This window comes from Momordica charantia (genome assembly GCF_013281855.1).
Source record: "Momordica charantia cultivar OHB3-1 chromosome 1 unlocalized genomic scaffold, Mcharantia_2.0 BLBB01000001.1, whole genome shotgun sequence".
In the NCBI taxonomy this organism is placed as follows: Eukaryota; Viridiplantae; Streptophyta; class Magnoliopsida; order Cucurbitales; family Cucurbitaceae; genus Momordica; species Momordica charantia.
Window position 1 is genome coordinate 13162589 of NW_028275157.1, and position 120006 is coordinate 13282594.

At 33.8% G+C, this 120006-nt stretch overlaps 12 protein-coding genes and 1 non-coding gene across 21 annotated transcripts; 5 read left to right on the forward strand and 8 right to left on the reverse strand.

Moving 5' to 3' along the window:
- Nucleotides 1–284: 284 nt before the first annotated feature.
- Nucleotides 285–2483, reverse strand: LOC111023190 (uncharacterized). Its single transcript, XM_022300569.2, has 2 exons — nucleotides 2299–2483; nucleotides 285–1933 (listed from the first exon to the last, which is right to left on the reverse strand). The coding sequence occupies exon 2, from the start codon at nucleotides 1916–1918 to the stop codon at nucleotides 1187–1189; it is 732 nt and encodes a 243-aa protein (XP_022156261.1). The 5' UTR covers nucleotides 1919–1933; nucleotides 2299–2483; the 3' UTR covers nucleotides 285–1186.
- A 4090-nt stretch (nucleotides 2484–6573) lies between these two features.
- On the reverse strand, nucleotides 6574–10643 carry LOC111023191 (cytochrome P450 714C2-like). The gene is made up of 5 exons (XM_022300570.2): nucleotides 10172–10643; nucleotides 9839–10071; nucleotides 9527–9771; nucleotides 8090–8447; nucleotides 6574–7170 (listed from the first exon to the last, which is right to left on the reverse strand). Exons 1-5 carry the CDS (start codon nucleotides 10446–10448, stop codon nucleotides 6745–6747), a joined length of 1539 nt encoding a protein of 512 aa, XP_022156262.1. The 5' UTR covers nucleotides 10449–10643; the 3' UTR covers nucleotides 6574–6744.
- Nucleotides 10644–29866: 19223 nt separating this feature from the next.
- LOC111023177 (Auxin efflux carrier family protein) lies at nucleotides 29867–35835 on the forward strand. Of its 3 annotated transcripts, none has more exons than XM_022300552.2 (11): nucleotides 29867–30142; nucleotides 30491–30884; nucleotides 31120–31199; nucleotides 31296–31420; nucleotides 32462–32583; nucleotides 33033–33218; nucleotides 33653–33727; nucleotides 34114–34214; nucleotides 34532–34584; nucleotides 35121–35309; nucleotides 35524–35835. In XM_022300552.2, the coding sequence occupies exons 2-11, from the start codon at nucleotides 30702–30704 to the stop codon at nucleotides 35643–35645; spliced, it is 1236 nt and encodes a 411-aa protein (XP_022156244.1). In that variant the 5' UTR covers nucleotides 29867–30142; nucleotides 30491–30701; the 3' UTR covers nucleotides 35646–35835. The 3 variants fall into 3 exon arrangements, with proteins under 3 accessions (XP_022156244.1, XP_022156245.1, XP_087983089.1); XM_022300553.2 differs by having other exon boundaries at nucleotides 30542–30884; XM_088126963.1 differs by lacking the exons at nucleotides 29867–30142; nucleotides 31120–31199 and having other exon boundaries at nucleotides 30746–30884.
- Nucleotides 35836–36443: 608 nt separating this feature from the next.
- On the reverse strand, nucleotides 36444–41055 carry LOC111023188 (RING/U-box superfamily protein). The gene is made up of 2 exons (XM_088127725.1): nucleotides 40533–41055; nucleotides 36444–38436 (listed from the first exon to the last, which is right to left on the reverse strand). The coding sequence occupies exon 2, from the start codon at nucleotides 38434–38436 to the stop codon at nucleotides 36733–36735; it is 1704 nt and encodes a 567-aa protein (XP_087983851.1). The 5' UTR covers nucleotides 40533–41055; the 3' UTR covers nucleotides 36444–36732.
- A 3255-nt stretch (nucleotides 41056–44310) lies between these two features.
- LOC111023141 (heat-inducible transcription repressor) lies at nucleotides 44311–48476 on the forward strand. Of its 2 annotated transcripts, none has more exons than XM_022300499.2 (6): nucleotides 44311–44959; nucleotides 45380–45547; nucleotides 45804–45950; nucleotides 46571–46768; nucleotides 47150–47314; nucleotides 47702–48476. In XM_022300499.2, exons 1-6 carry the CDS (start codon nucleotides 44756–44758, stop codon nucleotides 48068–48070), a joined length of 1251 nt encoding a protein of 416 aa, XP_022156191.1. In that variant the 5' UTR covers nucleotides 44311–44755; the 3' UTR covers nucleotides 48071–48476. The 2 variants fall into 2 exon arrangements, with proteins under 2 accessions (XP_022156191.1, XP_022156194.1); XM_022300502.2 differs by having other exon boundaries at nucleotides 44316–44959; nucleotides 45828–45950.
- A 1624-nt stretch (nucleotides 48477–50100) lies between these two features.
- LOC111023167 (RING/U-box superfamily protein) lies at nucleotides 50101–57547 on the reverse strand. The gene is made up of 9 exons (XM_022300538.2): nucleotides 57096–57547; nucleotides 56324–56955; nucleotides 55130–55206; nucleotides 54305–54473; nucleotides 53519–53607; nucleotides 53137–53301; nucleotides 52930–53007; nucleotides 51697–51800; nucleotides 50101–50660 (listed from the first exon to the last, which is right to left on the reverse strand). The coding sequence occupies exons 2-9, from the start codon at nucleotides 56934–56936 to the stop codon at nucleotides 50555–50557; spliced, it is 1401 nt and encodes a 466-aa protein (XP_022156230.1). The 5' UTR covers nucleotides 56937–56955; nucleotides 57096–57547; the 3' UTR covers nucleotides 50101–50554.
- A 7936-nt stretch (nucleotides 57548–65483) lies between these two features.
- Nucleotides 65484–68146, forward strand: LOC111023172 (transmembrane protein, putative (DUF1191)). Its single transcript, XM_022300545.2, has one exon. It carries the CDS (start codon nucleotides 66914–66916, stop codon nucleotides 67853–67855), a length of 942 nt encoding a protein of 313 aa, XP_022156237.1. The 5' UTR covers nucleotides 65484–66913; the 3' UTR covers nucleotides 67856–68146.
- Nucleotides 68147–71944: 3798 nt separating this feature from the next.
- LOC111023187 (NADH dehydrogenase ubiquinone 1 alpha subcomplex subunit) lies at nucleotides 71945–74748 on the reverse strand. Of its 3 annotated transcripts, none has more exons than XM_022300565.2 (3): nucleotides 74539–74748; nucleotides 74302–74414; nucleotides 71945–72226 (listed from the first exon to the last, which is right to left on the reverse strand). In XM_022300565.2, the coding sequence occupies exons 1-2, from the start codon at nucleotides 74644–74646 to the stop codon at nucleotides 74322–74324; spliced, it is 201 nt and encodes a 66-aa protein (XP_022156257.1). In that variant the 5' UTR covers nucleotides 74647–74748; the 3' UTR covers nucleotides 71945–72226; nucleotides 74302–74321. The 3 variants fall into 3 exon arrangements, with proteins under 3 accessions (XP_022156257.1, XP_022156256.1, XP_022156255.1); XM_022300564.2 differs by having other exon boundaries at nucleotides 71945–72232; XM_022300563.2 differs by having other exon boundaries at nucleotides 71945–72238; nucleotides 74539–74747.
- A 3596-nt stretch (nucleotides 74749–78344) lies between these two features.
- Nucleotides 78345–83833, forward strand: LOC111023186 (RNA-binding KH domain-containing protein). The gene is given in 8 exon segments (XM_022300562.2): nucleotides 78345–78672; nucleotides 78808–78896; nucleotides 80562–80713; nucleotides 82178–82294; nucleotides 82437–82460; nucleotides 82462–82554; nucleotides 82737–82880; nucleotides 83290–83833. Coding segments are annotated over 8 exon segments (846 nt in total). The 5' UTR covers nucleotides 78345–78592; the 3' UTR covers nucleotides 83437–83833.
- A 1630-nt stretch (nucleotides 83834–85463) lies between these two features.
- On the reverse strand, nucleotides 85464–85558 carry TRNAY-GUA (transfer RNA tyrosine (anticodon GUA)). The gene is made up of 2 exons: nucleotides 85522–85558; nucleotides 85464–85499 (listed from the first exon to the last, which is right to left on the reverse strand). It is a non-coding gene; the product is annotated as a tRNA-Tyr (tRNA).
- A 54-nt stretch (nucleotides 85559–85612) lies between these two features.
- LOC111023180 (alphavirus core family protein (DUF3411)) lies at nucleotides 85613–87428 on the forward strand. The gene is made up of 2 exons (XM_022300556.2): nucleotides 85613–85843; nucleotides 86035–87428. The coding sequence occupies exon 2, from the start codon at nucleotides 86078–86080 to the stop codon at nucleotides 87161–87163; it is 1086 nt and encodes a 361-aa protein (XP_022156248.1). The 5' UTR covers nucleotides 85613–85843; nucleotides 86035–86077; the 3' UTR covers nucleotides 87164–87428.
- Nucleotides 87429–87883: 455 nt separating this feature from the next.
- On the reverse strand, nucleotides 87884–93802 carry LOC111023165 (ZIP metal ion transporter family). Of its 2 annotated transcripts, none has more exons than XM_022300534.2 (6): nucleotides 93695–93802; nucleotides 92103–92847; nucleotides 91440–91724; nucleotides 90759–90887; nucleotides 89700–89797; nucleotides 87884–89095 (listed from the first exon to the last, which is right to left on the reverse strand). In XM_022300534.2, exons 2-6 carry the CDS (start codon nucleotides 92577–92579, stop codon nucleotides 88282–88284), a joined length of 1803 nt encoding a protein of 600 aa, XP_022156226.1. In that variant the 5' UTR covers nucleotides 92580–92847; nucleotides 93695–93802; the 3' UTR covers nucleotides 87884–88281. The 2 variants fall into 2 exon arrangements, with proteins under 2 accessions (XP_022156226.1, XP_022156227.1); XM_022300535.2 differs by lacking the exon at nucleotides 93695–93802 and adding an exon at nucleotides 93305–93653.
- Nucleotides 93803–96314: 2512 nt separating this feature from the next.
- Nucleotides 96315–106325, reverse strand: LOC111023149 (Leucine-rich repeat protein kinase family protein). Of its 3 annotated transcripts, none has more exons than XM_022300513.2 (20): nucleotides 105916–106324; nucleotides 105279–105429; nucleotides 104983–105050; nucleotides 104795–104866; nucleotides 104283–104426; nucleotides 104119–104190; nucleotides 103916–103987; nucleotides 102399–102470; nucleotides 101955–102023; nucleotides 101772–101840; nucleotides 101492–101563; nucleotides 101202–101288; nucleotides 100957–101025; nucleotides 99935–100437; nucleotides 99557–99712; nucleotides 99193–99476; nucleotides 98817–98883; nucleotides 98484–98740; nucleotides 97704–97838; nucleotides 96315–96880 (listed from the first exon to the last, which is right to left on the reverse strand). In XM_022300513.2, exons 2-20 carry the CDS (start codon nucleotides 105324–105326, stop codon nucleotides 96530–96532), a joined length of 2667 nt encoding a protein of 888 aa, XP_022156205.1. In that variant the 5' UTR covers nucleotides 105327–105429; nucleotides 105916–106324; the 3' UTR covers nucleotides 96315–96529. The 3 variants fall into 3 exon arrangements, with proteins under 3 accessions (XP_022156205.1, XP_022156204.1, XP_087977956.1); XM_022300512.2 differs by having other exon boundaries at nucleotides 104983–105054; XM_088121830.1 differs by lacking the exon at nucleotides 103916–103987 and having other exon boundaries at nucleotides 104983–105054; nucleotides 105916–106325.
- Between the last annotated feature and the right edge of the window lie 13681 nt (nucleotides 106326–120006).

Sequence of the window (120006 nt, forward strand, 5' to 3'; positions counted from 1 at the left end):
TTCAAAACCAAATTCAAAATTCAAGAACCAATTCAAAACTAAATTCAAACTTCAAGAACCAAATATATCGCTTTTGAAATGAGGAACCAAGTTAAACTAAATTTAAATTTTAGGGAACGGACCTTCACATACCAACACTTCTCAGTTCAATGCACCGCCAAGTAGACCCAAGACATCTGTGGTTTAGTCCATTCCTGGAGGATCTGCATAAAAAAAGTTCTATTTCTACACAATCATCCTGAGAGTCCCATCCATCATTCATTTTCTGGACACTAGATGGCTGAGACATCTCAAATAAACAGAAGATTGATGAATAAAAATAAAACGGCAACTGTTAATTCTAAATCGCTTCATATTTACATGAAAAAAGGCTACACGTAACACGCGTAAGTATGTCATAATACCACAGAAAGACAATCATCTTTGCTGCTTTACAAAGTCAACAATCTGTTTACATTGCAGTGACCTTTCCAGGGCTCAGCCAAGTGAGAAGCAAACCGTTTCGATGCTTCAGGAGCTGGAAGTTAGTTCTATTCCCATAAGAATACGTCAATCTAGACTACTTTGTATAAAAGCTTATTTGTTTCAAATAAGTACACAAACTGAATAATCTTCAAACGTGCAAAGTGCTCAATCTCAAGTTCTTAGCAAAGTATGAATTTAATCATTTAATATATTTTCCCCATAACCAACATGGCACAACGTAATAGGTCGATGAGAAACAGTACAATCCTTACAGAACATAAGTAAGAGTCTAACAAGTTCTCAAGCCAAATGACAATCGTCACAGCACTAATCAATAACTCTTCATTAAGCATTTCTACAAGGGCATCCTGGCTAAAAGATCAAGTAATACCAACTAAAGAACAACAGAGACATCATATTAACAACTTGCTGATCGGGGTAACAAAAGGACTGGCTTATTGGTCAATCTAATTTTTAACAATCCTATTCTTAACTGAACCGGAGAGATCACAGGACTACGTCCAACCCAAAGAACTTGTTCATCAAAAGAGGACTTCCAAAATTTACAATAATCAGCCTGCTTCGGCAGAGATTTTGCTAGTTATAGAATCTAGTACAGAAACGTCAGATGTGCAAATTAGCTATTAATTTGTCTCGAAAGTAAGTTACCTACATCCTTCTATGCAATGATCCGCAGCTAACCAGGAGTGCACCCCCACAGTCAGAACTCAAGCTTTCTGCACAAACCCAAGTCGAAGTCTCGAAACTTTCCCAATGGCTTGATGGGTGCAGGGGGGCAAGTCTGAGCAATCCCACTCAAATACTGTGCAGGCGGGGTGATACAATTGGAAGAATCACTTTGAGAGCTCGAGAGCTGAGCAAGAGAGGCCTCAGCCTGATTGGAGACAATAACTTCCAAGAGGTTTTCATAAACTGCCTCTAACAGCTCGCTATCAGAAATGGACTGTTCTTCAGCTTCTTCCTCCAGTTGCATTGAAGAAGAGGAAGAAGAAGAACCAAACTGAAGGCGGCGGGCAACGAATCCAACAGAGCCACTGAAATACTTTCTAGACAGAGGAGCTAACGCCAAATGAGCAGGGCCAGGGGAAAAGGGGTCAAAAACGCCATCCTTAGGAGTACGGGGGCTGCAGAGGGGATCAGAAGATTCAAGACCCTCTTCTAAAGGGGCCTCGCTCCTTTCACCTAAAGAATCTAAACAAGTTAACTGAAGGGATCTGTTGGGCACAACCTGGGTGTGTGGGGACTTCGAATCAGAAGGAAAATCACCGCTCTCTCGGTCAGCATCAGGCGTCGCAGGCCCAAGAGGAGCAGCCATGGCGGCACCTGGACCCCGTAGCTCAACAACCTCCGGCTGAGCTTCCACTTTACTGCAACATTTGCTAGACGGATGTTCGGATTCCTTAGATTCATCGGAACATCGTGCAAAATCCATCCTCGTTAAAGCAATCTGAACGGCGGGCAAAATAATCGTAACGTCAGAAGCAGCAATTTGAGGTAAACACAACGTCAGAGAAACAATGGAAAAACCCTAACCAGAGAGGAAAGCATCTCGAAAGTAAAAGGGCAAATGGAAAATCACAGAAAATTAAAAAAGTACACAAAAATGTATCCGCAAGTACAACAAAAAGAGGAATCTGATCAAGTAACACAGTAAAAACAATCAAAAAGTTCTGGGTAGTCGAATATTTCTTGTTTCAACAACATCGAACAGGTAAGAAACCAGAAACAAAGATTCAGGGCAGGGGAGCGAAGAGACGGCGAAGAGAAAAAAACAAAACGAAACGAAAATGAACAAAAGAGAGAGAAAATTACCTGGAAAAGGATTTGGCGGAGGTTGAAGATGAAGACGGCGATTGAAAAGCGGAACACGAAAGCTTTAGCTTAGATTATGGCTCGAAAAACTAGAAGGGGAAGCGATTGTAGAGAGAGAAATGAAGGTTGGAAGTGGAATCAGAAATGGAGTTTCGTAGTGGAACTGGAAACTGTAGATCACAACTGATCGAACGGTCATATTCATTTTCAAAATCGTTCCAAAATCATGTAGAACTGTTGGGAAAAAAAGGAGCAAAAAAAAAAAAAAGTTCTGGATCGAATTTGGTGGGGTAAAATCTTGATTTCGTTGGAATAGAGATTCTTTTACAAAGTTAAATGTGATTTTTTGTTTATATAATTCAGGTATTAACTAATATCGATAATTTCATGGATAATTTTAAAGATAAATCACAATAAAATATGAAAAATATTATTAATATAGACGTGATATTAATATTACTCAAAGATTAAATGATTTATTTAGTAATTTACATATTTAAAACGAATTTTTTATTTTATAATATTTTCAAAAACATCTATGATAAATTTTTAAGAATAAGACCAAAAAAGCGTTTGAAAAATACAAGAACAAAAGTTGAGGCAGACGATTAAATTAATATTTAAACCTAAATATATTTTGAAAATATTAAAAAATATTTAAGCATGGTTTATATTAACTTATGATTTATTTTGAATGAATTCATTACGTAAATAAAAGGATTTTCAAATCCTACTCATTTGTTTGGGGATCTTGTTTTAAAGTAAAAGAAGTTTATGGATTCAAATTGTGCAAGATTTCAAAATTAACCACTAATTTAAATTTGAATTTTCGTTAGTAAAGATTATAGTTAAAAGATTTTATTAGCAAACTTATTATTATTTCCATGGAATAAAGAGATACTATATATATATCACATCAATTTTCAAATCTTTCTTATTTAAAATATGATTAAAAAACTGATAGAATTTAAAATAATGTGATTTTTTCTTTTAAACAATGCGATTTTGTTTCTTATATATATTTTTTTTATTTTAAATAGAGGATAAGGATAACATGGTTTTTTTTTGTTTTTTTATTTTTTTTATTTTAGAGATTAGAGGATAAAATAGTTGAAAATTAAGGAATCTTTTTTTAATGTTTTATTAAATTTGCAGAATCTTTTTTTTAGTTCATTCACATGCTTGTTATATATAGTCTACAACAAACTTCCTAAATTGCATAGTATTTATTAATAGACCCTACGGTTAATATTTCATTAATTTTCTTACTTATTCTAGTAGAATTTATTTTTAATTATGCAATTTTCTTAAACAATTTTATTTTTAAAGTCATTTTGCAAGTCTTATACATAAAAGTTTTATTTGATGGTCAACTGAAATATAATCCAATTGGTAAAATATTATCAATCTATTTTAAAATTCGCACATTCAAGTCATTATTTTTTATCAAACAATATTGCGTACTTTGAGTGATTGGTGAGTGTTTTTAAGCAAAATACTTATTCTAATTAAACATCTGTTAAATTTGACCCATTTAATTAACATTTTAATCATTTTTTATTCTATTGAATAAATAAAATGCATATTCTTGCAATAAAAATTAAAGAATCTTTATATACTTGTTTTATTCTGTTTTTTTAATATAGGCATATTCTACCTCAAATTCACTTTACTATTTTTTTTACACTATGTACATATTTTACACAATTTTTAATAATTAAATATTACATTTTTAATATGCAATTCACTTTACTGCTAAGCCGTGTAATTTTTAATTATTAAAAGTTTGTGTAAAATATGTATATAGGGTAAAAGAAAAATATTAACGTGAATTTGAGGGTAGAATAGGCATATATTAAAAAAACACATAATAAAACAAGTATATGAAGATTCTCTCCTAGATTTTTTTTTTTATAAAAAAAAAAATAGTATTAGCCCTATAGATTATTTAAAACTTGTCTGTCTCTATATATATATTTTATAGGGCGTGTTTTAATTTAGTGAATAAAAATAGAGAAAGAAAAAGTCAGTTTTAACCTTCAATTTCGTAAACTTTCCTTGTATACTGCAAAACAAGCTCAACGTAAATTAAAAAATATACATATATAAAAAACGGAAAATACTAAAATAGCTTTGCAATATCTATTAGTCTAAGACTATATCAATATAGATTATATCATTGTCAAGTTTTAAGGGTAAAAAATACTTTTTTTCCCAAAAATATTAAAATTTATCTATATACTATTCTCAGTCTTATATGGTCCATTTTTGGCAAATAAAAATATAAATAAAATTTTTATAACAAGGAACAACTTTACAAGTTAAAATTGAAAAAAGTTATCTAACATTAATCTAATGAATCGAGTGAATCGGTTAAAATCGATTTTGTTGATCACTTTGCTGTGTATTTAGTTTGACTTTTTTAACCCAAAATATCAATTATTCGATATTGGTTTTGGCCAAAAATCCACCCACCCTAGCCGAATCCATTTTACAACCATAATACGTATTAGATTTTAAGCAAATATGAAAATAATATTCTCATGAATAAATTACTATCATGCCTTATTTGCAGAAAAATGTTCGAATAAATAAACAAACATCTTCCTTGCTTAACTCAACTCAACTCTATTCTGGAAATAGCCTACAAAGTTATATCATATTCGGAATGAGAAATTCTATAGTTATCGTGTCAATCACTTCTAATACGGCTTTCATTATATCATTTGTAGCACTTCTAGCTATACTCGATTATTTCTCTAGCTTAATGTAAAGTAAAAAAATATATAGTTTAATTAAAAACCATCTTTTCCAACTTGAGCATAGATAAAGTGGTTAAAACATATATTTTTTTCAACCAAAAGATTATTGTAGATTCGAATATTGATCGAATATGTTGTTGTATTAAAAAGATTAAACAATATTTAATTTATGTAATAAATAAACATTACTAAAATTTTTTGATCCATCTTTAAAAGTGGATGATAAAAACAAAGGGGACAAAAAGGTGGCTTATCCAGTCACACGTTTTCTCTACGTGGGCCCGAAAGTTTATATGAGGGTCTATTGTAAATTAAAATTAGAGACGGATCATCAACAAGAGTTCGTGGAAAAGAGGAGAGCTGAAATCTTTAATTAATATTTATCTTTTGTTAATTATATTATATTAAATTTTTTATGTGAGAGAAATGTAAAAACATAGATTTTTTTCCAGAAAATTAAAAGAATATTTATTGGTGATCAGTACGAAGATATATTGACTAGTAAGCACCTAAGTACAGGAAAAAAAATCAACAAATAAATTAGCGTACATTTCTAATTTTATTTTCTATTTATTAAAATAGTAATTAGTAAAAAGGTAAAAATTTGCATTTCTAGATTTGCTTGATTTTGGAATAAAATGAGATTATCTATACTTTTATCATTATTTAAAAGGAAAAATATCCTTATAAACGTCTTTTTATATATCTTAAAAGTATTTCTTCATTATCAATTGATTTTAACCTTTTAATCCTCTAATTTTTTTTTAGTTGATTCAATTGAAATAATAAAATGCATTCAACTTTTAATTAATAAAAATGAAAGAAAATAGGTATATAATTATACATATAAAAGAAGAATAAAATACTCAAAGATTCCCTCTAAGTCCTATAGATTTTAATTCTTTTGTTAATAGTGTTGGTCCTATAGACAATATTATTCTAAATCTTATCCCTACACAACTCTTGTTTCGTTTCATGTTTACTAAGTTGCAAGTCAAAATCATAAAAATCGATGGAATTCAAATCCGTTGGAAATCTTTAGAGTATAAAATTGAAAATAGTCTGATTCCATTCGTTTGTCTAATTAAAAAAATGTTAAATTTTAGCTTAAATTGTAAAAAGTTCTTAAATCAACCACCCTTATATTTATTAATTATTTAAAATAAGCAAACGGATTAAAAGAAAAAAAAAAACCACTAAAGAAAATTTTCACTTCATATACACTAAAAAGTTTTATTTTTATCGACAAGTTGATGTCTGATGAAATTTAAATGCATCATCAAAAATGATTTTAATTTGCATATGTCAGCTCTGCCCATGATATTAGACTTATGCTGATAAATTTATTTTCGTGGACAAATTTTTTTTTTCGTTATTTGATGTGTTTTATATTACATTATAATTTTATTTTGTGTTTGATTTGTTTTGCATTAACCTATTGGCCATTTTTATAAATTTTTAAACATTTTTCTTACTTTGAAAATAATGCATATATTTGTTTTACAAATGCCTCGAAACAAAATTAATTAGTTGTATCCTCATTTCTCATTAGTAAAAACATAAAATGCATTATTTCAAGTAAAAAGACAACATAGGAAAAACCAATACCTCATTTCCTCATCACCATAGCATAGATCTTCTTCCCTTAATTATCTAAATCTCATTCTTGGCAACCCTATCATATTCATATCTTCTTCATCGTGAGGTTGATGCCGTGCTCCGGTTCGATCACGAGGTTGAACACGGGCGAGTGTTGATACGTCGAGGGTACCGAGAAGGAGAACTTGGTCAGAAGTATAGCGAGAACAATCTTCAACTCTACAATGGCGAGATTCAAGCCTGCACAGATGCGAGGCCCGGCGCCAAAGGGCTGGTAGAGCTGGGGAACTTTGCAGGCCCCCGCAACTCCGTTGACAAACCGGTCGGGGTTGAACTCGTCAGCATCGGGGCCCCAGATGGAGGTATCCCGATGAAGGGAGATTACAGGCACCCATATGTTTACTCCTTTTGGGACCATAAGCTTGCCAAAGTGCATGTCTTCTAAGGCTTCTCTTGACATGAACACCACCGTTGGGTAGAGGCGCAGGGACTCGTTTATCACCATTCTCAGCTAAAAAACACACATGCCAATGGGATTTCATACATCAGATCAGTTCTAAATTAGTAGTTCCTATAAAATTACAAATTTCGTTTTGAATGATTAGTATTGTGTTTAATAGGTCCCTTAACTTAGAAAAATATAGGAAAATATTAACCGTAAGGAGCAACATTTTCCTGACCACCATTAAATATTTGACACTAAGTGAGAGAAATGCAAAAACAGAGACTTTTTATAAACATTAATGAATTGTAAAATTTATAATGGTGGCGAGGACACGATATGGTCCTGACTGTTAAGGAGTCAAACATTTTCCAAAAATATATGATTGGTTGATAAACGTCAAATATACTTACAAACTACCATGTTTCTTTCATTAAACATTTTTTTTTTTTATAAAATACTTGGGTCCTTAAATCTTGTCCTTACCCCATTTAAAGATGGATAATTCATTATTTTTTTTAATAAAGTCTTTATTTCTACATTTTTCTCTCTTAGTTATCAAACATTTAATGGTAGCGAGGACAAATATTGATCTTTACCGTTAAGAAACCTATATTTGGAAAATACTTGGCTCTCCTTACTAGTAAGTAGCAATTCCCTCCCTACCATTATTAAATACGTGACAACTAATAGAGAAATACAAAAACAAAAGTTTTTTCTTTTTTTAAGAAAATAACTGGCTGTCAAATAATTAATGGTGGTTAAGGGACATGTTGCTACTTACAGCTAGTAAAAAACAATTATTTCTGTTTTTTAAAGACATTTAAAACTAACTATTTAATCTAGTACCAACATCAACTTAGCTTAATAATTATTAACACGAGCTCATGAGTTCGAAGGTCAACTCCCTCTTGTTGCTCTAAAAAAAGAAAAACTATCTAGTACTAAAAATACTCTCTAATCTAGTTATCAAGAGAGTGAAATTTACCAGTTTCATCTTGTTGACCATGTCGGGGTCGGGCACGCGACCGCCGCAGACTTCGACGACCTCCTCCCGGACGCGGGCCTGCCACTCGGGGTTGGAGGCAAGGAGGAGCAAGGTCCAGCAGGCGGACATGGCAGTGGTTTCATGGCCAGCGAAGTAGACAGTCTTGCAGTTATCAACTATGAACCTGGCCTTGTTTTCTGCGCTGAGATCGCTGTTTTCCGCACCCTCTATGATTATCTGAAGCAAATCCCTCGCGTTGTTCCTCCCTTTCTTCCGTTCCTCAGCCACGCCCAGGATCAGACTTCGAATCTCCTTCTCCAGCCTCCACAATTCTCTATTGCTCTTCACTGGAATGTACCTGCAAATTTTTAGCTCCCCTTTAGGAATCCAAATGGAAAATAAATATAATTTTCTTGGATCCGAATTAGAAACTTTTCATCTTTGAAAACTGCTACTTTGATTGGTCCTGGGATTAGAATTGTCGTTAGATATATAATAATTAATTTTTAATCAAAACAATAATGAATTTTAATTCATTTTATTATTATTTTAGTGATGGTAAATATTATTTTTATTATAACACTTTATTAAATACTAATAAATAATATACATAAACTAAAAAAGATTAATATAATTTTTATGGAACAACCCTCGTTAATGTGAAATCTTATTAAATTTTATTGTTATACTATTTTATAATAATGAATTGTATTTTAACTATTTATTGATATTGATTAATAATAATACACTAAAATTAAATAATGGATCAGTTAAAAAGGAAAAAATTTATAGCAACATCATATCAATTACTTTTTTATTTTTATAAATATTTATTAATATTGATTAATAATAGTTTTTTATTTAGTAATAAAATATATATTTAATATAATTTTTTATTAGAAAGAATTATTAGTAGTAAAAATAAAATTAAAAAAAAGGAAATATATGGGTATCGTTAGTACGAGAAAATAGCAAAAGTCGTAAATTATTCTCCAGTTTATTCGTTTTCATTCTCTGCACAAACTTTTTTGCCCATTGATGGAGAAACCGACAGGGGTATTTAAATGTACGTGCGGTGGTGGCCATGTGTATGTTTTTGTTTTTGTTTTATTATTATTTTTACGAAAGGTGATAGTCAAAGGTTCAAATTCCCACCGAAACGAAAACTCAAAATATTTAAAAGCCTCAATTAAATTATAAATCTAGCACTTTTAAAATTATACCTCTAATAAGTTTTTAAGGCCTAAATCAAAAATCTTATTTTTTCAAAACATAAAACATTATTTACTGTAATGGGTATCGTTAAAAATCTCGTACCCACCAAAATGAGCATAGTTATAGCTAAATCATAATTCACGTATATTTCCAAAAATAAGAAAATCTCGTATCGAATTTGTTGGGTAAAAAAAAAAAAAGTTCAAACGAGAGAGAGCGTACTTCAAGCCTGGTAGTCCCATGAGCATGCTTTTGCTGGACATGATTCGCTGAAGAGCTCTGAGTTTCTGAAAGATGAGTCTCCCATCTGTGTAGCTGCTTCCAAAGCAGGCTTTCGAGATTACATCCGCCGAGAAATTTCTCATATCCAGATCGATTCTCACCTCTCCTTCGTCTCCATTAACGATCTGCTTCTCCCAGCAACTCACCAGTTCCTTCGCAGATTCTATCATGATCCCGTACATTCCCTGCAATGCATCAGCAGTGTCGTCATTGTGATTCAATCAAACAATTCCTAATCCAATTAATTACTACCTTGATTTTGTCCATGTAGAGTTCAGGGGACATGATTTTCCTCTGGTACACCCACAGTGGGCCATTGGACGACAAAATCCCCTGTCCTAGAAGAGGACCTCTCTCTTTCTGCAGATACGACGGTTTCCCCAAATCCAGAGAAGTGCAAACGCTGATTTCCTTCACTAATTCGTGATCCTCCACAAACAGCACGAGAATGTTCCCCAGCATGAAGCTCAACATTCCCCCAAACCCTAACCAATCGCAAAATCCAAAACAACAACCCTAAGTACTCAGAAATTCACATTCCATTCAAAATCGATCGACACGGAAAATCAATCGAACAAAACGCACCGTATCGCCGCGACCAATCGTTGAGGAACGGGAACAGCGAGTGCGCCCACTCGTGCGACACGCGGCCGGGCACCGGCGGAGATCTCGAGTCCTTGGCCTGCGAACGCCGCATTTCCGCGATGTTTCCGAGGAGGAACGACGGCTCTGGTCCTCTGATCCCCTGCTTCTGCAGCCTCGATCGAACTCGATTAGGTTTCCTATGCATCTGATCGTACATCCTCGCCGCCAGACTGCTCAATGCGATCGCGATCGCAGCAACGACTATCGCCGCCAACATCGTTCCGATTGATTGTAACAATCGCGTCTCGCCGGAGCTCTGTTCGTCGCCTCTCGTTCTCTACAGAATCATACAAAATGGATACGGAAGGAGTGACCGAAGCAATGTGAAGCTCTTCTTGTTCTTCGGCTTTGGTTTCTCCGCTATCGGTCACCGGCGCCGGAATCTGAAGCTCTCCGATATGGTTTTGAAGTTTTTATAGCAGAGCGGGAGAGAGGGAAGGATTAATCCTCTCCAACAACTGGAAATAAATCTTTTTAAATTTATTTTTACAGTATTATAATTTTTAGAAAATATATTAAAATTTGTTAATATAATAGGTAAATGGAGGCATGGAATTTAGAATTAAATAAATTTTATTTAAAGATAGGTCGAATCTCGACTCTTACAAGAATCTAAATATATTAATGAAACAATAATGTAATGATTGTCAACAATTTTTGTCAAAAATGAGATAATTTAATTTTTTTTAGTATAATCAATAATACGAGCCTAGGAATTTGAACCTTCTAACTTTTTGTCAATGATATATTGAGGGGCTCTAATTTAGAATCCGATAGAACTGAAAATTTTAAAATATTAACTGTCAAATTAAATAATTATCTAAAATATTACATATAATTTATTATAGATTTAAATACTATTCTAGTTCATGTACGTTTATTTTGGTCCCTACAATTCTAAAAAGTGATCGATTTGGTCTTTAGATAAAATTTTTAACACAAATTTTACATATCATACAAGTTCATTAATTTAAATTTTTTACTACATTAAAAAGAATAGTGAAATGTCATGTTAAAATGAGGATCGATAGAAATTAGATAAAAAAAATAAAACAAAATTATGTAGATAATTATATTTTAAAAGTAAAAGATTAAAATAAATATTTTAAAAGATCGAAAATATAAAAAAGCAAAATAATATTTAAACCTTCGTTATATTTACTATTTAGCTTTTAGGCAAATGCCCATCCACCAAAAATAAATAATAAAAATCACGTCACCGGCTTATCACGTGATCATATATATATTATTTATGTATTTTTTTCCATCGGTCGGAATGGTTTTATTTTAATGATTCTAAAAAATATAATAATAAGAAGAGAAAAAAGGTTTCATTTTAACATTCTTAAAAGAGGGGCCCACCGGATATATTTCATTGCACGTTTTTCGCGTGCGCTATTTCTTTCTTCTTCGTTTTTTTATTGCGTTGATATTTTAATATTATCAATTATGTAATGGCATTCGTTGGCGAAAAAAAAAAAAAACACACACATATATATAGATAGATATATACGTAATGTCATTTATAATTTTTTTAATTTAGTAAATGGGATAGGATTTTTTGAACCAACGATTTTTTATAAACATGTTATTAATATCTTAAAGTTGAACTATATAAGTTTAGATCGCGAGCTTCATTTCTCTTGTATTTTTTGTTTTATTCAATTTTCGCCTTTAAATTTTTCAAAAGTTTATTTGAATTATTGAAGTTTCAAATCACAACCGTTTTAATCATCTTGTTAGATAAATGACATGAATTTGAAAGTATATTAAAATGCTTACGTGGACATATATTAAAATCATCGTATAAGTTCATTAAAATAAAATTAGATTGGGTGAAAACTGATCGTACAATAAGGAAAAGGACTAAAATAGTTATTTCAATAAAATTAAGAGATTGAAATATAGAATTAAAATGAAATAAATGTAGAAAATTAGAAAAAAATAAGATTTAAACTTTTTTTCTTTCTTTCTGAAACAGTAAGATTTAAACTTGATTTTAGTAATCCCTGCCCATTGAGAATGATATTCATAGAAAAAGGATACTAATCAAATACATATTACAAAATAATAATAATAATAATAATAATAATAATAATAATAATAATAATAATAATCAAAATCTGAAGTTATGGAAATTGTTAGGACGACACACTCAAATTTCAATCTAACTTCATCAGCCATAAATTGAAAAAAAAAATGCTGAGTCATCCTGATATATAAATATTATTATAATTTAGTGTTTTGAGTAAAGATAGTTATTAAAGTTAAACTCTTGTAAAATTTTATATAAAAAATCTTCTGATCAACTACTCAAAATAGAAATCGTTAACCAGGTCGAAGTCGAGCTCTTCGATCGATAAAATTATATAAAATAAAGTCAAAATTAAAATGTATTTTAAAATATAAATTAATGTGTGGCATCAACTAAATACGGTGGTAAGACTATCAGTACGTAAAATCCACCGATATTCGTATTAAAATTACATAAAAAAAGAAAAATACTCCTGCTAAAATAGTGATTTTATATATATATATATTTTTTTTTTTAAATAACAACAATGTTCTCAAAGTTGTTTTATTACGTCTTGAGTTGGAAATTGAAGCACATGGAAAACGTTTTGTTTTTTGAGCCAAGGAATCTAATATTAATTTTTTTTCTTCAATATTAAATTTTGATGAACAATATTAAATTATATTTATATTTTAAGAATTAGTGGGAAATTATATTTATATTTTAGTTGGGTTCAATTCAACTATTTCTGTATATGTTAGATATTTAGTAACACATCAAAGACTAAAACTTTATAGTACTAGTTGTATTTTATTTTATTTTTGATAATATTACTTATAAATAAAGAGATTCCATTTATAAAAAAAGATAATAATAGTAATCGACTCGATTGAATCGATTTAATTGGTATAGATTACATCGTACAATTGGTCGATTCGATTTTTTTTTCGTTTTCACCAAACTATGGACTTGAAAAAAATATATGATGATGTTTGAATAATTTTTTTCATTAATTGGAGGACTTTTTTTAATATTGTTTCTTATTAAAATATACCATAAACCAAACTATTTCGAATAATAATATTTGGAAAGTAGATGACTGTCCCTCCTATCAAGTGGCAGCAACATGGCGGCCCACAATTTCAACCTTAGTTGGCAATTTGGATTCTATTTATTATTTTTATATTCATTGAATCAAATAGATTAAGTGAATATATTGACAGAGTTTGACATACTTGTTTTTTAAAATTATTTTCGTGAATCAAGTGAGTTCATTAAAAAATAAAAGACGAAAAAATGGCAAAAAAGAAAGAATTCTTTCCCCTTCTATATCTTGCATCTATAGTATTTTTGCCGTGGTGGATCTCTCTTTCATTTAATAAAAGCCTAGAATCTTGGGTTACTAATTGGTGGAATACTGGGCAATCCGAAATTTTTTTGAATGATATTCTAGAAAAAAGTATTATAAAAAAAGTTATAGAATTAGATGAACTCTTTCTCTTGGACGAAATGCTAAAGAAATACCCAGAAACACATCTACAAAAGCTTCGTATCGGAATCTACAAAGAAACGATCCAATTGATCAAGATGCACAATGAGGATCGTATCCATACGATTTTGCACTTCTCGACAAATATAATCTGTTTCGTTATTCTAAACGGTTATAATCAAATGGTAGAAATTGTCAAAACAACATTTTTATGTTTTTAGTGTTTTCCCATTTGAGATTTAAAATTTTTAGATAGAGAAATATATTTAAAAGGACAAAAACTTTGATAAATATAATATAAAGGTTGTAAAATAATAATTATACAAAATCCATAACAAAATATTAATAAATTAATTAATATTATTTTAATCAATAATTACTAATATTTGTAAAACGAATATATAATTATGTTTATTATTTAACCTATCATATGGATGGTTCATTGGTTCAAATGGACTTGAGAATAAATATGTTAAAACACATAATCGCCATCTACCTTATGAATAAGTAATTCTAAGAGTGACCAAAGGATGGATTCAACACATCCAAGGAGGTTGGTGGACGGTGCACATGGTGATTTAGCCTCATTTATAGATTTGAGTCTCTTGTTTTCTAATCACCAACCAAATGTTCCCGAGATCAAAACAAGATAGGATTATGCAACTATATTATACATTTCTTACACGTGTTGGTAGTTTATTCGATAATAAAAATCAATTTTTTATGAGGAATAAAAATTAATTTTGTCATAATTAACAACACTTTTCTAACTTGTTAAAAAAAAACTTAGCATATTTTGTTAAAAAGAAAAAAAACACAGCTTTTTGGTGAATTTGTTAGGATTTTTCTTTTGATAATGCTTTAATTCAAACTTATTCCAAATATATATCAACCTCTAAACTATTTCCAAAAATAATGCTTGGAAAATTATAGATTGTCTTCAAGGGACGACCTATGCCACTTCACAATTTCGGAGTTGCATGGCGTCATTCTGACATGTCATCTCTACAAATGCGATTGTTTAAAATTTGGTAAGCTTGCATGTTAATATACTTCATTTAATTTACTTTGGTAAAATCTATCTTTTATTCTAAAATATTTTTTAAACAATATATCTTTAATAGTAATTTTTTTTTAAGAATTAGCACCTATTTCAATAATATATTAAAAGAAAAGAAAAAGTGATATAATGGAAACTTGAATCAAGGATCTCGGGATTAAAAAGTAAACGTACCATCAGTGTACCAAAGTGGTAATTTTAAACAATTGAGGCATATGTCATCTGTTGAAGAGACAACATGCCATAATTAAAAGAAAAACACACATGGTGCCAGCGAGGCGCCATGCAATTATTTTATTTTCCAATCATTATTCTTGAAAATAGTCTGGAGATTGATATATATTTGAAATAAATTTGAATTAAAGCATCATTAAAAAAAATATCCGAATTTATTTTGATTTTGAGGAGGATGAAATAAATCATTAGTTAATAAGTAATTTGCTAGATAAATACAAACTTGCCAAACAAATTAAAGTGAGGTTTAAAATACCACAATCTCTGATGTTAGGCAATTTTCAAGTCCTAATTTTACTGTGTTAAAAGTGATCAATGAGATCTTTTAAAAAACAAATAGTTAAAATTCTTAAACAAAAATAGTTAAATTAATTAAATTATTGTTTTATTAATATATTTGGGCAGACGAACAATGCTATTTAACACATGAAAAGACAAAATCCAACTTGTCCATCAATAACAACCCACACGCCCTTCAACAAAAGTCATTTTTTCCAAATGGTATCCCAAGTATATAAGTAGATTAATAAAATAACAATTTAATTATATATAAACTTTTTGTAAAAAACTTCCAACAAAATCTTTTCCCCAAACTTGGATACGTCACGGGTAAATTTAGAATTAACTAGAAGATTAAGAATTATTTGATATATTTAAAAACAGCTGAGTTAAATTTCACTTCATAGCATAAATTTAAATATAGCACGAGTTTCACCCCTCCTCGTCTTTTTTCTTTTCCTCCTTTTATTTTACAGATCTAAAGTATACTATTTTTGTAAAATTTTAAATTGTTACTATATTTAAAAATACATATTTATTTATTTATTGTTTTTTTAACCATATTTATTTATTGTTTTGGGACAACATATTTATTTATTTATTGTTATGTAAATTCCTAAAAGATTAATGGTGTTTAATTACACAAAACTAAATAACTAATAAAAATGATCTGATAAATGGATAGAAAATGTACAGTTGGGCCGATATTATGAACATGGGCTCGCGTTATATAAATAGACAACTGGGCCCGACGTGACCGCAGCAGCGTTTCCGCCCAAGCCCAATACATGATTTCGTCCTTTTATTCTTTTTTTTTTAAGGTTACTCCGAGTAATTTTGCGCAATAATATTATTATTTATTTATTTCAAATTTATTCTCTACGTTTTTTATTTTTATTATTATTTTTGGTACAAATTCTTAAAATTTCACAATAATGTTATTATAAAAGTATTGAAAATTTTAGGTTTTTTATTTTTATTTTTTATAGTACAATGTGTAGGAGTGAGGATCGAAGTCACAATCTCTTGGTTAGAGATATATGCCAATTACTCCTGAGCTATGTTCGATTTGGTATTGAAAATTTTAGGTTAATTTATTTTTTGAAAGAGAAGAGAACAAAATAAGCTAAAGAGAACCATCTAAACATGCAATAAAGTTCCACCTAGATCAATAAAACTCGGAATTTGTGCAATATATAATTCCTGTGAGGATTTGCATTTTCGATATTTAGAGAGGTAAACGAATTCTTGATCAGTTAGCTTCTGCTCATGTCGCCTGAGGTTTATTATCAGCTACATTTAACATCCATTGACGAAAAAGGTATAACTAAAAAATGAACATTTTAAAAAATGCAGGCAAAATAAAAAAATGACTCAAATGTAAGAGACAAAAACTTATATTTAGCTTTTTAATTTTCATAAGCATAAATTTGAGCAATGCTCGACAATAAACATATATTCTAGAAGCAAAATACCTCTTTAAATAAAGCTAAATACGCCAAATGATTACTAATCTATTAGGTCATTCTTAATTTGGTATTTAATCTTTTCAAATTCTCATATTACCTTTAATGTCTTAAAAGTTCTTAACAAAAGTTTGAAGTATAATTCAATTATTAGTTTATTAACATATTTGATATGTTACCCAAACGCTACTAACACATGAGCAAAATTTAACCTATCTATCTTAAATTCTTCTGATTGGTATGTCTAACAAAATAATAATTTAATCACACGTGAGCTTTGTGGTAACAAATTTTATAATTAAAAAAAATTAAACGATAATTTTTAATACAATAAAAGTAAAAAGTGAGGATGTTAAAAAAAGAAACACTTAATTTATTTAGTCTTTAATTAATATATACGACAAAATTGAAGAGGTTGATGCCACTATTGGAAATAATAATAATATAATATAAATGAGAAGTTTGGAAGAGGCAAATTATTTTATTTGGCCTTTGAGGGAGGCTATGGACAAGTATCACATGCCACTGTATCTTTCTATTTTTATTTATTTTTGACAAAATCAGAAAGCAAAATTCCAAAACTACCCTATCACAGTTATGTAAGTTTCTAAAAAATAAATTCAAACATTTTTTTAACTCTATAAAAATTATAGAAAAAAAAGAAGTTTAAATATGTTGATGCCGAAATCCGATTCGCTGATGTGTCCAATGCAGCGATTGTCGGACGGAGTTTTCCTATGAGAATGGACCTCGACACATGTGAGCTGTCTTGTCAAATATCCTCCGACGCTCAAGTTATAGAGTGAGGAAAATATGGAGAGTTTTAGTGTAGTGAATAGTCCTTACCTTATGGATGAGGTATTCTTCCCCTTATATTGGCGGTAGTGCATCTGAAGAGGCCATTTGGCATAGGACGACGTGGTGGGCCCTTCTTTCAAACGTCTTTTGATGGACCGTTGGGAGACATTTCGGAGAATAGGATCTCGTTCTTGTCGTCTGCGGCATGTCTCCCATTGTAGACTCTACTGTCATCAGGGCGTCACAACCTCATCGATATGTCTCCTATTAGAGATAAAGATTCGAATTCACGATCATTTAGTCATAGATAGATACTTTAACGGGTTGAACTAGGCTCAAATTCATGATTTAGCTTATATTAATTATAAAAGTTAATGGTAATAATGGTTACACCTGTTTTTTTTATATATAAAGTTTTTAATTGAATGTCTTAAAGTATCGAGGCTTTTTTGAATAAATTAAAGTAGAGGTTAAACTATAATAAATATCAAATAAATAATAGATCGAGTAGATATAAAAGTCAATCACGAAAGTTATAAAAATCTCAAGAGAAGTCTTAAACACATTTACTCCTCATTGGACTGCCAATAACGGGTGGAGATGGCGTGATATACCATTCTTGTAAATATTGGTACATATTGTCATTTTTGTCGTGAACTCATTCAGTGACTCGCGGAAGTATTTTTCTGATAATGTAGGCTCAAGAATAATTGGTTATGAGTTCGAATCACTCACCCCAATTATTGTAGTAAAAAAAGTAAGAACATATCGATAAAATGTCGATCTTGATAAATAGTTTTAGGAAAATTATAAAAATAAAAAATTCATGACAAATATTTAAACAATAAATAAGCATTTCATTATTTTTAAATAATTAAAATTGGTTAAGATTAATATTATGTCTATATCAGTTATATTTCGTTGTAAGCATATTTTTCATTTAATATAAGATTAATATATTGACCAAATATTTAAAATTGTATATAGTAGTTCAGTATTGGGGTTTCAAATAGATTTAAGTCTTAATTGAATGGTTAATGAAAAACTAATGGTAATGACTAAACTAGTTTGTCGGCAAAGATTATGGGTTAAAACAAAACTTTTGACGATTCCAACACTAAAATAGAACATTTTGAAAGCTTTGAAATTAAAATAGAGCGTTTAGGGATTTAAATGAGATAAGTATAAAATGCTGACAAACTAATTATAATTTAAAACTTAAAAAATAGGTGTGCAAATAGTACAGGAAAATTATATGCTAATATGCCAATTAATCATGTGACTCAATATAAATAAATGGAGAGAATAAATTTTTTTTTTATATTTTAAGTGTGAGTTAGACTTTGGCAGAGATTGTGTGTTCGATCCCCCACCCTCACATGTTGTATTAAAAAAAAGGTGTTTGATGCATAAATTTGACCTCCTAGGATCTAGCCAAATTCGCATCAATCTTCTAGGATAAAAGAGATCGATGAGACCTGAAAAATAAAATAGCACTAAGACCGGTGTGGCTCTAGCCACACGGGCTCCGATGCTTAAGTTAGAATCGGAGTAGTTGGGTATAAAGTGTAGGGTGTTGTGAGCATACCTCTAGGGTTTGACTTAGCCCCTATTTATAGAAGTTGAATCCTAATCTCAATAGAGTTTACAGAAGTTGAACCCTAGTATCTTTAGGAGATCTGGACTTCTGGGCCCATGTACTTTGTTGTGGATCTAATGTCAGATCAATGGTCGAGATCAGGCGGGCACAAGGATCGAGAGGAGTCAAATTAGGGTTCTCGACCTTGGTCGAGAACACCTCGACACCGGCGACGGCTCGGTCCGGTTTGGCCCTGGTCAACGGTCTTCGGCGATTCCCCTTCTGTCGCTTGGTCCGTTCTGTATTTTTCTTCCCATAACAGTAGCCCCCACTCTAAAACTAGAAGCCAATAAGCATAAGTAAAATGCTAAGACTTGTATATTGAGAGTACTTGTTGCTCGGTGGTTATATAGGTGGCTGTTTCTGTGAAATAGTCCCCATACCCTTTCGTCGTAGTTGACTGTAGTCAAGTCTCTTGGGCTCTACCGTACAGTAAACTTGAACTGTGATTTAACTTTTAGTTGCGCTTGCTGTACCACCCTTGGGTTTCTAACCTATTTGGATTTTGCCCATGATTTTATACTCAAGGGTTTACTCTTGGGTTTCCAACCTTTTTGGTTTTTGCCAATGGTTTTATACCCTGAGTCTAGTCGATATCCTTTTGTCGTTGTTGATTGTCCTTTCATGGGCTGGTCTTCTTAGCTCCATACTATAGTTGGCTGCAATCAGGTCTCCTTGACGCTGCTATACGGTTAATTTTAACCATTAGATTTTAGTCTTGGAATGTAACTTTTAGTTGGGCTAGCGGTACCATCACCATTCATGGGTTTCTAACTTGTTTGGTTTTTGCCCGTGGTATTTTATACCCCAGTGTTTACTCTTGGGTTTCTAACCTATTTGGCTTTCGCCAATGGTTTTATACCTTGAGTTTTAGTCGGAACCCTTGGGTTTCTAACCTACTTGGCTTTTGCCAGTCTTTACCTTGAATTTCATCAACACCCCTGGAATTCTAATCGATTTTGGCTTTTGCCAAATTGTTTTATACCGTCGGTTTCCTTGATTGACTTGACTTACCTGCTTTCTGTTTCAACATTTCTGGGCCTGTACACATGCCTTTTTTGGCTTCTTTGTGATTTTCTTCCCCAGTTTCATTGACTGGCTTCTAGCTTATCGGTCTGCTTCTAGGTTTGTCCCAGTTCGAGTTCATTGACCAGCTATTGATTAACTTACGCATGCCCCCACTTGAGGAGTTTTCATTTAGAATAAAAGATAAACTTTCAAGTAATAAGGAATTAATTAGATCGTAGATGCTTGAATTTCAATTAACATATTTTTTAAAACATTGAATCAGAAATAATTTGAAGCAAGACAAATGATAATCAGAAAACCTGTCCTATGCTAACATGTAAGCAATTATTAAAACCTGACCTATTCAATCGTTAACCATACATAGGGGGAGAGAAACTAAATACTATCATGTAATGCATGTTTGTCGAGTTGTCCTGTAGCCTCTTAAAGTAGTGTGGTAGTATTATCGCAATACTCGTTGCTCTCCTCTGACTCTTGTTCGAGTGAGACTGTCATTGGGGTATATTTTTTCAGAAGATCGCGTTGATCCGATTGATCTTGAGTTTGGTTGATACCCACTCTGAATGAAGCAACTCTTTTGCGCTCATATACTTTTGAGCTCGAGTCAATGCTTATGAGAAGGTTGTTGGGGTCATTTTTCTAAAAGAGAATGATAGCTGGCTCTTTATCTCTTACGCCAGATATAGAAGCAAATAGTGAGATTCCGTCAGTAAGGTCTTTGACCAGTAACCTTTCCGAGCCATATATTCTTTAAGGCTTTCAATTGTTTCTTGTTTTATGGTTAGGAGGTAGGTAACAAGTCGACCCCTATTCTGCTCTCTAACAAATTGCGCGATAAATGCCCCGACCAGTTTTTTTAAAGAGAAGATTGATTTTCTTCTTAATTGTCAAAACCAGACGAGCAGTGCCAGTTAATGTGAAAGAGAATACTCTGCACTTGATTGCATATGTCATTCCGTAGAGGTCCATCCATTCTCTATACGCATCCAGATAGTCAATAGGATATGTTGAGCCGTCGTACTGCTTTATAGTAGGGAGTTTGAACTTTGAAGGGATCTTTTCTGTCATTATCTCTTCCACGAATGGTGAATCTGCCTACTCGGTGATCTCCTCAAGATTGTATCTTCTGTTTTTTCGTTTTTTACTATCTTTCTGCGATCTTTCTGTATGCTCATGTTGGCTAAGTGATTTTTCTTTATCGAGCGTGGTGTTCCCGAGACCTGGTCGGGTTTCCTGCCTACCTCTATTGTTGTGTGTCACAAATTTTTGTGGTCTCATGATTACTGGATCTTATCGATGGAAAGTATCACTCCATGGTTTGTCGTTCCCTCCCATTATCAGTTTACTCCATGGCAATGGGCTGTTCGTTGGTTCTGAGCAAGTGTTGGTGGCATCTTGTCTTGTTGCTCAAGTCTTTCGAGAACGAGAGATATGCTCCGGTTTATTCCTGCAATCTTTTCTTCTAAAGCAGCTAATTCGCTCTCCTGCTGTTCAGGAATTTTTGTTTGTTGCTCTTTCCGCCCTGGAAATTGTGGCCTTGCGTCACCCAAGGCCTGCTCGAGAAGTTGTCGCCCTGCTTCACCCTTGGCCGTCTCGGATAAGAGCAGCCCCCGAGTCGCGTGATATTTGTCATCGGAATGTCGTTGTCTTTCTCCCGGATTCATGTCGACTTGTCTCTCTCAGGATCTGTCCTGGATTTTGTTGGTTTACTTCACCCTATACCTCCTCAGACCCGAGCAGTTCTCGGTCAACTCGTTGTTGATCTCTTGACTTTTAGATTTTAATCATTCCCACAGACGTCGCCAATTGTTGATGCATAAATTTGGCCTCTTAGTATTTCGCCAAATTCGCACCAATCTTCTAGGATAAAAGGGATCGATGAGATCTGCAAAACAGAATAGCACTAAGATCGGTGTGGCTCTAGCCACACGGGCTCCGATGCTTAAGTTAGAATCGGAGTAATTGAGTATAAAGTGTAGGGTGTTGTGAGCATACCTCTAGAGTTTGACTTAATTCCCTATTTATAGAAGTTGAATACTTGAATCCTAATCTCCCTAGAGTTTATAGAAGTTGAACCCTAGTATCTTTAGGAGATCTGGACTTTTTGGTCCATGTGCTTCGTCGTGGATCTAATGTCAGATCAAGGGTCGAGATCAGGCGGGCACAAGGATTGAGGGGAGTCGAATTAGGGTTCTCGACCAAAAGGCCGAGAACACCTCGGCGCTGAGGAGGCCTGGTCGGTGTCGAGCACTGCTTGGCACCGGCCACGGGTCGGTCCGGGTTGGCCCGAGTCAACGATCTTCGACGATTCCCTTTCTATCGCTTCGTCCATTTTGTATTTTTCTTCCCATAACAAAAGGTATGAGCTAGGATCTAGGGATCTTTATGGGGCGGGGATCGGGAAGGCCGAAGCTCATCCCCACCCTCCATTTAATTCCCCATCCCCGCGAAATTCCCCACGAAATTTCGCGGGGATCGCGAGGTGGGAATTTTCCGCGGGGAATTTACGGGGATCGAGTTCCCCATGAGATTTTTTTTCCGTGTATTATTTTACTTTTAAATTATTTTTCAATTAAAATTTTTTCTTAAGAAAATTTCTAATTAATTAATTAATTTTCAACGATAAAAACTTTACTTACATGGTCTAATACTCCTCTTTATATTTGGTAGGTAGAGAAGAATATGATTTTATTAGTATATGTAAGTATAGAAAGAATACTAAGATTTTTTAGTATAAATATATTTAAAAAATGTGAGGTGTGGCGGGGAACGGGGAACGGGGATAGGGAATGCATTCCTCGTCCCCGTCCCGTGGGGAATTTAAACGGGGATTTCCCATCTATTTAGGTAGGTCCCCACGGGGATGGGGCCCTATGGGGAAAATGAACGTTCCTAGTAGCATCTAAATTTTTGACCAATTGCCAATTTAAGAATAGTGTAATTGGTTAAGACACCTAAGATTAAAAAGTCGTGAGTTCGAATCTAAACTCGATATATCATGCTAAAAATATTTGACCAATTGAATTATAGTTAGGTTAAGGGAGGTTATAAGTATTTTGATAGTATCAAAAAAAAATTTATTTATGTTTATTTTGCTTTGAAGGTCCCAAATATTTTTAAAATGTATCTTCTCAAAAAAAAAAAAAAATTAAAATGTAGTTACGTGGCTATAAATAAATGGAGAAGAAAGCCATAAGTAATAGTTTAGGAATTTGGCATTATGTGTATTTTTCTTAGTATTGAGTTTTATATTATTTGTAGCTTATTTATCGAAAGGTAATATTCACTTAATCATATTCAAATGGATGGTTGAACTCTCAAGTCACATATCGAGATAAAATAGCTAATATGACTCCAATAATTGATATGGAAAATTTTCCATCGAATTTCAAGATAGCACGGTCTAATTCAATTCACTCGACTTAGTACTATTATTATATTGTTTGATTCATATTATATAATACATTATTGAGATTCTTGATAGGGAAAGTTGCTATGATTTTAGTAGTTGATGTGATAAAACTTTATATTATATATTGTTGAGAGGGAGATGCTAGCTATATGACTTTAATAAGTTTATGTGACGAAAATATATTGTTGAGAGAGAAATGCTGAATATGACTTTAATAGTTGATGTCAAAATTTTAAAAACATATTATTTTATATATAGTTCAATGAATTTATTTATGCAACTTGAATATGTGGAATAATCCCCCAGCTTGAAATGAGTAACGATGTATTTAGGAATGCTTCTTCGAACAAAGTACTTTGATTATAAACACTTGAGAAAAACCTTTAATAACAAATTATTTGAGGTTTAGTTCTACTCTATAAATAAAGTTTTTAAGTACTTTATGGTCAAGTACTTGATCCAAAAATTATTTTACTTCAACGACTAAAATAAATATTTTGAAATTTTAGTAACAAAAATGATAATTATTTTAAAATTTAAGAACAAAAATAGGAATTTAAAAATTTTAAAGTCCAAAATAGATTAAGTATGTGTTTAATTAGCCTGTCCTTTCAAGTAGGTGGATGATTAAAAGAACTTTTTAAAATTTGTTAGTATATAGTTTTTTAACCCATTAAAAATGCTTTTTAAAAAATTTCAATGATCAAAATACTTTGAAAAATTCTAGAAGCAAATTAAAAGAATACTTTTTTTTAGAAGAAACATTTAACTAATTTATTTTTTTTAGAAGTTCTTATATAATGCTTTGTTTAATTATGATTTAAATCTTATTCTTTGGCTATTGTATTTTAAAATTCAATTTATTATGGTTTTAGTACTTTAAAATATCTATTTCGGTCTCTGTATTTTTAATTTTTGACCATTTTAGTACTTGTACTTTAAGACATTAGTTTAGTCTTTGTACTTTTAAAAAGTGATTATCTTTGTCGCTTTTTGTATTATTTTCTATCTCAGTTTGGTCACTTTTTGTATTCTTTCCATCTCAGTTTTTCTAATCACAATTTAAGTATAACAAAATATCAATACATTTTTTGAAATATTGTCATAGTTTTGTGTTGAAAAATTTGTCGCGTATAAAATTTTAGACATAAAGTAAATTGGACGTTTTGAAAATACATAGACTAAACTAGACAAATTTAAAAGTATGAAAACTAAAATGAACATTTTAAAAATATATAAATCAAAATGAATAAAATCTTAAAAGTACGAGATTAAAATATAGTTTTTTCAAAAGATGCTAAACACCTGTTCAAGAATCAAATCCAGATTTAAACTCCTAATTTTCTTATTTTTTGTGATTATATGATTGACTAATTTAGTATTTTTTGTCCAAAAATAAAAATGGTCAAATGTCATGTCACATTTATGATTTATTGTTCTCATTATGTCGAAAAAAATAGAAAAAATAAGAAAATGGAAAAATAGAAAAATAGAAAAAAAAAGAGAGAGAGAGAGAGAGAGGGAGAAATCTTTGTCTGTTATCGTTGACAAGGACCCGCAAGAATGAGACGTTATCTTCTACGGTCGCTTTCAAGTTACAATTTTTTTTCCCGTTGTTTTAAATTGATTAAATTATAAATTTAATATCTCGAACTATTAAAATATTTCAATTACGTTCCTAATTAATATTTATACTTAAATGTTAATGTATGATGTTGATTGAATTAATAAATAATAATTTTGCATAATACATGTGTATAGAAGAAAGTCACTTGGATAAAATAAAACATGAATGCACAAAAAAAAAAAGAATTTTATGAAATAGGCAGACGATATATATATATATTTTTTTGAAATAGATAGGTAGACGATATTAACTCTGTGCTATTTGTGTAAATGTCTCATATTGTACTATTGAGTTGCTTTCTTATGCCACACTCGTCATCGGATTCATGCACTTGTTAGTTCAATCAACAATATTTAAGTAATAATGTTAACGATTGAGACGTGTTAAAGTCATACAATCTAAAACTTAAAGCATTTGATTTTCCTTTATTTTTAAAAGTTAAGAGGTTAAATAACCACAACTATTAAGGATTGAATTAAGGATTGATTTCGTATTTAACAATTTTTTTATAATTTCTTTAAATTAATGCATTTTACCGTTAAAAATTCTATTTTGATATGGTAATTTTCATGTATCCTATTTGATTCTTATATTTTTAAGCCTCTCGTTAGTTGATTTTTTTTTATGAATAAAAATATTTAATAAAAATCTAATATAGAGAGGCAGAGGGCTCTTGTGCAAAATTTAAAAATTGAAATACAATATTTGAAAATTGAAAGGCTAAAATATAATATTTAAAAATTTAAACGAAACGTATATTAAAAAAGTTTTAGTGAAAGAGTATAATTAATTAAAACATAAAATTGGAGGGCTGACATTAATATATATATTTTTTAGAAATATAAAAAATTTCATTTAAATTTTGTTTTTAAATCAAGTTTTGTTTAAAAGATAATGATTATCGTGAAAAATTAATTTTAAAATACTAAATAAATATATAAATCAACAAAATTCGAAAATTGTTTTGAAAAATTATTTATGTCAATTAATTTTTTTCTCATAAAAAGAATAATATTTTTAAGTTTTAATTACTGTATTTTCAAACAGCATATTCTCATCTACTTTTTATGTTCTCTTTCTGTCACATCATTTGTCTTTCTTTAAATTCCCCTTTTTAAGAAAATAATAATAATAATAATAATTATTATTATTATTATATATTGATATATGGGGCTTACACGTGTACCTTTTCATTTGGCCTAACAAAGTAACTTTTTCATATATTATTTTTATTTACTGAAATAAAATTAATTAAATTACAAGCGATTTAATAAGTCCCTAAAAATTAAAAAATGTCTAATAGGTCTATAAATTCTTGAAATCTATATTTAATAGATCTTTGAATTTTAAAAAATTTTTAGTAGGTCCAAGATCTATTAAAAAATTCAAGGAATTATTAGACTCTTTTTAAAGTTAAAAGATTTATTAAACAAATGTTTAAAATTTAAAGACAGGACACACAACCTCAATAGTTGGAGGACCAAAGTTGTATTTCAACCAATAAAATATGTGATTTTAAAAAATTATGTTTGAGTCTTTTCGTTCTCAGAATCACAACAATTGTCGAGTCAAAACAACGATCCAACCATAGAATATTGAAGTGGGTTAATTCAAGTTATTTGGTTTATTTATTCTAAATTTTGTAAAAAAAAGTTAAAATGATAATTTGTTTAAAAAAAATTTATGAGTACAATGTGTGGGATAATGATTCGAATTCACCACCTTTTTTATTAGAGATATGTACTTTAACCCGTTGAACTATGTTCAGATTAACTGAATAAATTATGTTCTAAAAGTTAGTTATTGGAAAGTGAGAAAAAAAATCTATAAGAAATTATTTGATTAATTTTATTTGATTAAAATACATTGACGCAGTAATACTTTTATCTTAAACTAAAATTTACACATTTTATAATTAATAATATGTTTGAGATAATTGGATGCAACCCTAAAATTAACTTTGAAAAATTCATTCACTAGTTAAATCCAATTCATAAGCTTTCAATTTATTTGAACCTAATTTAACAAAAAAAAAAAAAGGTTATATAACGCAGCCAGCCCTATAGTTTGATTTGAATTGATCATAATTTTTCTGATCATATAATTTTTGTTACACCTAAACTTATAAGTTAGGTTTCATGGACTTTCTAGATAATGAACTAATATAAGTTTTTTTTTTTTAAAAAATCTTTGAATACTACGATCGAAATAATTGATCTAGAATTTAGATCTATAACACCTTTAAAGAAAATTATCAATGCTTCTATGAATTCCGTAGAAAACCAATATAATATTGTACTAAAAAAGTTACCTAATATCTTTTTAATAGAATATTACATTGAAAAAAAAAAGTTTGAGAATTTGGACTTACCCCTTTAAAAGAGGTTAATATTAAAATTTTGATATAGTTAAACTGTCTTGGTATTTTCAGAAGTAACGATTTAGTCTTCGAAATTTTAAATTAAATCCTTTAGTTTAAGTCTATCGATATTTTGTTACAATTAAGTCTTTAGAATTATGACATGACTTCGAACTATGGGTTGATTTATCATGGGATTAAAAAAATAAAAGAAATAAAAATTAAACCAAAACATTTTTCTTCTCCAGTGATCCACGCATCGTAGCCGCAGTCACATGAATGTCGTCGTGTTCTCTTCTCCAACGAAGCAAGCTAGATTCGGACTAAATTATTGCTATCGCTGCTGGTTCGAGCGTTGTTGGAGGGGATGTTGCGGGGGGGGGGGTCCATTGTCGAGTTTGCGAGGGCTATGGCTCGTCGGCGGAAGGCTGCACCACTTGTGGTATTGTCGAATTTTGAGTGAGGTTATCAAATTTGTTCATAGGTTGTAGATCCACGCCGCTAGAGGGACGTCGCTGGCCATCAGGTTCATACCATTGCAAATCTACGATGCTCGTAAGTTGCATAGCCGTGGGCTTGTTTGTCACATCGACACTCGTGTTGTGCTCGAGATTTGCTGAAGTTACACCACCAGAGGAGAGAACACGAGAGGGGTGTAAGTCTGCAAAGGAAGGAATTTGCAGTTGTGGGTTGGGGGGATTACTCAGTAGAAAGTCGATCCCTAAACCGACCCAATAATTAAACCGATCCTTAATTGTCAGCTCTTAAATTTAACATAATAGTTAATGGTAGGAAATTAATTGTAACCAATTTTAAATCACAGAGACTAAATCATTACTTTTAGCCTTGAAATAATGCTAGATTAGACATCATATCATACTTTTTTAATGATTCGTTTTTGGTAGTTGATTTGTTCCTATAATATAATGCATCATCTCATTTTGTCATATCAATGATTTTGGCTTTTGATCAATATTAAAGTAATTGGGACAAAAAACATATAAACTCATCAGATAGTGACATTTCAAAGCTCTTGAATCCACATGGATTTTTTACCCCACCCCAATGATCTCAATAAAGAATAAAAATACAAATTAGAAATCAACTTGGAGCATTATATTTTAATTGTCTGTATAAAAAAATAAAATTACATTTTAATTGTCGAATTTTCATATTTCAAACGTTATAAGTCAATCCGAACATAACTCGATTGATATAAAATAATAAATTTTACATATTTTAATATTCGCCACGGAGTCTAAAAATTATTTAACAAACCCTAGCACTGTTTTTTTTTTCATTTTTCTATTTATTGGATCAGTTCTGTATAAACAAGTTTTATGAAGTTGGTTTAAAATGGATCATATGTCAAATTTCCTATTGGGAAATAAAATAAAATAAAATAATGTCAGAAATCAGATTTTAACAACATTTATGTAATAAAAATTTTATATTTAAAACTTAATTTGGTCTTATTTGGAGTATATATATAACTACAAAAGCATAGCTAAAGAGTAAAAGCATTTCTACCTCTCCAAGAAAGTTTGATTTTTAACTAAAACACAAAAGATAAGAAAATACTATATATATAAAAACAAAAATTAAAATAAAATTTTAAGCAAAGTACACATACTAAAATGTAATATCAGAATAAACATAAAAGTTGAAAATTTTGGCTCAAATATCTTTAAGCTATAAATTTAACTTCCCAACTTTCTAGTTATATTCTAAATAGCTTGAATGGTCGTTAATTGCCTTGAGAAGGCTGATTCTGAAGTATCCCGCACAGTAACCATACAATCGATTTCTGAAACGACCTTAACAAATCGGAGATGTGAGACCCCTCATCTTCCGCCGATAAATATGGAGATCACTCATGTACGTAGGTATGCAATTTTGGTTCATCGTCTTGAGAGCTATAGATCAGATTCATATTGATGACTTGTTGGAGTGTTGTATTTGCTTTTTTTGTACATATCTCCTCCCTTCACATACCTCGTTTCGAATAGCTCATCTTGTCAAACCCTTACGTGCTCTCGAAATAATCGGTGTTAATTAGTTAGCTATTAAATATTTATATATATATATAATAAAATTGATTACCAAAGCAAAATGGTTATTAACTAGGAATCTAACTTAATAGAAAAATCGTTATGAATCAAGATTCCTAAGTTAAAGTTAAATTTGTAACTTAACGAAATAATTTCCTTATATAAAATATTCGAGCGGCCGTTTCTCTTCTGCAGAGGAATAACAATTCTTGCGGTAGTTTGCGGTGCGATTCGGTGAAAGATTCGATTCCATTGTCGAACAGTGGAAACTCGAGAGCGCCATATTTCACGCGGGGTTTGCTTGCAGTACAAATCGTCATTTCCAGAGCTGTTTTTCCAACTCTTAATCCTCCGTTTCCAGTTGAATTATTGGAGCTCTGTCGATTTTTGTAGCAGCTTAGGATCTGTTCTTATTGCCGAGCTCTACAATTCGATTTCCTTGCCAAATTCAGCTGTAAGTGTTTGCCTTCTCTTTCTCAAACGTTGATTTGTTGTGGGGTCGTTTTATTTATTTGCTTTTTTCTTAGCCTTTTATCTATCTGTTTGATGAATCTCTATCATCTGAATTTTTTCGTCGCATGAACGTTTGTCGAGAAATTTGTTTCGCTGTCAGCACTTCTTTTGTTGAACATTCAACTTCTGGATTTAATTCCAACTTGTTTTGTTTTGTTTTACTAAACTAAACAATATATATATATATATATATATATTTTAATGATGCTGCTTCCGAAGTTATTTGTTGGTTCTTCTTCCTCTTTTCTGCTTCTGATTCTTAATTGTTTCGTTAATTGATTCTTTGAAGGCTGTTGTTTAAATGCGAAAAGTTGGTGTTTAAAGTACGTGTTCTGATCAGGAAAATTGAGAATTAGATTACCAGAACTTCACGCTTGGATTTGTTCCTGATTGGAGCTAGAAAGGCACCCGTTTTTCATATAGGAACAACTTCAGATTTTGAAGTTTGTTTGGTGGGCGTGCGGTAGATTTCATCTTACCGAGTCTGAAGATTGGAAAATATGGAAAGATTCCTCACGACCATTGCCACAGAAGCTCAGGCGGGAGGGGAGTCTCTGGTCTCGAGCATAAAGATTGCAGTGTTACCAATAGCCAAAGTTTTCACCATGTGCTTTTTGGGTTTTCTGATGGCATCTAAATATGTCAACATTTTACCTGCAAGTGGAAGGAAACTTTTGAATGGGGTATGCTACTCAAATTCCATCTAATACCTTCCTTTTGCACTTGTGCTCAAACAAACACTATAAGTAATAACTTAAAACCCTTAAAACCTTTGTTATAGAAGTGGCCTATGAGCATGATGCAAGGAGTGAGTCCTTGATATTCTAGTTATTAAGAGGAAATTATACTTTCGGACACAGCAGAAGATTTGTGCTGATTTTTTTTCTAAAATGATTGTTTCTGCATCTTGTGCTGCAGTTGGTCTTTTCTCTTTTGCTTCCATGTTTAATATTCACTCAGCTCGGGCAAACTATTACTGTAGAGAAAATGCTTAAATGGTGAGAGCCAATGTATACCTATATGGTTTCATGTTTGTATTTGAATCTTGTTATAATATAACCATGTCATCCAATTTCATTTGTGGCCTTATGCAGGTGGTTTATTCCCGTAAACGTTGTTTTGGGTGCCATATCAGGTTCACTAATAGGATTAGTTGTTGCATCAATTGTTCGTCCTCCATACCCCTTCTTCAAGTTCACGATTGTACAAATTGGAATTGGTAAACCACTTGATCTTGCAATAGTAACTTTGACATAATGTGTTTGTATGACGTGCTCTCTATTTCTTAGTTAGAGTTTATATGAGTTGTTTCCTGTTTCTGTCGCTTAGCTGGCTGGTTACATAGACATCTGTGGGTGGCCATTAGTTTTAACTAACTGCCAAAGGCAGTCAGTTTGTATGCGACTCGATAAAATTCTGTCCATTTTAATAAATTGATAGATTAATTGATAAAATAAGAATAATATTTATCTTCTCCCGAATTGAGTGTGGATCAACTACTTGTGCACTAATTAAACGGTGGTGTGATGTTTGCCCTGTTTGTGACACAAGTCATGTTGGCAAGACATGCAGTAGCTGATTTCAATCCACAATTGCAGACAAATAAGCTAGAAGAGTTGTTCAAATGAGTATAAGTTATTGAGAAATCAATGGATTAGGGGCAGGATCAAATTGCTATTTCGTTCAGGGCAGACTTAGTCTAACAGGGAAATTCCAATGAATTGAGCCTATATGACAGATGCTAGGACATATATCCACCTGATACATTTTGCTAGCTACTAACTGAGGATGAATTTAATTCTAGTGGGGGGAAGTGATGTAATAAGCTTGAGTGACATACTGTGTGTTTTTTTTTGGGGGTCTTTAAGGTCATGCTAGTTTCTTGTTTTTCTAAGTCTTAGCTGACTGGTTAACAATGTTTGAATATTAAAGATGAGATTTTTTTCCTCTTTAACTATGCTTTGTACCTGTACTTTAAAAACATTAGTAACAGGCCGTAAACACTTCTCCTGCTGTTGAATGAATTGCAATATCTTTGATCTTGTGTCTTAAGTCTCTCTCTCTCTTTTTTTTTTTTTTTTTTTTTTGTGAAAAACAAATAATGGATCAAACAGATCATAGTTTTTCTGTACATAATACCTTACTGTTCATATAGCTAATGTATATATGCTGTGAAAATGTTACTTAGACTTCACAGTTTGGTTTTATCATATGAATATTCTATTTTGTAATAATTCTATGTTTCGATGTTGGAATTCAGGAAACATTGGGAATGTGCCTCTCGTTCTCATTGCAGCTCTCTGTAGGGATGACTCCAACCCTTTTGGTGATACAGAGAAGTGTAGCACTGATGGAACTGCTTACATTTCCTTTGGCCAGTGGGTGGGTTTTTCAGCTCTTGTTTTGAATTTTTAATAACTTTCCATCATAAATCATTCGAAACATCAAGTATTTCTTTGTCCATCCCTGATTTAGCCTATATTCACCCCTAAGTAACTATTACTTCTTATACTGTGGGCTCCATCGTTTGAAACATAACAAGGAAGAAAGAGAGTGGAGTGAAGTATTTGATCTAGAGAAGTACCATTTGTCTAATTGATGTTCACTTTCGATTTCTTTTTGCACTTATTCTCTTTGCTATTAACTCAAGATGGGGTACCTTTCGTAATTCCTTCAGGAGGCGTACATTTTTGTTTGTAACTTCTCACCTTATCAATGGCTCTGTTTCTTCGCAAAAAAAAGAAATAGTTCATCTCTAGTTAGCTAACTTAGCTAAGTATAATTTATGAAAGTACTAAATAATACCCATACAATTATTTCATAATGTCAAGGTTGGTGCTCTTATCCTCTATACCTATGTTTTCTCGATGTTGGCACCTCCTCCTGAGGGTACATTTGACATTAAAGATGGAAGTATTCCAGTTAAGAACCTTCGAAAGGATGACGCTCCTGAGCAAGTTCCCTTGCTTGTCCAGGAGGTAGCTTCAACGAATTCAGATTCTTTTAAGAATGAAGAGGTGAGAGACTTTATTTCGATTTGTTGTTAATATTTCATATTCAATTGAACAGATTCATGACGAGGTTCAACTTTTTACTGGTATAATATGAATATAAATTATGGATGTTAATGCTATCATTTTTGATTTTGAGCAGATTCTATAATCTTGAGATAATCATTAAATTTATGCTGCCTTAGTTATGGAAATAAATCTACTCTTAGTTATGGAAACTAATCTGCTGTGAAATTTTTGGGAATATTAAGAATTAGCTATATGTCTATTCAACCTGAAAATTACGAAATAGTTCTATCGAAAATCATAAAGATTGAGATGTCTGGTTACTTTTTGGGCTTTGTTAGGTTAGCTTACATGTATTTTTATCCATCCTCGCTTTACTTAAGAAAAGAAATGCAGAGTTGAAGTTGACTGTTGTGATCTTCCTTTTGATGCAGGCTAAGGGCCTCCTTATGTTTTGGATTGAGAAATTGAAGCTCAAGCAAATTTTTCAACCTCCTATCATTGCTTCAGTAAGTATATATCTATTACTTCTAAAAAGATTTAATCTATCACCAAGGGTACTATGAACACACCCTAAGACTTGATAAATTTCATGGGAGCATCATTTTCATCCTCTTTTGATATTGTGAACTGAAATTATGTACTCAAGAAATACTGAGTTGGAGTTTCTCTTATAAAGGCAAAAATTGTGAATGGAAAAAAAGTAAGAGATAAATATGAGACAGTTTCACGTGAGAAGATGTATATCACAAAGTTAGAGTAGTGTTCTTAATTGATGTACTAATGCTTTTGGTGTTCTTGCTAAATTGATGAGGTTTCTGAACTTCCAGATTCAAATACCTTTCTGCGTTCTTTTGTCACTATACATATTAATTGATTATGCAATCTGTTGCAGGTCCTAGCTATGATAATGGGTGCAATACCATTTTTAAGGCGATTGATCTTTACTCCTGATGCTCCACTATTTTTCTTCACTGATAGCTGCATTATTCTCGGGTAAACTCTGGAAAATCCTGAACAGTATTGTTGCTCAAGTTTTGTTTTGGTTGGAGGATATAAAAGATCATTTTTCTTGCAGTTAGATTCTATAAGCCTACCTATATTTATCAAGAAATTGTGCATAGTTTTTTAAGTAAAACAAGTCAATAAAGTAATACTTCTACAATTTTACCGTTTGATAGATATATATTATATATAGTGAGCAAATAGTGTAAGCTCCTAAATTAATGTGTTTTTGAACATTGAGTTGGATGTCCAAGATGTATTGTTCCACTTTTCTTCGCATCTAACAGCGCTTGTGATGTTATTGTTAGGGAGGCCATGATTCCATGCATCCTCTTGGCATTGGGAGGGAACCTTGTTGAAGGTCAGTGCAGTTATGATGATGATAAATTTATGTCATAGTTGCAGTAATATATAGCTGTTTTTTGGTTTCCAAGTTTAAGATTTATTATATTTTTGTTTCATTTCTACTTTATTCCTATTTTTTTTTAACATTTTAATCCCTTAACTTTTAGAAGACGATAGTGTTGGTCATTGCTATTATTTTGTTACTTACTATTCATCCTTTCATTACTTGTTTCGACTAACTTATGTGATTTCTATTATATGCCTTCATCAACATGTTAATACACATACTCGATTTATTTAAAGAAAAATAATAGGGAGGACCGAAATGATTATCTTTCTGAAGTTCAGGGATAAAATCTTGAGAGCTTATATACTGAAATAGAATGAATATAGAACTTCAAGGACCAAAATATATATTTTAAAAGTTTAGGGGCCAAAATGGAATGATCTTGAGGTTCAAATATATTACACGTATTTCACCATATGTTCAAATTGCAGTTTTGTATCTTTTAATTTCATGACAGGATTTAATAAATTTTGATTTGCTTGCAGGTCCTGGAAGTTCAAAGCTTGGGCTACGGACTACTGTTGCTATTATTTTTGGACGATTGGTTTTGGTGCCTCCTGTAGGACTCGGCATTGTCATGTTCGCTGATAAGCTTGGCTTCCTTCCTGCCGATGACAAAATGTTCCGATTCGTTCTTCTTCTTCAGCATTCGATGCCGACGTCTGTCCTCTCGGGTAAGCTTCAATTTTGCCAAACAATTTGAATTGAATATTTGCACAAAGACAAACCAACTTGCCCTTGAAGGCAAAAGGGAAAGAAGTTTATAGTTTCCCTTTCCTCCAGCTGCTAAATCATAAGCTTAATAGTGACTGGATGAACTTAACAGTTTGATCAGTCTTATCGACAACGTCTGGATCGTTTTCTCACGAAACAAAATTTTCTCTGTAGGCGCCGTGGCGAATTTGAGGGGCTGCGGGAGGGAATCTGCTGCTATTCTTTTCTGGGTTCATATATTTGCTATCTTCTCGATGGCTGGATGGTTCGTCCTCTATTTCAGGATACTCTTCTAAAGAAATTGCAACCTTGTGAATTCATTTCATATTCCGATCCTTCTGCATATTCTTTATTTGTTCTATATGTCTTTCATTACTTGTAGAGAAGACCAACAATATCTTGGAGATCAGATTATTGTATTATAGAGCTGAGTATATTGGTAGTTGTTCCAATACGTTTCAATAAGAATTCAGTTTTTCACTTTCATTTTCTTATTTGGTAGTTGTTCCAATACAATAACTTTTAGGGTGGTGTTTAAGGGCTGTAAATGTTAAAAAGCATTTAATAGTTCATAAACCAAATTAAACTTTAAAAGTGTCGGATAGATCTTTGGATGCACTTGATGCACTGCACGAGTTATGTCTACAGATATAATTAAGTGATTTAAGGTCCTAGTGTTTTGTTCTTGCTCTCAAGTTCCATTGATTCTTTAATAGAAAAAATCCTTCTCGAGGTAATTTTGTAATTTTATGTCTAATTGATCTTCAGCATATTTTATATTTTTTTTAGATACATAGTTGTAAAGATAGATTTATTAGACACAACATTAAAAGTTTAATGTTTAGAGATTTATTAGATATTTGTAGTCGGGTAGAAGCCCAATGATCTACTAGAAAATAAATACAAAAATCTAAAAGTTCAATTACTAAACTTACAATTTTGTTTATTTACACCTTTGTTCATAAACAAAAGGCATTGTAGAGATCTAAATAAAAATTTGTTCTTTGTCCATAGTATTTAGTGTAAGGTGACAATTGCATAATTTTTTACCAAGAGATTGGAATTTGATGATGATCATATAAAACAAATCCATCTGTGTCAAATATATATTTCTATTTACATAAATTGTAAGAAGTGAAGACTATACACTCACAATTGAACCAGTTGACCTGTTTATTACTGCCCCATTGTGCCCAAAAGCAAGGCAGAAGTTGGCTTTTAGGGTTCAGGACCAACTCTTCTATGTCAACACTGAATAAAATTTTGAAAATTCACTGAACTACATACTGAAAACCTCAGATTCCAATCCCTGGAAATCAACAAAAACAAGAAAGCTCGTGTTAATTTGATTTTTCGAACTGAATCGGGCGATGGCTAGACAATTTACCACCATCTCCTGGTTCTGTTGTTCTCTCTTTGGTTTGATGAATCTGCAATGCGAGCACCGAGCTGCCTTCTGTCTGTAAATCGACCTCCCGAAACTCTTTGATCGCATAGAGGGTTGCCAAACCAAAACATCAAGGCTATACCAACAAGACCAACGATCGGAGCAGCGACGAACAGCCATCGTCTTCTACTTCCCTCTCTACCTGAATTGTTACTGTTGTTAACTGCAGAGTTTATGTTGCTCTGCTCTTCTCCTTGGCCCATTTCGGACTCTGCATTTGCTCCGACTCCATTCAAGTCACCAGGAGTTTCAGGACCCACTACTCGATGCTGAAGTCTGTGGATCTCTGCAGTAGTGTTACTACTTGGCTTTCCCTTTTCGTAATCTTGATCATCGGTTGGAAGTTCGTATCGGCAAAGGGGACACGAATTTCGTGCACTCAGCCATGGCAAGATACAGGAGGGGTGGTAGAGGTGAAGACAAGGGAGTTGATTCACTTCTACGCCTACAAGTAAGAAATCTTTGCAAATTGCACAGGAGATACTGTCATGCTTCAAATGTTCTCCAGAAATCACCAATCGTGGGAGATTTTTCACGATACATACGGCTGCAGGAGGTGCTCCACGTCTCGAGCTGGTCGTCTCGGCAATTTGCTCAAGCAGTTCTTCAAAGCCTTGTCGGTCAAGATAATCACCAGAATCCCCAACATAAGATATTAATTCTGATTCTTCTGTTCTTGCATAGTCATTGATAGCATAAAATCGCCTGTTCCTCCTTAATCGCCCAGGAACCGAACCCTCATATCCCGGTGAAGAACGTCGTTCATTCCGATCAACAGAGTGACCTCTCCTGGTAGCACTAGAAACATGAAAACCTTGAAGTTGTGATCTAGCTTCAGTAGAGTCTACCTCAAGTGTATCTTGCTCTGTGTCAGCTTCCGTTAATTCACCACGATCTTCATCCTCATCGCTCGAGTTCCAATGGCTAATACCAGCACGCATGGGATCAATGTCTGTATCAGTATCAACATCGGATCCCTCGCCCGGCAGAACAAAATTGTCCGTATCCAAGAAACTTTGTCCATCCAGCGACGCATCAGAGTCGCCCCCATACGTTCTATAGGAAACATCACTATCACCATAACCATGCCTATAAGGCCCAAAACTGAAATTTGATTCACTCTCCCCAAACATGGAGTCAAAACTATCTAAACCATCAATTTCAGAATCGGAGTCTACTTGTCGCCATCTTCTAGATTGATCAGGGGTCATATGGGAACTCGAGTGCTGCACAAAACCAGCACCATTAGAACCATCTACATGTCGATCCCCGTAGCCAGAGATGCTGGCTTGACTTTGTCTCACAAGGTTAATCATATGGCTGAATTCCTGTGAAAAAAGATTTCCAGCAGACTCTGTACTACCATCCCTTGTTCTTCTCCCTCTTGGCGTTGTCCTATGATAAGAATCCCGCACAGGGGTTTCAATATCTTCAAGTAACAAAAATTTACAATCCCCACATATACTAATTGCTTCAAGTTCAGCGGTGGAATCATTATCGGGAACTAGCAGCCGTTGGCAAAATGCACATGTTGGCAGCTGAACCGATCCATGTTCGTCAACTCGTTGATCGCTGTCCATGACAACATGGTCAGTGGATTGAGTAAAATCCTCCAAGATTCTCTGAGAGTCAATGTCCATCTGAGATGAAACCAGCGAAGCACAAACAATGAACAGAATGGAAAACCAACATGAAGTTCAAAAAATGGTGAAGTAACATCATTAAGAAGCATGGATATGAATATGACAAGGATACAGTAACACAGTCATTTTTTTTTTTAAATCTAGGACATGAAGATGACAAGAAGACGTTTATTAAAATGTACAATTTTTAGTATGTATCATTTTTATACCAGAAAATTCAAAGACAATAAGTTTATGCATTTTTATAATTAAAAAATGAGTTTTGACGTATTTTGCACTCAAAATTTATTATGTTTTCAATAACTATTTAGGTCTATTTCTTATACTTAACCAGTGTTCAATACGTCAAGTTCTTCCTTTGGACTTTGTTTTATAGAGTGAAGACAGTCTGGAAGAAATTCCCTCGCTGAGCCCTCTCTCTTCTATGTGTGGTATGTGTAAGTGAAATACTGAAACAATCGATCATCTTTTCTTTCACTGCTCTTTAGATTTTAAGGCGTGGTCTAATGTGTGAACAGAATTGGGTATTTTCCTTTGCATCCCTAAGAAAATCGATGAGTTTATCTTGGAAGGTTTTGCTGGAGCTTCTCTTGGAGATATATATATATTGTTTTTTTATAACGGGGAGTCGGAGCTTTGCTCCCCTACACGGACACCCCACCCGCCCCAATGAGAAGTAAAGTTTTTGTCTTTGAAATTGTGCGGCTAGAGCTTGGAAAGAAAGACACCATAGACTTTTTGAAGATAAGAAGTCCGAGTAGGATTCTTTTAGTATGACTCTACAGCATCTTGCTTCTTGGTGGGCACTAACCACACGAAATTCTTTTATAATTACAGTTTACATATGATAACAAATGAATTGTGTAGTCCTTAGGAGAGGGTAAATCTCTACCTTATGCCTTTGGGTTGTCTTCCACTCTTCTCAAGGGCTTTTTGAATATATTGTTTCAGTTTCTTACTAAAAAAAACGGCCAAATCAACTAGTGTATGACTCAGATCTATTGCACTGACAAGTGTCAGTTCGATACGTGCCTACTAATAAGTGTCTCATATGTATCCAAACTGAAGTGCACGTACTTCTCGGCACAAAAGAGACAGAATCTTGAGAAACATAATCATATTGATTCTAATATAAGAACCCTTTAAAAACGCCTTAAGGAACGCCTTGAACAGGAACTGCCTCTTTTGATAATGAAAGTGATGTTTCTTATCCCAGAAAAGAAAAAGGAAAAAAGGCCTTCAGGAACTGACTACAGTAGTTCAACTATATACCATCATAAGTTCTTGTTACAAAGAAATTAGACACTGCCTTGTTATAGTTTTCAGCACTCGTAGCCATGTGCTCCGAGCTCTTAACTAGTCGTTATGCGGTATCACTTAGAGCCACTTCTAGTTCGTGCTTCTTCTAGTGCACGAGTGACTACTCCCCGCCCTCTACTACGACCCCGAGTTGAGAAAATAATTGAAAGACTTAAGACCATCAGATAAGCAAGCATTAGATGGCACCTTCACCACTTCATTCCTAACCTCACTTCACTCTCGTCTTTTCAAACTTAACCATACTCTTTAGAATTCAAGCACTCAGTTGTACAACAAACAGATCCTGTTCAAGTAAGGGCATCTTTCAAACTTAACCACACTTATTTCAATCTAAACTGAAATGCCCTTTCATTCAATAGCATGAAAATAATTCTTCAATACTCAACAGAAGCTCAAGCTTTTAGAACTTATAAAGCAGGAGACAAGGTAAATAACCATGATGGGTGTTGATAAAATGAAAAAGAAAAAACCAATGTCAGTCCCCATTATGATGCTAAAACCTCCTAGAAGTGTAAACTCAGTCCCAACAACTTGTGTTCAACAAGGGCTCAAGAGAAGACTACAGAAGTTCGATCAGTAAACAAGAACTAGTGTTTTGGAGCCACTATTTTACTCCCTCGAGAATAAAGTTAGCGAGCCAGAGACCAAAAATTCCAAATCGAAAACCAAACGATTAGAGCAGAAACCACCGGAACCGCATTACATACAATTAGGGAAAACCAAAAAAAGCATCAAAACGATCGGAGAAAACGAATAGGGGTTGCGATTATTACCAGTGAGTTTGTTTCCAGTGCTTCAAAACTCCAGCATTCGGCCCGAGCTCATCCGATCGAGAAACTTGGGGGAAACGAAGAGAAATCAATCAACGAAACGAAGAGAAGAGAGAGAGACAAATAATTGGAGAACGCTGTTCAGAAACATCCGTCGTGGGTCGATGAAGAGGGGTACGAAGATGAACAGAAATCAGAGAGGGGAAAAACTGTGGAATTTTGAGGCGGAGGTCAATGGGGTCTTCTTCGATCGAAGCGATTTGAAGGAGCGGCCGCCATTGGAAGATGAAGAACGGAAAGTTTCCTAACCAAAACGCGCGGCGTAATTGACCCACCAACAAAACAACCTTCTCAAGAAAAATTCAACAAAATTTGGAAAGTGTGATTCAAATCTTCATCTGGGTGTTGATGATTTGATTTGATGTAATTGGTTTCTCTGAAGAAAAAGTTGGTTTTTTTTCTTGTATGATGATTACAAAATAAAGTGTTCGGTCCCAAAGACAAATGGGCCACTCTCATCCTCTTTAGGCTCAGGCTGTATCACCCACTGCACTCGGGCTGCTGCCTCTTTCTCTTAACTTATTTTTGTTCTTCCTAATGGGATTTTGAAAATTTCCCAACTTCAACGTTATGTGTGTGTATATATATATATATATATATGTTTTGTTAAAATATTATTTCGATGATTCATTTTAGTCTACGTATTTTTAAAATATTTTTTTTGATTCTTATATTTTTAATTTTGATTATTTTAGTCTCTATATTTTCAACATGTGGTCGTTGTACTTTAGGAAGGGGTCATTTTGGTCTTTATTTAAAAGATTTCAAAATTAATTCTATACACAACGAAAGTCTTTTAATATAAAATCATAGTTATATTTTAACGAGTATATTAAGTGTAGTGTCGGATTGAAATTAAGGTAGAGGAAATGATATTAAAAATAAAATTAAGGGGCCAAAATAGTCACTTAAAAGTACATTGACTAAAGTGAACCAAAGCTTAGAGTACAAGAACCAAATGAATATTTTGAAAGTATAGGGACCAAAATGAACTAAAGCTCAAAATACAGGGACTAAAATAGTATTTACTTGAGATCTCTAAACCAATATAACCAAGAGACCTTAAATCCTTGTCAACTAGGCTGCCCCTTTCAGATCTAACATCATGTCTATCTTGTCTCTTTATTTTAGAGTTAGTTAATTTTTGTAGGAACTTTCTATTTATATAGTTTTTTATTATACATAAATTATTTATGTATCATAAAGAGCTACTATTATAGATTAAAAAAAATGTCATGTACCTCGAGGTTTTATTACTTTTTTTTAAATAATTGGAAGTTGGAGTTTTGCTCGCTTATACTTAAAAGGCAGCCGTACCCGCTTCAAGACCCGGGCCCAAGAGACATCAAGAGCTTTTGATATTAATTAGTTCATCGGAAGGTTCGAATTTGAGACCTCTAAGTCAATATGGCCAAGATACTTCAAGCCTTTACCAATCGAGCTGTCCTTTGGGGCACCCAGGGTTTTATTACGGTTGGGATTGGTGGAGTCAAATTGACGTTGGAACGAGTTGAGGACAAGTCGGAGTCTAGCCGGGACGCATCAGGACGAAGCGGGAATGGAAAACAGGTGGAGGAGTGCTACAAGGCCATCTAGTCGAGAGGACAACGTTGCATCACCGCTACAAAAATAAAAAAAATAATAATAAAAAAATAGCGCGGCACGCATGTTAACGCAGCTATGTTTGCAGCGCCTCAATGCTGCGACAACTTTTCTTATAAAAAGTGCGTTTTGATTAGGTTTTTGATAGCCGCTTTGGGGGATTTTTGTGGCGTTTCAGAGTTAGCAGTTCGGGATTGTTAGTAGTAAAAAGGGTAAAGCAAGATCAACACATTTGGGGTAATTAAATCTTGTTCTATATTGTGAGTTTCGTTCCTGTACCTAAACATATTGGGGTTAAATATAAAAACTAGGGGAATTTTTACTTTTGTATCCAATCTTTGATTATAGTGTAATCCGCATCTGAGCGGAAGACTGGACCTAGCCCGTAAATTGTTGGGTGAACCAATATAAATATGTTATTTCTTTTATTGCTTTTCCTATATTTTTCATTGATTTGTAATTGGCTTAGATAACTGGATACAACTTGCACTTAATTTCCCAATCATTATTATTGCTAAGTATTTAAGTTTAATGCTTCTACAACAAAATGCTTAAATTTTTTTTTCTTTTTTTCATTTTTTACTCTTATAGCCTAGTGAACCAATTCTAGCCTATTTTTATTTCACCACATAAAACTTTGTAATCTAATCAAATAGGAGAGATTGGAGACATTCATTCTAAACAAAGTAAGCAACAATGTGTTTTACTTGGAAAAATGTGATATATTGAAGAAACGACAAGCAGCCTAACTTATTTAACATAGGGCAAATTTGACTAATTGATTGTGGTCTATATTAAATATCGTTGTAGTGTAAACCTGGAATTATTACCAATCATATAAGATTTAAATATTGTTCGGTAACGTTCATGTTTCTTGTTGAGATACTTATAAATGAATTAATTTACCCAACCCATGAGCTTAAGCTTTTGGGTTGAGTGATGTTTATTCATCCTTAAGATGGTATCATGGCATGCATCAAATATTCAAGTGAGACATAAATCGACTGATCAAGGTATATATCATCGATCGAAAGGTCAGATGTTCAAATCTTCCATATGTCATTGAACTAAAAAAGAATCAAACAAAGTTGTTCATTTTATATTAGTTCATATTTGATCTCTCCTGTGAAAAAGAACGATTCAGAATAAGTGCTTTTAGTACACATCTATATAGAGAAAGCACACAATAGTTATTATTTATTGATGAGATCATGCAAGTCCGAGAGGAGAGTCCATGAGAGTTGAGCTCTTAATGCATACGTTCAATGACATTGACAACCATTATTAGATAGTGAACAAAATCGCTTGATATCATCAACAAACTTGTGTATGGGTCAACAACAAAAGCAAATCACTTATTTATTCTTAGAATGTGGAGAACCCAAAAAATTGAACAAAGAAAAAGTGAGTTTAAAGGCAACACAAATTAGAATCAACAAATTAAACATCCCCATAGATATGTGTTGTCAAATGAATTATTTAGTTTCATTTGGAAGGTGGCAATGGGGCCATAAAGGGCAATTTGAAGATATCCCTTTGCAATTCAAATGCAACTCTAATGAGTTGTCATACCAAAACTCAACCAAGGAAAAAAAAAATAAAAATTTCTAAATATAATCTTTATTAATATATTTTAGAATTTTCAATTTCTATCTCAGAGCATTTTGTGAAAACAAATTCAATTTCTATCTAATACCAGAGTGAAAATGAAATAACAAAATAGTGATATGAGTTTCAGAAGTATTATGAGTTGTAACCTTAAAGTTGGTAAACCTAATCTAACTTGTTTAAACGTTGAAATTGTTTTTTATTAGTTAAAAACTATTTAAAAAATTCACATGAGTATATCTTAAATTAAATATTTCTAAGTTACATTTTTATCCTAATTTTCTTCACATTTATTAAAAATATTTCAAAATATTGTGAAATTATAAAGAAGTAGATAAATGATTTAATATATCAAATTAGTTCTCTATTTTTTTAGAAAATTCTGAAAAGTACCATCGTAAATCGTGAAATCGTTACAAATTAATTTAGAGAGTAAATCATTATTTTAGCAAAACTAAAGACATCAAATTTATTTTTTAACCTAAAAACTAAATCGATAATTTCAAAAGATTAAAAGTGTCTATGAGTCAAAATATTGCGTAAATAAAATTAGTCAAAATTCCATAAAATATTTTATTATTAAAATATTAAAAAAACAAAAAAAAAACCTAACTGTCAAAGGATAGCGCGCGCTCCTTTCTCTCTCTACTTTTCTTTTTTTTAATTAAATTGTTTTGAGGAAGAGAGAGAGAGAGAATATTTATTTAAATTTATTTATTATTTTTTTGAAAAAAAAAGGGAAAAATGGAAAACGAGAGAATGGGAAGTTAGTTAGAGGCGAAGGGGGGAGAAGAAGAGGAAAACTGAAATTTCTCTCGGAATTCGATTCATTTTCGCGGCGGAAGGAAGCAGTTCCGGTGGTGACGGCGGTGGCGGCGGCGGCGAGCATCGTCGTTTTGTGATTGTTTCCGCAACTGCTATCACAATTCGAAGACGAAGAAGAAAGAAGAACGATAATGGCGTATAGGAGGAGGCAAGGAATCACGAGGGCTTCCACTTTCAAAGAAGAGATTCATCATCCTCCCGAGGATTTCGATCACAATCCTATTTCTTCTTCTTCGTCTTCGTCTTCTTCTCTTGCCGCTCAGGCGATCCGAGATTCTTCGCATTCCTCTGCCTATGGCACCTCCGCTTTTGCCCCTGGCCATCTTCGATCCAAGGTTCTCTCCTATTTTCTCTTCTTTTTAATTGTTTACACGCCCCGAGTTTTATTTGTATTACTGTACTGGCTTGATCATGATCATGATTAGGAATTACCTGAAATCTCGATTCGATTTTGTCTTTTGCTATTGCTCCACCGCTGCCTAGAGTTTTGGCAGATCAACGTTATCCGACTGCTTACATATTCTCATAGCATTGTGCTTCTCTGTTTTTTGGCAAATGTTGCGAATTCGGTAGAGCCTTTTCTTCGCTATTTCTTATCTGCCTAACCAATTAGAAGAAGGATGATATAGTGTTGGTTCATTTCCGTGTTCGTGTTTGAATTATTCAGGAATTTCTGTAGTTTTTGTTCGTCCATTAGAATATGTTTTCATAGGCTGCCATGTAATCTGTATGTAGTCTTATCCCCTTAATTCCAGAGTTTTGCTGGCGAGAATGTGGCATTCAAAAGTGAGTCAAAATCCGGGTTTTGGGGCGTACTGGCTCGGAAAGCTAAGGCCATTCTCGAAGAAGATACCGTAGCCATAGAAGATGAAATGGCCAGCACAAATAGTTTCCAGCCCGTCAATACCTCAACTGGTAGCCAGGTGAGCATCAACTTTACGGCGTCGATATATATCGTAGATGTAGATGCGAATTGTTGTGATAATTCTTCGTGGTGTGTGTCATCATCAGCATAATTCAATAATTAAGGCATGAATCACTGTTCGATTGCTCGAATGAATCTTCACTCCCATGATGTAATGCTGTATTCTAAAAAACAAAAGCAACCTTCTCATACCAACATAGAGATTTTACCTTGTTGTGCAATGTCCCTAGAGTGCTTTATTTTCTGATTTCCAGCTTCTGTCCGAGGAATGGTTTCAGGAGGCATGTCAGTCAACTGATAACAACTCAAGAAGATCGGACAATCCTGCAATACGGAAGGGCTTGGATGGAGTCACAACTTCGCTTAATCAACATGGAGACACATTTGAAAAGAAATTCGAGGTAAGAATGGTGATGTTATTCTTTCTCCCATGAAACATTCCATTGCTTGGTTTTATTGTGTTCTCGTATCTTGTTTTCTTCTTGTCTCCAAGTTTGTTACTAATTTGCTAATTAGCTGACCACTGCTCAGATTGATGGACCCTTTTATACTTGAAAATATAGATTAGTAGTGACTTTTCAGCCTGACTTTGATTTTGCAAGATGGTGTAGTAAATCAGAATATTTCAAGAACCCTGTCTCAACTATATATTTGCATGGAAATTGTTAATTACCACTAGACTCCGGAGAGTATAAGTTGATAACTGGTGGTGAATTTAATTTTTATTCATATTTGTGGACTTGAAATTAGCACAAAATCCAACTAGTAGATTAATATATGAAACTGGAAGTAGATAGATGACACTACAGAAATTTGCATTCAAGACCTTCTGCCCTGTTCTACTCTCCTATCACGTTAAATTATCTCTAAACCATAGGTTCAAGTAAATAGGTTAAAAGGTAAATTTAATTTTAATTTTGACTTTCTAAATGGGTTCAGGTATATCATGGAATTGGTTTCTTAGTGAATGGATGTACGATTGTTTTGATCTACCATTTTCAACACCTCAACTTGTTTGCAGGAAGGTCGCAAAATTGTGGAAACTAAGACTGCAGACATCGTTCAAGAAACTCGCAAGCTGCAGATTAGGAAAAAGGGTAACAATTCTGAAGCATTACATCAAACTCCTGTGAATAATTCATGGCAGCAACCGGATATGCAATCTACAGAACCAAATATGCAAACACACCATGAAACTCAACTGAAGGCATCTCGAGACGTAAGGTGCCAACTATGTAATTATGTATCGTAATGCTACTATTGGAGTTCTCTCCTTTTCAGTTTTCTTTTCTCTTTTTCTCTAACGAATCGAAGCCAAACTGGTTGGCTTGAGTCATTAACTTGGCTAAGTTTGCTCTTACAAAGTAAGTAGCCTGGTTTACATATCTCTTCTTCACAGCTTAGTGCGAAGTTTTCTTTTCTGCAAAAGGAATTGATAGATTAACAATGTCTGTCCTAGAGTAGTATGCAATGGAAATGTCTGTCTTCTAAAGTAATATTCAATTTGGGTATCTGATTTCATTCATACTAGCTTGAAATTTTGTACAAAAATTACCTATTGGGTGGTGGAGTTCATCAATGGCTTTCTCTTGGGCTACAGGTGGCGATGGCGACAGCTGCCAAAGCCAAACTATTGCTTCGGGAGCTGAAAACCGTTAAAGCAGAACTGACTTTTGCTAAAGAAAGATGTGCACAATTAGAGGAAGAAAACAAAATCATCCGGGAAAATCGCGAGAAGGGAGACAATCGTGCAGACGATGACTTGGTAATCTTACTTTCCTCTCTCAGTTACCGCACAGAATGTTTAAGACAATAACATCCATTTAAAAACAGAAAATACTTGGCCCGTAAGGTCTAATAAGTCTCGTCCTCGACACCGTTCAAAAATTTACCATTCATTATTTTCTAAAAAAAAAAAGTATTTATTTTTGCATTTCGAACAATATTTTTTTTTCTTGGATACAATAAGTGGGGGTAGGTAGATTCGAACTCATGACATATTGGTCAGAGACTGGTGTCAATTACTACTGAGCTAAACTCATATTAACGTGGTGAGGACAAGATTGTTTCTTACCGTATTTAAAAACTCATTGTTGTAGCTATAACATTATTTTGATTGATCATTAATAAAAAAGGCTGTTTCCAATACCAGATTCGGCTTCAACTGGAGACTCTTTTGGCTGAGAAGGCTCGTCTGGCGCATGAGAACTCAATATATGCTCGGGAGAACCGTTTCCTGAGGGAAATTGTGGAGTACCATCAACTGACGATGCAGGATCTTGTTTATTTGGATGAGGGAACCGAAGTAGTGACAGAAGTGTATCCCGTATCCACCTCTCCAGGTATCGCCAGAATGCTGTCTGTTTCCCCACGCTCCCCAATCTCTCCAGCCTCACTTTCATCTCTCAGTGAGACCCCAAAAGAAGCAGAGAATGATGATGCCAAACACAGTGATGGAGACCCAACTCCTGAGGAAGAACAAGGTACAAAAAGAGCCCCTTTGCCTTCTACTTCTTCCTAAGGATATTGCTTACTCTTCTTTAAACTAATAATCTGTGAAAAAAGTTGTTTCTTCTTTTTCTCTTCTTTTTTTTTTCTTCCATTATATTTGTTCTTGAGGAGTGAGAGAGGGGGGAGGGAGGGCTCTCATGAAGTCATTCAAGAATTTGAGGGGGGAATGAAGTCGAAGGCTGAGGTGGTTGGTGGTTTGATTCTTCTTTTTTTTTTTTCTCTTTTTCATTTATTGACCTTTTTTTTTTCTTTTTTGTGCTAAAATTAACAAATGAGAATTGTAGAGTATGCCAATGCGAGGAGAAATGTTGCAAAATAATATTAATTCATTCTGTTCTCTGTTCTGTATCCCACAAACAAACATTATGTGATTCATTGAATATGTAATTTATTGCCCATATATGGCCTTTTTAATATGCAACTAAATCTAATCTTTCTTCTCTCTTTGTTTTTTTGTCTTTTTTTTGTTGATAATGGAGTTACATTTTCAGAAATTTTCTTTCTATATTTATATAAATGAACTTGGTCTCACCCTTACTTATCTATCCTTATTTATAGATCAAATTATTTCGTGGAATGAATTTTATTTGACTTTCTACCGGTAGCTTACTTGCCCTTAGGCAAGTTTTTTTTCTTTAAAAAAAACACAATACATCAATTCATTTATTTATATAATATAGTGAAGTTATTATTTCAGTAATAAATATTTAAAGTAAGAATTCTAACCTTGTGTCAGGACTCACGAGTTAGGAGATAATTTCGATCAGCATAACTCTCACTTTTCTAGTGTATCTGTTTCGAAGTTAAAATATATACATACTATTGGATTTGAATCAAATGACTTCTATTGCATGGAAGCAATATTTTAACTACTAAGAAAGGAAAGAGCGAGATGGTTACTTAAAAAAAATATATACTTTTTTGTTTGTTTGTTTTTTTTAGTACAATATGTAGGGGTGGAAGATCGAATTCACAAACTCTTAATTCAAGATATATGTCAATTACCACTGATGTATGTTCGCTTTTGCTTATTTTTTGTTTGTCAAAGAGGTATCTAAAATTCATCTAATATTATATATATTATTTGTTCTTGTATATTTTGCTACTATCCTATTTGAAAGTTTTTGGTACCTCAGGTATTAGTAAATGGACCTAATTTTGATGTCAATGTCATGCTTACTTTTTTTTTTCTTTTTACGAAAACAATAGCAATAAGCTGACATCAATTTCTCATAAAATTTAATATTTTGTTCACTGTAGTTAATATAAAGTATTGGTCCCATAAAATGTAAAAAATATGTGCTTTTAGTCCCGATGTTTGAGTGTTTTTTAAATTTAGTCATTATCGTTTAAAAAGTTTCAATTTAATCCTTTATATTTTAATATTTTTAATTTTCGTAATCAATAAAAACTAAATTAAAAAAATATCTGCATAATAGGAATATAACATATATTTAGCCGAAAAAAATATACTTAAGTGTAAAGATGAAATATATAATCTAAGCTTTACGATTTTAAAGGATGTTTCATGGTTGAATTGGATTGGGTTATTAAGACACTTTTTCCTTTAATTATTAAAATAGTTTAAATGAAAAATAAATAAATGTTAGTCATTTAAATACCTATTTACTTATTTTAATTATTGATAAAAATTGATAATTAATAATTCAATGTCCATATTTTCTAAAATTTGTTAAACGCTATAACATGAACTATTATTGAAACAGATTTAAAATAAATTATGCACATAAAGAAGAAAATTTTAATTAATAATATGTTCATATTGGTGGTCTGACTCAATCTAATAATAAAACATTTAGATCTCGCTGATCAATTTTTTTTAAAAGATCAACAAAGCGAACATAATTCAACAACAATTGATATATATCTCTCCAACCATAAAGTTGTAAGTTCGATCTTCCACCCCACATGTTATAAAAAAGAAAATTTTTTTTAGAGATCCATTAAATTTATATATACACACATATCAATGGTCATTTTTCACTTCCCTTCTCCATTTTCAAATTCACATAAGCAAACTGAAGAGCCAAAATATGTTCACATTCTGTATTGGGTATTTAACACTTCTAAGTGTCCAAAACATTGTCATTTTATGCATTTGGACTGAAAAAAAAAAGAAAAAAAAAATCAACACAGCAACTGGCTTTGGTATTAAATTTACACTCAATTAAGATTTGCAATACATATGGCTAAATTCTTCCTCTCGAACATCGGACGAAAAGGGACTACTACGTATACATTTCGATTTCGATTCCAGTTTTGAGTTCGTGTTTCCCAGCGCACTTCCTTGTGAGCAGCAGAAATCAAGCAGATGGTTTCACTGTCTCCAGTCTTTGCTTTCTCTCTCTTCTATGGCAGCTAGCTACACTGTATTAGTTGGATGTACATTTTGTGTAGGTTTAAGAATGCAATGGCTGGCTTTATTTAGCTCTTCAAACCACAAAACCTCTGGGGGGTCTTGAAGTAAAATGGCTTAGAAAACCTGGAAAAACAGACTTGTTGATCCATCACCAAATGACCTCAGATCCGCGGGTTTAACCAAAGCCCTGCACAACGGACATGTTCGTTCCCGCTCGAACCTGCACAGAGCACCATCCAATCCGATATTCATACCGAAGTGAACAATAAGTTAGAACACTAAAGTTGATATGAGCCCCCATCTTCTCTACTTAGATGTACAGGTTGACAAAAGAGGGACATAATGCTAGTTTTGTTTTGTTTGAGATTTCCTTAGGAACTAGATAATAAGACTCGAATTTTATATGAAAGGATAAAACAATATTAGATAATAATTCGAGGTACTTGAACCTTCACCAAGTTCACTCAAGACCAAAATTGCTTCTTTCTCCTATGCCAATCCCTCTACTTAGAACAATTATGCCCAAACAAACCACCTTGCTAACCACCATATTACCCCTCATTATCAAGTCCTAACAAGATCTTCCATTATTAAGTAAAAACCCGTTGTCAGGTGCAGGCTCTTGCTCGTAAGATCAGACTTTGTGCACACCATATAGTGGAGACATATAGCCCTTGAGCCACAACAAGAAAAGAGCAGAAAATAAAAGGCACCCTACCACCTAACCTTGGCCTCATTCTCTAAATTATCAGAAAACTGAACACAGACTCTATAGCGGGTTGGAGTGTTACATGTATATCATGTGACTATTAAATATGGTCAAACTAATTCTAGGGTGTTCAGTAACAAATAAAAATCACTTTTAAAACCATCAAATTGGTTTTAAATCATTTTTTGAAAAAAAAAAAACACTTTAAAATTGATTCTCCAAAAAGTTATTAACCGAGAACTACTTTAAAATCACTTTCAGGTAATTTGACCTTTGTAGTATCATTTTTAGATGCGGTGTATCGAAACAAACTTTGTGAATCAAATAATTTTTCAGAAAATGAAATCAAACACCCAAAGTATTTTAATTTAGACCCTACTGTAATGAAAAAGAAGTGTTTTCAGAAAAAAAAATACTTTTGAAAAGTGTTTAAATTAGAAGATATGTCAACCTCGCCCTAAATGTTCAGAAGTTTATCATTATGCAGAACACAAAATGCGATACCATGAAGGTATTAAGCGTAGCGGATTTTATGCGATGAACTTACCACTCTGATACACAATCTTCACAAAATATGTGTTTACATCGGAGTAGGATAGGAGCATGCATCTTTTCTTGGCAAATAGCACACAAATCACCAGCGGCACTGACCTGCATTAGGCAAATAACCTGTAAGATCTCAAGGACATTTTGCTCTCTCCTTCGTTGAAAGTTTACAAATAAAGAGTCAGAAATTACAAACTCCCTTTAGGAAAAGTTCAAAGAAAGCCCCCTACAGATTACAGATTTAAACAAAAAAAAGCCCAAAATATTACAGAAAGAGCTTGAGATTGCGTACTCCACAAATGAATGACTTTCACCAAGACCCACTCCTCTTTTATTCCATTCCCAAGGAATTTTCTCAAATATTATTTGTTAATTTTCCCCACTAAATACCCCACAAAACAGCTTTTATGGCATTAAAAAGCCAATCGCCTATTCCTTTATCAGAACTCTCAATTGAATTCTATTTTTTTCTCTCGTTAATAATAAGTAAATAAACCTACAACTGATCTCTCGACCTCAAAAGAATAAAGTTCGAAAAGTAGAACCCTCAAAACTTATGCAATCCACAAAAACTCTCATGGATCCACAAATTGGAGAAGTTTTAAACTTTCAACTGCCTATTTTTCATGAAAACCTCATAGGATAGGCAAGTATAGTTTCTTTTGCCTAGCACAGATAAGCCAAGAATTGTACAAGAGTAATATGCATGATTCTGTTGAAATAAATATTCTCACCCTCGAGTATGATCATAGTTCATAGATCAAGAGCTTTTAGCATATTGCTAGAAGTATACAGCACTTGAAAAACTTAGTGGCACATGAAATGGAAAATAGGGTACAATGTGTAGACTATGTCAATTAATTGTTTCAAAGTTTGTGCAATCTAAATGGGCACTATTGAAAGTTATTTTGACAAAAGTGTCATCCATCATCTATAGAAAAAGAAACTAAAGTAAATTCTTGAAAGAACGATACTAATGTCGATTCTTGAAAGAAAGATACGGAAATGACATTCAAATAATCAACAAAAGAACTATGGTTCTGTTATTTAATTTAGATGTAATATTTTACAGAAGTAACATGACCTGTGAGACTAGTCAAAGTACAGCCAGGACAGGAAACTCAAAGATACCAAAAAAGATAAAATACAATATAATGAAAACATAAACAGCATCGAATGCTAAGAAAGTTTGGTTAATTGGAGAAGGCATATGCATAAATGGGATCAAACATACCTGCTCTGACGTTGCATATGCCCCATAATGCACCTCTTTACGTGACAATGCTCTCAAAGCAGCAAAGAAGGATTGCACCTGAAATTCACATCAGAATGAAATATGAAACTGGAAAGGGAGATAACAGACATGAGAGACCATCTAGCAACAGAATGATCGTTATAATAGTAAAAATCAGTCAAAAAATCAAAATTATAGGAAATATACCTTTTCAACAACAGATGTGAGTTTGAAAGTCAAATACAGTCCTGTCAACAGTGATGAAAATAGACTCCCGTACTCTTTGTTCAAAAAGAAACGATACCAGACCGGAGTAGGCAACAAGGCACGGTACAGTAGTAGCAGATATTCAACTAAAGTTAGCATTTGACCCTGGAGATAATTTGAACGTTAATAGTGAGTTCTCGAAGACAAACGTCTACATATATAAGTTCTATTAAGTTACCACTTTGTTCTCTAGAGAGGAGAAAAATTGTCAAAAAAAATCAATAAAGAGCTCAGTATTACAGCAAAGCTCCACATTCTGAATCAACATGATTCAAAAGGGAGTTTACTGAATAAACAAAAGTCAACTTCTATATTACCTCACCTGTTTACGATAATTTCGGCCCCTGCTGTTCTTGTAATACATCAATAGAACACACTTGACCACCATCACGGCCTGACGGACCAAAGTGTCTGACAAACCAAAAGCATACAATTCACCAAACCAGTTACGTGGCAATGCAATTTTCTTGTGATATTGAGAGTATCAAGCATTATGCATGCATATAAGATTCACTTTTTTTTTAAATTATAATGCAAATTTTCAGAAAAGGTCTTCCTAACTTTTGCAATTCTGCTTTACTTTAATAAAATGGGGTTTTTATCCAACAAATGTGCAAAAAATAAATCATAAAACGTCTTGAAAATAAAAAAAAAACGGCCCTCTAACTTGAATTGGTGGGGGAGAATGCACGTTGAAAAGCTTATAATTAAAGGCAATTTAACAACTTATAAGATACTGGCATAAAATCAATGTTTATTCTTTTTGGTAAGTAGATCCAAAAGGGCAAGGAAAAATATTTTCCACACAAACAAAATACTACACGTTAAGAGAAGGAATATAAAGAATAGTGGCATCAAGGTTTACGAACAGAGGATGAAATAATTGTGATGGTGCTTGCCCAAAACCATAACTTCTATGGATATAATAGTGTCCACAGAAGTTAAGAATTTAACAATCACTCAAGGAGAAATCTGAGAAGATAAATGAATGGCAGGGAACTACGTGACAAGGCAGCCTACTGCCTGTCATATTAAACACTTCTTCGTTATAATACAGCATATACAGTATAATCAGTGAGATACAGTAATAACTCAAACAGAAGATTACCATTCACCATGATGATGAAAATAGCATGCCAGAAAGGAGGTATCGCTCTGGGAGGAAGCATGATCAGTGGATATAAAAGATCATCATTCTGATACCACCAATACACACCAATAACATGAATAGTGAATGCAAGAGAAATTCCAACCAAAACAGAGATTTTTCTCTCTCCCTGCAGGCACCAATAAGGCTTACAATTAATTTATATAAAAATTTGTAACAAAAAAAACAGAAACAATACAGCAAGATTGATGCCAATCCACAGAAGGATTTTCATCGAATGAGTTTGGTAACTACCACATACAACTGAGGTGTTTGAAAACATAATAATGAGGGGGGAGGAGGGGAGGGGGCACTGTTTCACTTTCTTAAAACTTAATTCCTGTTTGATTTCAATTTTAAGAGAAAAGGAAAATTTTATGGTTGCATGCGTGCTATACTTTCTTATGGTGTTTGTGGTAAGAGAAAAATCCACAAAAGTTGATTATGGCTTTAGGGGTTTGGATTATTATAAAAGAAGAAGAAGAAGAAAAGGTATTCTTTGCCCCGTACCCGTAAGGGGCAGCAGACCTTGCTTGGGGCTTTGGGTGAGAGTTTAGCTTGAGATACTCAGTTCTTAAGACTTCATGTGGTATGCTATGCTTAATAGGAGAAACTATTTGTAGCCTCTATAATATGCAAACCTTCTTCTTGTGATCACCTTTGGTGAGAAGACAAGACTTCTAACCTTCTTTACTTCTACTATTCTTAATTTTTAGTAAAAAGGTCTGTTATAACCCCCCACCCCAAAGAAAGACAAAAACAACATTATTACATGTCATAACACACCTTCAAAGCTGTTTGTTTTCGCAAAATATCATTTGACTTGTACATGAAAGCAGCTATCCAAATTGTCACAAAGAAGCCTGCAAGTAATTTTAGGAGGCAATATCAACACCAGAACGAGACAAAAAAATTGCAGAGGTACATGTGAAAACACATATAACAAACACACTTAAAAACAGATTTGAGCTGCTCCATTGTCGTTTTCTAAATGTCATAACAAAATAATAAGAGTGTTCTTAAATTTTCTCATATCTATAATCTATAATCAATTATATATCTTAAATAAGGGTAAAAGATGACAAACTTATGATTCCACTTCTTTCCCTTCCTTTCTATATAAATTCAAAATTAAACTTACAATTTAATACCTTTCACATATTTATTGTTCTTCATCTAAACTACCTTTACACAAGAAACCTTCATCTAAGATTTTACAAGTTGAGGTATCTTATCAAAAGAAAAATTTTTGCATGTTGTGATCACTGTGAATATAAATTTGATGTGTTTGATATAAGTGATGTTAAGTTCATCTGAGTTACCATATATATATACACAGACACACATAATGACATAAATATGCATGAACCAAGCAAACGTTAAGCTATAAGCAGCATCAAGACTATGACACGAGCTTGACATTTAAAAAAAATCAATTATAATTATTAATTGATTTGTCCATTTGGTATTTCTAACTTCCTGTACTACAAAAGTTCAAAGAGTTCAATTAAAATTCAAGGTTAATTGTTGATTGACTGTGGCAAGTTGAACTATTGCTTATGTTAATACAGCATTGATTATATATTGGATAAGTATTTTACCAAGTTGACCCTTTTCTTTTCTTATTTAGATGCATTAAGGAAATCTTAAATTAACTAATTTCACGTCTTCTTTAACAATATTAATATAAAGAATTCAAATTTTGTAAGAAAAGAAAATAAGATTCACTTTACTTCCGTGTAACTTGAGAATTTCAATCAGCCATCAAGGATGGAGAAGAAGAACAAGAACAATAACGAAGATAAAATAGTGTGTTTGCTTGCTCCAGAAAGAAGATGCAGCAGTTCATGATTATCTAAATCTTTCTGGCTAGTGTCCATAATCCAGCCACATCATCAATGACAATTTTAAAATACGAAGTTCATAAAAATTCTGTAACACACAGTGAGTTAAAATCTTGATAAAATTCAAGGAAGGTACCTTGCAAATGCTGTCGAATGAAGACCACCAGTAGAAGAAAACTAAATGGGAGAATCTGCTCAATCCCCCGAGCAGCCTGCTGAATATCATATCTTTGGTAAGAAGAATCCCTGCCATTTCCCCCAGCCGCCTCCAAGGCATCTCCATCAGCACCTCCGTTTATTGGTTGAGGAATGCCTTCTCTTGCCCCACGTTCAGGAGCAGGATCTCCCTGGCTAAGCTCTGATGCCAACCCCGAAACAGATTGTGACGATACAGCATTCTGACCGCCTACTTCCCTCGCCTGCCCCACAACTAATCCAGCACCATCCCTACCATGTTCTTGTTCCCCCGCCCCAATGATCCTAATTGAAACCTCTCCGTCGTTGGTGGAACCAGAAGATTCTTCAATCTGGCTGCGAATATGGTCACGAAACCCCGAAGGCAACCGTGCACTTATCAATGCCTCGGATTCTTGATGACTTGGGCGGCCACGAAGAAGACCCGAATACTCCAACAACGCAGAAAGAGGAGCCTGAATTATGTTCGAGGCAGCCAACATTCCAAACCTTCTTGAACTACCACTGGTGGAAGCAGCTCTATGAGCGTCGGGGTCGCTACCAGACGCTTCCATTCCGATGAATGGCCTAACCCTAATCGCGAAAAATCCACACAATAACAATCAACCCAATAATTGACCATGACAAACATGAAATAAACTAAGGATAACGAAGTGGAAACGTACAGGAAGGACAGAAAAAGCAACCCAGTAAAAGGAACAGCACTAAATTACCTTCTCCGCAAACGAGACTCCGTGGAGGACGAAAAAAACAATAATACAACAAAAATCAAGGCATGGCGGCAAACCCTGATGAGAAATCTACAGTAGCTTCAATCTTCAAGAACCCAAAAGAAGAGTGAATCAGAAATCGAGGAGCTGGGACGCCATGATCGGAGCAGGGCCGGAGAAGAGAATCGCGGAATTGCAAGGTCAAAAAGACCGGCGGGCGGAATCAGCAAAAGGGGGAAGGGGTTTGATCGGGCAGAAGGATGAATGAATGGTGAGAGTAAACGAAAGGGTAAAGAGGAAGAAGATTGAAGATTGAAGATTGAAGATATGTAAAAATGGCAGAAATTTCTCACCCTTTTGAAGAACAGAGCGAACCAGAGAGAGAGAGGGGAAGGGGAAACTCCAATAATCCTGATCGCATTCGCAACTTCACAAAGGTTTCATTTTGATACCTTTATTAATTATTATTACTTCTATTTCCATTTCTATTACAATTTTATTTATGTAGATGCCAATCATACCTCTTTAACTTGGCGAAAAAAAAACTTAGATTACGCGGGACATTTATTTTCGATTAAAATATTGTGATTTGAATTCGTGCCTCTAGCATATTGTACTAAAAAAAATTTATCTAAAAATAATTTTGAGTTACCTACTAATGAGTATATCGATCAAGTCACCATTTAAAAATTGACCACTAAGAGAGATTAATGCATAAAAGAATAATATTATTCATTATCTAATTGAGTTGATTTGGTTAGTACGAGAAATAAAGGATAGTTGGTTCGATTTTATGAAATTTATTAAGAAAAAATCTATTTTTACTTGTGAGGTTTGGTACAATGTATCTATTTTTATATAAACGTTCAATGTCATCATCTTAGATGTTAGATTTGGACGAGTGTCGTGATTTTTATCTTTATATATTGTGTGCCTTTAGGCTTTAGTGAATTACCAAAACTCAGACATGATAAGAAATTGATGAGACTTCAAATCTAGAAAAAAAAAAGGGAACACATAAGGTTGGATTTTTGTTGAAATTTTTGTGAGTTCAGAAGGTCTATTCAACCGTCTATTTGTCTATTCATCGAGCTTAATTTTATACCAAGTTTAATCTTAGGTTGAAAATGGTGAGTTTTTATATATTTTTACCTTATTTTTTTGGCTAAAAATTATGGATGAATGTGGTAGAAAGTGAATCAAAGTTGAAAAACAAAATACACTATTTATCTAAATTTTATGGTTCAATCGATGAAATTAAAGGTTTATAATGGAAATTGATACATCCTTTCAACTTCAAAGGTACAATTTTTTTATTTTGTCACTTTATTAATGAAAGTTTGGTATGCTTACTTCGTTTTAATGGTCTCTTATATTGTTCTTTAAATATTGCTTTAAAATGTAGACATTGACTTTGTAGTGTATATGAGTGACTCTTTTATACTCCTCATGATATTTCTCCGTCTTACGGTCACTACTTATATTCAATAATATCAAACATGCTTCTGATTTTTTCGTCCACTCTAAATCTAGTCAATAACTGTGTTGATTCATGATTAAATCACAAAAAAAAAAGTAATGAACAACTCAATGTAGTTAGTAAGAGAGGTTTAACAAATGCTCTCATAATCATCTCGAGTATCGAATCATTTGATTCCCTACTTGTCGTCGAACTAAAAATTCTTAAAGAATTTTTTCGAAGGAACAATCTCTTGTAATAAAAAAAAAGTAGTTAAAAGAATAATAATAGATACTAAGTAAAAGTGAAAAAATTACAAAATCAAGTGTAGTTTTCAATCGTGATAGCGAGGGAACCAATTAAACCTCGCATAGAGATGCAATTATTTACCCAACTATTTCATGACTTTTTGACTGCCCTAAAACTCATAGAAATGGAGATTTATCACCATCTTCATTCAAATTATCACCAAATTCAATAGGTCATTAATGAGGGGCTAAGCATCCTAAAATATAGGTCTAAGAATAAATTCAATAGGTCATTAATGAGGGACTAAGCATCCTAAAATATAGGTTTTTATTCTTAGATCGGGGTGGAGGCTCGAACCTCTAATCTTGCAAACTGTTACTTTATACCTTAACTAGCTGAGTTATGTTCGATTGGTTCCTAAAAAATAAGTTACGCGATGCTTTAATGTTTGCATTGGATAAAAGGTCAACTAAGAATAAAGCATTATAAGAGTACTGATAGATATAATCTCGGGACTATAGAAAGTGGGACGCATATTAACTCGGTAATTATTTACTTCAAATCAACCAAAACCTAGACTAATCATCAATACATGTCAATAAACCTAGAAATGACCGAACCAACTTGGTTTTGTAGATTTTTTTTCAAATTTGGCTTACACTTATACATGACAATTAATTCCATAATTTACCTAAATTAAAAGTCAAATAACAATTATGTAAATCAATGGCAAATGGATAAAAATAATTGAATACTAACTCAAAAGTCACAAAAAAAATCTACGAGTTTTTATTTTAAATAATTGTTGTATCTTTATATATATATATATTTTTTTTGTTCTTTTAAATTTTATGTTTTAAATATATTTATAAAATACTTATGAAAAAAATAAAGCTACTCATTAAAATTATTCATATGTAAATGCCAAATTGGGCCTTAAAAACACGAGCCCACTTCTCGATTCATGAACTTTAATCGGGCCCATCAAGCTTGGGTCTCGTCTAAAAGCCACCAATTTAGATGGGCTGAATTTGTAGCCCATTAAGTAAAAAGTTCTCATGAGCCTCACCATTTCAGTTCTTGTCGATCCGAATAGGTCGATATCTATTACTATCTCACAAATCAATAGTTTGATCTTTCACCCTCATAATTGTTAGACTAAAAAAATAAAAATTAAAGTTAGCACGGTTATGCTGTTTGAATATAAGTTTAGAAAAACGGTTCAATACATTGTCATGAAAGAACTAAAAATATGTCAGAATATGATTGACCAGAATACCTTTAAATTTGAATGTTCAATTAAAAAAAAATGATGTTGAAAATACCAAACAAAAAATATATAGTTGGATAAGTCCTCCGCATTTCTAAAAAACAATATTCAATAAATCCTTAAAATGGTGAATCCGAACCTAACTCGACTAGTAAAGACATCCTAACGTCTTCCAGAGGTTCTAGAGATTAGAATCTCAACTAAGAACGAGAATAACAACGACACTTCTCAAATAGATCCAACACGACTCAAGGGAGGCGGGAAATTGCTAATTTGATAAATTTTAAGTATATATAATAAACCCGACATAGATCATTGATTTGATCTAACCAAACCCGACACATGGAAAAAGGGGATTGGGGGATCACCAGGGTGACAGAAGGAGAAATGTGAATAGAGGGAAAGTTGCAGAGTTGGAAATTTGTGATTATTTGAGCATTTTTTGTGAGCAAAACGACGGCGCAGTGTCACGAGACTCCATTTTCACATGTACCGTCCCCAACGCCAAATCTTCCTTCCCCTTTACAATCCCCACTGCCCCCACTACCCTGGTCCGCCCCGAACAAGCAATCGTCCTAGTGCTATGTAAACAGATCGGTTCGGTTTGGCTCGATTTGTTTTTCATCCAATTTAACGTTAAATATATGTATTATTTAAGAGAATTGGCAAATCAAAACATGTCATTATCATTAATAAAAAATATCAGAAGTTCGAAGGATCGTTATTGAAGATTTAAAAGTAAATAAATAAATTATGTTGATACCATGAAAATGGTTTGTTTAATAATAATAATAATAATAATAATAATGAATATATCAAATAGTTCCTATGTTTTGAATTTTTTATTAATTTGGTCATTGGTGTTTTAAAATTTTGAAATTTACCCTTAATGTATTAGAAGTAATTATATGATCAAGTTATCGTGGGGATTGATATGTGAAATTTTGTTAATAGAAAATTGATGTATCATCAAACTTATTATTTTATTGTCAGATAGATTTTATTGATGGACAATAAATCAAATTTATTTAAAAATATATATATAAATTTTATGTGTCACTTACGATTTAAGTGGCATATCATTGTCAAAATATATTTAAAATAAATAAATCAATCAAATCTATCACAATTGTACCAAAAAAGTTTCGATTTTAGAAATTGTCTTTAATTTATGAAATTGTAATTAAATTTCATCATTAGTGATAATTCGCTTTTAAGTGGCATACTAATTATTCAATTAATTGAGTTGTTCAGGTTTGATTTTTTGTTGAGGTAAATGTCCGGGTTCATTTATAACTCTATTAGTTGCAACTTGAACGATTTGTACTCGCAAAATGGTGAAATGACTACAATTAAACCAGTTACTAACAAAGTTTTTTCTTTTTAAATAGTTATTGGAGCGAAGTTTTTTTTAGTATGTGATGGTAATCGAACTCACAACCTCTTAGTTGAAGATATATGTCAATTATTGTTGAGCTAGGTTGGATTTGGCAGTTATAACAAAATTACTACAATTGCATCTATTTCCTAACTTTAGAGAGATATTACTCAAATTAAAATTTCAAATATACCATTCTAATAACCACTCTATTTTTTTTTCCTTTCCTTCTTGAAATTGAAAACAACACTACAGTTGATTGGTGATTTTTTTGGAACTTTTAATTTTCTATTTGAAATACATTAAAAAATGATTAAATTAAAAATTAGTCTCAACTTTCAAAATAATGTTTATTTAATTCGGTCGTTATTAGATCTTATGCTTTAGGAAAATCTCTCAAAAATTATGAATCTTTAATTTAATTTTGTGTTTAATAAGTTAATGGATTGAATCTGTTAATTTAATTAGTATTCCACCAAAAGGCCTAAGTCTACCTAGAATCAATCTACCATGTACTGATTGGGACTTATAGAAAACATTTTTAAATATGGAGAATTTTTTTTTTAAGTACAACTTAAATAGAGAGAGACTATATATATACTGTCTTGCAGGTTTAAGGATTAGCTTTTTAGAATATGTACCATAAAATCTAAGAAGTTTAGGGCTCGTTTGGTAACATTCCCGTTTTTTGTTTCTCGTTTCCAATTTTCTTAAGAAATCTAAGTATTTTTCAACTAACTTTGTTTCTCGTTTCTTCCTTTTGGGAACATCCTCACAATTGTATAGAAATTTTGGAAACAACTAAAACTAGTTTCTCCTTACTTGTTCCCACTCCCAATTTGTTCCAAAACATAAATAAAAAGATTGTTTTATCGTACTTGAATTCTTATAAATGTTACCAAACGAGGATCTGTTTAGTAACGTTTCTACTTCTTTTTTCACATTTATACATTTGAAAAACATAAGTATTTGGTAATAATTTTTTTTACTATGTTTAAGGGATACTTTTAGCTCATGATTCTATTTAGTTTTTTAAACTATGATTCTATTTTTTATAAAAATTCAACTTTTACTATTTCCAACAACTCCCCGAATACTCGGTTTGATAACCTATTGTTGATGCAGAAATTTGACATCTTGTGATATGGTCATATTCGTACCAATCTTCTAGAATAAAAGGATTGATAAGACCTGCAAATAGAAGGGCACTAAAGACTGGTGTGTCTTTTGCCACACAAGGTCCGATGCTTCATCGAGTGTAGGAAGTAGAGTATTTTGGCATAGCAAAGAGTAGAGATTTGTAGCGTACCATTTACCTTTGATTACTAGGGGAAATTCTAAGACATATGTTCTCCTTTTGAATTCCTTAAATAAGAGAATTCGAATGGTAGAAAATAGGGATTTTCTCACCCATAACACCCACTACTTATTATTCTTCTACTGCTGGTACATCTTTTCACTTTATTTGATGGAAAGATTATTGAGTCTCTTAAGTTAAATAAACTAGGCAGAAAATGCTTTTGTATTTTTATAATTATGTGTTTTTATTGTTTTATCATCAGGAGTAGCGTATCTTTTGAAACTATAATAGATTTTCCTTTATATCTAACATAATGCATGAAAGGAGATCCACTTTATCGAATAGTTAACATGTTCGTTACCCGTGAAACAGGAAAAAAATCATTGGCTTATCAAATTATCTATTGAGCCATGATTAGATTGATGATAAAATAGAATCATGGGTCTCGAACAATGGTTCGATTGATGATGTGTTTTTGTTATGCCTTCCTTACTGGAATTACGTAGAAATTTTGGAAAAAAAAAACAAAATTGAGCTTATTGTGTCTTGTTGTCGTTTTTTACTTTCCCAAAATATTAAAAAAAATATTTTATCATTCTTAACTTATAAAATGCATAATAACATACCATTTTTGTAAAAAAAATATATGAATTTTCATATACAAATCTTACTATTTAAAAAAAAAATTGTATAGAATGAGAAACAATAAATGATTGTAAGACATTTTTTTATTTTATTTTCAATAGAGAAAGAAAAGAAACCTCATACATGTACCAAGCCTAATTCTATTTTAATTTATTAGAAAAAAGAAAACCGAAAACAATAAATGATAAATAGAAATATTACCAAACAAAGATTTAGGGTCCGTTGGATAACGTTATCGTTTATTGTTTCCGTTTCTTCATTTTTAATAAAGTAAAATATAATTAAATGACCCAATATCCTGAATTCAATACGATGAATATTTATATTTTAAAATAAATTAAAAATAAAAAGAATAAATAAGAAATGTATTTTTGTTATTTTCGAAATTTCTATACACAAAATGTTTCTTTAATCGCGACCGGTTATCAAATACTTAGGTTCGGAATAAAATTGAAAACAAAAATAAAAACGCATTAATTATTAAAAAAAAAATCCTTAAGCAAATGGAGAAGCCATGATTTTTCGTGCTAACCACCAACTTCAATTTATATGATAATGTTTATTAATTTTCTTTATAGAAAAATATAATTATTAATTCTCTCAAACATATGGGGGTAGAATGGTCATTTAGCGCAACGCCAACCTTCCATAATTTATCGTATTATTATTTTCCTTATTTAAATTCCGAATCAATTAATCAATAAGTATTATTTCCGCTGTTTTTGTACAGAAAATAATAACAGCAAAAAATAATATTTTTTTTTCTTTTTGACAAAATAATAATAGCAATAAGAATTATTATATATTTTATCAGAATAATGTATACCTACATGATTGTATTTAATTATTTCTTGAAGCCTTTTGTAGGAACAATATAAAGTTACCCAAGTAACCGTTCAAGGGCAGCCTCGTCACTTTTAACAACAGATGCATGTTAAAATCCCGACACATGTCAATCGACTCGGTTCTAATGGAATTTAATCATGTATTTTAGACCTCGTTTGATAACATTTTGATTTTAATATTATGTTTCTTAAAATGTATATGTTCCTTCTTATTCATTTATTTAGCGATGGATACTTTTAAGAGTGGTCATTTTGATCCATATATTTTTGGTTGTCTCATTTTTCAATCACAAATTCAATATAACGCTACATTTAGTAAATTTATTGAAATATTGTATTGTCATACCTTTATATCAAAAGGATTTTTGTTCACTTGTAATATGATTTTACACAAACATGAACCAAGATGATCATTTTCTAAATTACATGGACCAACGTAGAGAAAAGTTAAAAGTATAAAGTCTGAAATAGAATTTTAATCTAAAATTGAAAATTGAAAATTAATTGATCAGTACTTCTTAGTTGATTAAGTTGTGTGATTGACTCGGTTTCATAGATGTCTAATTTTTAGTTTTTCATGACAACCTGGACATAACTCTAACTGGTTAAAGTACAAATATTCGATCAAAATGTTATAAGTTCAAATCATCACTTTATACGTTGTTGAATAAAAAAAAAGTTGATTTGACATTGATTTTAACTTAAACGTTGATCATACACCAATCAATCGTAATCTAAAATGTCGTAAGTTTGAATCTCCGACTTATAAAAAAAAGCTTCACACAAATTTCAATAACTATGATAAAACTTTTAAAACCCAGCCCCCAAGATAAAATAAACATAGAAAAATTCACTAATCAAACCAACAAAAATACCACTTTAAAATTCCATCCCAAGAGATAAGACTTCAAAAAAGACAAACCTTTCTTATTTTTAAGGAAAAAAAAAACCCACCAATATTACAAAATTAAAAAAATTATAACATGGGATCCATGAACCACAATAGTAATAAAAATAGCAACAAAATAAAAAGAAAAAGAAAAAGAAAAAGAAAAAGAATAAGAATATAAATATATAATATCCTATTCTCAAAAATAAAATTAAAAAAATCAGATACAATATTTTGCAAGAAATGGTTTGACAGCGTATTGCCACGTGGCAGCTGACAGCCAGTGAAGTGAGAAAGCGACGTCTTTTCCTTTCTTTTTTGCTTCCTTCCTTTTCGCCAGTGCGGATCTCATAATCGTAAATTGGAAACGCGATTTCGAGGCTAAAAAGGAGAAAATCTCTCGCCGTTTCCTTCATTTCTTCCTCCACTCGCCAGTCCCCAACTCAGCGAGTCGCTCAATCCGAGTTCACCCATCAATTTACTCCCCAAAATTTTCATCTCTCTCTCTCCCAAGCCCCATTCTCTTTCTTTCTCTCTGTCCTTTTGGCCAGTTCCTTTGTGGGTTCGCTGTCTTCAGCTCTTCCGTCTCCATTTTATGGCTTAACGCCGCCATTATTGGCCCCCTTCTTCTTCACTCTGTGTGCACATTTGCTTCGTCTGCTCTGTTTTTCTTGGAACTGTGGAGGGGAGAGGAGGAAACAGTGGTGGGGTTTCGTTTTTTTTTTGGTTCTTTTTTCGTTTTTTGTTGGAATCGGCTTGTTTACTCTTCTTCAGTCGTCTCTATTTCACCGGGATTTTCGCTGATTTTCGCTGCAATTTCGAGAAACGAATCTGTTCTCTCTACCATGGCGCCGGTTTGTTTGATTTTGATGCTCTGACTGATTCCTAGCTCGTTCTCTTTCTTACCCACATCTTGATTCTTCACTGGGTTTCGTTCTTTCTCCGTCTGCGATTCTCTTTTTCGATTTCGGTACCTGGGTTTGAGATTTGGCTGGGAAATGCAGGATAGATTCTGGGGCTTTTGTGGAGTGTTTGGTTGAGATTCTCCGTCGCCTTCATGTGGGGTGCGGTTCATGCGCGGCGTCTGCTGTGAAGAGTTTGAAGGATGATTTTCCTCAAGATTCTAGGGTTTATGCGTTCGTTTGCGGCTGATTTCTACTGGGTTCGGTCCAATGCCTCTTGGGATTTTCAAGAATTTGGTTTATGACATGGTTTCTTTCCTCCTCTAGCTCTGCAATTACCGCACATTATCGCCATTTCAAGCCAATCTGATTCAGGTACCCGGGTTGCCTGTTTAATAAAATTATTCTCGTTGCAGAAACATTCCAGTAGAATTTCATTCTGGGTCAGATTTAGAATCCGCCATTGTTGTTGGCTTGCATAAGCTCTAGGGTTGGTGAAGAATCTGAATTTTCTGTTTCTGTGAGAAACAAACCCTATTTATAGATTCTTCTTCCAAGTGTTCTTTTACCAGTCTTCGAGAGCTTCTTCTTTTTCAAGGATTCCAAAAGGGGAAAAGCAAAATCTCTGGGAGAGAATATTAGGATTTCCAACGGTTTAAAAATTTATCCCCTTCTTTCAAAGTTGCTTTTGAATTTGGCATTTCCGTTTGCAAGAGATTAATTTCTCATATGATTTATTGCCCATTTGAAGATCTTTATTGCGTATCGGTTCTCTCTTCCGTTATCATTCTGTGGTATTTAACTCTCATTTGGGTGTTACTCTCTTCTCTGGTTGAGCTCAAATCTGCGTCCATTGTAGTGAGTTGTGAGATTCCAGAGCATCCATGGGGCTTCCTAGAAGTCTCGTGATGCTGGTTGTTCAAATGTGCTTCTTGTTTTCAGCTGATCCAGTTATGGTTCGATCAGCCGTGGCCACCGGTTCCTCGGGTCGTTCTCTGGATGCCCTTCTCCAAGAGTATGCTTATAAGGCCTTGGATCGCCCGAAAACCGGTGTTTATTATGGTGCAGTCGTTCCCTCAAACTTGACTGGGATTAGTATTGGAGCTATGAGGCTGAGGAGTGGCAGTTTTCGACGGTATGGGGTTGATGCGTTCAAGGAGTTTGAGATTCCGAAGGGTGTTATCGTGCAGCCATACGTCGAGAGGCTTGTTTTGGTGTATCAGAACTTGGGCAGTTGGTCTGAGGAGTATTATGCATTGCCTGGTTATACCTACTTAGCACCAGTGTTGGGTCTTCTTGCTTACAATGCCTCCGATCTCTCCGCGACGAATCTGCCCGAACTCGAAATGAGAGCTTTCGGTGACCCGATACATGTCAAGTTCAACAATGTCAAGTCACTCCCGGACGGGACAGTTGCCAAGTGTGTGAGGTTTAATCTTGAGGGTAGTCCCAATTTCAGCAGTGTGGAGTCTGGAAACACATGTTCAACCATCCAACACGGGCATTTCTCTATCGTCGTCGAGTCTGTCCCTCCTTCTCCATCGCCCCCGGGAACCCCAACCCCACCTCCGCCTTCAAGCAAGAAAAACACCTCAAGAGTGTGGATCATTGTAGGATCAGTGGTGGGCGGAGCATTGCTGTTGGTATTGCTCGCACTCCTCATTCTGTGGGTTCATAAGTTAAAGAAAAGAAGAAAAATGGAGCAGATGGAGAGGGCAGCAGAATTGGGAGAACCTCTACAAATGGCAATGGTCGGCGACACGAAAGCTCCGACAGCAACGGTGACACGGACGCAGCCGACTCTAGAGACCGAATACGTGCCTTGATCACTCGTCCGGTAGTAAGATTTCTCATTTTAGACCTCTTCCTTTTTTTCTGATCCATTCCCTTCTGGTTTTGATGTGTTAATTGGTATTCATGTGAGTAGTAGAAGTGTATGATGATTTTTGTGTAAATCCGTTTATTCCTGATACCTGTATGATTTGATGATCATTCATTGTTTCGCACAAAAATGTACTCAGAAGAGATTTCTTCTTCTTCTTCTTCTTCTTGTTCTAATCTCTCTGATGAATTTGGTTTATGCAAAATTTCAAGCTAATAAAGAGATTCTCATGAAATGTTGTTTGTTTGGTGGTTGGTTTTTGAGCAATCTCTCTCTCTGTGTGAGATGTGAACTGTGAAGTTAAGGCTTCGTCGGTGGCCTCTGAGTTTGACTTAGCTGACTTTTAGAGTGGAAAACACATGTGAAGCAAGGTTTAGGTGTCGATGTCGTCGATGATGTCTCAATTTTATGTCGATGTCGAGGGTAACGTCGAGGTTACAGATTTATGGAAATAGATACCGTTAGAAAGGTTATGAAAGTAAAAGAAATTTACAACAAATATTTAAATTAAATAAGCATTTCAATATCTCCAAACGAGTTAAAAATTATTAATATTAATATTACGTCCATATCAGTAATGTTGCAAATGTTGCAAATACTATGGAAATGTTGATTTATCTCTCGTGTTAATGTTGAATTGATGTGAAAACAATATATTTCTTTTATTAGACCGTAAATTTAGTGAATGGATTATAGGAATCAAATTGAAATTAAACTTAAACAGGGGAATATCTATTGAATTGAATATTAGTGTATTGATTCAATGTGATTGAAATTTTTTAAAATGGAAGGACCAAATGGAAAATATTCAAAATTTATGTACTAAATTTACCATTTTAAACAATATTTTTTTCCTAGTGCTTATTAATGATTCATTCAATCTATTCTAAACTTCTCAAAGCTTTAGGCTTTATATTTCTTTCCTTTCTCCTTTTATGTTGACATTGACATGTTGGATTTTTGTCTTTCCTTTCCACTAGTATATAAAATCAAGATTTCATCATCATTATTATTATTATTTATTTTTCACATTCTTTTTTTTCAATTAAATATTAAAAAAAAACCCCAAAGGATTTGATTGAGGGAGGTGGGCCATGGAGGGGAGAAAAATGGAATTTAGGCAATGCAAAAATAGAGAGCATTTATTAAATTGTCCATCCTCAATTAAAACGCTGCGTTTTGGGTGACTTTGGAGAATGGGAAAATTTGGTAAAACAGAGTAAGGAGAGAGATGGTGTGGTGAGCATTCAATTTTGTTAGAGGACAAACAAATCCAACTGACCACAAAGCTATTAGAGAGTAGAAATAACAATTTAACCCTTAGAATTTTTGTATATGAAGAATTAGTCCTTATAGGTTAAGATTTGTAACGATTTAATATCTGAACTTGTAGAAATTTTAAATTACATAGAATAAATAACATATGAAAGTTTAAGGAATAAATTGTTACTTTGAAAGTACGGAGATTAAATGTAATTTATTTAATCTAAACTTTAACATTTGATATTTTTTTCCACAATAATAGTCTGAGTCTATATAGTCTAAATGGTAACATTGCCACTTAAGTGTTTAAAGCATAATCCCATTAGTCTTCATTGTTAATTTTATTTTCGGTAAATTATTTAACAAAAACCTAATATAAGCATGTGTTTCATTCAATTAATAAATGATTAGAAATAGGGCAAAAACATGAAGTAAATCAAGATAGACTGAAACAAAACATTTGAAATATGAATAACTAAAACAACACAGGTAAAAGTACAGAGATCGTGATAAAGTAGGCACAAAAGTTTATAAACTAAAATAGGTTTAAATTATAAGGCATGTGAAAAAACTAAATGAATTTCGGAAGAATGAGTTCAACTTCAGGATGACAATCAAATATTATGGAGTTAGACCATTGTTTGAGATTCATCAAGGTGCATGTTCAAATGTTTTGAGGGGCCCTCGATTAGTACTAATTTTTTTGGGCGAAATGTTTATACCACCCTTGGCCGATCCCTAATCTTTATCGAAATAATATTAAGTAATCGAACCCTTTTAACAAATATGTGTTAGAGGGCCCCATATTATGCTCAAAAATAGGGATACAATTTCAATATCATTAGACATTGCACATGCACCCCTCCCCAAAGCCACATCCATTCCATAAAAAAAATGCAATAAGAAAAATCAAATTCTCCTACAATGATTAGAAAGCAAATGCATTAAGATGCCAGCAATTAATAAAGAGCATCCTAGAGAATATATTTAAGAAAAATATGAATGCTACAACCCATTAGTCGCCCATTCGAACATAAGTAAAGTGGATAAGACATCTATTGTGATCTATAAGTTCGATGGTTCAAGTGGATAAGACATTTATGGTGATCTATGAATTCAATGGTTCGATCTCGACCAGTAAAAAGAAAAACAGACCATTAGTCAAAGCAAAGCAACATTAGGAATTTAGGATAACATCCATGTCAGTGTTATGGGCATAATACAGGCTGTATAAGAGGTTGAAATGGGAAAAACAAAGAGAGTCCAATTCTGCTTTTTTGTAATTAAGTTTTTGTCTCTACTATTGTCTTGAGTTCTAAACACTTGTATTTTTCTTTACTTTTCTTAAATTAAAATGACCAAAATAGTCTCCACCTTCTAGAAAGTGCCCTACATTAAAAGCTGCATTGGAAATTTGGAGAGAAGAGAGAGAATAAAGGAGGTTAGGCTAGTTTACTTTAATGGTACATGTTGTGGGAACTCAGAGGCTAAAGGCAAAGGGTAGCTCAAGAAAAAGAGAGACCAATTCACAAAAGGGCTCTTACTATTTTCATGTAGTTTAGGATTTGTAAGACCTTAGTCCCTTGTAGTATGTAACAATGTGAAAATTATGTTGTGGTAAAATTTTTATCTTTAACCTATAACAATTTAGTCATTATCCTTGAGTGATTTTAAACAGTAGACCTAGTTGTTAGGTTTAAAGACTAGAATCGCATTTCAGTGAAAATATAGAGTCCAAAGGATAAGTACTTCAGAATATGCCGAGGGAGGAAGGGGTTCTCAAACAAACCCTTTTTGAGTGTACACTCCAGTTTTCTTGCATCTAATGGATCCATCATAGCAAACATCAATCTCGTTGGACTCTTGATTTTCTAGCTAGAAAGGCGGAAAGATAGGGCAGTTCTTGACTTTTTCCCTTTCCCATTAGTGTGGACAGGTTCCACGATTTCTTGGCCTTCTTAGTTGGTTTCCCTATGGATTTCAGCTTCAAAAGAGAAGAAAAGGGCCTAAATATTCAACTTTCAAGCAGATTTCCTAAGTTCACTGACAGCCGCAAGCAACTTCTCTCCTTTCTCCCATTTCCCATTGTGATTAGGAAATCCATCCTCTCCTAGCTGTACAAACTTTGTACAGTTCACACCATGTCCCACTCTTCGAGACCTTTATAGGGTAATTATCACAACACTTGATATTTTTTTTGGCTATAGAAAGTGGTCAGAAGCTGTTCCTAGGGAATAGTGGAGGTAATTATGGACCGGTCTAGTGGTCAATGAGCCAATATAAATAGTGCAAGCTTAGAAGAAATGGATTCAAACGGTGGTTACTATCTAGAATTTAATATCTTAGAGTTATCTTGACTAAATGTAGTAGGATAAAACAGTTGTCCACGGGGCAAGCGGGTCCAGAAAGAAAGGAAAAAAAAAAAGACCAGTGTCTCACCCACCTACCACCCACATGATCCAGAATAATTCCAAACTAAATCGGGTGGGTGCTGCCAAGTTTTCTAATGCCCTCTCACACCAACATTTCCACCACTATTTAATGCAAGGTCCACTTCTCAACAGAAACTCAAACTACACGAAGAAAATCATTATTTCAGTATCTATGTCTGTAAGCTTTTTGGTGGTCACTCTTATCTGTAAACAGCTACTGCCATTAGTTTGTGAAAACTGGAGAGTAGCAGTACATCAAACCATCTAGCTTCCTACCACTCTCATTCTTGGTCTATATCATGCATTCCATATAGGGACGGGTGAATGAAGACAAAAACTTACAAGAACTCCAGGCTGTTCATTCATCAATCATTTGAGTACGGGGTACCTTCTGCTCAAGAAGGCAAGAGCCAGTTCCAGAAAAACAAAAACTCAGAAGTCAACATTCAGGAGAACATCTACTTTGATATTTAAAGTAATTCTTGACGGTCGATTATGCATATGTTCAGGTTAAGATAGAAACAATGGAGTATGTGATTGAACGTCATCGCACAGACATCTGCATTCTGCAACAAACACTTTTATTCATTCCTTCATCAAGAGTGCATCCGCCACAACTCCTGCACCTAGGACTACATTAGCGTTAGTTCTGATTTCAATAGTCTCCTAAAGTATAGTGAAGAATTGAAAGGAAAATAAAAGGGGCCAAAACTCAAACTAGGAGTTCCCTTAACATGCCACATAAGCTCAACAGGAATATAAGACTGAAGTCTTGCACGAAACCAATATGTGAATGTGTGCATGTGAGCAAGGAGTTTAACAAATGTGCAAAAAAGTGTATTTTGAGTTTCAAGGCTTTAGATAGCGAGAAAAGGGTTCTGGCAAGGTTTAGATGAATTTCCATGTTCTACAAAAGACGTTACTTGAAGTGATATTTCAGCAAGAAACCACTCCAGTGCAGTAGCACCATAAAAGTCACTCCGATTAAAAGAGGAAACATGAGTCATTTCTATTCAATGCCAAGAACTGTTCAGATGGGATTAGAACGGCCTTTAGATATGAATGGACAAAGTCCCAAAACTTTAAGAACTTTATATCAAAATGGGCACTAAAGCTGCCACAAATCTAGATTTCTAGATACTCCGAGAGCTAAGCTGACACACAAATAGTTCTTCATAGGGGGTGAACAGTTGGATCCAGAAAACCGATCACAGGTGACACTCGTTGGTTGGTTTGAACCACATGTTAGTCGGAGTGGTTGGAAAGTGTCTTTCCGATTAAACAACCAACAGATTAAGAAAATAAATTTAAACCTTCCTATGCTCCTCAACATGATGTCATCTGGCTTCACTCTTGCCTTCTGTTATATATATATAATTTTATTATCACTTCAATTTTCTGGTTCACACACTGCACGTCCTCCCCCACACTACTCAAATATCAGCCAGTCCTAACTCACTAATACCACGCAGTAGCCTCCCCTAACTATCAAACCTCACTCACCCCCCCCCCCCCCCCCCCCCCCCCTGGCGCCCTCTCAGGCTCAGTTCTCACTTTCTGTCACAGATCTACCAGACTACCACTACACAACTCCACTCTTTCAGTTGTAGCCCTCTCAAGCTCAATTGTCAATTTCTGTAACAGTCCTCTCGTGCAACAACTCTCACTCTCTCAGTTATAGCCCTCTCACACATCAATCTCTCTGGACCTCACTCACTCTCATCTTGATCTTGTCTCTCAGTTGCATCAACTGAGGTCACCATCGTCGCCACCGTTGTCCGTCTTTGTAGTCCCACCATTGCTGACCAACCCAACCTCACTCACTCCCATCTCATTTCGGTTTTGATTGAAGTTGAAGATCAATCCGAAGGCCGGAGAGTTGGCTTAAATGAACCACCAGAAACTGTCTATTTACACTATGTGGAAACTGATAGGTCAGTTTTAGATGTAAGTTTGGTCCCAAAGGCCAAAACCAACACCAACTAACCGACGTGCACCCTTATTTCTTCCTAGACGCCTGAAGGATTTCTGTTTGTAAATGCACAAGTTTTATAAGCTGGATACTTCTCTTTACACGGTTAACAGTTATTCATCTAATCAACTACCACTACTGGTAGCTAATAAACGACTAACTGAATAACATAGCACCACAATGGACACAGAAACTAGCTAAAATCTGACATCATATTTTGTGGGGACTACGAATAGAAGAGCTTTTGATGGAACGGATAGACATTTTTAAAGATTTGGGATCTTACGGACCATGTGACCTTCCCCCTCTTGGAGTACCTTCTCTAAGGCTTTTTCATAATTAGCCTCCTTCATCAGTTTGGGGAGAGCATTTCCACAACTCGTTTCGCTTACTTGTGAGATTGTCTTAATATTCCCTTCTGTATACTTCGTTTTTCCATAGAGTTCTATTTCCTATAAACATAAATATACACACTGAACCTCGAGTATCCAAATCAACTAGCTTGCAACTGTTTCCTACCACTATTTGCAAACATATCATTAAAAAAATATGGATACCTTTCATCAAAAGTCATACTGCATTTCAAATTTAACATTATCCAAATCCAAGAGATTTGAAACGCTACCCACCAAGAAAGAGGATTGTCCTAAGAGACACCCAAAACCAAAATTCCCAAAAAAGGGGGAAAAAGTAAAATAATAATAAAACCCTATACATACATACCCGGCGATGCAGGTCTAAAATTAACTATGGGAAGCGGCGGAGAAATTCTCCATGAGTTTCTTGTCCCTGCGTTCCATGGCAACGTCCCACATATCATTACCGATGTGCTTCGGCTGCACAAACAACGAACAACAGAAACCCAATACCGGAAATTTGATTACAGATCGTTGATCGAAACCCAGAGAAAAAAGAAAAAGGGGGATCCAGTAAAATAAAGTCGAGTAAAAAGTAAAATACCCGGCCATGGGCGGCTTTGTGGATTTGATATTGAGCATTCCCCATTATACAGAGCATCCCAGCAATAATTCCTAGAGGAAGAACCGCTTCCATCCATATCCATCCCATTTCTCTCTTCTTCTTCTTCTTCTTCTTCCTCTTCTCCTCTCTCTCTACTGTGGAAATCTCGGAGGTTCCTTCGATGGCTGAACGCGCTCGACCATATGTCTCACAGAGCTCATGGGCATTGGATTGACTTCATTCAAGGCCAGATCCAGGCCTATTTTGTTTGGGCCTGATTTTGTTTGATGGGCCATTGTTTAAACGTGGCCCATTAAATTGAATTACCATATTCCATTTTTACCCTAGGTCTTTATCATTATTTTTTTTATGAGGTCGTGGTACAACAATCTTAACCGTACAAGCTTGAGCTGGACCTACTTATATTCTTGGATGTAAATGATGATATTTATACATATAGATCGTACAGTGAAGCACTGATGTTCGGATCGAAGTATATGGTTGTCTGAGCCTGGTTGATTAAATGTCTGTACCAATTTGATCAATATATTTTTTGAATTGTCTGAATATTAAAAGACTTAGACAAAAAATTCTTTCACAAAATAATTCTATCTTATTCAATTTTACTGGTTTTATAATGTAAAGTTTAGGGTTTTGTTATATAATCATATTCTATGTAACTATTTCCAAAACATCTTAAAGTGGATATAATTTAATGGTTAAAATATATATCCTTGACCAAAATATTATAAGTTCAGACCTCACTCCTACGTTGTACTAAAAAAGCAAAACTTCAACCATTAGGACTTTAATAATAAAATTAATTTAATGTTACTTTGGTTAAATTACAATTAATATAATCCTTGTGGTTTGGGCATAGTTTCAATTTAATCCTTATGATTTCAATTTGATTTCTATAGTTGAGTTAAACATCACAAACCGTCCCTAAACTGTCTTTTACTCACATGAAAAACTCGTAGTATTGAGGTAATAACTGTAGACGATTTGTGAGATTTGACTAGATCGTATGACCAAATTAAAATTTGTAAAATCATAAATAATTAATAATATTTTAGCCTATTATTTTGACGATCAATTTTTAAAGTATTATACTGCAGTTTTAGTCTATAAATATTGATTGTTGTGTATATTTAGTTCTTGAACTTTGAAAAAAAAAATTCAAAATATTACACCATACATAGAATGGTGGGAACTGAATATATATACGACCCAACTTCAGAGAGGTACACATATGTCTTAACCGTAAATTATGTTTAAACTAAAAAAAGAAGCATAAACTACATCTCAAAAATTTTGATCTTTAATTTGTTCTTTTGTCATTTAAATATTGAACATCACATGTTTGTTATATTAACGAGTTATGATTTAACCTAACATGACAATTGAGTGCGATAGGTCAATTGGATACAATAAATGTTGGAGACCAACAAATAAGAATAAAGATAAACAATGGTTGACGACATGATACATCTTTTGCTTTATTTTTTACACCGTATTTTTTCCATCAACTTTATGATGTTTCATGTTAAATTATTATTTGTGTTGTGGGTAAAAATAGTCTTATCACGTGGAGAATGGAGAAGGATAGAAAGGACTGAGTCTCTCTGAAGATTAACTAAGAGAGGACCAACCTTCCTACTTAGCCGAAAAGTCACAACCTCCAGCTGAAAGTCTTACCTGTTCTAAGCTTATGCACCTGACAAGTCGACCTTCTGAAAAACATCAGTAACGGCAGTCAGATACCCTATTGGATCCTTAACCTATAAATAGAGTGCTTCACCCTATATCACATTCTAGCTCGGTCTCTATAATAAGGTCAAACTTAAGCTGACTTAAACGTCAGAGTGTTTACTTTTATTGTGCATGTCTTTCCTGGCAAAGTAGCAATCAAGCTCGTTCTAGTCGTCTCTGTTGACCAGTTCTGACCTTGGTTGATTTCATTGCATAAACAGTTATTCAAATCAATATATCACATTAATATTTAGGTTAACATATTATTTTGGTCCTTATATTTTCAACTTTGATTCATTTTAGTCTCTCTATTTCTAAAATGTTCATTTTTTTCTTATGTACTTTCAACTTTGGTTTATTTTAGTCATTGTATTTTTAAAACATTCTTCTTGGTCCATGTACTTTTTATTAGGAAAATTTTGATCAATATTTATAAAATTTTAATACAAAATTCTATACGCATTAAAAACTCTTTAATATAAAATTACGGCTACATTTCAAGTAATATATTTGAGTATATTGCCATGTCAAAATTGTGATTGAAAAACAAAATAAAACAAAAATTAAAGGACCAAAATGATCCATTTCTTAAAGTAATAACTATCTCAAAAGTATATATATTAAAATATACAAAATTAAAAAAATAAGAAGTACAAGAAATAAAAAATAAAAATATAGAAACCAAAATAGTATTTTAACGTAATATTTAATTAATAAAAGCTAAAAGAACACAATTAAAAATATAGAAAATCCACGTGCACAAGATATTAAATTTCAAACTTTATAATTTCATTTGCAAAACGTTATAGTTTGGAACTTGAACAAAATAATAATAATAATGTTAAATAAATAATAGGGAAAAAAAATAAAATGTGGACTCCAAACTTGTCTTATTGTCCAGTTAGATTGGATTTATTTACAATCAAACCCTTGTATTTGACTAATTTTGCAAGATAGGACCTCTCCTCCGCTCATTTTAATAACTCGGGACTCGACCTTCATTGAGTGCATGGTGAACACGTGTCGCAAAATGAGAACGACGAATAATAATTAATTATTAAATATGTTTTTTTCGCACATTTATTAGACAAATAAATAAATAAACGCACAACTTTTTAATTGTTGTCAATTGGAGTATGTTTAAGGTACTTGATCCAAAGGTAAAAATTCGAATTTTCACCCTTACTCAAACAAATAAAATTACCTTTTAATTGTTTTACTCTTACATTTAAAAATCAAATATGATATCTATTTTTCAAATTTGTAATACAATATGTTAATTAATGTAAAATAAAATTTTATCTTTTAAATATATATTTATTTCTTAATTTATTTTGAATTTCTATTAATATTTAGAAGCTACAAGATCTGAACATATAAATACTAGTAAACTAGCCTCCTTAATTAAAATATAATGATAGAATAAAATTAAATTCAAAATATCGCAGCTACTTGAACTTTCAACAATCAAAAGAGATTTGTGAGTTAAATTTAATACTTTACTCATACATATTCTGTAATAGTGATCCCACCTAATCCAATGTCAATTTAAGATTTAGGTAAATGAGCCTATTGTTAGTAATTTTAAATGATTATATTTTTCTATTAAACCCTGATTAAACTAAGACCTAAAACTTATTGACATACAATGAAAGAAAAATGACAAAATTAAGAGATAAACAAATTAAATTAAAGATATAAATTTTATTTTAAAACTTAAAAGTTTGAAAATAAATTATTGCCCACTATCAGGTAGTCCTAAAATCAAATCTCTACTTCAAATTTACAACAAATACAAAAAATATCATCTAAAAAAATTTTAACATCAAATTTTTTAGTACATCAAATAAATTTTTGTAATTTGAATATAATGTTTAATATACAAAAATACCATCTAGCAAACAAAAAATGCAAAATTTTAAATACAAATTTTAATATATTATTCTTGAACCTTCAAGCCTATTAAATTAAATTTTAATTTCATAAGTAATAAAAGAGAAATTGGGGGAAAAAAGGAGAGAAAGAAAGAAAATTAAATAAAATTAAAGAGAAAAAAGAGAGAGAGAGAGAGAAAACGACGACCATTAAGAATCATAGATTTTCCTGATTTCGGGTTCCATATTTACAGGCGTCCACCCTTTTCACTCCAAGCTCCGCCTCCGCCTACTTCACACCGTCGACGGAGGCTCCGTCTTCTCCGGTGACATCGCCGCCGCCCATCGGCCTCCACAACCCTCGTCCACTTCCAAATCCCTTGAATTCTCTGAATATTCATTTCTCTCCCTGTTTAATTTCACAGGCCATGTCTGGTCTGTACAGTACCAACTTCTCCCCTGCAAGAGCTGCCTCTCCTCACATCAGAAGTACTCCTGATGTCGATAGGTACTCCGCTTGATAATTCTGTTTTCGAGAATTTTTTCATCTTCTTCTTCTGCCTTGTTAATTGTTGGGTTTCTTCAGCTTGACTGAGTTGAATAATCAATCAATTCACTTCTGTTCTTGCCGTGTAATTTGTAGTCAGTACTTGTCGGAGCTACTGGCGGAGCATCAGAAGTTCGGTCCCTTCATGCAAATTCTTCCGATCTGCAGCCGACTTTTGAATCAAGGTCTAGGAATCCTTCTCTCAATTTTGCCGTTTTGCACATTCTTTTTAGTGTTTTTTAGCTGCTTAATTGTTGTGGAGATATGTATGTCTGTATGTTTGGATCGGGATGGCCGGTGGATTTTTGTATTTCTCTTCAGTCTTTTACAGCGATCGCTCTCTTTGTTTTCCCTCGCCCTCTACTTTTGACTGTTGAATTGTGCATTTTTCAGTGATGGTTTCTTTCACATTCTATACGGTGGCCATGCTTGGTACTGTTTTTGGGTTTTTGATTAATGGTTGACCCTTCTTTTATATTTGTTTGTATCTGTTTACCTTGTGTAGAAGAAAGAAAAATGTGCGTTGGGGTTTACTTCTTATCATTGTCCAATCTTTCAAGTCTTGCTTTTTCCCCCTCCATTTACTTAAAAAAGTAGAGATGGGTTGTTTTGTGTTTGTTATTTTGTTTTTTAATAAAAATATAAAAGTTTCACTTGAAAATGTCGTTGAAAAGGATATTTTTAGATATTATAGTGGGGTGTTTTCTTTTCTTATCCTATGGTTAATTTCTTTCACACTCTACACTTTCATTGATATTTTATAAAACTAAAAATAAGAAACCCGGATGAAGAAGTTCTAGTTTTCAATTCTTCATGGTTTGAATGTTGGAAATGTTTCTGAAAATGAGAAATGAGAGATAAAAAACATTATCAAATGCACATGCTTTTTAAAAATAGATGGCAAGCAATAGAAAGCATGGATTAGAGACATTATTAATCAAGCCCTTGGTCTCTTACTTCAAGTTAAAGTGCTTGAGCATGTTTTTGTTGGAAATCGTTGAGTCAATCTGAGCGACTTTCATCTTTTAATTAAGCAGACATGTGCATATTGGTTGATTTTGTTTTGACTTGTGGCGTTCTTGACTCGCTCTTCTAATTGGTTTTCTACTTAGCATGTCTAAGTTGAGTTTGAAAGTGTAGAGGGAAAAAAAAACCTTAGCTACTTCTGAAGGCTGATTAATTCTTCTAGCACATGAGATCCCAAATCTTATACATACCCATTATGGTGGATTTGTCTTCATAAATTTTAGAGATATATTTTCCTTTACAAAAAACCTCTACAAATGCACCACGCCATGAACCATTTTACCACTGAAAGATCAAAAGCCTTCTCATTAGTGGCAGATGTTCAAAGAAATCAAATTCACATGTTCCCAATCTATTATTTGTTGGTCACTTTATAAGACTTTGACCTTCCACATGAGAGTTCAAGGCTGCATATTGAATTTGGAAAAGCTTTGCAAGTGAAATGAAGGCTAGTATCTTCAGGTCATGGAGATATGCACTAGTTTTAAGATATCTATGTGGGGAATGCACTTTCGGAGATCTCCTTGGATTCTTTGGCTTGTTATAAATTATAATCATATAATGTTCCAAGGGTTAAGTTTCAACCTCCATTTAAATTGCCAAATACAATATTGATATCTCCATCTTGTTCTTAACAGTATGATTTCTTTGTTCTCCTTCCAAACTGATCTTGTTATAGAGTTCAGATTGTTTTGAAGTATCCTTAATTTCTGGTGTTCTCTGTAGATATTGTGCGAAGAAATTTCCATATCTTCCCTCTTTTCATATATTCTGCCTTTCGATTCTGTTGGCAACTTCTCTCACTTCTAGCTCTTTAAATGCAGAGATATTGCGGGTTTCTGGAATGATGTCCAACCAGGGTTTCTGTGACCTTGATAGGCTTCGGCATAGAAGTCCTAGTCCAATGGCTTCTTCAAACCTTATATCTAATGTTAGTAGCTCAGGTCTGGGTGGCTGGAATGGACTTCCTCAGGAGGTAATTACTATTGTAGCATCAAAACTTCATTTGTAACTGGCTCCTGATAATTGTTGATCCCATCATTTTGAGTCTAACTTTACTATGTTTTGATATATGGGTTAACATATGCAATAATTTTAACTTGATAATTTAAAGGTAACATTGTAATTCCTCTCTGAAGTAGCCTTATGGCTTGAGGGATTGGGGTCTGCAATAAATGTGGCAATGTGTCATTATTAGTAGCTTGAATTATTACCAAAGCTAGTTTGTTACCTTTTCCTTAAATGAATTTTTGGGATATAAGCATTGAGAGAAGAAGCAGGCTTAGAGGTAAAGGCATCTACTCCTTTCCTTGAGATTGGAGATTCAAGTTCTCATTCCCCCTCACACTACTTGTACTAGAAAAGTTTTTTTTTTTTTTTTTTTTTTTTTTTTAAAAGAAGAAGCAGGCTTGACGTTGTCTTTGACTAAGTATTTGTTCTGGAATGGAATACACATCTCATAAATTGCTAGTTTTTTCTCCATTTTGTTCATCATTTATTTTTGCGTGTTTGTTTTCAATAAGGTAACTTCATGTTCCCCAATACATCCATGTGATAATCCTATTTAACTTATTAGCATCTCATTTGCCCTCATAAATGCTCGTGTTACTTCATTTAGAAACAAATATAGCTTTCATTTCCATTTCTACTATCTAATTTTCAACAACAGTATTGTTAACCTGAAAGATCTTGTGCCGTCTGGACGCCAAACCATGCAGCAGTATTGCTCATTAATAGTGAAAGTTGCCTCGAACGTCGAGATCTTACTTTCTGAGTACTTTATTAACATGTAACTTCCAACCTAAAATCTTACTCCAATGACTTTCTTCAGAAAAGAGAAATATAAAAAAAAAAGAAGAAGAAGAGAGAACTCCATTGAATTCCCCAAGTTTAGCTTGTGATAGTGCATATATTTCACTACTTTTCACTTGTGTGAATTGTCAAAAACTTCTTCACCATTCTTGACGATTATGTCTTAAACAGGTTGCCTTTGTTGGTCCTCCACTTTAAAATTCAATGAAAGCATCATCTATAAGATAAGACCAAACAGCACCTGTTTGGATGAAATGCAAAAAATAGAATAATATTTGTCAAATACGTATCTGCTGAAATATGTGTAACAAATATAGATAAACCCGCTGTTTATTGCAAAAGTTGGCCTCTTACTGAAACATTATTCAACGTAATTACAAATTTACAAGAATACTTGAATACATTACAATAATTTCTTTCCAGATTATCTCTCATGTTCAATTCTTTCCTCTACGTTTGGGATCCCCTGATTGGTTATTTTATCATCGGATACTGATATATCTTGTGCTACCAGTCCTCTTGTATGCTTATATATAGAATTCTATCTATGTTAATTACTCTTCTGAACAGTTCTTCTTAGTTGTTAAGTTGTATTAAGATGATATAACCTTTTTGTAACATACAACAGAGATTAAGTAGACCCCCTGGGATGACAATGGACTGGCAAAGTGCACCTGCAAGTCCTAGTTCGCTCACAGTAAAGAGGATTCTACGTTTGGAAATACCAGTGGATACTTACCCAAACGTAAGTTCTGTCAAAATAAAAGTTCTTTTATTTGCTGGTCGCACACTAGCTAGTAGGTCTAACCTGTACATGCACAAACATATTACTTAGTAAGAGGGTTAATATATTAATACTTGAAGTTTCTGTTCTTTGTGGATATCAGTTCAATTTTGTAGGGCGGCTTTTGGGGACCTCGGGGTAATTCATTGAAACGGGTGGAAGTTACTACAGGTTGTCGTGTCTACATTCGAGGGAAAGGGTCGATAAAGGATCCCGACAAGGTAATATAAGGATATTGCAATTTTTTATTCAATGTACGTCATTGATATTGAATGATGGATCTCTCAAGTCTAGTGAAGAGATATCTTGCTCTTCTCATTGGATTCTTGACATTCTGTTAGGCAGCAATATTGGTTACAAATTGTATTCTTAGTTAATTTTGTTCAACTTTTACATTGTCAAGGAAGAGAAGCTACGGGGACGACCTGGCTATGAGCACTTGAATGAACCGCTGCACATCTTGATTGAGGCCGATTTACCAGCCAATATTGTTGATATAAAGCTCAGACAAGCACAGGAAATTATTGAAGAACTGCTCAAACCTGTGGTATGTTTCCGAAATAGCTGTTTTAGTAAAGGCTCGCTTATTATTTTTTAGAATGTATGGTTTAGTTTTCCTTGAATTAATCCATAAGATGGCAACCTGGTTAGGCATCTCTGTCTTTCCTAAGAGAAGTTGTAGGTTTGAATTTCCACCTACGTATTTGTGGGTGATATTCTTAAAAAAAATTATCCAAAAGGTGTTTGTGGGAGTCATATGCTTGTTAGAAAGATGAAAGTTGCTTTCAACAGTCTATCTTCAATCAACTGGGCCAAGTTATCATTTACCTAGGTTGATCATATATGACCCACTACTTATCTCTTTGACCACTCATTCTGCGACAGACTTGATTCTGATTACTTGATGCGAATGCAATGTTAACTAATTAACAAGCATGTGAACCTTCCACTTGCAGGATGAGAGTCACGATTACATCAAAAGGCAGCAGTTACGTGAACTCGCAATGCTAAATTCGAGTTTCAGAGAAGAGAGTCCAGGACCAGGTGGCAGTGTCTCTCCCTTCAACTCAAGTGGAATGAAACGTGCTAAAACGGGTCGGTGAGCACTCATACCATAATGTATCCTAAACAATCTCTACCCGGGTCCATAATTCGGTCACTCATACCATGAAGCATAACCACCCGTGTGACATAGCAACGATAAAGGGGAGGCTAACTTCAGTTCCTGGTGAGCCTTCTGCTGGCTTTTTCTGTGTTTTCTTTAATATTTTTGACAGAGACTGGAAAAGGGAAGGAAAAAAAAAAAGAACAGAGTGGTAAAAGGAAAAAAAAATGTTAGTATTAGTAGGGGATGCTCCTCATGTTGAGTGTAGGGTTTTAATAGGTCAGTTTTCCAACAAAGTTAATATATTCATTGGATTTATTCTTGTGTTAGTAACTGGCTGAATGGTGTGTAGTTTTTTACGTTATTGATGGAAAAAAAAAAACAAATTTGAAATATTTGGTTAGGTATTGTATGCAATGTGAATGTCAATTATATTTTTGGACTGATACATAAAAAGAACAGTGCAAAAACTCATACGAAGTGCTGCTCAGTTTGTGTTGCTTTCAGATTCAGCATATATGATTCTTCTTTCTTTCAGTCATTATGTGAAAAAGTTGAAAACATGTGTTTCTTGACTGGCTGTTAGTTGATCTTGATCTCTATGAGCTCTCTCAGTAGGTAGGTGTGTAAGCGGGTCGGTTTGGTTTAGTTTTTGTATAAAACTGAAGTCTAAACGACAAATCGGTTCAAGTAAAATGAAAAATTGACAGATGAAATCTGTTGATACATGTGTTTCTTGACTGGCTTTTAGTTGATCTTGATCTCTATGGGCTCTCTCGGTAGGTAGGAGTGTAAGCGGGTCGGTTTGGTTTAGTTTTTGGATAAAACTGAAGTCGAAACGATAAATCGGTTCAAGGAAAATGAAAAATTGACGATGAAATCTGTTGATTGAACTGAGTAAATGTGACCAACAAACTGTTAGAATGGATTTAACTAGAGACGATTACTTGATTCCCTCTCTCAATCTTGGGAAAATTTATTGTACTTTCGTAAGAGTATGTAATATATATTCTATCCGTTCACACTATAATTTTTTTAAAAAAATAAAACTTAACTAGTAGTTTTTTATAATTATTCTATTGTGTTTGTGTTATTATCTCATCGTTCTTAATTTTTTGGTAATACAATTTTGATTATTGTACTCTTGATTTTAGTTCATTTTTACTTTTATTCATTTTAGTCTCATACTTTCAAAATGTTCGTTTTTGGTTCCTGTGCTTTGGAAGCAACTATTTTAATCTCTTCATTTTTATTTTTATTTCATTTCTTTTAATCACAATTTTAGCATTATACTTCACTCCTAAAATTATTTAAAGTGTAGTCATAAAATTGTACTATAGAGTTTCCATCATATTAAAATTTTACAAATAAAGATTAAAATGGTTACCTTTTAAAAGTACGAACTAAAATAGACGTTTTGCAAATATTGAGACTAAAATGAATAAAATTTAAAGTACAATAACCAAAATGAATTAAAATCAATTAAAATCGACAAAGTAGTAGTTAAACTTAAATAGAAGTAATGACATTTCTCGTATGGATTATATAAAGTAAGTTATAAAAACTTAAAAAGTATTTTGCAATTGTATGTTACACAAAACTTCTTTCTTAGAGACTACATCGTTAAGGTTTATGTAGCTTTGAGATGAAAGGATTCGCAGTCTAATTTAAATAAACATGCTAACTAATACATAGACTGACTTTCTAATTATAAGTTATATAAGCTCAACTCGTGAGTCACTAAACACTCTTTAGCGATTAAACAAGTCTCAAATTATCGAATTCACCAGACTTCAATTAATTTTCTCCCAATGACAAATTCAACTTTCTAATTACCACCCTAAACACTACACCACCGCCAAGTCTCAAAAATTACCAAAACCACCCAATGGAACAATTTGATTTTCCCCCAACTCAAAGGACTCAATTTTTTTTTTTAATAAACGAAATACAATGAATTTAATTCCAAATTGCATTGACTTAAAAAAAAAAAAAAAAAAAAAAAACCTTTTTGATGGAAAAAATTCCGACCTGCCGGATTCGAACCAGCGACCTAAGGATGGCTTTCAGGGTTTTTCACCTACTACAGTCCTCCGCTCTACCAACTGAGCTAAGGTCGGATTTGTTCATCTTTTCAATCTAAAATTTATTAACTCTAAACACGATGATTCGCCATTGACGGCGAAATCTTGTTAGGGTTTACAGAGAGAGACAGAGATTTAACAGCTGACGATCGACGCCTCTCCTCTCTATATATAGATTCCTCTGTTCACCAGTGGCGTTTTTTGACCGGTTTCCGCCGCCTACGCCGCGCTCCTCCGATGCCCTTTCCATTTCCAGCTACCCCAATTCTCCATCCTTCTTTTTGTTCTTCTTAGTTTCCGTTTCTTACTTCTCGTCTTGAGGTAATTCTCATTTCCCATCATTTTGTTTCCGTATATGTTATGTTGATCGTGATCTCTGTTCTGTATTGCCTCTTTCTCCCGTTTCAGATCTGATGAACATTTTGTGGAATTGGGTTGTTTTTTGTTTTTCTTTGCATGGTGGATTGTGATCTTTGGCTGAGTTTGTGTTGTTGGGTTTGCTTATTTTTCAGATTGCAGGAATTGGGTTGGTTTTTATAAGGATTTTGTAGGATCATGGCGGCCATGGCTCAGCTACATTGCTCCCTTCGCCCTAGGAATTACTATAATGTTCCGTGTAACCATGCTTACAACAACACTCCGGCTTTCTCTTTTCTTTCCGATTCATCAGTGATTCAATCGCGGACCCGATCTCTCTCTCTTTTTCATACGGATTTGACCAGGCCTAGTTTTCTCGCGAAATCTGAACTCTCTCTTGCTGGTGGTGGTGATGGTGGGGACGGTGTTGGCCGCGGCGGAGGAGGTGGCGGAGGTGGCGATAGTGGTGGCTGGAGCGATGATCGGGCGCATGGGGATGATGATTCATCGAGTTTTGGAGTTTTGGGATTGTTTCTCAAGGGGTGGAGATCCAGAGTTGCGGCGGATCCACAGTTTCCTTTCAAGGTTCTGATGGAAGAATTGGTTGGTGTGAGTGCTTGTGTTCTTGGAGACATGGCGTCCCGCCCAAATTTCGGTCTCAACGAACTCGATTTCGTCTTCTCCACCCTCGTCGTTGGATCTATACTGAACTTCACTCTCATGTACCTGTTGGCACCCACTGCAGCAGCTGGGGTAGCAGCCAAGCAGCTTCCTGCAATATTTTCAAGCTGCCCCACGAGTCACATGTTCGAACCCGGTGCCTTCACCGTCTTGGATCGATTGGGAACCTTCGTCTACAAAGGTACCGTCTTCGCTGCAGTAGGACTAGCAGCCGGGCTTGTCGGGACCGCACTCTCTAATGGCCTGATCAAGCTGAGGAAGAAGATGGATCCCGAATTCGAGACGCCGAACAAGGCACCTCCCACATTGTTGAATGCCTTGACTTGGGCCATCCACATGGGCGTCAGCAGCAACTTGAGATACCAAACATTGAACGGGGTTGAATTCGTGTTGGCCAAGGGGCTCCCCCCTCTGGCATTCAAGAGCTCTGTGGTGGTGTTGAGATGTTTGAACAACGTTCTAGGGGGTGTGTCGTTCGTTATCCTCGCTCGAGCGACGGGTTCGCAGAGCATCGAGCAGCCGAAGGCAGCAGCCGTGGAGTTAGATTCAGCTGATGAGAAAGAGAAGCTGTTGGAGGGGGATAAAGATGAGGAGTTGAAGTGAGAATGGGAATCAATGAATCCATTCAGATATCAGAGTTCAGAGTTGAGGCCTTTCAGCAAGAACTTGGTTTGGTTGATATATCATTTTGGCTTTGTCTCTATTGTTAATATATGCTCTCCATCATCTGTGGGTGTGACTAAGGAGTAAGAGGTAATTTTACTTTGCTTGTAACAATAATAAAGCCCAAGTATTGAGGATTACTATTTCCTGAGTTAGCTATGATCATGAGTTGTTTTTATAGGCAAAATTATGTCTTTTTGCTTCAGCTTTTCTGGGTTAGAGTTGATGCTCAAAAAGTTCTTCTTCTTTGGTTAGGGGTATTGAAGACTTACTCTGAATTTTTGTTTTGAAGTACTCTTTTTTTTTCTCCAATAAAAAGGAATATCGAAAGTTGAGGTTACTAAATGCTGCCAAATTGTACAAGTCAGGGTAGGTGAACCCATAATTGTACGAATTTGGGTAGGTCCCTAGGAAAGGTGATGTCATTAATGAAAATCAATGAAAGGTCCATTTTACCATTCATTTGTCAAATTACACCAAGTCGATAATCGATATTGTTAGAGCAAAGTAAGAAATTAAAAAAGAAGAATTTGATTAACTCGTAGTAACAGTAGCACTGTTTCTTCTCATTAGAGAAGGTCGAGCACGAAAGACGCATTCTCACAAAAAGTTGCAGTTTTTTTTCTTAATTACAAAATTTATTGATAAATTCCAACAAAATTAAATTCTTTTACATACCAAGCCATGTATATTATATGGTATAATAGTCACATAAAAATGTAAATGATTGTCATAAAAGAGCAGTTTGTTTTATCATTTAAAACTCAGCCTAAACCAATCTCCACAATTTCTTCTAAGGTATCATTAATAACATAAATAAAATCCCCTCCCTCCCTCCCTATCGTATAGAAGAAGAATGTAAAAACATGCACATTTAGAAATTAGAATTGCCCCTCTCCCTCTTTTCTTGCAAAGCACAGACATGAGTTTGCTTTCTTACCTGAGGTATGTGCTTTTCATTCACTTCTGCAACCTCCCGAAAAGTATCCCGTCCCATTGCGAGCAACACGCGGCAGACGACCTGTCAAAATAATTACAAAGACGAGTGCTACCGTTCATCATCTAACAGCCTCGGGTGCAGAATTGCAGTAAGGTGTGTGCAAGCAGACCAACTTGGTGCACATCAAACACAAGATGGCAAACCCCAAACCTATCACAAGTCCACTGCTACTTTTCTGTGTATCCAAATGCATTGCTCTCTTGATTATACTTCCGAAGCTTGGAAGTAACCCTCCGCAGGCCACCACCATCACGTGATCTAAACCACTGTAGTCGATACCTGCGAGTATTGCTCCGATGGCAGAGATCGGACCCACGAACCCAATTAGGGCAGCGCTCATGAGGGAGCCGTGCCAGCTATCGGTTGCCCCAAATATACAACTAGCAACTGCTGCGCCCCGAGGGAGGCCGTGTAGAGAAACAGGGAGAACCATGTGACGACCGAATCCGTAAGCTTTCGGTGCAGCAACTCCTAGTGCTAACCCTTCAGCTAAAGCATGAAATGCAACGGCTCCACATGATAGGAAAGATTGAAGGGTGTGCACACTTATTGGAAAATTGGCTGCAGCGGGTAAATCATTTGCTGAAGCTCTTTTCTGGCCAGCAAGCTTCAAAAGACTGGAATTCGAGAAGTGAATGAATGCAGCTCCTAACGTTAGAAGCGAGACGAGAGGGATAAAATCCATTTTTGAAGAAAAGAGTAGCTGTAATGGTCGCCAGGCACCGAGGATGAAAGCAATTCCAGAAGCAGCACCCATGAGCAGGGCATGCTGAAGATGGAAAGCAAGAGCAAATGCAACTAGAACAAGGCCACCAAGCAGAGGCCCAACGCCAAAAAGTAAGGAAACGAAGAAGCCAGAAACATCTTCCGAGCTGAAACACAAAAACATCAAATCAATCCAATTGAAGAAAATAACAATGACAAATATAAAGTTGAATCAAATTTTACACAGATTAGCATGGAGCTCCTGACCTCATTCTTAGAACTCAACAGCAGAATCACACATAGAAAGTTCTCACATCATTTAAAAAGCACAGGAATCAAGAGAAAAGAGGAAAAATTGCCCAACATTCCAATTGCAAGGCTGCAGTGCCTTTTATTCTATCTTAATGTTTGTAAAAGCTAGCTTGCGCACATCTCAAATCTCACGAGACAATTGGTTGACCTTACTCCACCGGATTCCCAAAAAAACTCATTGATATGGCGTGAACCCATTTCCTCTAAGCTATGAAAACTAAATTTTTGCCATCAATTTCAGTATGGTTAATAATTAAATTATTCATCTGGTTAAACTAACAGTAAAGATATTTTCATCATGCCAATTGTCACACCAAGACTTCATTTTAAATAGTCCTTTCCTGGTATCAGGTATGTAATCAATTTTAACTCACAAAGATAGGTGCTAAAGCCAAAAAAATATTAAAATAAATAATAAAATTAAGGTTAAAATGTTTTAAATAGAAGGATCAAACTCACTTGTATTCATGGGTGAAACTTTGAAACAATGTGCTTAGAGCTTCCATAAAAGCCACAGAAAGTGTGGCTGCAGATGCAACCTGTGATGGAGAGGCTTCCTGTAGCCATAAAGCAGAGAAAAACAAAATTACTAGCCCAGCGGTTAAAAAACTGCATAGCAACAAACCTAATTCACATCATTCCCATCACCCCCCAACTTCTAATTTAACATATAAACCTTTTGGAGTAATCAAATAAAAATTGAGACAAATAGCAGAAATGGTATACAAGCCATAGAATAGATGTTCACATATACATTATTAAAGAAAAGAAAGTTTCATGTCACTATGATCTCAGTTAAAACTTCATTAAAAGAAATCAGAGAAGCAAACAGCTGATGATTGAAAATGAATGTCACCAGAGTGATCATAACTTGTCTGAGGTGTCCTGCTACTGTTAAATAATAGTTTAATATTTTTTCTTAACCAGAAATCAGTTCTTTTTTCTTTTCCCCCCTTTTACAACTGGGGTATCAAAAGCCACTCTTTGCATTATGTACATGGCTAAACCCTCTCGCATGGGGAGGCAATGCCCACAAATAAAACTAGGTTCCAAGAGATAACAATATTTTAAGTTATTATGTTTTTACTTCAACCCACGACCTTACTTGAACAAGATTTGTTCCATAGGTTGTATACGTCTGTATCCTTGAGATCTAAAGAAAATTTCACTTCAGCCCAAGCCCTTGGATGATCTCTTCAAACATACCAAAGTTCTGTATCCTTGAGATCTAAAGAAAATTTCACTTCAGCCCAAGCCCTTGGATGATATCTTCAAACATACCAAAGTTCTGTATCCTTGAGATCTAAAGAAAATTTCACTTCAGCCCAAGCCCTTGGATGATATCTTCAAACATACCAAAGTTCTTAGGGTGCTTCGGGTAGTTTTATTTAGAAGAATGGTTAAATCCCTTTTGGGGTAGTTCTATATAGATTTTATATCTTTCAATTTTCTCAGTCTATATTCCATTCCGGGTTGACAGGAAAAAAATGAAATTGAGAATCTTAGAGCTGGGATTACCTTAAATGCATCTGGGAGGACCTCGGCGACCACCATCCATATCATACATCCAGCTGCAAATCCCGTACAAAAGGGAAGGAACTTATTAAATGCATCAGCACATATGAACGAGGGGACTGCTACAATAGGCTGAGACATTTAAATTGCAATAGAGTTAGGCTCAAATTATATTATTTATTTTTTGAGTAAAACATCATGTGGGGGTGGGGTTCGAACACACATCCTTTTGGTTAGAGATATATGCCTTAACCGATTAGGATCAAGTCGAGTTGAATTATATAATTCCAGCAAAGGAGAGAGTATATAATTTTCATGCCACGGAGTTGATGTGCTAATAGCACATCTACTACATCAAGCAGAACTTACCGAAAAATAACTTTACCGGTTCAAACAGCACAGTTTATAAAAATTGTATATTCACTAGGATCCATAGTGGTGACAAACAGATAACTGAGATTAATAAATTACAGATATTGAAAATAAATTTCAGAATCCCTTCCAAGAATAAGCATTCATTATGTAATGTCTACAGTCTACCCACCATAGAACCTGGACATTGTACTTGAACATATAAATTCTTGTTTACAGTGTATAATGATTCTTTAATTGATCTCAGATTCTTTTTCCAATTTGAAGTGAAACACAAGAGGCAAACAGCTAATCAATTTATATATATAATACCTGAGGTAATGATGTAATCACACTCCATAACAAGGCATTCTGTGGAGAGACACCCCTTGATGCAAGCACCATGCTTACAGCTAATCCCTCAGGTATGTTATGCACGGCGATAGCTAGCGTCACCAAAAGACCTTGAGAGAAACCCTTTGACCCCGCAAAAGAAACGCCAACACCAGAGCCCTCACCAAATGAATGAAGAGTCATTATCCCAATTACGAGAACAACTTTAGTTGCATCTGCACCTTTTATATCTAACATACTCACTTCTCCATATTGTTCAAGAAACTGAAAATCCACATATAGAAAGAATAAATGAGATTTTGATGCAGTAATCATACGATCGGGATAACAAGCTAAACAATAATGCTTAAACACACGGGTTTACTACACAATATACTGTTTCTTTTCATTACATCAATGAAAGGTCTCATTTCTTGGTTTAAAAAAACATGTACTGATTAGATTTTTAAATTTTAACTCTCATTGCCATTTAAAACATCAAATTGGATTTAGAGAACTTCCTACTAGTTACTTTCTGGCTTTTCTCAAATAAGTTTGCACCCTTTTTTCTTGACATGCAAATTAAAAAATTAACCAAACTTACAATGTAAACTGTAAAGAGCTAGGATAAGATATATTAATTAGAAAGATCAGGGCCATTACCTTCTTACAAAGCCAAATAAAAATTCCACCAGCTAAAATCCCAATTACAACCCAATTGCTAGCACCATGCTCCTGCCCTTCTTGTATGAGATCAAAGCTAGCAGCCAACATCACCCCAGAAGCCATTCCATTGCATAAACCAGCCCACTGCGGATCAAGTTCCACAAAGAAGAATGGAACAGCGCCTAAACCAGTGGCAGCAGCCATGGCCAATGTAAATACTGCAACAGTTGATACTGAAACTCTGCTCCCTCCTTTTCTCTCATTCAGTAAGTAGTTACCATCCTCAAAACCATACAAGTTCTCTGTACCAGAGCCATCTATAACCTTTATTCCTACATTTCTATCTGGAGCAGATATATGCTTTTGTGAATTTGAACGTTCAAACTCTGCTGTAGCACGACCACAGAACAGCAAGGAGAGTAGAGACAACAACAGAACTTGCTTAAAGCCCACTGTCATTTTTGGCTCATCCATATTTCACCCACTGATTACAACTTCATGAATTTGGTGGATGAACAGTATCTTCTCACAGGGATAATTAGAAACACATGTTTGTCAACAGGCACAAAGCAAAGAGTCTTTCACTACTTCACCTCAATCCTACAAGAGTATTTGACTTCTTCCGAGTCAATGAGCTTATAACACAACACTTCCAGAAACCACAATCCTTCTTCTATTCAAAATTTAAAAAACCACCCTTTCTTGTTAGATAACACTAGGGAGACGCCTTTGCAGCTATGGTCTGAATCAGAGAGTGATCATTAGAATAAGAAATTAACGCAGCATTATCAACCAAAAAAGAGGGAAAAAATGCAACATTTCTCAAATAACATGACCATGATGGTGATTATGTTCTCCACTTTCACCGGGTGAATGATGAAAATGGGGAAACGATGAAGCGCATTTTTATATCATAAGAGATATTATTTGCAGATCCAACTGTCTTGACAGACCAAGATAAGAAAGAGGAGCAATCAAAAGAATCGAAGAATGGTATGAGATAATTTCTAAAACCACCAACAAAGAGTGCTGGGATAGAATCACCTAAATAATATCCAATCCAATTTTCTGAACCGTAAATCAACAAATCTCCTACAAATACGCAAAAATCTTCTCCAAAATACAAATTAAAGAATACAAAGAAAGTGGCCGGCAGAATGAGAAGGTCAATAACAAAAGGATAAGAAATTGACGCTTACCACAAAGTCAACAACAATCCCTTCATGATGAAAAAATTGAAATAAAAAAAAAAATCGAACGTGTATCAAACTGCTAGATGTTCTTCACAACAATCAACCAATTCTGTGATCCAAAGCCCCAAAACATAATTTCTCAACATAAGGGAAGCGTTTCAAGCAATTCAAGACGAAATTGCAACAACCCTTTTAAGAACGACCAACGAAAGAAAGAAATAATGGGTGCAAGACGCAATCTTGAACGAAATTGAAGGCAATGAACAACAACACAATGCGAATAGAACCCTAAAAAGTCGAAATTGAAACAAGAACAGACATGGAAAGTGGAAATTACAGCGAAATCAAAGACGGGGAATTGACAAGAAGTAGAATTGGAAGAGAAATTGAACTTACAATGACAAATTGCGGAAAAAAAAAAGGCGCTCCCCACCTCTCAAGACTTAGGCGAAGGTGGTTGGTGGAAGGAATAATAGGAAGCCTTACCTCACCGCCGATCTTAAAACGGAAGTAAAATAAAAATTCCAACTTTGCTTTAATTATATAATTTATTTTTTAGTCCCTATATTTTAAAATATATCCTTTACTTCCCTAAATTTTAGATTATATTTTGGTTTAAATATTATTTTGATCCGACTTTGTTATTTTATTCAATGTACCTTTAAAACGTTAATTTTAATCTTTATATTTTCAACTTCGATTCATTTTAGTTAACGTACTTTCAATTTTTGTTCATTTTTGTCCTTATATTTTAAAAGCGTTCGTTACGTTTTGGTATTTGTACTTTTAAAAATGGATCAATTTAGTCTCTATTTGCAAAAATATAACAATTTTAATAAACAATAGAAACTTTTTTAACACAAATCATGACTACATTTGAAAAAATTTAATGAGTAAAATATCAGGTTAAAATTATAATTGAAATGAGAGAAATGAAAATAAAATATCGAAATGGTCACTTTTGAATGATCAAAATGAATATTTCGAACTGGTATTAAAATGAACCGAAGTGAAAAAATACCTGAATCAAAATAGATATTTTAAAAATACAGAGACAAAAAAATTAACTAAAATCGAAAATAGAAAGACCACTAATATATCTATTAAATAAAGACATAATGGAGACCACTAATATTAATAACATTTAACCAAAACAGAAACATACTTAAAAACAGTTATAAAGTTTAAAGATTAAAACCTTGAACTTTTCTTCTAATTGGATTCTAAACTCAATATTTCAACTATTATATTTTAATATATGAATTTTATACGAAAACCATTTAAAACTACCCTAACAAAATTAGGGATTTCAAAAAAAATTTTGAAATATGAGATACCAAAATAAAATATTCAAAATTTAAAAGGGTAAAATAGAAATTAATGAATATGAATATAGGTGGAAAAAAAATTAGAATTGGAACAAATAGAAAATGGGAAGAGAGAGAAAAGAGCACATTGTTTTGGAGCAAAACAGACGACTTTGAGTCACTGTTTTGTGTTTGGTTATTTAGTCAACGGAAGAATACAGACAAACTATATTCCATCTGTCTCCCATTTACATTGTCTTTTCTTTTTTTAGATTTTTTTTTGAGGTTAAACTATTTCACCGCCTTTTGGTCGGGTTTGAATTCTTGCCTCCACATGTTATTATATTAGAAAAAATATATTGTAAGAAAAAAAGTTGATCTCACCATCTGTAATTAAGACATAAATAAAATAAAAAGACTTGTCAATGAAACGATAGGAACACTAACAAGAAAGTCAACAATACAACTAATAAAACAGACAAATAATAAAAGAAACATCACATATTTCATAAACGAAATAAAATGTAATAACTAATTTGTGAAAATAAATTTCAAGCAGACTATATCAATGACAGGAGCTAAAATGCTAGCCTGCCAAGTATTACCAATTTAGTTATTAATTTCTTTTAATTGAATTATTGATTTGGTTTCTGAATCTTAATATTGTGTCGAATAATTTCATAAATTAAAAAGTATTTAATAGATGTTGAATGTTTAAAATTATTTAGGATAGTTTATTACATTTTCAGAGTTGAGTTAAAAAAAAAGGTTTAATATATCTTTCAAATTTTATTAGTTTTGAATAGATATTTGAATTTTATTATTATTTTTTTTAAAGAAAGATATTTGAACTTTAAAAATGTAATCAAACATATATTAAATATAAAATTAAAAATTTAAGTTAAAATTTTAGAGATTTATTAAATATTTCTGATCAATTTACCATTTCAACATATAAAATATACTAAAAAGTTTATCCTTATTTTGTCCCAATTTATCCTTAAATTTGATAAATTGTATCCAAAAAACAAAGATTAAAATGTAGATTTTTTTTCTTGCCATTTCTACTTTTTAGTATTCAATTTTCAAGACTCTTGCAACTTTTAAAATGTTGTTTCATTCAATTTTATAATCTTAGGTCAACTCCACAAATTTAATAACTATAAATGAGTTCATTTATGGTTTTTTATTAAATTTAATAAACTAACTACATAAATTTAATCTAATGGCTAGTGTACCTAATAAAATTAGGAGAGAGATCTCCCTCCAACCTTTTACCTATGTTCGGGTTAGATTCTTGCTTGTGAATCTAGTATTATTTTTTGATTCTTAACCTCCATTTTGTATTAGATGGTGAGATGTATCAAATCACGAGTTTTCTTACGATGATAATAGAACGTGACTCTTCTATTGTAGTTCTCGATTGAGCTTTGAAATTTTAAGATTGTAGGAAAACAAGAGCTTTTAGTTTGAATGTTGATAAAATAAAACTAAAAAAATCAGCTTCTCCAGATACTCACATGTACGCTTTTTCTGAAAGCAAAAAAGACATCCTATATTGCTTTATGAAACTTGATTTTAAGCTTTAACCTTCACCATATATCATAGATTTGCCATCTATGTATTCGACAACTCATTGATAAAATAGACTCAATTTGAAGCATCCATCAAGAATTCAAATTTCCCACCTCCATAGCCTTTTCTATATAAAAAAAAAAATTTGTGTATATATTATATACTGAGTTGAAGTAAGAAGTAAATCTCTTCATAGTTTGAAGAGTCCAATTTTCATCCATCCTACTTTGTTATCAGAAACATTAGCTAAACATATGGGGAATTTGCAAGAACATAGTTTAGTTACAAGTTACAACCAAGCATCAAGCAGGCACACACCATGATGTTTAAGCAGAAGCGAAACCAAATATCAGCGAGGTCTGATGGTTGGCACGATGCCGCTGACGAGATCGCTTCCCGAAATGCTTCCCGATGCAAACTGTTCATGGGTGATGCAGGATGATGATGTTGGTGAGGACGGAACTCTGGTGCTTGATTTTGGGGATAAGTCCGAATACGAGGTGCTGCCATCATCAGGCATCATGTTTAGTATGTTCTCTAGCTCCCTCACCACGACCCGCATTGATGGCCGCTCTTCTGGCTTGTCGTGGCAACAACTGAGAGCCAAAGCGACAAACCTCTCTAAACACTCCGGTGCAAAAGAACCCAACCTAGTGTCTACAATGGAAAGAACTGTTCCCAGTTGATGTGCCAATTTTACCTGACATGTCAAAATAACAGGTTAGTTTTAGACTTTAGTTCACACACTTTAAAGCTTTCGGTGGTCTTGAGATTTAAAGCTCCGACTTCAAGAGAAGGAGTAGGTGCCTTTAATGCCAAGCTACACATTTTTCCCTCTGTTTTTTAAAACTAAAACAAACTTTTCATTGAGATGGTAAAAAGTTACGAAGCTTTCAAAGGAACCACAACATGAAAGCACACTAAATAAAAATTGTGCTTTTACTTTTGAAATCTATATCTTCATTGGTTTCATTTCAGTTCTTGTGATTTTATAAATGTATCTACTTAGTACTTGCCACTAACTATCTGGTTAAGTAGTTTAAAAAAGATGATATGACACGACATGGAAACTAGCATGAAACCACTTTTAAAGTTTGAATGTGACATATCAACGCACTATGTCAATTTTTATATGAGCGATATAGTTTTCAATGACTATATGATTAGATAATGAAGGATGAGGACTAAATTGATGCATTTAGAAAATAAACGGCTAAAATGATAGAAGTAACAAAGTAGGAGGATCACAATTGTAATTTAACCCAAAAAAAAAGGACGGTTAAAGAAAATAAAGTAGCTAAGGCTAATGCAATTTGACAAACCAATTGATGGCCATGTTGGCAAGCACAAAATATTTTGTTAAATCACCGATCAACCCAAAAGCTTAAGCTGATGAGTTACAGTAAACTTAATCTTTTACCAAATACCTTTGACAGTTTTAAGTAAGAAAATTACAAAATACCTTTGACAGTTTTAAGTAAGAAAATGAAGTGTAGAAGACAAATTGTGAAGAAGAAATATACCTCACGAACGATGTTTTTGCCGTGTGAAATAGGGTGCATGCCCGTCAAGAGCTCCAAAAACACCACTCCAAGGCTATAAACATCACTCTTGTCTGTCAATTTATGGGTTAAAAAGTACTCTGGATCAAGATAACCCTGCATCATACACAGAACACTTAAAAAAGCTAAGAAACAACTTGGAATTCTGAATATTTTGTACTATAAGGCAAGACTTGATTTGAATGAAGAGGAATTGAAACTGCAGTTTTGTTATTTTAAATAGGTTTAAATACTATCTTGGTGTCCCTTCAACTTTGATTCGTTTTGGTCCCTATACTTTCAAGATATTTATTTTGATCCTTATACTTTCGACGTTTGTTCATTTTAGTCTTTTATACTTTCAAACTATTCGTTTTAGTCCTTGTACTTTCAAAATGTGACTATTTTGGTCACTATTTGCAAAATTTAAACACAAATATTAGAAAAATGGAAACCCTTTAATACAAATTTATGTCTAAAAAAAATTGAGTGAATGAAGTGTTAAGTTAAAATTGTGATCAAAAGAAAGCGATAAAAATGAAAGTGAAGGGACCAAAATGATCCTTTTTTAAAAGTACCGGAACCAAAATGAACCTTTTGAAGGTACATAGACTAAAATAAATAAAAGTTACAAGGAAAAAAATGGACGGTTTGAAAATGAACCGAAGCCAAAAGCTACACTAGAAAACATCATAGAACGTTCCCATAGGGTTTAGGGTTTCAGACGCTTTATGTTGACCATGGTTGTCAATATAAACTTACCGGGGTACCCTTCACAACAGTAGATATATGTCCAGGAACAGCCCCTTCGTAATCGAGATCAGGAGCAAGACGCGACAATCCAAAATCAGCCACTTTGGCAGTGAGCTTGGCATCAAGGAGTATGTTTCTAGCTTTGATGTCGCGGTGATATATAGGAGGATTTGCTTCAGTATGGAGATACAGTATGCCTTTTGCTGAACCCAGTGCAATTTGTAGTCTCATAAGAAAGTTCAGGTTTACTGTAGCTGTAGTTTTGGCTGCCATAGAACAGTAGAAGTTAATGATGCAACTAATATGTTAGGTGCAAGAGAATTTGTTTGCTGAGACCAATACCAGAAAGTCCAAAACCAGAAAGCCAGTCCCGCAAAGTTCCATTCGGCATAAACTCGTAAACCAGCATCTGTAGAAAGACATAGAACAAAATAAATCACCCTGAAAATCAATGAAAAGCATAGCTACATCTTCCTGGTGCATGTGCCACTGCCAATCAGAATAAGTTACATTTCTGAAACCAGGTTATCACCTAGGTAGGGTGGATACGTTAAAAAGGGCCAAGTATAAGTGTCAGACACCAACTCTGCCTTCAATTCATAGGACTCTTGAAAGAATCTTATCGAGTTTAAAATTGATGATTAGATGAATGCTTGACCCCCCAAAAAAGAACAATATCCTAGGACCTCAATAAAATCAAGAAAGGAGGCCAACATACCTGCTCCCCTTCTTCGTCGCAATATCCGATTAGGGAAACTAAGTTTCGGTGATGTAATCTCGATAAGAGTTGTATCTCTGTCAAAAATTCCTTTTGGCCTTGTAAGGATCCTTCTTCTGCACGCTTGATGGCTACAACTGAATTATCTGACAATATGCCTTTATAGACTTTGCCATAACCTCCTTGGCCAACTTGAGTTGAGCGGTTAAAACTTCCAGTAGCTGATTGCATTTCCTTGAAAGAAAATGCTTTTACACCATCAATTTTGAGACCAATCTTAGAAGCTGCAACGATTGAAAATTTCAGAGCACTTTATGTGATAGTTATCAGATTTTAATTTAACCGTCTGTTCTACCATACTTACAGAAGTTTTTCCTTGATGAGTTGTGACGGTAACTGGATCGCCTAATGAACAGAAGTATGGTTACCGCTACGATTAAGAGAACACAGGCAATGGACCCAACTATAATGGCTGCCAAGATGCCCGCACCAATGCCTGTCTTCTGTTTCTGGAAAATGACTGCACTGATGAACTTGTACGGTTAAATTCAAATATAGACAGCCAAAAAAAAAAAAACTCAGTTTCAAGCAATTAATAGTGTCTAGAAAAAATGTTCAACCACCAAGGACTCCAGTATACAAGAAAATAAATGTTCACAATATACTAATAATTAAATCACAAGGCCAGTCAACACGATTGTTGGTATAAGTATACTCATCATTATTTAGAAGGAACACATACCAGTCTGAAAAGGGCCAGGGAGCGTGAAGTTGAGAAGCTCGTATGGGCCAAAGAAGTCTTCTCGAGAAAAATTCCATGACATAAACTTTTCTGTAATTCGAATCACCTCACTTCCATTCAACATATGAGTACCGCTATCAAATGATGGAAAAATCTTCAGATACATCCTCAGGCGAGATCCTTCCCAATCGTATGAATCGATCAACAATTGATGCTTATCCAAACTGATTTCCCTTGTCAGATATGCTTGAAATGAAAATACGTATGGGGGAAGGTAAGAAAAACTTGGACTCTTCAGCCTATATCCGATCCCAAGGGGTGATGCACAAAAGCATGAAGGAGAATCTGGCACATATTCAAAAAAACTATCTGTTGGGCAACCTTTAACTGGACATGTTTCATTGCCTAATCCTCTATGCATCCCATCCTCTACAATTTTAGATGCACAGAACTGGTTAGACTTTTTTCCACTTAAATTTTTGCAGATTGGATTTCCTTCAAGCCTACAGAACGAAATATAGTTGAATGAGGATTATAGAAAGAACTCTTTCAAGTTTTAACCTAGCAAATATGGTTACCAACAAGGCAGTAACGTAACAACTCAGACATTTGAATTCCATGTGTGCATATAATACATGCAGTCTGCAGAAACTTGCATTTTGCGTGAGAAATTATAGAAAAGAAAAATACCGACATACATTTACAATATATAGTTGAGTGTGTGTATAAGACATCAGCTAAATTTCTGACGAAAAAGATACTGAACAGAGCCTGTTAACAGTACTTTCCTATGATAGTACCCACAGTTTGATGCGGCCAATGCATACAGATTCATGCCTAAAAAATATAATCTAAAATCAAAGAAAAAGCTTTCATCACTGAAGGGCATGAAAGTATTTGTAATTGCAAAAGTGGAGAGTGGAGGAAAGGAAAGCCGTCTATGGAGTAGGATGCATAAGATGAAAGGAAAAAATGGGGTAGATCAAAGCCAGTGAAAGAACCTGCATGAATAAAATGTATACCTTAGGGTGACATTAGCTGGAGGGTTTGTGCTTCCAGAAATGTTCGAAAACGCGTTGTTCTGAAGATCACTGCATAAAAAAGAAAGAGAGGTGATCATTCATAAATCATGAACAAATTTACTCCCAAAATAAAAACGTCATCAGATCTCACTCCATAAAGGACAGCCTTTTATGCTTAAAGAAAAAGGAAGGGAACTCCAAGAAAGTCTCAAATTCCTATCCTATTTTTTTGTTCAAGGATTTACAGTGTAAGTCGAGCACTTGAATTGAAGGACATTTTCTCCCATAGTGAAGAAGGTACAGAACCATTCAGAGAGTTGTTCTCAAGTGACCTGCAAGGAACAGTCATTGACAAGAATATATCAAGTGAACGCAGCAAGAAAATGCTGAATTATTAAATCACTGAAATGAAAAATGTAAATAAGATGCTTTGATAAACATTTGTATGGATCAAAAACGATCAAAAACGAACAGTCATTGCCACTTTTTCATGCTAACATTTGTAAAACCACGTGTAAATCAAAAACGATCTTACAGTTTCTGGAGGACAGGAAGATCGGAGAAACTGCTGGGTATGGATCCATTCAGCTGGTTATGCGACAGAATTCTACAGCATCAATGGATTTGCTAAGCATGAGAAAATCTCCAGGCAATTCGTAATTTTGCATTAAATTTAAATGAATGTCTGTGTGTGGTTGACCATGGTACTTTCGTAAAAATGCGTTATTCAATATTAGGTTATGATTCCAACGAACTGAAAGCCTAATATGAAAATAAATGCAAATATGATAATTCAACACTAGTCATTGACATACATTGTTGTCATTTCAGAAGAGAGGTTATATGGCGGTATCGGTCCAGTAAAATGATTCCAGCTAAGATCCCTGTGGAAAAAAGAAAGTAACAAATATCATAGCTATGATCATTAGCCAAAAAGAGAATGAAAATAAAATATTTAATGAAACAAAGTAAACCCATATAGAGGTCCTGTAACTTACAAGTAACTGAGATTTGGAATCTTGCTAAAATCAGGAATCGGTCCTCCCAAGCTGCAATTCCTAAGACTTCTGCCAGAACCATAATGGTGGTAGAGAAAAGCATTAGTACCATTCAAGAAGATTCATGGAGCCAATTGCTTATTTGGAAAAATCTTCATGATTTACATTCCAAAGCATATATATTTGTGGAAAATACAATAATAAGATATTCAAATCTTAATAGATCACCATCATGCTAATAACTTTATAGTGGGTAAGGCAAGGACAAACAAAGAGCATGATTGATGTTAAAAGGCATGCATGTCAAAGTTAACATGTATCCTTTTTCATAGAGGGAAAATTATGAACACCATTAGAATTTAGAGTCGTTCTATTGCAGAAATATAAAAAATGAATAGCATGGAAAGTGAAAACCGAGAGGAACACCATGTAAGTAACACTTACAATTTCACCAATGTAGAAAAGTTTTCATAAGATGCTGGAATTTCACCTTCGAAGTTGTTGTTATCAAGTTGCCTGCCAAGAAGGGCAGTGTAGAGATTAGAATATAACCAAAAACAAAAAAGGAACATTATGTATGTTGGTTAAATTCCTCAGCAGGTAAGTTGACTAAGAAACTGAAAAAACTGGACGAAATATTAACAATTACCAAGATGGTGATTTTTTTCCTTTAAATTAGAAAACCAGATTCTGTGTCAAGTCATACAAAAATACAAGCCCAAAACAAAAATAAGCCTAAAATTAATAATTAAAAAAAAATGTTAAGAATCAACAACAAAATAGAATTTTTAAAACTAAAGTAAAGTAAAATTGCTTGTGCACATGACTCCTAGGTCCGGGCCTTGGGGTGGGCATGGGTGCCTTTGGGTGTAGGGGACCAAAACTCCGACTCCCTGTTATCCCAAAAAAAAAAAAGGGTTGCTTGTGCACCCCTAAATGGAGGTATTAAAGCAACCCAAACCCCAAACCTGCACCCAATATCCATCCACATCCTTAACAATTCTCACTTGTTACCCAAATATTCCATACAAAGAAAAAAAGGGTCTTCCGGAGAACTCTTCCTCTAGTCTACCATGGAACAACAGATGCTGAAGTACCAAGTCCATCATAAAGCATCATCCGCTATTCGGAGCCATACAAGCACAAAAGGTCTCAAAGCCTATCCCACATCTTCGTGACAAAGTGGCATCTAAACAAAATATGATTCATATCCTCCAACACTCATTTACAAATAATACACTACTGCATTCCCATAACAACATACAAAGAATATCCTCCACGCTCAAACCAAATAGCTTGCTTTTTTTATATATGAAAGCTACTCATTAATTTACCTAGACCCGGAGATCTTCCCTTTCCCACTTATTTAACACAGAAATCTTCTTCCTTGATGCTGAACCCCATTGATGTGCATTTTGCGAACAGGTATCTGAGGATATTGATTAGATTTTCTGGAGGTGTCTGTTCACTGTGAATATTTGGTCTTGGGTTGTCTTATACTCTTAGGTCCTTCAAAGGAATTGTAGAGCAATGATGAAGGACGTCCTTTTGTATTCTCTTTTTATGGAAAATGGAAGCATTTGTGGCCAGCCAATTTCTTAACAGGATAATGTTTTATGATGTTGAAGTTTGTGGGAAGAGATTTGGAGCACTGCACTTAGATGCCTCACTGTTGATCTATGTATAGGGTATTTGTGATTTTTATTTTAACAATTGGATTCGCATTTTTGCAATGTGTCAACCTATTAGTGTTCTCTAAGCCTGTGTTTTTGTACAGTCTCTTCGCAATTTCATTCCTCTTAATAAAAGTTGGTTTCTCATAAAAAGAAAAATTACCCTGGCCCCATGGACCAACAATGAGTCTTAATATAATTGTACAGAAAGCAGACAAAAAGTGAAAGAAAACAAATTTTTTTGAAGATACTATAAGCTACTTGTCTGCATAATCAAGGAGAACTTACAGAATGCGTAGAGTTTGCAAAGTTGGAAGTTCTGGTGGCAGAGAACCTGCCAAGTTATTGTTATCTAAAAGCCTGTAAAGAGAAAAGAAAAAAAAAATCATTGGAAGTGTGCCCTCTCAATCACTTCCATATACACACACATTTTTGGACAAGAAACAATTTATCGATCACCTCTGTACATTTCTCGGAACCTAAATACTCACAAATGAAGAAGATTTTGTAATTTGGAAAGCTCAGATGGAATTTGACCACTAAGTGAGTTGTTATTGAAGTGGCTGCAAAGTAAATGAAGAAATGGGAAAATGAATAAAACAAAAAACTATTCTTTTGGTCAACTTAAAATGAAAATAGATGAAGACCCACTTACAAGTGCTTCACGCTGATCAAGTTAGCAAATGATTTTGGTATATGCCCTGAAATTTGATTCTCATCTATTTGAAATCTGTTGAGGTTTGTAAGATTACCAAGCTCATCTGGAAGAGGACCAGATAGTTTATTTCCATTTAAGAGTCTGTAACACCACAAACATCAAACTATTAGAAGAACCCAACATGAAAAAAAGTAGTAATTTTACTCCACTATACAAATATACCCTCTTTTACTAACACATTCAACCCTAAATTCATGAGTGATCTCTCTCTCTCACAATGAACAAACCAAGTCTCTCAACAAGTATAAGAACAGAAACAAGCCCCAGGTGTTGGTAATTAAATAAAAAAAAGGATAATTATGAAAAAGTTGAGATCATGTAGGTTCTCTTGCTGCAGTAATAATAAGAAGAATGTAGTTAAATTACAAAATTTCTCTTATGAAGGGAGGAAAAGTGTACACAAGCAGGTGAAGGAAATAAACAAGAAGAAATAAGTGAGATTAACTTACAAGAGTTTCAGCGACCTAATACTGCCAATCTCCTTTGGAATTGAACCAGTTAGGTTATTCCACATGAAATCTCTTCCAGGAGAAACCAATAGAAAAAAATTATCATTACCAGAAAGAATGTCAAGGGAAGTATAAAATTGAATAATGGAATTTTCTTTAAGATGTCAATTTCATTGTCAACTACTCACAACTTCTCGAGTCCCGACAATTGGCCAATCTCAGGGGCCAAGTTTCCAGATAGGTTCATATTCAATAGCTGGCTGCAACAAAAAAAGGGGAAAAATGCAAATATAATATACTGCCAAACCTACATATCTGAGTGTTATCAAACAAAGAATATTATTTCAGCCATTATACGCTCATAATGGTCACTGATTATATTTTAAAATTTGTGAGTTTCTCCTTGATCTAACTGTTTTAACTTAGGTAGGGGGAAAATAAAGAGAAAACAAAGGAAGGGGATAGAGTTCTAGAGAAAACATACAGTTCTTTGACACGTAAGTTCCCGACCGCTCCATCGGAATAGTCGCATACTACTCCAGTCCAATTACTTGTGCAAGGATCTCCCATATTCCAATTCTTAAGACGGCCCATAGAATCAATTAGACTCCCCTTTACTGCTAGCAATGCTTTAACTGCAGACAGACAAATCATAAGTTAAGATAAGGAGACTCAAAAAATATTTAACTCTAAATGATATGCCATGCCACTGAACAGTCTTTAACAGAAAAATCATTTTGTAAAGCAGTTAATGGAACAGTAGTTTGAAGCAGCAACTTGGTGTCTATAAAATTCTACAGTCGTCTTCAATGCAACGTTATGATACACTCAATATATGAAGTAGTTGCATGAGTATCAAATCAAGGGTCCCATCATCCCAGAGAAGAAAAGAAACGGGAAAGAAATCTTAGAGAGTTCCATAAATAGTTCTGGGATTACAAAGTTGTTTACTAATGAAGCAAGCAGAGGAGTCCACAAGTACTCCACTCCTCCTCCTAGACATACATGGAAAATTAAACAAATTGCAAAGGAAATGGAACAAAGTTACCGAGACCATTGCAAAACTAAAACTAGCCATAGTCACTCAACTTAAACCAACCAAGAACAGTATGCAAATTTACCATCTGATGGCTCTGTGGTTGCAGCAGCAGCAAGGAGCATGGAGCAGCAAAACGACAGCAGAAAAACATACGCACGATTTCTCCTCATGGGCATCTTGCTATTAGCTCCCAAACACCATCACAAGCAAAGAACGAAATCCTGCCCAGTTTCAACCCACAAGCCACAATCACAAAAACCCAATTCACATTCCAAAAATTGAACACAAACCCAGTGGAACTGAAGAAAACCCTTCGAATTGAAAGAAGCAGAGGGAGGGTGGAAGAAGAAGAAGGATGGGGGAGTGGAAAAATTGAGGGTGGGGAAGAAAATGGGAGGGAGATTGAAAATGGGGGAAAATGATGAAAGGGAGAGGGAGGGGAGGGCATTGTGGCGGTTGGTTGGCGCTTGCAATTTACTAATATTTTTGGCGTTTCCTTCACATCAGAGCACAGCCATCGACAGCAACCATATCACACAGCAGACGTTGTTGACTTTTCTCTACCTCAACGACGACTAAACTCCACGCGTACTCGGGAGAGTGGGCTTTGTCTAACCGTTCTTTTCTTTCGGATTACTACCTTCTGGTCGGAAATAGCTATGCTCAGATTGACTTGTCTCAGCGTTGTGAAACTATGATTTGAGAGAATCTCATACTCTTTTGTTCGAGTTATGATTTTGTTTTTATAAATCATTTTTAACATTAGTAGACTCATGAATGGAGGAGTATTCATATTTTTATAGTATGAAAATTTTTCTCCAATCGGATCAAGTATTTTAGTTTGGTCCATGTACTTCGGGACTTTAATTCTTTTTAGTTTTTGTATTTTTGAAAGATTGAACATTAATTTTCAACTTTTATTCATTTTAGTTTTTATATTTTTATATTTTCTTTTTTGGTGGATATAAATTTAAAAATTGATTATTTTAGTCTCTTCATTTTTATTTTTAGTATGACATTTCACCTACTAAATTCATCGCAATTGTAGCCATAAAACAAAGATCAAAACGGATATTTTGAAAGTACAATAATTAAAATGAACAAAAGTTAAAATTACAATAACTAAAATGAATATTTCTATAATAATCTACTATTAACTTTCTTATGTGGCGTATTTTTTTTAGTACAATATGTGGGGGTGGGAATTTGAACTCTCAACTTCATGGTTGGATACACGTGTCTTTACCCGTGGACACCCGTGTATGCTCTGATTGACTGATATGACGTATTTTTCGTGGTTTATTTCTATTATATTTAATAGAAACGTGAATAATACTAAAACTTTTTAGTCGCTATAAATACACACCATCAACTAAAAGAGTAGTTAAGCATTATTCAATATATGTTTCAATCCATATATTAACCTTTTCTCAAATTGGTCAGGATTAGCATTACAAATGAACAATTTTTTTTTCTAATTTAATGGGCGGTAAATCTATTATAGACAGGTCAAATGAGATCCAACAAAACGAAAAGAGACCTAAGTTGGATAAAAGGTGAAGAAGGTCAAAATATACAAACCAAGCAGGAATTCAGAACCCTCCATATAGAGGTCGAGCGACCCAGATCGACCAAGGCCGACCATGAATCGGCATTGACCAGTTCAACTATTATGTGCAGCTCGACCCAAACCTATCCCGTCTTGGTGAGATCCCAAACAGGCCAACAACTCCTCGATTCGATCGATGGCCCACAATAAAATGCACAAACCTAGAAGACATGATTTTCTAGGAGCGTCAGGATTAGACTTCTATAAATAGAATGTTAGACAAAACCATAGATGTATGTTAAAGAAGCCTACTTTCCATACTTGGCTATATCCGATACTGACTTAGGTATCGGAGTCTGTTTGGCTAGCACCACACTGGTGTTCAATGCTATGATCTACGTTTGTTCCCGTTTCTTCATTTGGTGTGAATTTGGTGGAATTCGAAATAGCCTAAATTTGACATCAACAATATCTATCCCACCAAATTAAAACAAAGTATTTTAAACCTAACTAATAAAATTTATTTTGACATTAGTGATCATTTTGTTAGTTGACTTTTAATGTTTTCTGACATTAAGAACTTAACTCAAAAAAAAAAAAAAAAATCAATCTATAAAGAATGAATCTGAAATATTGAGGCATTCCTTTTACATAATCTTTATTTTATAAGAAAATAGTTACAAATAGGTATGATGATTATTATTTATTTCGTATTTTTTGGTCAAATATTTATTTAGTCTCTAGTGACTTTAAGAGCTATTGTAGAGTTGTTTGATAATGTTTATTTATTTATATTTGTCTTCAATTTGTAATCTATTTTCGATTATATTTTTACAACATGGTCGCGAAGATCGTTTCCAAGATTGTGTTTTTTATTTAAAAAATGTGACTAAAATTTTGCATGAATTTTATATTAAAAAGAACGACCAAGCAAATAAAGCATATGTATGCATAAAATTGTAAACATCTATGTCCTTGGATACTTTTTTAAAAAATTATAAAAATAAATAACTCATAAACAAATAAGTATTTCACATTTTTAACTAAATTAAAAATTATTAATATTTTTTAAAGGGGTGGGGATTCAAACTCATGACCTTTTAGTAAGAGATACGTGCCTTAACTAAAAATTATTAATATGAATACTATATGATTGATAAAAAGCATTTTAATAAAATAGTTATTAATAATTTTTAATTTAAACTTCGAGAAAAAAAAACTACCCATATTAAATATTATTATGGGTAGTTTTTTTCTGGAAGTTTTTTTATTGTTTGCTTTTAAACTGCATTTTAATTTTTAAGATTTATCATGATTTTTAAAACCATTTTCTAAAATTACAAGTAAATAAACTTTTTTTTTTTGGAAAAAAGAAAAGAGTATAAAAAATAAAATAGTTATAAAACCAAGTCCGAATATATATTATTTTCCAATAAAAATTCAATTGCTTATTTTAGTAAATAAAAAAAATACTCCAAATCATGAAATTTGATATTCTATAAATTGGAACATAATGTTGGCATGTCACCGTTGGTTGGTGTATAGTGTTATCCACCCCACCCATATTATAATTAAATCTTTTCAAAATAGTAATGATAATAATTAAATTTCATTAATCTGATTATAGCTAAAATTCAATTAGTTAAGATGTTTGTAATTTTTTTTATCGAGGATGTTTTTCTCCATATTTGTAACATTGTATTGTTTAAAAGAAATCGAAAAGTTAAAAATGCTCAAAACGTTAATGACTTTTTTCAAAAATAATAGATTCCAAAGAAACATATAATCAAATTTAAAAGGTTAGATGTTTCAGTCCGACATATTTCCATCGTAGTACAACGATAGTTATGTCTCTTGAACTTCCAACTCATAGTAAAAAACAAAAACCATCAAACTTTGGTAAGCTCAAACCTAAAATTTTAAAGAAATTTATTAAAAAAAAGAAGAAAAAGGGGAAAAACTAAGAACAAACTTAATTAATTATCTAACTAAAACCCAACATATTAATTGCTAAACAAGTTTCCTTTCATTCCAATCTAATCCTATCATTTTCATTCCTCTTTATAATTTACAAATTTTAAAAAATAATAAATTATACCAAGTAAATATGCTAATAATATTCTATTCTATTTTATTTTATTTATAAAAAATGTACCTACCCTATTTGATATGGTCATGTCATTAATAATCACATATGCCAACAATTCATGTATTTAAAATTTATTACATATTTATTCAAAGGGACATAGCTATCATTGTTTAAAACAATAATAAATTCAATGACGAATGAAAGTGTTGAAAATAGTTTTTAAAAGAACGAACTGTGTCTGAGCAGAGTTTTTAATGTTGATGTCGATGGAAATGTCGAGATCTCAACTTCATTGAAATATCGATAAAATGTTGATGACGATGGATATTTCTATAAAAGTTATAAAAATAAAGAAATCGTAAAAAATATTTAAATTAACAAATAAATATTTTTCCATTTCTAAATTAGTTAAAAATAATTAATATTAATATTAGTGATATTTCGTTGATACTTTTCATATTTTGTCGATTTTCTTGTACTATGATAAAAATATCGATTCACCCTTCATGTTGATGTCGAACTCATGAAAACATGATTATGTCAATGGAAATATCGACATGTTGACGGATATTTAGAACTATGTGTCTAAGCTATATTTTCTCATTATTTATTAAAAAGAAAAAGAAAATTTATTTGATTTATTTTTCTTTACCATATTTTATGGGAAAGAATTTGCAGTAGCAAGTCAAAATCATCCCATAGAGATGGGACATGAATCAATGTCGGGGTCGAATTCCCTTCTTGAAAAATGTTTGCAATCGCTTTTACAGCATCGTGTCGTTTATTTTGTTGTCTAATTTCATGCCTAACATTTCGTATGTCTTGTTTTTGTCCTTTTAACTTTCAAACATTATGTTTTAGTTGTCTAAATTTTGCACCAAAAATGAATTTGTACTCATCATCGATCTAATACATGTGGCTTAAAACACTTGTCTACGCAGACATGTATTCATCAATTAAATGAACAAAACATGTGTCTACGTGGAGTTCTCGGTAAATACTTTACAGGACCAAATCAAAATATTTGAAAGCCTTAAGGACAAAAGTGAAATTTCACACCTAACAATAAGATTGATCCATTCTAATCAAATAGTCGACCTTATCAACTTCAATCAAATAGTCGATTCGATTAAATTATCTCATAAAGTCGACTTCGACAGAAAACCGAACCCGATTATACCCCTACTAATTTCAATACCAAGTCAATGTGGTGAGGATTTGAAGGAGGGAGAGGCGCGTGGGAGGAACATTTCAAGCTTTAAAAAGTTTGTCATTGCACGTGCCAAGAAAATTGTTCCACTGTATAATTATTTACTTATTATTATATAAATAATCAATAGAGTGGTTAAAAAGTCTTCTACACAATCATACTTTAACCTTAAATAATTAAGCCTTGATGATTATTATTTATCATACTTTACCCTTAAGTAATAATTATTCAATTATTTTTTTATTTGTTATTTTGTTGAATTGAGAGGAAATGGGAAGGGGGACAAAAAGGGTCCATTGACTATTCTTACTTTATATTCAACCTAAACCATATATTCCCAATAAAGATCTGAGGGCAGTTTAGTCATTATGTTCTATAAATTTGGCTCTTCAAAAGTAATGAAATTACTTAAAAGTTGAGAATACTCCCACCAATAAGCAAGCTAAACTTTGATGTCTTGTCTATGTGGTCCTCTATATGTTCCTTTCATTAAATATTTTAAAAGTTATAGTAACATGAGAAAGAGAAAGATCTTCATCGGACCGATAAAGACATACTTCGAAGATTTGATAGACCGAGAAAGACACACCTTGAGAATTTTGATATAGAGACTTACGATTTTGATAAATTTGAATTCGTTAACAGTGTCGCAACGTCATCGCGACGCGGAGTGGCCGACGTCATCCCTTGAAGGATCTCTTTCGAGATAAGGGTTTGGAGTCGCCACCAATCATCTACGAGATGTGATTGGTCACCTAAAAATAAAAACAAGGTCTGCAAAAACAGATCATTGGTTCGGGAGTCGACTGAGCGTAGGGAAGGTGTTAGCACCCTATGACACCCGTTTGAAAACGGTACCACATTTTGTCAAAAATTATCCCATTATGTTATTTGGTCCAAAAAAAATACTTTTTTATTTTAAATGTCTTATATTATATTAATTCACATTTTATTATAAGATATGAATTAATAGATATGAGTGGCACGAAAGCCATTAGAAAAATTTTGACACCTCGAGAATATTGGAAAGATCCAATTTCTGTATTGGGATTTTCGAAATAATTATTTAGTAAGAAAACAATGATAAATAAAAAAAAAGAAATAAAACGAAATCAAGGCACACATAAAGACTTGAACTTTTAATATGGTTGTTAATATCCAAAGCTCTTGTCAGTGTGCAAAGACCTTAGTATGCAATTTAAAATCGTTTTTTATAATATAAACTTTTTATTTTTTAATTTTGTTTAAAAAAAATAAACGAAAAAATTTATTTAAAAAGAAAAAAAAACTTTTATTTAATAAAAACAATGATAAAAATGAGGCAATCAAAGACTTGAACTTGTGTCATGTATGTCAATACCCTAATGCGTTGCCAATGTGATATTGCCTTAGGATACACATCATGCTCTTTTTTTAAATACAAACCTTTGTATTTTTTAATTTTATGTAAAAAAAAAAGGAAAACAAAAGTATAAACGAAAATTTAAATAAAAAGAAAACTCTTTATTTTGTATTCCTATAAAACTGTTTTATACAAAAAAAATAAAAATGAAAATAAAAAATCTTATTTAAACAAACTTATTTAAAATATCTTATTCAAAATTTTCAAATCTTAAATAACAAATCTTCCAAAAACAAACTTTACATACGTATGATTTTAGATTTATTAACTTTAAAACAAAATTTATTTAAACAAAAAATCAATATTCTTTTATTTAAAAATAAAGGGAGAAACCGATTAAAAAAATGCAAGAGTAAATGGAAAGAGACAGAGAGGACGTGAATTGAGACTGCCATTAAACCATCACGGAGAATCTCTATTTCTCTGTTAAACGGGGTGAAAACTCAATAATTCGTCTCACTATAAAACTTGTCTATTCTATTGCCAAAATCAGGGATTCATGCTCTCCCCCATCCCCGCTTATCATCCACTTGGGACAAGAGAAAAGAAAGGAAAAAAAAAACTTTCATAGTTGACTGATGTAATCGAAATAGGGTGAGATGATTGAACTTACCATGTATGAATTGGAATTTGAGGAGATTTCGACAATGAGAGTGAAGTAAAGTCAGATTTGACGCCCAGGCAAATTCTCAAACTTGTGTGACGCGCAAGGAAATTTGAATTTTTAAAGCCAATTTCTATGAGATTTGTGCTGCCCCTGCTCTCACGTTGTGTTCTGTCAGTTCCCTTTCCCCTCCTTAAATAAGCAACAATGTAACGGTAACAATGGGGAGGGTCAAAATTGAAGAGAGAAAAAAAAGGAGGAAGATAACGGAGAAAAGGCCACGTTATAGATAGTAGTTTTGACGAGTAAAACAGAATCAGTTTTATTAAAAAAAAACTTTTTTTTTAAATTTAAACAAATCTTTTTATTTACTTAAAATCAAATCTTATTTATTTATTTATTTTAATAATAAATCAAATTCTTTTAAAACAAAATCTATTTTTAAATTTAATTAAAACCTTACCTTAAATAATAAGGTAAAATATGTTATTTTTAATGAAAACAAATAAAATTTTATAATATAAAATATTAATATTAATGTTAATAATAAATAAATAAAATAATAAAATTTGAGTCGGACCAAATACGGTGTCAACAGCTTGTCCCCCTTTGTGTATCCTTGCAGAACTAAAAGGGTAAACAAAGGAAAAAAGACAAAGTATTTGGGAGGCAAAATTTTTTTATTAAAGAGACAGACCCAGCTTGACATTAGGCGGGATCTCGAACATGCAAAAGACCTGTACTTGATATAAGCCTTCACCTCGATCTTGGATCGAGTTTAATTTAAACAGTGCAACGGACCTGACTTTAACAACAGGCTTCGACCTCGACTTGGATCGGGTTCGATTTAACTGAATGATAAAATGCAACGAACCTGGCTATAATAACAGGCTTCGACCTCGACTTGGATCGGGTTCGATTTAACCGAATGATAAAATGCAACGGACCTGGCTTTAACAACAGGCTTCGACCTCGACTTGGATCGGGTTCGATTTAACCGAATGATAAAATGCAACGGACCTGGCTTTAACAACAGGCTTCGACCTCGACTTGGATCAGGTTCGATTTAACCGAATAATAAAATGCGACGGACCTGGCTTTAACAACAAGCTTCGACCTCGACTTGGATCGGGTTCGATTTAACCGAATGATAAAATGCAATGGACCTGGCTTTAACAACAGGCTTCGACCTCGACTTGGATCGGGTTCGATTTAACTGAATGATAAAATTCAAACGGACCTGGCTTTAACAACAGGTTTCGACCTCGACTTGGATCGGGTTCAATTTAACCGAATGATAAAATGCAACGAACCTGGCTTTAACAACAGGCTTCAACCTCGACTTGGATCGAGTTCGATTTAACCAAATGATAAAATGCAATGGACCTGGCTCTAACAACAGGCTTCGACCTCGACTTGGATCAGGTTCGATTTAACCGAATGAGAAAATGCAATGGACCTGGCTATAACACAGGCTTCGACCTCGACTTTGATCGGGTTCGATTTAACGAAAATATAATGCAATGGACCTGGCTTTAACAACAGGCTTCGACCTCGATTTTGATCGGGTTCGATTTAACCGAAATATAATGCACTGGACCTGGCTTTAACAACAGGCTTCGACCTCGACCTGGATCAGGTTCGATTTAACCGAATGATAAAACGCGACGGACCTAACTTTAACAACAGGCTTCGACCTCGACTTGGATCGGGTTCGATTTAACCGAAGGATAAAATGCAACGGACCTGGCTTTAACAACAGGCTTCGACCTCGACTTGGATCAGGTTCGATTTAACCGAATGATAAAATGCAACGGACCTGGCTTTAACAACAGGCTTCGACCTCGACTTGGATCGGGTTCGATTTAACCGAATGATAAAGCACTGGACCTGGCTTTAACAACAGGCTTTGACCTCGACTTGGATCGGGTTCGATTTAACCGAAATATAATGCACTGGACCTGGCTTTAACAACAGGCTTCGACCTCGACTTGGATCGGGTTCGATTTAACCGAAAGATAAAATGCAACGGACCTGGCTTTAACAACAGGCTTCGACCTCGACTTGGATCGGGTTCGATTTAACCGAATGATAAAATGCAACGGACCTGGCTTTAACACAGGCTTCGACCTCGACTCTGATCGGGTTCGATTTAACTGAATGAGAAAATGCAATGGACCTGGCTATAACACAGGCTTCGACCTCGACTTTGATCGGGTTCGATTTAACCAAAATATAATGCAATAGACCTGGCTTTAACAACAGGCTTCGACCTCGATTTTGATCGGGTTCGATTTAACCGAAATATAATGCACTGGACCTGGCTTTAACAACAGGCTTCGACCTCGACTTGGATCGGGTTCGATTTAACCGAATGATAAAATGCGACGGACCTAGCTTTAACACAGGCTTCGACCTTGACTTTGATCGGGTTCGATTTAACTGAATCAGAAAATGCAATGGACCTGGCTGTAACACAGGCTTCGACCTCGACTTTGATCGGGTTCGATTTAACCAAAATATAATGCAATGGACCTGGCTTTAACAACAGGCTTCGACCTCGATTTTGATCGGGTTCGATTTAACCGAAATATAATGCACTGGACCTGGCTTTAACAACAGGCTTCGACCTCGACTTGGATCGGGTTCGATTTAACCGAAATATAATGCACTGGACCTAGTTTTAACAACAGGCTTCGACCTCAACCTGGATCGGGTTCGATTTAATCGAAAGATGAAATGCAACGGACCTGGCTTTAACAACAGGCTTCGACCTCGACTTGTATCGGGTTCGATTTTACCGAATGATAAAATGCGACGGACCTGGCTTTAACACAGGCTTCGACCTCGACTTTGATCGGGTTCAATTTAACTAAATGAGAAAATGCAATGGACCTGACTGTAACACAGGCTTCGACCTCGACTTTGATCGGGTTCGATTTAACCAAAATATAATGCAATGGACCTGGCTTTAACAACAGGCTTCGACCTCGATTTTGATCGGGTTCGATTTAACCGAAATATAATGCACTGGACCTGGCTTTAACAATAGGCTTCGACCTCGACTTGGATCGGGTTCGATTTAACCGAAAGATAAAATGCAACGGACCTGGCTTTAACAACAGGCTTCGACCTCGACTTGGATCGGGTTCGATTTAACCGAATGATAAAATGCGACGGACCTGGCTTTAACACAGGCTTCGACCTCGACTCTGATCGGGTTCGATTTAACTGAATGAGAAAATGCAATGGACCTGGCTATAACACAGGCTTCGACTTCGACTTTGATCGGTTCGATTTAACCAAAATATAATGCAATGGACCTGGCTTTAACAACAGGCATCGACCTCGATTTTGATCGGGTTCGATTTAACCGAAATATAATGCACTAGACCTGGCTTTAACAACAGGCTTCGACCTCGACCTGGATCGGGTTCGATTTAACCGAAAGATAAAATGCAACGGATCTGGCTTTAACAACAGGCTTCGACCTCGACTTGGATCGGGTTCGATTTAACCGAATGATAAAATGCGACGGACCTGGCTTTAACACAGGCTTCGACCTCGACTCTGATCGGGTTCGATTTAACTGAAGATAAATATTTGATCACAAAAAATTACCAAGCTTACAAGCTCGGCTTGGGCGAAATTATGACCTTGAGGATGAGCTGAATTTTTCTGAGCAGGATACCGGTAAGAGAAAACACTCCGACACTAAGTCAGGAAGAATCCGAGTTGTATTAGAGAGAAAATACAGTGTTTGCGTACCTTTGATAAAGGCAAATGATTTCTATATATAGGCAGGGTCTCTGACAGGATTCCTGATAAGGCCTCAACAACCATTTAAGGTAAGCTTGAATCACGACATGCTATCGTGGAGTTTGTCGGAATATGAGGCTAAGCGAGACACATCTAGGTCAGTTCAAACAAAGAATGGGAACGGGACCAAAGGAAATCTTGGTCGAATCGGTCATAACGGCACCGGCTCGAAAGACAGTCAAAATACCTAGGTGATAAAACTTGACTTCACAAACTTAATGACATGTGTGAGCTAGAAAACTAGCTCTAACAGATTAAAATGCAATTTCTCAATAAAAATTGCAGTTATTTGATTTACTAGAGGTTTATTATCTAAGTGCAGGACTTAGAATATCCTCCTAAAAGCTAAGTGCATGAGATATGCACTTTGACACATGACAATAAGACTAACAAAAAAAACACGTGTTTATGCTAATGGGAACTTCCAATGGCATCGTAGCGGGAGTCTGACATCCGAGCGAGAGGTCAGACCAATTCTATTTATCTTGGCAACCGACACTACACTGCGTAGGTACCTGTGCAGGTGAGACGTCGATCGATCATTTAATTGCGTCCTCTTAAAAAAGCTCCATGCCAGAAATAGTTAATGAAAATCGGGTACCTTGTTGCTGACAATTGAGTGTGGCCTATCAACTAGCTCTAACTCTAAAGGCCGAGAAAAAGCTAAAGAGATTTGTAGGAGGCTCTACGGGAAGTCGATGTGCGACCTCTGACGCAACTATTTTATGATGGATTGGTGCATCTACAAATGTGTATTGCCCCAATATCATGAATGACAAATGATGCTCCATTTATTACTTCCATTTATTCTTATCACTTAACAATGTGTGATAGTATATGATCTGTTTTTTATTTAGTTTAACCAATGAATTTGAGTCTCAATACATGATGCAATAATGTAAATGCATTCTAAAAGCTAAATGGTTGCAACATGTATGCATGATGCTCATTTTATTTTTGCTCAAATAATAGAATGTGGCTATGAATGCACAATGCATCATATTTAAATTTTCACAATTTAACCATGATGTGAAAACGATTTATTTTTTTGAAGAATATATATGCAAGTGATGTGAATGCATGATTTGTGAAAATATGGTTGAGAGAACAATAAGTTTTTCCATATTTTGCAAAGATATTACTTTTTTGTATACTCTCATCCTTCTTATTAGCAATGATTTAGCAAATAATCAAATGAGAAAAGGTAATGTCAACATTGGAAGAAACACATCAACTATTCTTTTTTTTTTTTTTTTTTGAATGCCTTCACTCGATCAAGGTAATTTCTCAAACTATATCAGGCTTGGTGGGCTTCTTTTGTAGAGGTAACTCATGTGCCAGTTTAGAGTAATTCATAGCATTGTACATCTTGCTTGCTTAAACTACTTCATAACCTCGGCCTTGCAACTGACAAGAGTGTTGGATGGATTTGGCTTTATGAACAAACGAGGATGGAAACCATGATTTTCCATCAAGCTTAACGATGAGAGAAGTCAGCAAGCTTCCTTTTTAAAGAAAAGAAAACAAAGAGTTCAAAGATATTTTGTCAAATCTCTTGAACAATAAAAGATTGAATTTTTTTTTGAAGCTTTTATAAGAGATTATGACCAAGTGAATAGAAGAGTCCAGTTCTTTGGATAAGTGACCTTAAGAATGGGTTGCGTAACTCCCCAAGAGTTCATCTCGTGTACCCCTTTACAAGTTTAGCTCAAGATCTTTGATAAAAAATATTCTTTCTCACCTTTAGCTTCACTTTATGGTTATGTTGCTGCAACCCACTTTTTGAATGTAAGGTTCTATTTTAACCTTAGCTCCGAAGTGCAGTTGATGTAGTCCACTTTTGAATGGAAATGACCTCTTTTTTACTCAAAGTGAAGAAGATTTTGTGCGAGGAGAAATGTAACAATATCAGTCTGAAGATGACCTTTTCCTCAAAGCTTTGTATAATGTAGTTACAAATTTGCCTCGACGTAGCATTGCTCGACTTTGCCCCAGTCTGAAGATTTGCAAAGAAGATTGCTCGAATCATTGAATTAAAGCACTGTCATGGCCTTAGACGAAGTTTTTTTTCTGTTTTTTTTTTCGGACAGACACAACCCTTTTATAAAAAAGGGTGCAATCACATATAAAAAGTTGATCATGCGTAGTCGTCTTTTGCAACTCTAATTGCTGTTCCAAATTATGTCTTTGCTACTGCTCCAGTAAAAACTGTTCTCAAACGAAACTAATCAAACTGAGATCTTGAGACTATTTTTCAGGTTGCTAACTACCCAATTCTCACAACTATTATCCTCAGTCTTGGAATCACTTTTACTCAAAAGAAGATAAGAGACCAAGAATTGAGATAGGGGAACACGATGATATAGAAAGTGAAAGAAGGAAGTCTTAGTAGGGAAATTTTGAGCAACTTCAAGTACAAATTCATGAAGCGGTCAATCATAAGAGCCCAATGTTATTTTATTACTTTCAAAGTTCTCAGGGCAATAATAGGAGGATAATTTTTACATTTGTCACGCAATTAGATGTGGCAGGCTTAGTAAAGAGCTTTTATGGTGAATTGGATAAAATTGTATGTGACGAACTGAGCAAAGGATCTTTTGCAGTAAATGGTCAACTCTCAATGTTGATCTTATTTATCATATATCGGTAGGCTAGGCTCAAGGTAGATTAAGCTTAAAACAGACTAAACTCAAGGTTTTATAGGGGTGAGTAATTTTGGATTCTCACCTGAAAAAGACATCATTGCCCCAGTATGATGGTTTACTGGTTTGCACATGAGAAGAAATACGGGGGCTAACATAAAGTTGCTTTGGGTTACGATTTAGCCCGAGAACAAAGCTTGAGTTTTGAAAAAAATTATATCTCGTTGAAAACTTTGATTTTTCATTTTTTTATTTTTTATTTCCGTTTTTCACCTTTATTTTTATTTTTATTTTTATTTTTGTTTTGTTTCCTCCAAGTGACTTAGTATGGTTGGTTTATGATTCTTGCTAAGGTCTCCACTAACAAGAATTATAAGAGTAGACCATATAAAAAAATATCATTGAAAATCTCAAATCATGTAGTTTTTATTGAGAGCATTTTCAAAGAAAACTATTTTTTCCACCAATGATATGATATGAGTGATGCATGAGTGAATGTATGACTTTGATTTTTTTTTTCAAGAAAAATAGCTCAATTTCCACATACTCACATTCTTTTTTACAAGTACTTAGCTAAATCATGGGTGACTAAAGCTTCATTGTCGTTTTAACACTAGCAAGCAATCTCAAAGATGACTTCAAATAAGAAATAGACTTTATTGATAGTGGGAAAATATTAAATCCACATTGATTTCCATAGTCTCGTGAACTTATGATTCTAGTGCTTCATGTGTGAACCATCTTCCTTTGAAAACTTTAGCCATCCCGCCTTCATTAGAACCTGCACTTTATGCTTTAGTGAAGTACAGTTCTCAGTTGAATGACCTACAGCTCCTGCATGGTAATCACAGCGGACTT

Coding starts and splice junctions, on each gene's coding strand:
- LOC111023190 (XM_022300569.2), bottom strand. CDS start 1,918: ATGGATTTTGCACGATGTTCCGATGAATCTAAGGAATCCGAACATCCG.
- LOC111023191 (XM_022300570.2), bottom strand. CDS start 10,448: ATGTTGGCGGCGATAGTCGTTGCTGCGATCGCGATCGCATTGAGCAGT. Junction 10,072..10,171: donor CGATTGGTCGCGGCGATACG/GTGCGTTTTGTT, acceptor GCGATTGGTTAG/GGTTTGGGGGAATGTTGAGC. Junction 9,772..9,838: donor TCTACATGGACAAAATCAAG/GTAGTAATTAAT, acceptor GATGCATTGCAG/GGAATGTACGGGATCATGAT.
- LOC111023177 (XM_022300552.2), top strand. CDS start 30,702: ATGGAAAGATTCCTCACGACCATTGCCACAGAAGCTCAGGCGGGAGGG. Junction 33,219..33,652: donor ATTCTTTTAAGAATGAAGAG/GTGAGAGACTTT, acceptor CTTTTGATGCAG/GCTAAGGGCCTCCTTATGTT. Junction 34,215..34,531: donor GATAGCTGCATTATTCTCGG/GTAAACTCTGGA, acceptor TGTTATTGTTAG/GGAGGCCATGATTCCATGCA.
- LOC111023188 (XM_088127725.1), bottom strand. CDS start 38,436: ATGGACATTGACTCTCAGAGAATCTTGGAGGATTTTACTCAATCCACT.
- LOC111023141 (XM_022300499.2), top strand. CDS start 44,756: ATGGCGTATAGGAGGAGGCAAGGAATCACGAGGGCTTCCACTTTCAAA. Junction 45,951..46,570: donor CATTTGAAAAGAAATTCGAG/GTAAGAATGGTG, acceptor ACTTGTTTGCAG/GAAGGTCGCAAAATTGTGGA. Junction 46,769..47,149: donor AACTGAAGGCATCTCGAGAC/GTAAGGTGCCAA, acceptor CTTGGGCTACAG/GTGGCGATGGCGACAGCTGC.
- LOC111023167 (XM_022300538.2), bottom strand. CDS start 56,936: ATGGAAGCGTCTGGTAGCGACCCCGACGCTCATAGAGCTGCTTCCACC. Junction 53,008..53,136: donor TCACATCTGTTGTTGAAAAG/GTATATTTCCTA, acceptor TGTGAATTTCAG/GTGCAATCCTTCTTTGCTGC. Junction 51,801..52,929: donor CATATGCAACGTCAGAGCAG/GTATGTTTGATC, acceptor TGCCTAATGCAG/GTCAGTGCCGCTGGTGATTT.
- LOC111023172 (XM_022300545.2), top strand. CDS start 66,914: ATGGGGCTTCCTAGAAGTCTCGTGATGCTGGTTGTTCAAATGTGCTTC.
- LOC111023187 (XM_022300565.2), bottom strand. CDS start 74,646: ATGGGATGGATATGGATGGAAGCGGTTCTTCCTCTAGGAATTATTGCT. Junction 74,415..74,538: donor ACAAAGCCGCCCATGGCCGG/GTATTTTACTTT, acceptor TTGTTTGTGCAG/CCGAAGCACATCGGTAATGA.
- LOC111023180 (XM_022300556.2), top strand. CDS start 86,078: ATGGCGGCCATGGCTCAGCTACATTGCTCCCTTCGCCCTAGGAATTAC.
- LOC111023165 (XM_022300534.2), bottom strand. CDS start 92,579: ATGGATGAGCCAAAAATGACAGTGGGCTTTAAGCAAGTTCTGTTGTTG. Junction 91,725..92,102: donor TTATTTGGCTTTGTAAGAAG/GTAATGGCCCTG, acceptor GTGGATTTTCAG/TTTCTTGAACAATATGGAGA. Junction 89,096..89,699: donor AGTTTCACCCATGAATACAA/GTGAGTTTGATC, acceptor TTTGTGTTTCAG/CTCGGAAGATGTTTCTGGCT.
- LOC111023149 (XM_022300512.2), bottom strand. CDS start 106,009: ATGCCCATGAGGAGAAATCGTGCGTATGTTTTTCTGCTGTCGTTTTGC. Junction 101,026..101,201: donor TCAAGTGCTCGACTTACACT/GTAAATCCTTGA, acceptor TTTTTTATGCAG/TGATCTTCAGAACAACGCGT. Junction 98,741..98,816: donor TTCTGGTTTTGGACTTTCTG/GTATTGGTCTCA, acceptor GTTCTATGGCAG/CCAAAACTACAGCTACAGTA.